This window comes from Lethenteron reissneri, unplaced genomic scaffold (genome assembly GCF_015708825.2).
Source record: "Lethenteron reissneri isolate LAM-NWPU_2019-01 unplaced genomic scaffold, ASM1570882v1 scaffold_215, whole genome shotgun sequence".
Taxonomy (NCBI): domain Eukaryota; kingdom Metazoa; phylum Chordata; class Hyperoartia; order Petromyzontiformes; family Petromyzontidae; genus Lethenteron; species Lethenteron reissneri.
This window is the reverse complement of record NW_026891737.1, coordinates 7599-151777: the sequence shown is the minus strand read 5'-3', so window position 1 is coordinate 151777 and position 144179 is coordinate 7599. Positions and strand designations below refer to the sequence as shown.

Here is a 144179-nt window from a genome sequence, read left to right as displayed (position 1 = left end):
GCCGTCCTCAGGTGAAGAACAGGTCTGTCGAGAAGACAGAGTCTGAATGACAACCCCAGGCTTGGAGCGTCTTTTTTAAGCTGGGTTGGAGGGGGGGAGAGCGCCTTGACAAAAGAATCTGCATATCAAGAGAAATTTAGAATATTTATGGGAAATGCAGATATGCGATTAGTGCTACTTGTGAAATGCGTAGGAGGTTTGGCGAGGGGTTTAAAGTCATTTTGCCCGTGCATTATGCAGGATTAGCAGCATCAAAGGGAGGGGGTAGGGGTAGCATTAATAAAGAGAAGGAATGTTAATAGTATGTATCTGCAGTAACTAAACCACCACGTAAACAACTAAAGTATACTGCAGTGGTGAGTGTAATATGCATTGTTGAGTCTTTGTTGCATTGTTGAGTCTTTGTTGCATTGTTGAGTCTATGGTGCAGTGTTGAATCTATGGTGCAGTATTGAGTCTATGGTGCAGTGTTGAGTCTATGTTGCAGTGTTCAGTATTTGATGTAATGTTAAGTCTATGGTGCAGTGCTGCTCGTTTACAGGGGAAGTTGATTTCAGTAAAGGCTCTCTGCTCCTTCCACCCAGCTTAAAATACGCTGCCAAGCTTAGCAGTGTTCATTAGGACGCTGTCTTTCCGACAACTCTGTTCTTCACCTGAAGACGGCTGCTTGCGTTGTGGCCGAAACGTCGTGATAATTGTATTGTTTTATTTGTATTATTTTATTATTGCCCTTCTACGTTACTTTACCGAAAGAACCAAGAATATGAATCCCTGCAGTCACGAAAGCTTTAAATCGAAATTGATTTTCAGTGGCGGTTATAAGGAAGGAGAAGAAACGAAATGTCATTCACTTTTCTTTTCACATTTTTTACTTTTAGAATTTCACTTGAAAAGTATTAATTATTTTGTTATCATACGAAGAACAACATTGCATTGCAATGAGGTGTGCTAGCAGCAGACAGGAGGAGGGTGAGGACACGGGGCTGGCTTCTACATCCTGAAGGTCGCGTGGAGACGACAGAACGAGTATTGGCCTGAGATTGGAAACGTCTATCTGACTGTGCCAAAAACTCCCTGGAACGCACAAATTCCAGAGCCGCTCCTCACTCGCTCACTCAGCCCCCACTGCCTTGCACTACGAGTTGCCTGTTCATTCAAGTTATAGGGTGGGACTAAACTACAAAACTCAGCAATTCTTTTTTTTTTTCATTTTAGCACGTGTAATACCCCACGAAATTGCTCCTAGAAGAGACCCATAGAGAAACATAGAGACCCATAGAGACCCATATAGAACCATAGATGAGACCCATAGTTATATAGAACCATACAGGAGACCCATACTCATATAGAACCATAGATGGGACCCATAGAGACCCATAGTTATATATAAACATAGAGGAGACCCATACTCATATAGAACCATAGAGGAGACAAATACTCATATGGAAACATAGAGGAGACCCATACTAGTGTAATGGGTTCCGGAGACACTTGTAGAGGTAACTTCTTTATTCCAATCCAACAGCACTCCAACAGTCCAGTCCAACAATCCAACACCCACAGCCTAGATACACTACACTGGCTATGCTCTGGAACTCGCCCTCACACGGACGTAGTGCCGGGAGTTCCAGAGTCCCACCACTGGCCTTCACACGTCCCAGGGTTCTCAGATGGCTGGTCTTTGGTTTTGGGTCTTGAGCTACAACTAGCCCTGATAGTCCAGGGAGCTCCCCTTTTATGCCTAGTCCCCAACGAGGGGTGGGGCCGTGTGCGCCCCCAGATATCCCACAGAGCACACACAGCCCCCCCGTTGGTGGCGCCAAGGGGCTTAAGCGCCTGGGCCGCCCGGGAACCCAACGCCTGGCGCCAAGAGGCTTAAGCGTCTGGGCCGCCTGGGAACCCAGCGCCCGGCGCCAAGGTGCCCAAGCGCCTGGGCCGCCCAGGGTCCCAGAGCCCCCAGCAGCCCCTCCCTTCTTATGTCACTACACTAGTATAGAACCATAGAGGTGATCCATACATATCCATACTCATATCGATTCATAGAGGAGACCCATAGTGACCCAAACTTAGACAGAACCATAGATGATACCTATAGCGATCTATGCTCATATATAACCATAGAGGAGACCCATACTTATGAAGTACCGGTGAGGACGCTTGACACCGAGGTTGAGGCACACGTGTATTTATTTTACAAGTCGTCACGACAGGACAGCACTGGAGGGGGTATCGGCCCCCTCACCCGTATAACTGGGGATACACCCCTAGCTATCCCTGACCTACCCCCGAGTCCTCCACTAACGGGCTAGGGGAGGCTGTCTGGCCCGACACTGGTGAGTCGGGCTACGGTACCTGGAGTCCCAGAGTGCTGACTCTGGTTCACGGGACCACGCCGCTGGCTCGGTCCTGCGCGGCCCTAACAAGGGCGGCGTCTCAGGGGAGTCCAGGGCTCTAGCTACCCGGGTCTTCAGTCTTCCCTTCTTCGTTCTAATACTGAGCCCCGAGCTCTCTCTGTCATCCCCTTTTATACCCCCTCCCGGATCACAACCGCCGGGCAGCCCGATGCGGACGTTGTTGCGGGCACCCCCCCCGTTTACTCCCGGAGCTCCGCCCACTGTGTTTGTTCGCCGTTTGCTCCTATGTACAAACAGCCCCTTTATAACAGCCCTACATCACCCCCCCCCCTGCACAGCTCGCAGCCGTCCCGGCTGCAACAATTCCAATAAAGGTACCTTTACCCCTTGACCCTCGTGTGTGCCTCATTTTTTTCAACAGAACGCGAATTGAACAACAACAATAACCATACCCCCGAAGGGAGAATAAACCGACGCGCCCCCCCCCCCCCCCGAATAAATACGAAATCCGTAAAAGCAAAGTATATACATTCGCCAGGAACCCCCAGCGCACACACAACACACACACAACACACACACAACACACACACAACACACACACAACACACACACAACACACACACAACACACACACAACACCCACACACAACAACGTGCCAGGAGCACCCCACCAACGCAGCGCACAGTAACCATAACACGTGAAAAAAAAAAAAATTCTTCCTCTTTCTGTGCATTACAAGAGTCTGCGCATTTTTGCGCGCGTCCTTGCCGCAGGCCCGTCACATGGGCCAACCCCAGATGGCGGACCATCCGGCGGCAGCTGTCCCTTTCGAGGTGAGTCCGCGATTGGAGTGGCGAGACCCTCGGCATCCCCCGTGTGGGTTGTTGGGCGCGAGCCCGTCATTCCTGAAGTACCTGGGGGCGGAACAGCCGGCAAGACGTCAGGCGAGAGCAACAGAGACGGACCCTCCGAGTCGGTCGACCCCCCACATGTTTGGCCTTGCGTGTGTGGAGTAGGGCCTCGCACCGCAACGAAGGGTTTTAGCCTAGAGGGGTGAACGAACCACCGGCGCTTCCCCCACTTGATACGAACGCACTGAGGTCGCAAAACCTCGACCACCTCGATGGGGCCCCGCCATGGCCGCACCAGTTTCGAGGAGGTCGCGAGTGGTACCTGGGGACAGTGCAGCCATGCCCTGTCCCCTGGCTTCCACTGCAGCACGTGCGCGCGTGCCAGTCTGAGGCGCTCATTCGCCTTTTGACGCCTGTCAGAATTTAGCATGGCAGCATCCCGTGCCTCAGTCAGTTTTTCAAGGTTAAATTTAACGTGTTCGTCCAATTTTGTCTTACCCAGCGGCGCGGGGATCTGCAGCTGTGCCCGAACAGCTGCAGATACATGAGAAAGAAGGGTGAAAATCCCGTCGCAGCATGGGGGGCCAATCTATATGCTGCCAGGACCCCTTGAATTTGCAAGTCCCAATTGGTCTGTGACTCCGAAACCTGGTGCGACAACATAGACGTGATGGTGCGATGCAGACGCTCGACCATCCCGTCAGTTTGCGGGTGATAGGGAGAGGTACGAATTTTCTTCGTACCCAGGAGATCACAGAGTTGTTTGAGGAGTTTCCCGGAAAATTTTTTACCCTGGTCGGTCAGCAGCCGCTCCGGAGCACCTTTGTCCATGACGTAGCCTTGGACAAAGGCGTCCACGATGGCTGCTGCCGACTGATTGGCCAGGGGCCAGGCCATAGGCAAGCGCGTAAAGTACTCAACCCCTGTTAACAAATATCTATTGCCCCTAGGGGTGGCGGGGAATGGGCCCAGGATATCCAGCGCTACAAGTTCGTTCACCCTGGAGACTGTGATGGACTGCAACGGCGGGTTCGACTCCCGTGCTGGTGGTTTGCGCTGCGCACACCGAGGGCATGCTGCCAACAGCTCCGTGACATCCCGTGTCATGCCCGGCCAAAAAAAGTCAAGCTGGAGCGAGGCGAGGGTCTTTTGGGTACCCAGGTGGAGGAGGCGCTCATGAGCAGCTCACACCACCTTACCCCGTAACCCAGAAGGGACCACCAGCCGGTGACAGTGGGATTTCCCGTCGCAATGCATAAGCAACCCCCCGTGCATTTCCCATGCGTCGGCATCACCCGTCCCACGCCCCCTCTCCCCGGCGCGACGACGCAGCGCGAGGAGGGAGGTATCCTCCATCTGGAGGCGCCCCCATCCATTAACGGGCAACCCAAGCAGGGAATCTCTTCCCTGTTCCGCGATATCATCGGGGAGCAATGTTTCATCATCGGCGGCGGCCGCCAGGACTGGAACCGGCATGTCCCCTGCTGGCCTGCAACGCCCCGACCCCAGGAGGCATGCACATTCGGAGGCGGTTGGCATGCGCGACAGAGCGTCCGCGTTGGTGTGGCGAACGCCCTTACGGTAGGTGGTTTCGAAATCGAAATCCTGGGGGACCTCCAACCATCGGGACAATTGTCCCGATGGCTGTTGAACCTTCAGGGCGTACTGCAGTGCCGCATGATCTGTACGGACGGTGAAATGCTGACCGTACAGATATGGGCGATACTGTTGGATGAAATAGACAATTGCCAACAGTTCCCTACGGGTGACACAATATCTTTGCTCCGCTGGAGACAACACCCGACTGCCGTACGCAACCACCCGTTCCACGCCGTCAACCACCTGGGAAAGCACGCCTCCAATACCCGTGTTGCTCGCGTCGGTGTCGAGCAAAAACGGCCTCGAAAAATCTGGGTAAATCAAGGGAGGAGCTTTCACCAAGGCGTCCCGAAGGGAGCAGAAAGCAGCTTCCTCATCCCGACCCCAGTGGAACCGAACCCCTTTAGATGTTAAAGCGTGTAGGGGTTTGGCAATCGTCGCAAAATTAGCGACGAAGCGTCGGTAATACGACGCGAAGCCAATAAAACTCCTCACCTCCCCCACCGAGGTTGGAGTCGGCCAGGAGCTGACACACTGCGTTTTGGCGGGATCGGTAGCAATACCTGAGCGCCCCACGATGTGCCCCAAATAACGCACCGACTCGCGTAACAAATGGCATTTTTGGGGCTTAAATTTCAAATTAGCAGCCCGCATCTTTTGGAAAACCGCCCGCAACCTCTGGAGATGTTCGTCAAAAGTTTTTCCAAAGACAATAACGTCATCCAAATAAATCAGGCACGACTCCCATTGCAATCCAGCCAAAACCAATTCCATCAATCGCTGGAAAGTTGCCAGCGCTGAGTGTAAGCCCATCGGCAACCGGTTGAATTGGAACAGGCCGTGCGGTGTACGGAAAGCAGTTTTAGGCTTTGAATCATCGTCCAGAGGAAGCTGCCAGAATCCCGAAAGTAAATCTAGTGTGGAGAAGAATCGCGCTCCCGCCAAGGCGTCCAGCGATTCGTCCATCCGTGGGAGCGGGTATGCGTCGGCAACCGAAATTTTATTAACGCGCCGAAAATCCACGCAAAACCGCAACGAGCCATCCTGCTTTTTAACCAGGACAATCGGCGCTCCCCAAGGGCTGGTGGAGGGAGAAATGATGTCGGCGGCTAACATGTCATCGACAGCCGATTTGACATGGTCCTTTTCGGCGGGACTCAACCAAAACGGATTTTGGCGAATTGGCGCGCTGTCACCCGTGTCAATATGGTGACGCAGCAGGTGAGTACAACCCAAATCGTATTTATTCCGACTGAAAACGTCGGAAAATTCCTTCAGCAGCGATCTAAGCTGTTGGCGCTCTGAATTGGACAGGTCCGTCGATCCCGCACAAAGCGCGTCGTCCTTCATCGCCGTCCGAATGCGGGTGTGTCCGGGAAGCAGTGTCAACGTGGTTCGCGACAGGTTCCTCGCAGGGCACCAGCGTCGCGTGAGCGAGCACCGTCCCTTGAGGAACCACTACTGTCTGCGACCCCACATTGAGGACCGCGATGAAAGGGTCCCCGTCCCCTCTTACGACGGTCTGGGCCGGAATTAAATGAGGCCCATTAACCCCGGCCCTAGACGGTCCCAGCACAACACCCTGATCCCCAATGCCCTTAGCGAAAGGCCTACGAGGGGCTGCGGCCCCTCTTCATGCTGATGCCCCGGTAAGAAGGCGTCAGGCCCCGGCTGCACCATGTCTTGTTGAGCCGTCTCGGGCTCGACGATCTCAGCAGTGTCCTCCTCCTGTGGTACTCTGGCTCGAGCAGTATGGCGTGTTTCCATGTTCGTAGTACTTCTGACACCAGATGAAGTACCGGTGAGGACGCTTGACACCGAGGTTGAGGCACACGTGTATTTATTTTACAAGTCGTCACGACAGGACAGCACTGGAGGGGGTATCGGCCCCCTCACCCGTATAACTGGGGATACACCCCTAGCTATCCCTGACCTACCCCCGAGTCCTCCACTAACGGGCTAGGGGAGGCTGTCTGGCCCGACACTGGTGAGTCGGGCTACAGTACCCGGAGTCCCAGAGTGCTGACTCTGGTTCACGGGACCACGCCGCTGGCTCGGTCCTGCGCGGCCCTGACAAGGGCGGCGTCTCAGGGGAGTCCAGGGCTCTAGCTACCCGGGTCTTCAGTCTTCCCTTCTTCATTCTAATACTGAGCCCCGAGCTCTCTCTGTCATCCCCTTTTATACCCCCTCCCGGATCACAACCGCCGGGCAGCCCGATGCGGACGTTGTTGCGGGCACCCCCCCCGTTTACTCCCGGAGCTCCGCCCACTGTGTTTGTTCGCCGTTTGCTCCTATGTACAAACAGCCCCTTTATAACAGCCCTACACTTATATAGAAGCATAGAAGAATCCCACACCTTGAGGTTGGTCACCAAGAGGGGAAACAGAAACTCCGCCATGGAGACCACCCATCACCATCCATCGCTGCGGCTGACCCAGGCACATCGCGCCGGGGTGCCAGAACGACCCTCGACCGTCAGCACCAACAGCATCCAACTCTTCATCGGCAGCTGCTGCAATATAACACCGGGTGAGTCAAGACACCCCACCAGCTAGACACTTTACCTCATGCATCTATTAAATCATCACCTCTCACCACCTGATCATTGAGTCTGGGATTGCAGCTTCAGGCACGCAAAAGTTCATAATGTTACGACTCCGGAATAAATGATTGTAAGGCCGAGAAAGAAAAACATTAAACGAGACACAGAGATGTTGCCTTGCACTTCTGTCTGTTTTACCCGCTATCTGTTGTTGGGATGCCCCCATTCATTCACTCAACTTTGTTGAGCTGATTGTCTACTTGACACAATAGCCACGCATTAATTTCTCTTCTTTTTGAGCTGACGGCCTGGACAAAATAAAAAACAGGATTGGATCTTGCACGTGCATGTGACGTCATCACAAAAACATGCAATTGTCTGTGACGTCACCGCGTGCACCGTCCTCCGTGATAAAACGTCCCGACAACAATCGACGTCTCCGTGAATATGGTGCGTACATGCCATCTCTTGTAGGGGTTGACCTGAAACACATTGGCGTCTCTTCTTCCGAGCGCAACGTACCGCTACTCTATGCCATGTCTACACCTATCACTATCACTGCACCTATCACGACCTCCATCACTACGCCAATCACTACCACTATCACTATCCCAATCACTTAACCTTCCTGTATCACTACCCCCAATACGGGTAGGTGTAGTGATAGGGGTAGTGACAGGGGTAGTGATAGGGTTAGTGATATTGGTAGGTGTAGTGATATTGGTAGTTATAGGGGTACGTGTTGTGATAGGGGTAGTGACAGGGGTAGTGATAGAGGTAGTGATAGTGGTAGGTGTAGTGATAATGGTAGTGATATGGGTTGTCTTTCCATCGTACCTCCGATTAACACGTTTCTGCTATGTATGCTGCGATAAAAGCACAAGATACAGTACACTACACACTACTATACACTACACTATACACTATACTATACACTACACTATACACTACATTGCAGCCAGTGTTTGTCCCAAATGGGTCCTGAGAGAACCCATGGGGCTTACGGTTTGCCACAGTCAGGTAGATGCTCTTCCTTTCAAACCTCTCCTTGCCTCTCCGTCTCCACGCGACGACTAAGAAGAAGAAACCACCAACAGGAGGTAGACACCACCATCAGAAAGTAAAAATCACGGTCAAACATCTAATGACAATATGTGAACTACTGGACGTCTGTGAAAATTAACTTTGCAGTCATCGACTTACGAACGCCCGACTTCGAAATGCTCGTACTTATGAACCAGCTTTCATAAAAGAAAAACAAATTAGCATTGATTTAAAACGCGAACTCGCAATTGCAAAATGAACCGCGGAACTCTTTTACTCAGAGGAGTCATCCTCCACGAGGAGTGATGAGTCGGTCTCACGTTGGGAGTGAGTGTTCGCGTGTGTGCACGTGTGTGTGTGTGCAAGTCAATGTGTGTGGGGAGCAGAAGTGTCGCGGTAGCCGCACTGCGCTACAAAAGCGGCGACCCAAGTGCGTTTCTTGCTCACAGTCAACGCCAGTGCCTGGTGTGTTGTGTAACCATCACAACTGGGAAAACAAAGACGGCCGTGCTTGGTGTTGTCCACCCAACTACCATCGTGTGCCCTACGGTCCATAATAAGTGCTACTCGCTAACAGCACTTGCTCCTACAGTCTGTTAAAGGGCCGTCCATAAATGACGTCACACGAATTTTGACCCCCCCCCCTTTCGTCACACGGCGTCACAAAAATTCAGACCTCCCCTCAAATATGACGTCACAAAGCTCTGCCCCCCTCCAAAAACAATAAAACATGCTTCAAATCGCTTTAAACTATTGTCATTGTAGTGCGTATTTAATGTGGCGCTGCACTCTGATGTTGTATGAGAAAACATTTATTACAAAGTCGATTTAATTAGGTAGAACGCGTTGTCTATATTGTGGTGGCTAATTGACACCCCCCCTTCCGACTCCAATCTGGCAACAGGACTCAAGATTAGTGAAAATAAGCAATTAAAAAAAGTGTTTTTTTCCTGAATGAAATGTACCGTACTCGTAATGGCAGAACTACACGACTCCAGGAAGTGGCCCCGAAGCTTGCCATAACGTCAGGGACTGTGGTGATTTACAGCCAACGTGAGTTGAGCGTGGACAATTAGACCCAAGCCAAAACATAACGTATAAAAAAAATGTTTGATAAAATATAGTATTGTCATCAGTATGACATAAGTATACCAAGTTTGCAGTCGATACTACATTGGGAAGTGGGTTAAAATTGAGTTACATGATTTGAGGATACGACAACAACAACAGACGGTGAGTTAAATAAAAGCGTGTAATAATACAACTATTTCTTCTCATTTGTTTCTGTGCATTATGTTTTATTTACTGTACAGTATTTTTGTTACAGTGTTACACGCAAATGTACAATATTTCTACTTAATCATGAGTTTAACATTTTTTTTTTACCATAATACATTTCAAAACACATTTAAATCCAGTGCATTATTGTTTCCCGACTTACGAACCGTTCGTTTTGAGTTTATGGTGCAGCGTTGAGTCTATAGTGCATTGCTGAGTCCATGGTGCAGTATTGAGTCTAGAGTGCTGTGTTGAGTTTATGGGCAGTTTTGAGTCTATGCTGCAATGTTGAGATTATAATGCAGTGTTGAGTCCATGGTGGATTGTTGAGTCTGTGCATTATTGAGTGTATGGTGCAGTGTTGAGGAGTCTATGGTAGTGATGACGATTCTATGGTGCAGTGTTGAGTCTATAAACAATGTTCAGTCTATGGTGCAGTGCTGAGTCTATTGTAGTGTTGACGAGTCTATGGTGCTGTGGTGAGTGCAATATGCATTGTTGAGTCTTTATTGCATTATTGAGTCTATGGTGCAGTGTTGAGTCTATGTTGCAGTGATGTAATGTTGAGTCTATGGTGCAGTGCTGCTCGTTTACAGGGGAAGTTGATTTTCAGTGGAAGGTTGCAAGTAGGGATAAAGACCGATATGTCATTCACTTTTCTTTCACATTTATTTTTTACTTTGAGAATTTCACTTGAAAAGTGTAAACTATTTTATCTCACCAAAAACAAGATCGCATTGTAATGAGGTGTGCTAGCAGCAAGGCAGGAGGAGTGTGAGGATACGGGGCTGGCTTCTACATCCTGAAGGTCGCGTGGAGACGACAGAACGAGTTTTCGACGGAGATCAAAAACGTCTATCTGACTGTGCCAAAAGCTCCATGGAACGCACAAACTCCAGAGCCTCTCCTCAGTCACTTACTCAGCCCCCACCGCCTTTGCACGACGAGTTGCCTGTTCATTCAAGTTATAGGGTGAGACTAAACTTAACAACTCAGCTCCTAGAGGAGACCCATAGAGACCCATACTCATATGGAACCATAGATGATATCCATACTCGAATAGCAGCATAGAGGAGACCCATACTCATTTTTAACCATATAGGAAACCCATACTTATACAGAAACATAGAGAAGACCATATTATATTCTTAGGTTTTTTTCGGTAAAGTCACGTAGGTAAAAAAAAACTAAAAATTAAAATTAATAAAAGTAAAATAAAAATCACGACGTTTCGGAGGCAACACAAGCTTCCGTCTTCAGGTGGAACCGTCACAGCCCGACAGCTGTATCAAGTAAATGAGAGATTACAAGATATACCACTCCGTATATATAATGGTTGAGAGGGGGGGGGGGGGGAAGGGCCAGGAACTGAATCAGTACAGTGCATAAAATCCGTGATCTGATTCCATCTGTGAAGGATGTCGTTCCTGACTTACAGTATCCTGGAGTCTACAAACTGAGTTGCAGTTGTGGTGATTGCTACATTGGAGAAACGAAACGTCATGTTTCTGATCGTGTCCGCGAGCACAAGTCAGATCTGAAACACGGCAGAACTGATTCTTCGGCCGTTGCCGATCATTGCTACAACTCTGTGGGCTCTCATGAAATTGTCTTTTCCGAGACCAAGGTGCTCTGCAAACCTCCTGGCTACCATCAAAGGTTTGTACACGAAGCCATACAAATATACAAACACAGACATAATTTCAACCGTGTTGATGGTTACAAACTGAATAATCATTGGAAAGATGTGATTAACCATGCAAAAAAGATTTAACTACACTTATTTGGACCATCTTATTTGACAGACAACTATTACAGGTTACTGATAGACAGCCAGTTTTCTTTTACCAGGTTTAGCTTTTTTCACACACTGATTTCCTGGTATAAGTTTTACCCACCAAACAACACAGCAGGAGGCTGTTTTTTTCTGACCTGCTTTTGTGCTTTTACCATCTACATGGCAGAGGCTCGGTCTCATTTGCAGCATTTTGTTATGTAGGCTAGGCGTAGTCACAAACCGAACCTCTCCATAATAAAGGCTCAGTCATTTGTTATGTAGTCTATTACCATCTACATGGCAAAGGCTCGGTCTCATTTGCAGCATTTTGTTATGTAGGCTAGGCGTAGTCACAAACCTCACCTCTCCATAATAAAGGCTCAGTCATTTGTTATGTAGTCTATTCGTAGTCTCAAGCCGCACCTTACCATAATAATAAAAAGTGGGCCGGTCCTGGCCCTTCCCCCCCCCTCAACCATTATATATACGGAGTGGTATCTCTTGTAATCTCTCATTTTCTTGATACAGCTGTCGGGCTGTGACGGTTCCACCTGAAGACGGAAGCTTGTGTTGCCTCCGAAACGTCGTGATTTTTATTTTTTATTTTACTTTCATTTATTTTAATTTTAAGTTTTTTTTACCTACGTGACTTTACCGAAAAAAACCTAAGAATATGAATCATTGCAGTCACGAAAGCTTCAAATCTAGAATAGAGAAGACCCATGGAGACCCATACTCATATTGATCCATAGAGGAGACCAATAGAGACCCAAACTCATATGGAATCATAGAGGTGACCAATGGAGACCATTCTCACATAGATCCTGAGAGGAGACCCATTGAGACCGAAATTCATATTAGAACCATAGAGGAGACCCATAGCGATCCATACTCATCTAGAACCATAGATGAGACCCATGGAGACCCATACTTCGAGTTTGGGCACCGAGAGGGGAGACAGCAACTCCGCGGCATAGCCTACCAATCTCATACCATCACTGCGGCTGACCCAGGCACATCGCGCCGGAATGCCGGAGTGACCCTCTACCGTCATCATCAACAGCATCCACCTCTTCAACAGCAGCCGCTGCAATATAACACCAGGTGAGTCACGACACCCCATACACCCAGCTAGATAGTGTACTTTACGCATTTATTAAATCATCACCTTTCACCACCTGGTCAGTGAGTCTGTGATTTTACCTCCAGGCACGTAAATGTTCATATGATTATGATACTGCAAACCACTAGTGGTGACGCGGGTTAACTCACTGATTGCGGTCTCCCCATCGACGGCAATGACCCACAGGTTAACGTTGGTAGGCTCAGAGACAGTCTTCAATGCGGATCAAAGACCGTTCCTGCAAGTGCTCAATGTAAGGGAGGGTGCGTTCACTGTTTAGGCGTGGACGGTACTAGCTCATGTGATACCTTCATTTTTAGAGTCGAATAACCCGCTGTAGATGTTGTTTGCGGGAGTCGATAAAGAACCGCCATGATCCGATGAAAATTGGTTAGAAAAGCTTTGTGGAGAAAATGCACAGCTGTTGGAAACGTAAGTGCCAATTTAAATCAAGACTTCTGCAGTTTTCCGATTTATTCAGCAGGGGGCAGTATGACATAGGCTGCACGTCCTTAATGTCACATCAAATCGGTTTGGGAGATTCGCCCCCTATTGGGCTAAATTCATATTATATGATTGCAGTCGAAAAACTGAACCGACAAAAGGCTGTGGACGACATGCTAGCGGCGGAGATCATTTCACCATCCAACAGCCCTTGGGGGGTTCCTGTTGAGCTAAAAAAAAAAATAGCACTCTGCGTTGATTTTCACCACCTTAATAAAGTGACATTGGCTGACGCAAACCCCCTCCTGCGCATTGACGATTCCTTAGACGCCTTATCTGGAGATACATTTCTTTCCACATTAGACTTGCTGTCGGAATTTTGGCAACTGCCCTCAAAAGAGTCCTCAAAGTCTGAAATAGCGTTCCGTACACCTCACGGACTGTACCGTTTAAAAGGCTGATGGATTTGGTTCTAGTAGGATTGCTGTGGGACTCATGCCTTATATATCTGTAAAAATTTCAGGAGTACTCGTGTAGTGCTGTACTTTACACGGACAACTTCTTGCTTTTCTGTCATCACTTTATTTCTACTAATGCAGCACATTCCAGCCACATTCCTCCGGAACGTTCTCCGCTCACTCGCCGTGCTCCGCCGGTCTCGCTCACCCCGCTCCGCCGGTCTCGCTCACCTCACTCCGCCATCTCTCCCGACTCTCCTCTCCGCTCCTCCGTCACAGGCCGGCCGCCCTCTCTCGGCTTCTCCGTCTCACTCTCGCCGCTTTCTCGCGGTCTCTCCGCCTCACTCCAGCCGCTCTCTCGCGGCTTCTCCGTCTCACTCCACTCTAGCCGCTACACGATACTTCCTCCTTCACTCCACTGCTACCCTATACTTCCCGTTACTCCACTGCTACTCTATACTTCTTCTGTTACTCCACTGCTACCCTATACTTCTTTTGTTATTCCACTGCTACTCTAAACTTCTCTTCAGCTCCGACCATCTCCATCCGCTCCCAGGCACGACTCCGCTCCAACTCCCCGCAAATCTCAAATCCCCTTCTATTTATCCCCACCCTTATTAATTCTTAATTAATTGGTTGGCGTCCCCCCCGACGCCCCTTGCCCCAAGCCCCCCGCTGACACCTGTCTCTTTTCCCAGACTTGGAGGCGCCATCCCACGCACAACAACAACAACCAGCCAATCACAGCCTAGCGTCCTTAAATGTCCAGCGGCCCATCTCCGACTCCCTTTCGGCCCTTGACAGCAGCTGCGTGCCCCGATATGCCCCCACTGTACCCCACACGCACGTGTGAGCAATTTTCCCCCTTGGCGCGTATTAAACCACTACACTCGTATTAAATTATACATTGGAAGGGCCTAGCACACGGAAATGCTGATGCATTGTCAAAGTTACCTCACGAGGACCCGTGTGTGTGTACCCGTTTGTATGTACACACACACCCGTGTGTGTATACACACACACGGGTCCTTGGGCGCTGGCTGATACATGGCTACCGTCTTGGAGGCACCGGCACGGGCAGAAGAATCGTATAGCGACTACGCGATGGGTCTGCCAAGCCATAGAGACAGCGCAAACTGACTGGGAACTCCATGTTCCGGGGGTCTTGGCAGCATATTAGGTTGGCCCCACATGCCTCTACGGGATATTCCTCCTTCTACCTCATCTACAGCAGGTAATCTGAACCTCCCATAGAAAAATCAACTGGGTACGGCACCTGCACGCATGTCCGATCAACCGGCGTTCTTACAGGTCATGCTCGCCCGACTGCACGAAGTCCGGACAGCGGCAATAGCGAACACCTGGAAATCTCAGGCCGATTACAAGTGAAATACAATGTGACAGATTCATACACTTCCCTGGGCAGGAGGGCGACAAAGCATGGTCGCATTGCCGCAGATCCCATTAGATACCTCTCTCAAATTGGATTGGCCATGGTAGGGCCCGGTCAAAATTGTCGAGGTGAATCAGCTGCAATGCATGCGTATACAGTCGCGACATCGCCATTGGTGTGTTCATCCATTTGCGCCGAAAGCCTTACCTTCATCATCACCCATGGACCTCATCTCCATGCCCTGTTCTGCTGGAGTCTGGGGTGTCCGACAAGCCATTGCAGCCGTCTGAAGCACTGATGTCATCCGTGCATGATTCTGTGCACCCACAGGACCGAAAGTAATCCAGGACGGCTCACCGTGGGACCCTGCAGAGTACGCCGGTCAGGCAACGAGGACCTGCGCAAGATGTGCACTATTGCACTAACACTGTCCCTGGATGGAGCAGGGATTTGTTGCACCTTGTTGTTCCAAAATATTGTTGTTGTTGTTAACTAATTGTGGGATGTGTACAATCCACAAAAATACTCACCACGCAATTAATTTTTCATGTTAATGGTCATTGCCATGTCGGATACAGGGGCACATTGTTACAGGATCCTCAAGTTCGATTGGGTGGAGTTCCCCTTGGCTTCCCGTGGTCTGTTGGACTGCTAATGTCCCTCCCTGGTGTGAGCCGGGATGGCTCGTTTTAAAAAAATGGGGGGTGGTGGAGATACAATTATAATGCGAGCATAAATGGGGTTGTTGCTGGCCTCTGGTCCAATCACGCGGCCCGGGGCATTGGGGGGCGGAGCCTGGTCTGTGGGGCATGTGGGAGGGGCCACCGTTCACCTCGGCTCCAATGGGAGGCGAGGTGAATGGGGGCGGAGCCAGTGGGGTAGTATGGGAACGCCGGATCTGACTTTCCGGGAGGCGGGAGTCAGGGTCACGTGGGGGGAATGGATATAAGGGGGAGCCTGGAAGAGATCGAGGCAGTCGGGGAAGTTAAGAGGCTGAGCCACGTTGGGTGGTGAGGAAAAGATCCGTGCCATCGGCCACGTGGCCGAAGGACCTCAGCACGCCGTCGGCCAGCGGTGTGCGGAGTGCGGGAATAGAGGCGCTAACGGAGGAGCGTTCGTGGCACGCGAGAGAGAGAGAGAGCGTGCGTGGCACGCGAGAAAGAGAGAGAACGTGCGTGCCATGCGAGAGGGAGCGTGCGCGGGGTGCGCGCGAGACGACACTGGCCCGGGAGGAGGCCAGTGGGGTGCGCAGAAGAACCTGAATAAAAGACAAACGGAGACCAGCAGTGCCTGACGGAGTCTTTTATTACACAATGACCAAGGCAACATACCACTTAGCTGACATAACCGTACTTGTGAATGGACAGCCAGGAAGTCAATCAAGGCCTCTGATTGGTGCAAGGAGGCCTCAAAGTCGACAATAGATTCACACGGTTTTATGAGAGATTCAAATGTAAAAGCGGTGAAACGAGCGTTGATTGTAGGGGCGACGGTTGACAACTGTTGGAGCAGGACAAGGGTTTGGTTGAATGAAATGGGGTGAGCGAAGCTTCCAGAAAAAGGGGGGCTCGGAGGATATAAAAAGGTTGGAGAGAAGACGAAGAATTAGTGTTGCGTCCAAGATAAAAGCTCGTAGTAAGAAGGTGCGTCGGCGTCACAACACGTAGACAGAGATCCATTGACTCACATGGAGACTGAGACTCCCAGAGACCCCAAGACTCACACCACAGACACAGAGGGTCCCTGAGACTAATAAACACACAGAAAAAACTATATTGATTTAAAGCTTTCGTGACTGCAGGAATCCATACTCTTTGATTCTTTCGGTAAAGTCATGTAGGTATAAAATCAAAGCCTCAGCAGCAGACTACGCTTTCCCACCTGATGATGGACGCTTGTGTTGCGCCCGAAACGTCGTGATTTATTTTATATGTACGTGACTTTACCGAAAGAACCAAAGAGTGCAGAAAAACTACTTTTACATATAAACCCCCCGTGCTCGTACTCACACAGAGACCTATAGACTTATATAGGACCGAAACTACTCACGTAGGTGGCCCCAGAGCTTTGCCTTATCTTTCTTTGTGATTCAAACTCGGCTATAACGTCTCTGTGTAGTATAATTAGGAGCTGTAGGGAGTGGTGGGTGTTGTGGTGAGGTTGTAGGAAGTGGTGGGTGCGTGGTGAGGCTCTACGGAGTGGTGAGTGCTGTGGTCAAGCTGTAGGGAGTGGTGGGTGCTGTGGTGAGGCTCTCGCGAGTGGTGGGTGTTGTGGTGAGGCTGTAGGGAGTGGTGGGTGTTGTGGAGAGGCTGTAGAGAGTGGTGGATGTTGTGGTGAGGCTCGAGGGAGTGGTGGGTGCTGAGGCTCTCGGGAGTGGTGGGTGCTGTGGTGAGGCTGTAGGGAGCGGTGGGTGCTGTGGTGAGGCTGCCGTTCTGGGCCCAGGAGGAGCCGTTGAATGTCGCGATCCAAGTTTGCTCGCTGTAGAACGCGGCTCTCGTGACCTCGCAGCTGGGCATGTGCGGTTTATATAGACTGTAGTATATACTCTAGAATATATATAGACTGTATATACACTGTAATATATACTGCAGTATGTATTATATATTGTCGCATCATTCTATTTTTCGACCTTTCACGAGCAACCTCTTTGTATACCAACTTAGCTATTGCTGGGTTAGTTGTGGCCTTTCGCGAGTAGACTGTACTAGCTTTACTGCCCAGCTTCGCCCGGGACTTGGATTCACCACGCCCGGTCGCCTTTGTCTCCCCAGTGGCGATGTTAGCACAACACACCAGTTACTCGTTTGAGGCTGAGTCGACGTAGGGGAGGCCCATGAGCGGTTCAAATAATCGTCACCGGTGGTGGCCGTGAGCGGGAATCGAACTCGAGTCGCCGGGTTCGTAGCGCAGCGCGCGAACCACTACACTACAACGCGTTATGCTTCCACGTGCGCGGGTCACATGACAGATGTGACGTCACAGCTTACTTGCCGTGCAAAAAATAATACATTATTGAGCTCCCCCCCCCAAAAAAACACAAAAGTCTATTTTTATAATGTTTGCAGGGTGTACAGTCTGGAACGTACCCACGTGGCAAATTTCAAGCATGTCTGGAAGTACGCTAAACATTTTGAACAGACACACATAATCACAACTTTGCCTTTTATATACAGTATATGGAGATAATGGTGTTATATGGTTGGTATGTATGTTGAACTTCTTTCGCACGGTACGTAGCCAATCGTGCGAATCCGAGGTGCGGGGGAAGCGGAGCAAACTTAACACAACAAGAAGAAGCAGTTCTTAAAAAGAAATGAATGTGTCGATCTAGATGATTTAAAAGTTGCATAGCTCCAGTGGCTTCGTAATATGGGGACAAAGAGCCTTCTAAACAGCCGTGGAAACGCATCTGCAGTGTATAGTGTAGTGTAGACTGTATTGTATAGTATAGTGTGTAGTATATAGTGTAGTGTGTAGTGTAGTGTAGACTGTAGTGTTTAGTGTAGTGTATAGTGTAGTGTATAGTGTAGTGTATAGTGTAGTGTATAGTGTAGTGTATACTGCAGTGTATAGTGTAGTGTAGACTGTGTAGTGTAGACCACCACCACCACCAACCCCAACCCCCACCACCACCACCCCCACCACCACCACCATAACCCCCACCACCACCACCCTGCAAGATTTTCTAGCTGGGTGGTTGCAAATCGCTGGTAAATAATAAATAATAAATTATCACGATTAGATTTGTATTTACCGCGACACTACAGATGTATCGCGCAAACCGTTCAAGTAACATTGGGACAATATTGGCAGATGGGCTGAATCACAGTTTTTTTTATATTCAACGCTGGAGATGCTGATCGGAGTTCTGCTTTTGTATGCAACGAGTCACGATCCCCCTGATTTCTCAATTAAAAGTGTCTCCTGGAGCTGAGTTGAGAGTCAGGGTTGAGAGTCTAATCTTAGCGCCCAATCCTGGAGCTTAGCGTCAGAGTTGAGAGTCTGATCTTAGTGCCCAATCCTGGAGCCCAATCCAAACTCTGATCGCGAGACCCAGGCGCCCCGAATTTCAATCCAGACTCTGATACTGAGGCCGTGTTTGTCTCGGTCTCAATTCACATGGTTGGCTACGTACGGTGTGAAATAAGTTATACGTACAACACGCGAAGATTTGCTGGTTTATCCAGGATGTTTCTGTTGCGCTTCGTCACTTTAAGATGCTCTCCGTTCATATTTTGTTTGTTGCGGTTGCACCCGACTCAAGTGCCGCATGGCTCACAGGGCTACACCTGATTAATGAAACGTGAAACATATCTGAGTCGCAACCCAAACACAAATCCTGATACCCAATATACCTTTCCCGCACCTTTGATGAGCACAGTTGGGTATGTAAAGTGGCGAAACATGTTCAAGACCAATACCAAGATCCCCCTGTATAGTTTGAACAGGACTGTTGGGGCAATTGCTGTTAGCGAGCACCTATGAACAACTGTACGGGCACACGAAGGGGTGGGTGGCCAGCACCATGCCTAGCCACCTTTGTCTCCCCAGTGGCAATGTTTACACACCGCACCAGGTACTCGTTTGAGGCTGAGTCGATATAGGGGAGGGCCAGAATCGGTTCAGATAATTGTCACTGGTGATGGCCGTGAGCGAGAATCGAACTCTGGTCACCGGGTTTCTAGTGCAGTGCGCTAACCACTACGCTACCATTCCCCATGTTTGGCTACGTAGGGTAAGAAAGACGTTCAACATACGTCCCTAAGTCTCAAATCAGTTTCTGAATCCGCGATACCTCTGCAGTTACATTCGCTGCCTCTACACCATTTTCCGTAATGGGGCCTCAGAGTGCATTGGAGATACCGCTCACTCACCGTGCTGGACTTGGAGCCGCACAGACGACGTTTTCCCGACCATCCCCACGCTCTTCCAAACGACCTCGATAGCGTAAAGCCCAGAGTTGAGCTCTGTCCTCGTCATTATCATTACCAGCATCGAGATACGAGAGTACACAGACGGTCGCCGATCGGTGGGATAGGCTCCGCCGCTTCAGCCATTAGCCATTCAGGTGGACGGGATCATCTGGGCCAAAGTTCAAGGTCGGAGTTCAAGGGTGCTCGTGGGGAACCATCTGGAAGGTTCGTAAGGGGGCGTGGCTAGAGGCGGGGCTTGGTGACGTGTGAGAGGGGTTATAAGGGGAAGCAGGAAGAGGCTCGGGGTCAGTGTAGGAAGTCTGGACGCAGGACCACGTCTCGCGCCTCCGGAACGCCAGCGGCCACGTGGCGGTCCGGAGGCTGTCTCCTTGCGCGTCGTCTGCCAGCGGTGCGTGGGAGTGGGGAGCATGAGCGAGCCGTGCGCGGGATGACAACAACTCACACCGCGCAACGCGGAGCGAGCGGTGCTTACGTGGGAAGAACGCAGAGCTGTCAGGCCGTCGAGAAATAAATAATAAAGAAGACACAAGTCAAAGACCGTCATGGAAGTGTTTTATTACACATAGTTCACAATACCTTTAGTATATATTGGGTTAACTTTGTGGGGTGAGAGTGAGTCCAAATCAGTTAATCATCCCAAGGCTCCACGCGATACAAACTGGGACACCACTCGTGCGAACGAAACCAATGGTTTTAATAATAGAGTCAGTTTAAAGGAGGACAGAGATGTCAGAATTGAGATACCAAGAGACGGAACTTATGAGCTGGTTCCAAAAACTTTGGAGCAGCAGCTGCGTTAAATACTTTTGATCAAAATTGTGGTGTACGACATCTGGGAACTGTAAACATTCACACAGAGACTCATACAGATGTAATAAATCCGCTCCAGACGAGACCGTGTCTTTTGTCTTTTCTTTATTCGTTCCTCATTCACAGCTCCCTCACACGCTGGGTTCCTCTTTCCCCCGTTATTCCGTTCCCCGAGCGTGGCGTCCGCTCGCTGCCTCGCTCCCTCACACCGTTGGTTGACGGTGTGTGTAGGAGACAGCGTCCGGCCCGCCACGTGGTCGCTGGCGTGCCGATGACACATACGTGGTTCCTTCTCAGCCCCTCTCCACATTGACCTGGAGCTGTCTCTCTCCACCCCTTATAACACCTGGCCCACGTGATACCACGCAGCCAATCATCAGCCTCGCCCCCTGAAACCTTCCAGATGTTGCTATGCAGCCACAGGCTACGCCCCTGGCTTGACGGCCCATTGGCTGCGGGCTGAGGCCGGCAGAGCCTATCACTATGGCCCAGTTACCCCCCAGGTGCATCTTCATATTACACAGAGACTCATAGACTCACACAGAGGCTCACACAGAGACTCACACAAACCCTCAGACTCACACAGAGACTCAAAAACTGACACAGACCCAGATACTCACACAGATACCCGTAGACTCACACAGAGACTCATAGACGCACACAGAGACTCATAGACTCACACAAAGACTCACACAAACCCCCATAGACTCACACAGAGACTCAAAAACTGACACACAGACCCAGATACTCACACAGATACCCGTAGACTCACACAGAGACTCATAGACGCACACAGAGACTCACACAGAGACTCATAGATTCACACGGAGACTCACACAAACCTCCATAGACTCACACAGAGACTCACAAACTGACACACAGACCCAGATACTCACACAGATACCCGTAGACTCACACAGAGACTCATAGACTCACATAGAGGGACATACACTCACAATGAGGCCCATAGACACACACACACAGACTCCCGCAAAGACCCATAGACTCACACAGAGACCCATAGTCTCACACAGATTCCCATAGTCTGACACAGAGACCCATAGACTCACACAGAGACCCATAGACTCACACAGATACCCATAGACTCACACAGAGCCCCATAGACTCACACAGAGACTCATACAAAGACCCATATACTCACACCGATACCCATATACTCACACAGAGAGTCATAGACTCACACAGAGAGTCATAGACTCACACGGATACGCATATACTCACTCACAAAGAGGCCCATAGACACACACAAACTCACGCAAAAACCCATAGACTCACACAGATACCCATAGACTCACACAGAGAGTCATAGACTCACACAGAGAGTTATAGACTCACACAGAGATGCATACACTCACAAAGTGGCTCAAAGACACACACACAGACTCAAGCAAAGACCCATAGACTCACACAGAGACCCATAGACTCACACAGATACCGATAAACTTACACAGAGACCCATAGACTCACACATATACCGATACACTCACACAGAGACGCATACACTCACAAAGAGGCTCATAGACACACGCAGAGACTCGCGCAAAAACATAGAGATTCACACAGATACCCAGATACTCACACAGATACCCATAGACTCACACAGAGAGTCATAGACTCACACAGAGAGTCATAGACTCACACAGAGACGCATAGACTAACAAATAGACTCATACATAGACTTACACAAAGCGTGTTGGATATATGCCTTTTCCAAAAAAGTTAGATTTAGTGTGATATTGTCTAGTTTGAATTTCATAGCTCCTTAAATACATATATATGTTCCTTGTGTACTGAAGGTCGGGAAAAACAGATGGCAAAGCCAAACAGCATCACAATTGTAAGCAGGGAAAGAGAAAACTAGAGGCTTTGATCAGATGGGGATGATAAGCATCACCATAGCTGCGAATAGTCTTTTTGAAGGCATAGTATATTTTGCTTCCCAGGTACTAACCCAACTCAGGTAGCAGAGGGGGAATACGTTAATGGCGGTCCATAGAGAAAATAACCCTTGCAAGGGCAAGGAGTGACCCAGGGAAATTTCTGAGAGGTAAATTTACGGACGCGGTCTGGCATCAACGTCTCCAAAGAACAGAGTCGAACAGGATGCGAAAGGGAGGACCTATGGAAAAACGCCATAGAGCCACTGCCGACCTGAAGGCGAATACAGGGAAAAGATACTAAAATTTACCTTTCAGTTTCAACAACTGTCTGAATTAAAAACCATGGTGCCTGGAAAGTTGAAATGTTGAAAATGACAACCACCGCATATGAATAATCTTAAACATCGTGGTACTTCTACATGGTTATCTAATTGATAGGATGTATTGTTACGTGACAATACAGCAGAGTCAGGAGGTTTTGAAAATGACAACTTTGCATGTCCTTATTAACAATCACTGGGTTAGGCGCGTGAAACCTGATAATAATGGAATTTTGCATAATCATGTTGAAGTATCATTCAGGACGAACACATTTAAGAAAAAATATTCCAATTGTCAATTCTGCACAACCAAAAATAGTTTGTTTTCAATGGTGCATAGCGAGAGCCACGCCCGACCATTTTTGTCTTCCCAGTGTATAGCTATACATGCCGCTCTAGCTATTGGCGTTAAGGCTGAGTCGACCTAGGGGGGTAACCAGGACCAGCTCAAATAGCCACCACTGTGTTTATTGTGAGTGAGACTCGAACTCGGCAAACCGAACTCAATAGGAGGCGGGACAAACCGAGACACGAATACCCAAGGGGAGGGAAGGCCGTTTTACAATACTGTATAACACGCGGCTACAGACACACATATGCCACGTCTAGGGGCCAAATTGTATGAGTCGATAGACCTTCCAAGGGGCAAGAATGTGGCTCTGTGGTCACACAAGGCTAGGGATGACCTGAGGGTGACTCGATTCATGCCGTGACAGTAGGAGGAGCTTTGGGCTTTGGCATGGTCAAGTGAATGAATGAAATAAGGTAGAAATTCCTTTATGCCAATAGACAAACATAATAATTTTTTGTCTTGCAATGGCAGAGGCAAAGGTTCTGAGTCGTTAAGAGTTTGAGTTCTTGCAAAGGCAGACTACAAGTGTTCCTGAAAGTAGCCAAGTGTAGTTTGATGTTTTTCTCTACACATTTAGAGTTTCTTGCAGAGTCAAGGACTTCGAGAAGTTGTGTTGTGATCAGATAAGAGGTGTGAGAAGTTACGTGGCAGACGAAAATTGTTAATAACAGCACTTGGTAGCAGGGTGGTCTCATACAGCTCTCCCTCATGCGATTGTTGTGAGAAGCAATTTATATAATACTGTGCTAAGATATGTCAGGGAATTGTTTTCAAAACATCAATTGTGGCAATACAACAACTTTCCTAAGTGGAGATTTGAGTTCCACACCAATATCGGGTGTGAACAGAGATAATGTCCAAGCTATAGGCTGGATGAGTTCTATGTAGATTTGAAGTTTCCGTGACTGCAGGGATCCATACTCCTTGGTTCTTTCGATAAAGTCACGTAGGTATAAAATAAATTAAATCAATTGTGTTGCACCCGAAACTCCGTGATTTAATTTATTTTATTTCATACCTACGTGACTATACTGAAAGAACCAAACAGTATGGAAGAGTTCTGTTTGTTGTGAAGTCAACCTGACATTGCACGAGATGTGACGAGGCTGGGGGCGTGTCGGCATTGACGTGCAGGCTGCAGCACAGCGCGAGACCTCCGAGATTGCGCCACAACAGGCTGCTTGCACCCGAAGCACTCTCCAAAGGGCCGAGAAGCTTCGAGCGCTGGCCCAGCTTTGCCGCAGTATCCTCCAGCTGCAGATCGAGCGTGCTGCGTTCCAGTCAACGGCTGACTGGCAGAGCTCTGATTCGAGAACCGCAAGTGCACTCCAGCTGTGGATGGAGCCTGCCAGTCTACACATCCTTGCGGCACTGGAGGTGTTTTTCGGGAAGAGAGAAGACAGGAGGAGGGACATTAACTTCAACAATCTCAGCTTGCATGCATCACGCAGCGTAACAAAGGAATTGTGAATTGTCGCATTACCATAAGACATTAGCCGGGTTCTTTTCTTTTAATCGCGTGATCGTGAGATCCTGATCGTTGATGATTTCGAATCTGTATGAGTGATGGGAGTTGTGGTGAGGCTAGGAAGTGGTGAGTTCTGTGGTGAGGCTGTAGAGGCGGTGGGAGTTGTAGTGACCCTGTAGGAGTGGTGGGTGCTGTGGTGAGGCTGTGTGAACGGTGGGTGCTGTGGTGAGGCTGTAGGGAGTGGTGGGTGCTGTGGTGAGGCTGTGTGAACGTTTGGTGCTGTGGTAAGGCTGCCGTTTAGGGCCCAGGAGGAGCCGTTGAATGTCGCGAGCCAAGTCTGCTCGTTGTAGAACGCGGCACTCGTGACCTCGCAGCCGGGCACGTGCGGTGTATATAGACTGTAGTATATACTGTAGCATCTATATAGACTGCTGTATATGAAAAAGGATACGTTAAAGCGAGACACAGAGAAATGCATACACGGAGTTACATACAGATACATAGTGGCTCGGAGATGTTAACTACCTCGCCTTATATACAGGAGGTCAGGGATTCAATTCCCACCCTGGCCCCTGCTGTATATTTGCAGGCTGCGTGTCTCTCTCCGTTGTGATCCTGTGGATTTTTATCCGGGCCCTCCGGTTTCTCCCTCGACATTCAGAATCAACACCACGATGCATTCAGAGTGTTTGTCTGCTATCAAGTTCCACGTGTGATGATGTTAATCCACTTCGTTGAGTTGTCATTTGTGTCCAGGTCGCTTCTGAAAAGGAGCTGTATATCTCAGTGGGCCTTAACTGGTAATAAAATAAAAAATACATACACGGAGATGCATGCATACATACATATAGATACACAGATATGCATACAGCAATACAAACGGATAGCTGCATACACAAGTAAAGATCCATAATAGTGTAGTGACACAGAATCGGTCACGTAGGAGCATATCGCTGGCTGCTGGCACGGAAGGGGATCTGCAGCTTACAGCAGCCTTGACTGACAGCAGGTCACGTGATATACCATAGAGGGATGTAGGGGAAAGGTTACGGAAGGGGCACATCGAGAACCCGATTGGAGGTTCCAGAAGGGGGGCGTGGCAGGTGGTGGAGCCAGGCCACACAGTATAAGAGGGACCCCGGGAGGGGACCTCGGGGCTGTCGTTTGGAGTGAGATCCCCGTCGTGCTGCTGGAGTCTTCGCCGCCGTCTTCATCATCACCATCTCGAGGTCTCCAGTCAGGCAGTCTACCAGATGTCCTGACTGGGAACCGTAGTTACTAAGTGTGAACTGTTAAGGCCTTTTAATAAACAGAGTGCCTCCTGATCTTAGTGTCTTTGAGTCAGTCACTACAATAGTAAAGATATGTACAGAGAGATACGCGTACATATACATACTCAGATATACTTACCTGAAGATAAACAAAGAATCATACAGATACATCCACAGGAAGTATCTTTCCCAAATCAATCAGCAACGTACATGCGAAACAACACAGCAATGCGTATAGCGGGGAGGAGGTCCCTGTACAAAATAATCAGTCTCAATATGTTTGACTGCGTAATGTTGACATTGTTCCATTGATCAAAGGGAGGGGTGGGAGCCGCATTGTTTAGTTGGATCGATCTTTGCAAATAACGACTGGAAGCGCCAATACCAATACCAAAATAGCCACCATTTGTCACAAAGTGACAGTGAAGTCACCAAGGCGCCTGTGCAAGGTCAGGCGCACTTCGAGGCCACGCAATGTGTCGAAGGCTCGGTGGAAGGAGGTCTCGGGACAGACCCAGCAGTTGCCATGGGTTGGCTGACTGAGAAGACTGGTAGATGGAAGCACACTGAAGCAGACACACACACACACAAATCGTGTTTAAAAACGAGAATCCTGACTCTTCTGATGAGACCCAAAAAGTGGTGAAACCTGTCCAGAGTTTTTTGCTTCACGGATGGACGCATTGGGCGCTACCATACCGGTGGTGCAGCGTAACAACACCGACGGTCCCCATACATATTTATAAAATTTGAATCGGCAAAAATTCAATTTATCGTTTTATTACTTGACACCTGTTGCCAAGTTTGACGCGATTCGAAGGTTTAATTCAGTCTACCGAGACTTGCTATAAAAAGTGTGGATATTGACCGTTGATTTGGCATCCGTTGAATTGAGGAACAACCGAGTTCCAACCCAAGTCTCTAGGGGAAACGAGGAGTACAAATCGTTGCCTTTGGTAACACGGAGCCAGCCAATCGTCATCATCAGGGTCTGGGGGTTGCTGCAATAACGGCAACAGACTGTGTGGCGATGCCTCACGTTGTTGCAGCTCTGTTCATATAGTACCGTTCCATCAGGCCGTCACAATTCGATATCACCACGAGAATTCTGAAGCCACCACCACCCTACCACAAGATTTTCTGAACAGGGGGGTTACAAATTGAAGGAAAATAAATATATTGCTTTTTTTTTACTGTGGCACCACTGTCACCATCACCACCACCACCCCGCTGGGAAATTAAACATTATTGTGGGTATTTATATGTTTACCGCGGCATCAGAATCAGAATCAGAAACGGTTTTAATCGCCATGTGAGTTTGCACAAACAAGGAATTCACTATGGCGGGACGGTGCATACATTGAACAAGTAGGAATCTTATCTTATATAAAAGGTATGCACTCTAACTATACTAACGTTACAACGTATAAGTAATACTAAAGGGCTAAAATCTTTAAAATTATGAATAAGTAGACCTTATAAAATGCGAAATGTAAAATGTTAATTAGCCATGTACAGCCCAATCCGTTCAAATGCCGTTGAGATATATTGGCAGATGGGCTGAATCACATTTTTTTCATAGAGACAACATGGGAGACGCTGACATGTATGAAACGAGTCACGATCCCATGGAACCGATTTCTCAATTTAAAGTGTCTCCTGGAGCTGAGCGTCAGAGTGGGGAGTCTGATCTTAACACCCACTCCTGGAGCCGAGTCTCAAGACTGATCCTTGGACCTTCCGGTCTCTGATCCTAAGACTCCAATCTACCCTGGGTCTCAATCTAGCCTTTAATCCTGAGACACCAATCTACCCTTTTCCACATCTTCGACGAGCACGGCTGGCTTTCTACGGTTCGATAGAAGTTCAACTTAAACGCACAACGCTGCGCCTCAATCCAGTCCTAATCCTAAGACTCTAATCTAAACCTGCGTCTCAAATTCCTGTCTTTGAATCTGCGATACCTCTCTGCAGTTGCACTCGCTGCCTCCACACCGCTCTCCGTAATAGGGCCTCAGAGTGCATTGAAGATACCGCTCACTCACCGTGCTGCACTCGGAGCCGCACCATCGACGTCGTTTGCACGAACCTCCCCTTCCAATAGACCTCGATAGCGTAAAGCCCAGAGAGTCTTCTGGTATTCTGGTGCTTCATGTTCAGTAGCAGAGCTATGTTATCGTCGTCATCATCATCATAGTCATCATTATCATCACGACCATCTATAGTTGACATGCCCGATAGTACACGTTGGGTTAGCTTTGTGGAGAGAGAGATCAAATCCGAAAATTATCTCAAGCCTCCACGTGGTACAAATGCGACACCACATTTTGTGCGGATGAAGCTGATTGGTCCACCTGATGTGGGTCGAGTCCATGACATATCGCTGATTGCGCAGCCCCAAGACTTCAGATCGCCTCTGGCTTTTGTCTGTGTTATCATTTGTGAAAGTCAGGTCCACTTTTGAAAAATAAGTTACATATAGCTCACTGTGCCATACCTGGTAAAATTAAAACTAGTTTAGTCTTAGCATGGGTCTCTATGAGTATGGATTTTCGTGGGTCTGTATGGGTCTCTATGAGTATGGGTTTCTAGCGGTCTCTATGGTTTCATAGATAGTATTGGACACTATGGGTCTCCTCTATGGTTATGTATGTGTGTGACGACGGCGACGGCAGTTGCCCCACAACAGCAGCCTCGAGCCCCAGTTCACGCCGGCTTTTATCCCCCTCACGACCTGGCCACGCCCCGACTCCCGAACCCTCTCTCCCCGCACCTGGCCCTGTTTGTCTCTGCCCTTATTACAATTTACGACCATTAGGTCACGTGCTTCCCCTCACGTGACCCTGTCAAAGCTTGTCGCATCAATCATTATTAGCAACCGCTTAGGTCCCACGTTACCCTAATGTAACCCTGTCTGTTCCCGTTACATTAATTAGTAACCATGGCCACGGGAGCCGTACTGTCCCTACATCACCTTGTATTGTCCTTACATGTGTAGAGGAGTAAAATAGGGACATGAAGTCAGGTGTGCCGTTCAATGCGATGACGTCACGTCTCCTATGGTACTTAAGGGATACCCCGTGACGTAAGCGGGGTCACTGTGGGAACGGGTAGAGTAAGCAGGGTGAAGAGGGAACCAGGGGTAGAGAGAGGGATCGAATAGGGAGTCTGGGGAGAAGCCAGTGGTAGCCGTAGAGGTGCTTCTCTCTCCGGTCGGTGGAGTCGGCAGAGTCCACGATCCAACACGAGAGAGAGAGACCGGAGCTAGCCGGTAGGGACCCGGACTCCGAGTAGGACCCCTAGCCCCTGGGAGTTGTGTACCCTGTGTAATATTGTAACAGCTTTAATAAACCCTGGTGAAAGCCCTTAACTTACCTCCGTCTCCAAGTACGTCCGTCCGAACTTCTCTACACATGTGTATGGGTTTCTACGGGTTTCCTTTATGGTTCTATAAAAGTATGAGTCTCCTTTATGCTTCCATATGAGTATGGGTTACTATGGGTCTCCTTTCTGGATCTATATGAGAATGGATCTCCTCTATAGTTCCATGTGAGTATGGGTTTCTATGGGTATCCTCTAAGGTCCTACATGAGTGTGGGTCTCTGAATTGTTCTTAATGAGTGTGGGTCTCTGTGTGGTTTTATCTGAGTATGGGTCTCTGTGGAGATCTATTTGATTATGGGTCTTTGTGTGGTTCTATCTGAGTGTGGGTGTCGGTGTGGTTCTATCTGACTATGGGTATCTGTATAGTTATATTTAAGTATGGGTCTCTGTGTGGTTCTATTTGAGTGTGGGTCTTTGTGTGGTTCTATCTGAGTGTGGGTGTCTGTGTGGTTCTATCTGAGTATGGGTATCTGTGTGGTTCTATCTGAGTGTGGGTCTCTGTGTGGTTCTATCTGAGTGTGGGTCTCTGTGTGGTTCTATAAGAGTGTGGGTCTCTGTTTGGTTCTATCTGAGTGCGGGTCTCTGTTTGGTTCTATCTGAGTGTGGGTCTCTGTGTGGTTCGATTTGAGTGTGGGTGTCTGTGTGGTTCTATAGGAGTGTGGGTCTCCTGTAGGTCACTATAACTCACCATAGTAAGCATATAGAAGGCCCATTATCGGGGGTCTTACACCTGGTAAAATAAAATAACAAATAGAGTATCGTTTCCATACTCAGGTTCTTTTTGTAAAGTCACGTCGCTATAAAATAAAATAAATCACGACGTTTCGGCGCAAACAAACGTTCGTCATCATGTGGGAAAGCAAATCAAGATTATAGTTGTTTCCTTTTTAGTTTAGTCCCACCCTATAACTTGACTTAACAAGCGACTCGTAGTGAAAAGGTGGTATCCTCTATGGTTCTGTATAATTTTGGGTCTCTATGGGTCTCCTCTATGGATCAATATGTGTATGAGTCGCTGTGGGTCTCTTCTATGGTTCAATAAAAGTATGGGTCTTCTCTATGTGTCCATGTGATTATTGGTCTCCTCTGTGCTTCTACGTAATTATAGGTCTCTATGGGTCTCATCAATGGGTCTATATGGGTCTCTATGGGTCTCTGTGGTTCTCTATGGGTCTCCTCTAGTAGCAATTTCGTGGGGTCTTACACCTGGTAAAATGAAATAAAATAGTTGCTGTGTTTTTAGTTTAGTCCCACCCTTTAACTTGAATGAACAGGCAACTCGTAGTGCAAGGAGGTGGTGGCTGAGTGAGCGAGTGAGGAGCGGCTCTGGAGTTTGTGCGTTCCAGGGAGTTGTTTGGGCACAGTCAGATAGACGCTTCTCTGATCCGTCCACACGTCGTTTTGTCGCCTCCACGCGACCTCCAGGATGTAGAAACCAGCCCCGTGTCCTGCCCCTCCCACCTCCTGCCATGCTTATAGCACACTTTATTACAATGCAATGTTGTTCTTCGTATGATGACAAAATAAATTTAACTTTTCAAGTTAAATTCTCAAAGTGAAAAATGCAAGAAGAAAAGTTAATGACATTTCGGTCCTTCTCCCTTTTTGCACCGATCCACTGAAAATCAACTTCCCTTGTAAACGAGCAGCACTGCACCATAGACTCAACACTGCACCATAGACTCAACACTGCAACATAGACTCTACACTGCCTCATAGACTCAACACTGCACCATAGACTCAACATTACATCATAGACTTAACACTGCACCATAGACTCAACACTGCTCCATAGACTCAACACTGCCCCATAGACTCAACACTGCCTCATAGACTCAACATTATATCATAGACTCAACACTGCACCATAGACTCAACATTACATCATAAACTCAACACTGCCCCATAGACTCAACACTGCACCATATACTCAGCACTGCACCGTAGACTCAATGCTGCACCATAGACTCAGCACTGCACCATAGACTCAACATTGCATCATACACTCAACACTGCGGTACATAGACTCAACACTCTACCATAGACTCAACACTCTACCATAGACTCAGCACTGCAACATAGACTCAGCTCTGCACCATAGAATGAGCACGGCAAAAAAAGAATGAGCACCGCAACTATAGACTCAGCACTGTACCATAGACTCAGCACTGTACCATAGACTCAGCACTGTACCATAGACTCAACACTGCACCATAGACTCAACACTGCACCATAGAGTCAACACTGCACAATTCACTCAACACTTCACCATAGACTCAACACTGCACCATTGACTCAACACTGCCCCATAAACTCAACACTGCACCATAGACTCAACACTGCACAATTGACTCAACACTGCACGACAGACTCAACACTGCCCCATAGACTCAACACTGCACCATTGATTCAACACTGCACCATAGACTCAACACTGCCCCATAGACTCAACACTGCACAATAGACCCGGCACTGTAACATATACTCAGCACTGCACAATAGACCTGGCACTGTACCATAGACTTGTCACTGCACCATAGACTCCTGTAATAATGTTAAGCAAGAATGTGCAAAAATGAAGCTACTTTAAATTATGATTCGAAGTCATTATTCCGGCTTAAAAATGCATGGAGGTGATCTGATGAGTTATAACGTGATTTTCCACTAAATGTGAGAAAGTGGTGCCTACTTCCCGTGGTGGGGTTTGTCTACTTCCTGTTGGTGGTGTCTACTTCCTGGAGGTCGCGTGGAGACGGAGTGGCAAGGAGTGGGTCGAGGTGAAGGGCATCTACCTGACTGTGGGAAACCGTAAGCTCCATGGGTTCTCTCAGGAGCCATTGGGACAAACACTGGCTGCTATGTAGTGTATAGTGTAGTGTATAGTGTAGTGTATAGTGTAGTGTATAGTGTAGTGTATAGTGTAGTGTATAGTGTAGTGTTCATGTGAATGTTGAACTTCTTTCACACCGGAGACAGCCAACCATATCAATTCGAGGTTCGTCGGAAGGACAACCACTATCCCTACACCTATCACTACCCATATCACAACCCTTATCACTACCCGCATCACTGCCCCTACATATATCACTACCCCGTTCACGATCACAATCTCTATCACTTCACCGACCACTATCACTCCCCATTTCCCTGTCACTACCCCAATCCATATTACTACCCTGATCACAACGCTTTATCACTACCCCCTATCACTACCCCTATTACTAACACTATCACTACACCTACCCCTATCACTACCCCCTATGGGCACTAGTGATAGGGGTTGGGGTTATGATAGGGGTATTGTTAGTGGTGTGGGTATTGATAGTGATAGGGGTAGTGATAGTGATAAGGGCAGTGATAGGGTTGTGCTAGACTTAGTGATAGGAGTAGTGATATGAGCAGTGATAGGCGTAGTGATAGGGTTAGTGAGGGGGATTTTTATAGAAATTTGATATGAGCAGTGATAGGGTTTGAAGTAGAGATAATAATTGGGGTAGTGATAGGATTCCTCATAGGGGTAGTAATGGGAGTTGTAATAGGGGAAGTGATGGGGGATAGTGATACGGGTATTTATAGTGATATGGGTAGTGATGGTGATAGGGGGTAGTTATATGTGTAGTGAACGGGTTTAGTGATTGGGTTAGTGATACGGGGTAGTAATAATAATAGGGGTAGTGATAGGTATAGCGGCTCTGGAGTTTGTGCGTTCCAGGGAGTTTTAGGCACAATTAGATAGACGCCTCTCTGCTCTGTCCACAAGTGGTATTGTCGTCTCCACGCGACCTCCAGGATGTGGAAACCAGCCCCATGTCTTCCCCCCACCTCCTGCCAGCTTCTAGCACACTTCATTACAATGCAATGTTGTTCTTCGTATGATAACAAAATAAATTTCACATTTCAAGTGAAATTCTCAAAATTAAAAATGCACAAAGAAAAGTTAATGGTATTTCGGTCCTTCCCCTTCCTTGCACCAATCCACTAGAAATCAACTTTCCCTGTAAACGACATGCACTGCATCATAGACTCATCATTACATCATAGACTCAACACTGCCCCATATACTCAACACTGCTCCATCGACTCAACACTGCACCATAGAGTCAACACTGCACCATAGACTCCGCACTGCACTATTGACTCAACACTGCACCATAGAGTCAACACTGCACTATTGACTCAACACTGCACCATAGAGTCAACACTGCACCATTGACTCAACACTGCACCAGTCAACACTGCACCATAGACTCGACACTGCACCATAGACTGAACACTGCACCATTAACTCAATACTGCAACATTGACTCAAAACTGCCCCATAGACTCAACATTTCACCATAGACTCAACACTGCACAATAGACCCGGAACTGTAACGTACACTCAGCACTGCACCATAGACCTGCCACTGTACCATAGACCCCTGCAATAATGTTAAGCAAGAATGTGCAAAAAAAGCTACTTTAAATTATGATTAGTAGTGATTATCTGGCTTTAAAAAATGCATGGATGTAATCCGATGAGGTATAGAGTAATTTTTCCAGTAAATGTGAGAAAGTGGTGGCTACATCCGGTGGTGGAGTTTGTCTACTTCCTGTTGGTGGTGTCTACTTCCTGTTGGTGGTGTCTACTTGCTGGGGGTCGCGTGGAGACGGAGTGGCAAGGAGTGGGTCGAGGAGAAGGGCATCTACCTGACTGTGGGAAACCGTAAGCCCCATGGGTTCTCTCAGGAGCCATTTGGACAAACACTGGCTGCTATGTAGTATATAGTGTAGTGTATAGTGTAGTGTGTAGTGTTGTGTATAGTGTAGTGTATGTGTGTAGTGAATGTGTGTAGTGTATGTGTGTAGTGTATAGTGTAGTGTACGTGTGCATGTTGAACTTGTTTCACACCGGAGACAGCCAACCATATCAATTCGAGGTTCGTCGAAAGGACAACCACTATCCCTACACCTATCACTACCCATATCATGACCCTTATATCACTACCCTCATCACTACCCCTAAATCTATCACTACCCCGTTCACGATCACATTCTCTATCACTTCACCTACCACTATCACTCTCCATTTCCCTGCCACTACCCCAATCTCTATCCCTACCCCCATCACAGCGCTTTATCACTACCCTCTATCACTACCCCTTTTAGTAACACTATCACTACACCTACCTCTATCACTACCCCCTATGGGCACTAGTGATAGGGGTTGTGGTTATGATAGGGGTATTGTTAGTGGTGTGGGTATTGATAGCGATAGGGGTAGTGATATTGATAAGGGCAGTGATAGGGTTGTGCTAGACTTAGTGATAAGAGTAGTGATATGAGCAGTGATAGGCGTAGTGATAGGGTTAGTGAGGGGGATTTTTATAGAAATAGTGATATGGGCAGTGATAGGGTTTGAAGTAGAGATAATAATAGGGGTAGTGATAGGGTTTCTGATAGGGGGAGTAATGGGAGTAGTAATAGGGGTAGTAATGGGGGATAGTCATACGGGTATTAATAGTGATATGGGTAGTGATAGTGATAGTGGGTAGTGATAGTGATAGTGGGTAGTGATAGGTGTAGTGTCAGGTTTAGTGATTGGGTTAGTGATACAGAGTAGTAATAATAATAGGGGTAGTGATAGTGATAGGAGGTAGTGATAGTGAGTAGTGATAGGTGTTGTGTCAGGTTTAGTGATTGGGTTAGTGATACAGGGTAGTATTACTAATAATAGGGGTAGTGATAGTGATAGGGGTAGTGGCAGCGGTAGTGATAGGAGGTAGTGATAGTGATAGGTATAGTGCCAGGTTTAGTGATAGGTGTAGTGATAGGAGATAGTGATAGGTGTAGACATGGCAGGGTGTAGCCGTACGTTGGGTTAGGAAGACCAGACCCAATGTGGTTCAGGTCAACCCATATTGGGGATGGCGCGTGTGCGCCTCAGACTCACTGAGACGCGGGTTGTTGTCGCGAAATTGTATCACGACGACGGTGCGTGTGGTGACGTCACAGACACGTGCACGCTTTTGGAAGATCCGATGCTAATTTTTTTCCGAAGTCCGCCGGAGAAGAAGTGAATGCATGGCGATTGCATTCTGCAGACAACCGCCTCAAATCAAGAAGTTGAGTGAATGTGGGACATCCCAACAACAGGCAGCCGGTGAAATGGACAGAAGTTGCAAGGCAACATCTCTGCGTCTCGTTGAATGTTTTTAAGTTTGCCGGCCTCGCTATAACTTATTTCGTTTGTGATGAGTTATCTCGGTAATTCACAGATTTTTTTTTTACTTTGATAAGTGTTCTTGGTTTATAACCAATTTATGTTTTGGGGTTTTTTGGCCCTGTGCTCGACAACTGTTGAAACATATATATTAACGATTATCTTACGTATATATACATTGTCTATATACATATATAGCGCATACATCCATTCAGAATACATATATACAGCAGCATATAATTGCATGCACACGCATCTGTAAACGTGACCGGCTGCGAGGTCGCGAGAGCCGTGTTCTACAGAGACGACATTCGGCTCGCTACATTCAACGGCTCCTCCTGGGCTCTGAAAGACAGCCTCACCACAGCACCCACCACTCCCTACAGCTCTAACACAGCTCCCACCACTCCATAGCCTCACCAAAACTGCCACAACTCCTACGGCCAAAACGCATCTCCCACCACTCCCTAGCCTCACAACAGCACCCACCACTCCCTAGCCTCACCACAGCACCCACTCCTCCCTAGCCTCACCACAGCTCCCACCACTCCATAGCCTCACCACAGCACCCACCGCTCCCTAGCCTCACCACAACTCTTCGACCACTCCTACAGCTTCCCGCAACTCCTCAAGCATCATACCATCACGTGAAGTGGTCGCTCGAGCCCGTCAACACCCAGTGGTAATCACAAAGAAGCCTATGTAAAGTTGTGGGGTCTTTATGTGAGTTTAACGGTCCTATGTGAGTCTATAGGTGTCTATGCCAGTGGGCATGGGGATGTATGTGTAAATGTAGCACCCTGTCCCTTTCCCTCCGGTCGTCAATCCTTGTGAGAGGGGACAGGTCAGCTTAACAAGCAACTACAACGACATCAATAGAAATAATGAAGTTCGGAGAGGCCGATGACTTGGAAACTCTTCGTTGCATTCTGCCCTTCCCGACTCCAAAACAGCTGAGCCACAATGGGGGCAGTGGTTTGTGAAACGGCGAAATTTTCTTTCAAAGTCTTCTTCAAAGGGCCGTTGTGTATCTGCGATAGCGGCCCGGCACACATCACCCTCCATGACACAACATCGCAGCTCAATTCCTCAGCACCGAGACAGGCCAAATCTCAATTCTGATAACAACCGCTTAACATCATCTAACAACATTCAACACCCACTTGTTATTTAGCAAGACAGATTTTAACATCTAACATCAAACGTCTGCACAAAGCATCTGCAGTGCCTCCTACATTTTCTACAGTGTCTGATAAAATTCCATAAGCGAAACAATACTCACTTATACAATTAATAATAAAAACTTTAACATCAAATTACATGAATATGTAGATTAATGAATTCATATTTTACTGAAGTAATAGGGGTTGGAGTAGAGATAGGGGTAGTGATAGGAGTAGTGATAGGGGTAGTGATAGGGATAGTGATGGGGTAGTGGTAGGGGTTGGAGCAGTGATAGTGGTCGTGATAGTGGTAGTGATGAGGTAGTGATCGTCGTTGGAGTAGATATAGGGGTAGTGATAGCGGTAGTGATAGGGGCAGTGATAGGGGTTGGACTATTGATAGGGGTAGTGATAGGAGTAGTGATAGGGGTACTGATAGGGTAGTGATAAGGGTTGGAGTAGTGATATGGATAGTGATAGGGGCAGTGGCAGTGATATTGGTAGTGATAGAGGTTGGAGTAGTGGTAGGAGTAGTGATAGGGATACTGTGTCGGATAGTGATCGGGGTGGAAGTTGTGATAGGGGTTGGAATAATAATAGGGGTAGTGTTAGTGATAGGTGTAGTGACAGCGGTAGTGATAGTGATAGGTGTAGACATGGCACGGTGTAGCTTCACGTTTGGCTAGTAAGACCAAACCCAATGTGGTTCAGGTCAACCCATATAGGCGATGTTGCCTGTGCCTCAGACTCACTGAGATGCGGGTTGTAGTCATGACGTTTTATCATGACGACGGTGCGTGCGGTGACGTCACAAACACGTGTGTGCTTTTGCAAAATCCGATGGCAATTTTTTTCTTCCGAAGTCCCGCCGATGAAGAACTGAATGCGTGGCCATTGCGTCCTGAAGACAACTGCCTCAAATCAAGAAGTTGAGTGAATGCGGGACATCCTAACAACAGGCAGCCGGTGAAATGGACAGAAGTTGCAAGGCAACATCAATGCATCTCATTCAATGTTTTTTTAGTTGCCGGCCTCGCTATTATTTACTTCGTTTGTGATGAGTTACCTCGGCAATTTACAGATACATTTTTTTTACTTTGATAAGTGCTCTTAGATTGTAACCAATTGATGTTTTGGGGTGTTTTGGCCCTGTGCTCGACAACTGTTGAAACATATATATTAACGATTATCTTACGTATATGAATACATTGTCTATATATATGTAGTGGTGATACGCGCTGGGATTAGGGATCGTATGCCAGCGCGTAATGATTGGCTGTGTATGTGGTGACACGCGCTGACGGTGGAGGATCAGGGGTCAGCGCGGGGTCGTGGGTTACGGGGTACTGATTGGCTGTGGGCCGGTGACGCGCTGAGAGGGAGTGACCGGGTGGCAGCGCGGTGTGATTGGTGGAGTAGTGTTAACACGCGCTGGGGAAAACGGATCGTAGAGAGAGTGCGTCGTGATTGGTTCACTAAGGAGCGATGCTCACGTCGACGTCCGCATCAGCTCCGTTTCTCGTGAGCAGGGGCTATAAAAGGGGATGCACACAGGCGTAAGGGCAGTATGTAACCAGCGAAGAATGAAGACGGGGATGAAGACATAGGGCCCTGCGGTACCTAGTCCCGCTGTCCTAACGGGACCGGGACTCTGTGTAACCCAGAGGCGAGTGTATTGTGTGTAGCCATAGGCATAGAGTCTACACGAGCCGAATGCATTGTGTGTAGCCAGAGGCATAGGGTCTACACGAGTCAAGTGTGTTGTGTGTAGCCAGAGGCATAGAGTCTACACGAGTCAAGTGTATTGTGTGTAGCCAGAAGCATAGAGTCTACACGAGTTAAGTGGAGTGTATAGTCCAAAGGATAGAGACCACCCGTTGTATTGTGACACGTCAAGATTTAATAAAAGTGTGTTACCCGTCAAGAAGTTCCTGCCGTCAATTCAAATACTTCAACTGGCGTCAGAAGTGAAACGGTCTTCCAAGCATGGATACAAGGAAGACCCGTCGGACCCACGGGATTGACCGCGGGGACAACCTCGACGACTCGGGCCAGCTGGCATCGGGGGGTGAGGACGAGGAATTGCCCACGCTGCAGGATCCGCCGGCGGCGCCGGACGAGCGACGGGGGACCGACGCCGTGCTCCGCGAGGCGCACTCCCGTCTGGCGGAGCTGCTGCTCGCCGCCGCGTCCATCCTGGCGGAGATCAGCTCGTCGGGAGGAGCGGGGACGGCGGCGGACGTTCTACAGGGTCGCCCCGCAGATTCCCGCCAAAATGACTTGGCGATTCCCGCCATTTCATCTGCGCCGACTTTTGGCGGGAACGGCCATCACCACGTGGCAGCGGTTCTCCAAGCGCGCCCGCTTACGTCACCAACGCGCGCTGCGGACCGCCATCAAACACCCGCCACTGGGGCCGCCATCTTACACACCAACGGGGCGGCGGAGAGGAAGCACGAGGAGGAGGACGACTTCATCTTTCAACAGCGCCTTCCCACGTTGTCAGCCTTCAAGGCGGAAGGCGGGGACTGGGGCCAATTTCAGCGCAGGTTTTTGGCGCATCAGGAGATGTCCGCCTGGTCCGACGCTACGGCACTGCGGGCACTGCCTGCCATGCTGGACGACAACGCGCTCGCGGCCTTCACGTCCGCACGCAGGTCAGACCGCTCCACGCTCAAGGATGCGCTGGCTCTCATGGCCAAGGTCTATGGTCCTCCCTCGGCGTGTCGCCATCATTTTTATGCAAGACGGAAGGCGGACACGGAGACCGTGCTCGCCTATCGCACGGCGTTGCTGGCTCTCGCCGATGCCGCATTCCCTCATATGGACGAGGAGGGCCAAGATGCGATGGTTTTGGAGCAACTGCTCAAGTTGGCGCAGGACCTGGGGGTCCCCATCAACACGGCCGACGAGACCGATATTTCTTCCTTACGGGTCGCTACGAGCATACAAGCGCACGAGGTCCTTCAACGTAAACAGGGGGTCGTCTGCAACGCTGCCGTGGCCTCAGCTCCGGGCCCGGTAGTCACCGTGCCCCAAGTCGTCAGCCCACGAGAGGAGGCGTTCATCGCGGGACGACCGGGGGACTGGAGGTCGGGGGGTCGTTCGCCTCTGCGATCGGCCCGCAAGCTGGAGCAACCGAGATCTCCGACGACTGTCATCACGTGTTATAACTGCGGCCTCCGGGGCCACGTGGCCTCCGGTTGCCGCGCCCCACGTCAGCGCACCATGGGACCTCGGCTGGACGACGAACAAGGCCCCAAGTCATCCCTGCAAACCCCGGCAAGTCGCGGCACCTCACATGCTCGGCCCGCATACTCGACACGCATGGGCCGTCGCGTGGCGGCGGAGGAGAGCCGAGTAGGGTTCGGGGATTCGGTTCGGCGAGGGGGGTTCGGCCGGGACCGGGGAGACATTAAATGGTCGGAGTTGGGGCACAGAATAGTGGCTGCCTCAGCGGGTTCATCCGTCGTTACGGGATCTATTGATGGGGTCGAGGTCAGGGTGTTAGTGGACACGGGGGCATCGGCGACTATTATATCGGACCTCATTTATAACATTCTCCCTGTACAATGTCGTCCGCTTCTTCCGGTGGATGTGCCATTTTACGCCGCTAACGGGGGATCGTTGGGCATTATCGGTCAGATTAGGGCGTCCATTTGCATTGGTGATATCAAATTGTCGGGACCCGTTTTCGTTTCGTCCTCCCTGGCGGTTCCTTGTCTATTGGGCACTGATTTTTTGGCAAAAATGCCCATCAAAATTCTCATTGAGCAGCGTTGCATTGAATTACCATCGGGTCGCCGTATTTCATTTTTGACGAGCCCTACTGAAATTCGGACGGCGTGCGCTACGATACAAGCGTTAGCGACACAGACCGTGCACGTGCCCCCGGGTTCACAAATGTTAATTCCCCTCCGGTTGCGGAAACCATGGGTGAGGGAGGCCTCGGAACAAGGCATGCTTTTGGGTCCTTCTAATAGGGCTGTTGGAGGTCTCGATTTGTCGGTGGCTCACACTTTGGTTGGGGCTGACAGGGATCCGTTTGTGATGGTTTTAAACGCTGGGTCGCGGCCGGCCGTCATTCAGCAGGGCACCGTGCTAGCTCACGCGGCGCGGGTCCCTGCGGAAGAGCGGCTGGTTGCGCAGGCTGATCCGAGCCCCACGCAAAACGTAAAACCGAAGGAGGACCTCGAATGGGTCGATTCGCTATGCGCGGACTCTGACGATTTGTCAGCGGTACAGTTGGGTGCGCTGCGCGGGTTGCTGATTGAATTTTCGGATGTCTTCAGTAAACATAAGTATGACATTGGGTGCACGGACCTGCTACGCCACCACATTGAAACGGGCGATGTGGCACCGGTCAGGCTAAATCCCTTCCGACTGAGTCCTGCTGAGAAGGAACATGTTCAGTCGGCCGTTAACGATATGCTAGAGGCCGACATTATTTCGCCTTCTTCCAGTCCTTGGGTAGCACCTATTGTGCTCGTTAAAAAGCAGGACGGGTCCTTGCGATTTTGCGTCGATTTCCGTCACCTGAATAAGATCTCTGTGGCCGACGCGTATCCGCTCCCCAGGATGGACGAGTCCCTCGACGCATTGTCTGGTGCGCGATACTTTTCGACTCTTGATTTATTATTTGGATTCTGGCAGTTGCCACTCGACGAAGAGTCTAAGCCTAAGACTGCATTTCGGACTCCAGGGGGCCTGTTTCAGTTTAACCGGTTACCCATGGGACTTCACTCCTCTCCTGCGACGTTTCAGCGCCTTATGGAGTTGGTTTTGTCGGGCTTGCAATGGGATGCGTGCCTGATTTAACTTGACGATGTCATTGTTTTCAGTAAAACGTTTGAAGAACACCTCCAGCGATTGAGAGGGGTGTTCTTGCGAATGCGATCGGCTAAATTAAAGTTTAAACCGGCCAAATGCCACCTTTTTCGTAAATCCGTTAGATACTTGGGTCACATTGTCGACTCTTCGGGGATTTCTACCGATCCTGCGAAGACGGACTGTGTCAGTTCGTGGCCGACGCCCACGTCAGTTTCGGACGTGCGCAGCTTCATCGGTTTTGCTTCGTATTATCGCCGATTCGTTGAGCACTTCGCCACCATTGCAAAACCCTTGCACGCTCTAACGGCGAAAGGAGTGAAGTTCCGATGGGGACCGGAGGAGGAGGCTGCATTCTGCTCCCTCCGGGACGCCTTGGTAGGGGCCCCACCCTTGCGCTATCCGGACTTTGCGAGTCCCTTCTTGCTAGACACGGATGCTAGCAACACGGGCATTGGGGGGGTGCTGTCCCAAGTCGTTGAAGGGGTCGAACGGGTGGTCGCCTATGGTAGCAGGGTGTTGTCGCCGGCAGAGCAGCGCAACTGCGTCACCCGTCGCGAGCTGCTTGCCATTGTTTTTTTCGTACAACAATTCAGACCATATCTCTATGGTCGTCACTTTACGGTCCGGACGGACCACGCGGCGCTCCAGTATTCATTGCGGGTCGCCCAGCCCTCGGGCCAATTGTCGCGGTGGTTGGAAGTCCTCCAGGACTATCAGTTCACGACTACATACCGTAAGGGGTTGCGACACACAAATGCCGATGCCCTGTCGCGGTTGTTGCCTTGTCACAAATGTGCGTGCTTATCGGGATCGGCGCGCTGTAAACCGCCAGTTACGGAAGGTATGGAGGCGTTGGTTGCGACCGCGGGCACACCAATTGGGGATGTTCCCGCTACCCCAGAGGGTCAGGACTCGCTGCTCTCACTGTCGCTGATTGAGTGGGGCCGTCTCCAAATGGCGGACAGCTCCCTGCTAGCATTGCGCCGCAGGACGGGGGGTTCCGAAGGTGACCATGAACGAACTGGCTCCTACGTGCTTAAGCAAGGCCTGTTAATGAGATGGGACAGTTTGTCCCGGCGGCACGCGATTGTGGTGCCTTCTGCTGTGAGGGGGAAGGTTGTCTTGGCCGCACACGAACGCCTCTTGCATTTGGGAGTTAACAAAACGCTTGCCCTGCTTCAGTGTGACTATTATTGGCCGGGAATGGGGAGTGACGTGGTGAATATTCTGAAGGGTTGTGTTGAGTGCGCCAGACGGAAACCACCGCCCGTGGCAGCTAATCCACCGCTGAAATCTATTCAGGTCTCGCGCACTAACGAGCTCGTTGCACTCGATATTCTGGGGCCTTTTCCAGTCATGCCTAGGGGTAATAAGTACCTGTTGGTGGGGGTCGAATATTTTACCCGGTGGCCTATGGCGTGGCCACTCGCCAACCAGTCGGCGGCGGCTGTGACGGACGCCTTTGTCCAGGGCTACGTCCTGGACAAGGGGGCTCCCGAACGCTTGCTGACCGACCAAGGGAAAAATTTTTCGAGTAAATTACTGCAAGAGGTGTGCGACCTGTTGGGTACTAAGAAGGTGCGTACCTCCCCGTACCACCCGCAGACGGACGGGATGGTGGAGAGACTCCACAGGACATTGACTTCTATGCTGTGCCAGCAGGTGTGTGAGGCACATGTTGATTGGGACCTGCAGGTCCCTGGGGTCCTCGCCGCGTATAGAATGGCCCCCCATGCAGCTACGGGATTTTCCCCGTTTTATCTGATGTACGGTCGGGAAGCCGACCCGCCCATGGAAACGCAGCTGGGCCTGCCCGCACCACGAACTAATTCGAAATTGGCAGAGCATATTAAATTTAATATTCATAAGCTGACAGAGGCAAGGGAGGCCGCACGGCTTAATTCGCGGGCTCGCCAAATTGCAAACGAGCGGTTGCGTGCACGGAAGGTGTCCGTGCACAACTGGGAACCAGGTGACAGGGCTTGGCTGCATTGCCCTCAGGCACCTTTGGCTACGTCGCCTAAATTGTTGAAGCCATGGCGGGGACCCGTGGAGGTCGTGCGGGTTGCACGCCCCCAGTGCGTTCAGATAAAATGGGGAAAACGCCGTTGGTACGTCCACCCCTCCCGACTGAAACCGTTCTCGCCTCCATATGGCCTCCCCTTGTGTCGTGAGGGCCGAGCATGTGACGTGACCGACGACCCTAAGGGGGAAATGTCTTTGCCTGCTCCTCACATGTCTCCGCCTGATCCGCTCCCAGGTGTCTCGGAACTGACAGCTGCCGACCACCGGCGGCCGGATCTTCGCAGCGGGGCCGGTCCTTCCAGGCCCGATCCGCGCCGTCTAGAGCTGCCGGAGCCACCGGACGGTCGCCAGCGTCCCGTCCCATACGACGGACCGGCCAGACGGACTCGCGCTAGGTCGCGCTACTTTTTATGACCTACCACGTGAGGAGTCGAGGCAGCCGGAGCGCCTCGTCACTGCGTTTAGTCACAGAGACACTTGGCGCGTTCGTTTTCTGGTGTTCGCTTTTATTGTGTTGTTCGTCGGGCTGTATATTGCTTCTTATTTAAGTGTTGTGTTGTGTTGTTGTTGTTGCGTTACGGGGCACACTGGGGGGTGGAGTTTCTTTATTACTGCGTTGACGTTAGGTTGTGTTGTTGGTTAACAGCCGGGCCGGCTGCAAGCTATGTGGGAGGGGGTGATGTAGTGGTGATACGCGCTGGGATTAGGGATCGTATGCCAGCGCGTAATGATTGGCTGTGTATGTGGTGACACGCGCTGACGGTGGAGGATCAGGGGTCAGCGCGGGGTCGTGGGTTACGGGGTACTGATTGGCTGTGGGCCGGTGACGCGCTGAGAGGGAGTGACCGGGTGGCAGCGCGGTGTGATTGGTGGAGTAGTGTTAACACGCGCTGGGGAAAACGGATCGTAGAGAGAGTGCGTCGTGATTGGTTCACTAAGGAGCGATGCTCACGTCGACGTCCGCATCAGCTCCGTCTCTCGTGAGCAGGGGCTATAAAAGGGGATGCACACAGGCGTAAGGGCAGTATGTAACCAGTGAAGAATGAAGACGGGGATGAAGACATAGGGCCCTGCGGTACCTAGTCCCGCTGTCCTAACGGGACCGGGACTCTGTGTAACCCAGAGGCGAGTGTATTGTGTGTAGCCATAGGCATAGAGTCTACACGAGCCGAATGCATTGTGTGTAGCCAGAGGCATAGGGTCTACACGAGTCAAGTGTGTTGTGTGTAGCCAGAGGCATAGAGTCTACACGAGTCAAGTGTATTGTGTGTAGCCAGAAGCATAGAGTCTACACGAGTTAAGTGGAGTGTATAGTCCAAAGGATAGAGACCACCCGTTGTATTGTGACACGTCAAGATTTAATAAAAGTGTGTTACCCGTCAAGAAGTTCCTGCCATCAATTCAAATACTTCATATACATATAGAACGCATACATTAAATCAGTACACATATATACTGCAACATATAATTGCATTCCCATGCGTCTGCAAACGTGCCCGGCTGCGAGGTCGCGAGAGCCGTGTTCTACAAAGCCAAGATTCGGCTCGCGACATTCAACGGCTCCTCCTGGGCCATGAAAGACAGCCTCACCACAGCACCCACCACTCCCTACAGCTCTAACACAGCTCCCACCATTCCATAGGCTCACCAAAACTCCCACCACTCCCTAGCCTCACCACAACACCCACCACTCCATAGCCTCACCAAAACTGCCACAACTCCTACGGCCAAAACGCATCTCCCACCACTCCCTAGCCTCACCACAGCACCCACTACTCCCTAGCCTTACCACAGCTCCCACCACTCCCTAGCCTCACCAAAACACCCACTGCTCCCTAACCTCACCACAACTCTCCGACCGCTCCTACAGCTTCCCGCAACTCTTCAAGCATCATACCATCGCGTGAAGCGGTCGCTCGAGCCCCTCAACACCCAGTGATAATCACAAAGAATCCTATACAAAACTGTGGGGTCTCTATGTGAGCTTAACGGTCCTATGTGAGTCTACAGGTCTCTATGCCAGTACGGCATAGGGCATAGGTTTGTGTAAATGTAGCCGGTGCACCCTGGCCCTCTCCCCCTAGTCGTCAATCCTTGTTAGATGGGACAGGTCAGCTAAACACGCAACTACAACGACACCAATAGAAATAATAACGTTCGGAGAGGCCGATGACTTGGTAACTCTGCGTTGCATTCTGCCCTTGGCGACTCCAAAACAGCTGAGCCACCATGGGGGGCAGTGATTTGTGAAACGGCGAAACTTTCTTTCAAAGTCTTCTTCAGAAGGGCCGTTGCGTATCTGTGATAGCGACCCGGCACACAATACCCCTCCATGCCAAAACATCGCAGCACAATTCCTCAGCACCGAGGCAGCCCAAATGTCAATTCTGATAACAACCGCTTATCATTATCTAACAACATTCAACACCCACTTGTTATTTAGCAAGAAACATTTTAAAATCTAACATCAAACGTCTGCACAAAGCATCTGCAGTGCCTCCTACATTTTCTACAGTGCCTGATACAATTCCATAAGCGAAACAATACTCACGTATACAATTAATAATAAAGACATTTTTACATCCAATTATATGAATATATAGATTAGGGAATTCATATTTTACTGAAGTGATAGGGGTTGGAGTAGAGATAGGGGTAGTGATGGGGTAGTGATAGGGGTTGGAGTAGTGATAGGGGTAGTCATGGAGTAGTGATAGGGGTTGGAGTAGTGATAGGGGTAGTGATGGGGTAGTGATAGGGGTTGGAGTAGAGATAGGGGTAGTGATGGGGTAGTGATAGGGGTTGGAGTAGAGATAGGGGTAGTGATGGGGTAGTGATAGGGGTTGGAGTAGTGATAGGGGTAGTGATAGCGGTAGTGATGGGGTAGTGATAGGGGTTGGAGTAGTGATAGGGGTAGTGATAGCGGTGGTGATAGGGGTAGTGATTGGGGTAGTGATGGGGTAGTGATAGAGGTAGGAGTAGTGATAGGGTAGTGATAGGAGTAGTGATAGGGGTTGGAGTAGTGATAGGGGTAGTGATAGGGGCCGTGGTAGTGATAGGTGTTGGAGTAGTGGTAGGAGCAGCAATACGGATACTGATTCAGGTAGTGATAGGGGGTTGAAGTGGTGATAGGGGTTGGAATAAAGATTGGGGAAGTGATAGGGGTAGTGATAGGGGTTGGAGTAGTGATAGGGGTAGTGATAGAGGCAGGGGTAGTGATAGGGGTTGCGATAGAGGTCGGAGTAGTGGTAGGAGTAGTGATAGGGATACTGATTCGGGTAATGGTAGGGGTTGAAGTTGTGATAGGGGTTGGAATAGTGATTGGGGTAGGGATAGGGGTTTGAGTACCGATAGTTTTTTTTTTTATTAATTCCCAGTAGGCAAATCTGATGTTGTGCACGTTGAGTATAATGGTCCCTCTCTCTGACTCCCTCTCTCTAGCTCTCACTCTCTCTTTCTGGGCTCGCCAGGGCTGCAGGCGCCACTCTCCAGGATGTAGAAGCCATCGTCCCCCTCCCTGACCTCTCGCAGGACGAGCGCCAACTGCCTCTGCCCATGCAAAGGCTGCGTCTGGCTCAACTCCACGCGGCCTCGGTAGCGCCGATCCTCCTGGTCGACGTTCACTGTCCAGGAGGAGCCCGCGTGGGCGACGAGGGACGCTAGCGATCGTGATGTCGTCGTGATGTCACAATGGAATGGTTTGTACCACTTGTTGTTTGGCAACGCAATAATTTGTTTTTGTTTTTCCCTGTCGTCGGTCCCCTCTCATCCCTTTAAATATTCCAAGAAGATTATTAGGTCCGGCGTCTCTCAGCTTCAGTAGTTAGCGGTTGTGCGCTGCTATCATCATCATGTTCATGATCATCATCAAAAGAAGCATCACGGTGCTGAAGGGCCAACTGTGTGGTGACTTGTAATTTGTATCTCAACAATAAAAGAACATCCATCATAGTAATTCCAAGGTAGGAGGAAAAAGTGCACGTTGTTATGGTTAAGGTTGCAATGGTCAAGTTTAAGTCAAGTTTATTCATTCGGTATAGCCCTGTGAGCCATGTGGCTCTTGACTCGGTTGCAACCGCAACAATAAAAAAACATGTATACATGTAGTGACATACGACGTCACTACTGTGTTGGGACTGTACGAGCGTAGGGACATATAATAATAATGCAATTTGTAACGCGCGCAAATTTGCGAACGTAACGGCCGCAACTCAGAGGCGCGGAGCCAAGCTCATAGTCGCTCAAAAGCATGATTGTAGAGGTGAGTTTTTAAGTCTCTCTTGAAGGAGGCGATTGAGGTGATGCTGCAAATGTGCAGAGGGATAGCGTTCCAGACTGTTGGGGGTGCCACCGAGAAGCGGTGCATAGACATGACCATCTTGGATCTTGGTATCAAGAGAAGGTTGTGAGTCGCGCTGCGCAGGCATGATGTCACTGCTGTGTTGGCTCAGTATGGGTGCCCTAGGCAGGTGCCACGGAGGTCGTGTCAGGCCGTGACACTCTGCGTGAACCCAACAGGACACGTAACCGGACAAAGGGGGGCTCGGGGCCCCAGGGGGGAGCTTGGGGGTCACTTGGGTGGGGGCCGGTACCTTCCAGAAGAATCGAGAAGGGGAGCGTGGCCTGGGGCGGAGCCGGCCATGTCACAGCAGTGATAAGCGGGGTGTGAACAGAGAGCTGGGCTGTTCAACACTGGGATGAAGACGCCATCAGCGTTCCTCGAGTCTCTGATAGTCATGTAGTACTCCCCGAGTGTTAGTGAGATTAGGAACGGTGATCGCCGCCCTGTATATAATTTACACGTTGGTTGTTATGCGTTAATAAATAGTGTAGCCTCCAAGTTGAGTGTACGCCTCAATTGAACCCACTACACACAGAACATCTTAAAATTACGACAAGATACAGAAACATCCAGGAAAACCCAGCAAAATCTTACTGAAAAAAACACACACCGTATAACAAGGCTGTGTGCAAAAATCCCAATGGGATTAAAGTAAAAAATAACAACCAAAAGACAAATTAGATTAAAGTTATCAGGCTAACTCAGTACTTTAACAAACAAACATGGCTTAACCATACGTTTTTGAAATCACCAAAATAAAGCTATAGTGATCATAGGAACTGTGATTCAAATGTAACAATAAACGATATACTTAACATATAGAAAAAAACTTTGTAGCCATAGCCACCAGCATGAGTTACTCCATAACAGCAGGAATATCAGCAGTAGTATCGTACAAAATCAATGCACCTTTAAAGATCAGAACAACGGTGAAGGTTGCTATGGTGAAGGTGTATCATGGGACCTTTGTGACAGTATCAAAGTATGAAAAATACGAATAAGTGTTGTACCCGTTCTGGCAATAAAACTGGAGTTGTGTTTAGATGGTCAAACCACAGATATAAACCTTTCGCAAGGAATCAAGTCCTGCATTAACTACAACACAGTACTTGTGGTGAACATGCAAACAAGGCTGCTCTGGTGTAGGCCAATCAGTTTAAAACACAATGCCATGTATTATCAGAGCTCGGTTAAAGGCAGCATGGACAAGATCCACTCTGCTTCTGAACGGAGAATTGAGTGGATAACAACATCTAACGTTACATGTTTTTACAGCTGCTATTAATCCATACCAAAGAAGGGTGACTTCCAACGAAGGATGAGATAGACAAGAAATATCGACATAATGCGTTGTGGTCAAAGTCATGAGGAGATCGACAAGACAAAGAGATCGGCATGGTTGGCTATGCACGGCGCGAAACAAGTTCAACGGAAACACATGAATATAGAAAGACAGGAGAAGATAGAATAGAGATAGAGATGTATTGAGATCAGACGAATATAAATGACAGAGAGAATTGTATGGAGATGCGAGACAGTGGGGCAAGATGTACAGGTGGAGCGAAAAGAGAACAGTGACATATTAGACGAAATTTCGAAACGCTTTGAGATACGTACAAGCTGGAGATGAGAGAAGTGTTCACGGTACAGGCGGTAGTGAGATGAGAGAAGTGTTAACGGTAGAGATGGTAGTGAGACTTGTATGGAGATGCGAGATAGTGGGTCAAGATGTACAGGTGGAGCGAAAGGACAACAGTGACATATTAGACGAATTTTCGAGACGCTTTGAGATACGTACAAGCTGGAAATGAGAGAAGTGTTCACGGTAGAGACGGTAGTGAGATGAGAGAAGTGGACACGGTAGAGACGATAGTGAGATGCATGGAGATCCCTCTCGAACGAGAACGATTTCCGCTCGCAAAGTTCCACGGCTCCTCCTGGACGCTGAACACCGAGAGTCCTCGCTACAGCGGAGGGCGCCTCAAGCTGGAGGCAGCCTCGCGGAGCGGTCGCGTGTCGCTGACTCTCTCTAGTCTCAGCCTGGACGACTCTGGGCTTTACTTTATCGAGGTCGCGTGGAGAGACGGAGATTGCAACGAGCAAACTTGTTACGGGGCTCACAGACCTTAAAGCCAGACTGGCTGGCTGGCTCATGCAGTGCTTGCTCAACCGACACACCGCAGGTCACAGTCAATACACTCACTAACTCACCCACTCACTGTCTCATTCACTAACATACACCCTCTTTCATCTACTCATCCACTCACTGTCTCATTCACTAACTCCCTCTCTTGTTAATTCACTGTCTCATTCACTCACTCACTCTCTTAATCACTCATTCTCTAATCCACTCACCGACTCACTCTCTCATAAACTCACCCACTCAATCTTTCATTCCCTCATCCACTTACTCTCTCATTCACTTTCTCATTCACTTACTCTCTAATCCACTCACCTACTCACTTTCTCATTCACTCACCCACTTAATCTCTCATTCCCTCATCTGCTCACTTTCTAATCCACTCACCCACTCACTCTCTCATTCACTCACTCTCTCACTCAATCATCCACTCACTCTCTCATTCACTCACCCACTCATTCTCTCATTCCCTCATCCACTCACTCTCTCATTCACTCACTCACTCACTGACTTTCTCATTCACTCATTCTCTAATCCACTCACCTACTAACTCTCTCTTTCACTCACCCACTCATTCTCTCATTTTCTCATCCACTCACTCTCTAATTCACTCACCGACTCACTCTCTCATTCACTAACACATTAAGTGTTTCATTCCCTCATCCATTCACTTTCTTATTCACTCAATCACTCTCTCATTCTCCCACTCTCTAATCCATTCACCTACTCGTGCTCTTATTCACTCACCCACTCACTATCTCATTCACTCACCTACTCATACTCTCATTCACTCACATTTCCACTCTTTCATTCACTCACTCCCTCAATGACTCAACCTAAGCAATGCACGTTACACCAACGCATTACGCATTTACTTGCCGCAATCACTGACTGCCTCATTCACTCAGTCACTCAGTCCAGACCAGCGCACTCGTCCACTCGCCCACTCTTTAGTCACTCACCCATAATACTGCTGGTCAAAGCAACCCAATCACTCAACCAAAAGACAAATATCTTCCGTGTGACCTTACAAGACTGTTGGGGCAAGCACTGTCAGCGAGTAGCAACCATTGAAAACCGGGAGGCGCAACACGGGATAGTTGGTGGCCAGAGGCACGACCGACCGCGTATGTTTCATCCAGTGGCGATTTTTACTAGATAGTTGAGGCTGAGTCGACCTTGGGATGCCCAAGACCATTTTCAGATCATCGTTACTGGTGTTGGTCGTGAGAGGGAATCGAACTCGGGTCACCGGGTTTGAAGGACAGCGTGCAAACTGCTCTCTCATTCACCCACCCACCCACTCATTCTTTCATTCCATCATCAAACTGCTACAATACCGCTCACTCTCTCTCACTCACACACCTACTCACTCTCTCATTCACTCACATACTCACTCTCTAACTCACACATTCACTCAGTCACTCAATAACAACAACAAACGCTATTCGCCACAAAGTGGTGGTGACGTCACCACGGCTTTTGTGCCACGCTTTGTGCACTTTGAGGCCACGTGAAGTGTCGACGGCTGACTGGCAGGAGGTCACGGGGCAGATCAAGAAGCCATGGGTCGAGTGATTGAGATGACTTGTTGCTGTGAGCGTTGTTCCTCTACCCTCTGTTGTTGTTGCAGTCCCGACGGCCACGGCCGTTAAGCCCCCTCTATCCGGCCAAACAATATCTGTTTTGGCATGTGGTGGCTGAACATGCGGGCTACATGACTCATCCAACGCAGCCTTGCCTGCCAGAGGAGTTCACCGATGGGACTGTGTCCAGATCTTTCAAGGATTTGTCAGCTCCTCACGCAATCCAGACTGGTTAAACCCAGGATGGATCGTAGTGAGTCCAGTCTAAATGTTCATAACCGGCATAGTTATTCCATTAGAGGGGGTGCACGTTTCACAAGCATAAAGAAGGGAGGGCGTGACTGCGTCCGATAATACCTGAAGCTTCGTGTGGAGTGACAGAACAAGTAGCTCCCACATAGCCTTACGCAGTCAATGAAAATATAATGCCACTCAACTCATTCGGATTGAGACTTCTGCTGTCAAACCGGAGCTGGTCATAAGCATATTGCCCAAGAATGGAATCCTCCCCACTCCCTTCAAAACTTTCCTATCACCAATGGCGAGTTGAGGGGGTGCAGTTTCTGATGTCACAAAACACCCAGACATGTGCTCGGATTTGGCAGGCCTTATGGTAAGTCCTAACCTCTTGGCAGCACACTCCGGGTTCACCATCAACGCCTGCAACTCATCCGTTGAGTGATAAGCAATCACCAAATCATCAGCAAGCATAACATGGTTGACTCATAGGGAGCCATCCCTTGACTACACCCGAGCGTCAATCAGTCTCACATTGTATATGTAGCAGATCAAAATTTCTCCAGGACGGCCATGGGAAACTTCTCCCAAGCATTTCGCTTGGGAGATCATCTCTGCACGGTACTGGTCCTGGTCTCAGACTTTTGTTCGCTTTTCATACTTGGTAAAAAAAATGGCACAGCTCGCCTGGTAGACCTATTGTTTAGCTGGCAAGGTAGTTAACATCTCAAACGCACCATGATTTCAGCATCTAGATCGAATACACGACCTCCTGTATACCAAGAGAGGTAGTTAACATCTCCTAGTGCACGTTTACCTCAGGGTTGGGATTGAATCCACGAACCTCCTTCATCGCAGGCGAGGTAGTTAACATTGCCTAGCCACCGTGGCGGTCTAAGCACACAGCGTCTGTGTTTGCGTGTGGAGTATAAAACCAAACCCCAACATCCCACCAACTTTCCACACTAACGGTTTTTTCCCTCTCTCAAGAGCACGGGGTGGCTTAGCCGTCTCCACGCGACCTCCAGCCCGTAGACACCGTCGTCCTCTTGCCTCACGTGGTCCATAAGGAGCCACACGGTCTTGAAGCTCGAGTCATTTGATGGCTGCAAGCGGCCTTGGTAGCGAGCCGAGGTGTCCGCATTTAGGGCCCAGGAGGAGACTGTCGATGGGGCTCATTGCGCCAGCCGCCAACCACAACGCTTCCACACAGTCCACCTCTACCACCACTACCACCACTACCACCAACACAGCTACTACTACTACGATCAATGCTACCGATACAACCACAGGCACTCACTCACCCAAAAGCCATAGTCCACCACTACCACTAACCATTACCCACACTCCACCACTACCACCAACCACTTCCCCATAGTCCACCACTTCCACCAACCACCACCCCACAGTCCACCACTACCAGCAACCATTACCCCACAGTCCACCACTACCAGCAACCATTACCCCACAGTCCACCACTACCAGCAACCATTACCCCAGAGTTCACCACTACCAGCAACCACTACTCCACAGTCCACCACTACCAGCAACCACTACCCCACATTCCACCACTACCACGAACCACTACTCCACAGTCCACCACTACCACGAACCACTACTCCACAGTCCACCACTACCACCAACCATTACCCCACAGTCTACCACCACCACGACCCATAGTCCACCCAGCCACGACCCACAGTCCAAAGTATACCACTACCACAACCGATAAAAGCAACAGGCAGTCACTGACAGCCACCTGCACAACTAGCACGACCAGCGACATTATCACTACCACCAAAGAAACAAAGACAAATATCCCACATATAGCTGTTGGGGAAAGTGCTGTAAGCGAGCACCTATTAACGTTGGCAATTTGCCACATGACCGGATGGGGGCGAGCACCCCACCCGGTTGCCTCTGTCTTCCAAGTGGCGATGTTTACTACACACATCATTAGGTACTCATTTGAAGCTGAGTCGGCCTCGGAGGAGGCCTAGGACCAGTTCAGATAATTCACTATCACTGGTGTTGGCCGTGAGTGGGAATCAAGCTCTGGTCTCTCCTGGGTTCGTAGCGCAGCGGAGCGCTAACTGCTGACCCTACCGATCCCCATACACAAAGACGAAGATCCCTCAAAAAGCCTTAACAGACTGTGGGGGCAGGTGTTGTTAGCGAGCTTCTATGAAGGCTGGCACTGGGGCATTACAGATGGGGAGAGTGGCCAGCACCACGCCTGGCCGCCTCTGTCTACCTAGTGGCGATGTTTACTGAAAGAAGGCTTCCAAAGTATGGGAAATGCTCAACCATTTTCCAGAGCCTCACCATAGATGTAGATTGTCGGAGCTGGGGATTTCTCATTCAGAACTGTTTGATGGAGGGTCTTATTCTTTAAAATTATTAAGCGTCAGTCCTATTTATTTTTACATGCCTCAGTAAAAGCATTGACGACTGCCTGAAGATCCGCTTCTGAATGGGCACACACCACAGCATCCTCAGCATTTGCTGTCGGGATGGTCTTGGTTTTATATTGAAGCCCGTGACTATGGGTGTATTTGAGTGTTTATTGATTGTCTATCAGTGAGTGTGTTTATAAGTGAGTGTATATTAGTGAGCACACCAGTGCCTACTTTATTAAAGGCACACATTATTGGCTGTATGCCGTACGGTCCTGAAAACTCAATTTCACTGTCCAAGAATATGGGTAAAACGTATGGTTTGACAGGTATGAAGTCGGTTGATGTTGAACAGCTCAACCATCCATTCAGTAGTTTAGCTACACTCCTGCTCGAGGAATATTGAGAAGGGTTTTAGGGCGATGATGACACAGCCTTTTTTGACTCAAGTCGTAACTTCAAAGTCGTCTGAAATGGATTCGTTACTAATAATCACTGCTCGCATACCATCATGTAGCAGGCGAAGAATTGTGACAAATTTCCGTGGACATCCGTACTTTTTAAGGATCCTCTACGGTGCTTCTCGGTTGAAAGAATCAAATTATTTCACGAGTTCAAAGAAGACCACTTAGATAGGTTTGTGTTGTGATGATCATGCCCAGTTGGTGCCTCTCGATGACCTGAACCCACATTGGGATTCTGGGAGGAGTTCATCAGCAAGTGGCAGAAGACGGTTCAGGATAGTTCTTGCGATGATCTTTTCAGTGGTGGACAGCAAGGCGACCCCCCTCTGCAATTTCCATTTTCGGATGTATCTAATTTCTTTTGGATGGTCACAAACACGGCATCCCTGAGGTCGTTTGGGATTTTCTCGCTTTTACAAATCTTCAAGATGACCACTTGGAGCATGTGATGTGAGCTCCTCTCTCCCCCTTGTTCGAATTTTTTCAGCGGGGATTCCATCAGCTCTAGATGTCTCGTGGCTCTTCATGGGCTTGAAAACTCTTTGCACGAACCGCCCTCGCGCTCATGTACTCCAGCACCGAGTACTTCGTGCCGGTCTGGGCATCAAGTGCCCACGTAAATAAATTGGACGTCCAATTCCACAGCATCCTTCAAACAATAACGGGCACACCGAAATGCACTCCCACTGAGTGGCTACCGGCTCTGGCCAACCAGCGCCGGAATGCGGCGACAGCAAACCTGTTGGAAAAAATCCGAGGCAGTGTACATTTACCATTACATCAAGACCTGCTTGACCCATCCACCAACTCGTTTGAAAGCCAGAAACCAATCTGGCATCGTGCGAGACAATTGGCTGAAGCGGAGTCAATTGAAGACCGATGGCGAACCCTGTGGAGTTCTGTGGACATTCCAAATAAAAGCCTCATCGACGACCCCCCGATTGCTATGCAAGGCGTTTATCTGCCAAGAAAACTGCTCTGCTCAATCAACCATTTCAGAAGAGCAACAGGTCGCTGCGCACCCCTCTCTCCACAGGTGGAGATTGAAAGACAACCCACAATGTGACAGCGGCCACCCGAACCAGACAATGGACCATATTGCGAACAACGGCATCCTCCACCCGCTCTCCGGCGCTACTCCTGAAGCTAACGCATGGCTCACAGACTTGTACTTGGGCGAGTGATTTGCACGTACTTGCCATACGCTAGAGGGAGAGGGATCTGCTTGATGTCTATCCTCACTTCATCAAGGGTTGTGGGGGGATTCCACGGTGCGAAAGAAGTTTAACGGAAACACATGCATGTAGGAAGATAGGAACAGATATAATAGAGATAGAGATGTATTGAGATCAGACGAACAAAAATGACAAGAGAGAGAGATTCTAGATTTGAAGTTTTCGTGACTGCAAGGATTCATACTCTTAGGTTTTTTCGAATTTTGCCTCACTTGATACAGTAAATTTAGCTGTGGCGGTCCCACCTGATGACGGAGACTTGTGTTGCCTCCGAAACGTCGTAATTTATTATTTTATTTCTATTATTATTGCTGTTATTTTATTATTTATTTCTACCTACGTGACTTTACCGAAAAAAACCTAAGAGTAAGAGAGAGGGACGTACGGAGATGCGAGATGGTGAGACAAAATGTACAGATGGAGTGAGATAACAACAGTGACATTTTAGTCGAGATTTCGAGACGTTTTGAGATACAAGCTGGAGATGAGAGAAGTGAACACGGTAGAGATGGTGGTGAGATGAGAGAAGTCTACACGGTAGAGACGGTAGTGAGATGAGAGAAGTGAACACGACAGACACGATGGTGAGATGAGAGAAGTGAACACGATAGAGACGGTAGTGAGACGAGAAAAGTGAACACGGCAGAGACGGTAGTGAGATGAGAGAAGAGTTCACGGTAGAGACGGTAGTGAGATGAGAGAAGTTCCCACGGTAGAGACGTTAGTGAGATGAGAGAAGTGAACACGGAAGAGACGTTAGTGAATTCAGTGAAGTGAACACGGCAGAGACGGTGGTGAGATGAGAGAAGTGAACACGGCAGAGACGGTAGTGAGACGAGAGAAGTGAACACGGCAGAGATGGTGGTGAGATGAGAGAAGTCTACACGGTAGAGACGGTAGTGAGATGAGAGAAGTGAACACGACAGACACGGTGGTGAGATGAGAGAAGTGAACACGATAGAGACGGTAGTGAGACGAGAAAAGTGAACACGGCAGAGACGGTAGTGAGATGAGAGAAGTTCCCACGGTAGAGACGTTAGTGAGATGAGAGAAGTGAACACGGAAGAGACGTTAGTGAATTCAGTGAAGTGAACACGGCAGAGACGGTGGTGAGATGAGAGAAGTGAACACGGCAGAGACGGTAGTGAGACGAGAGAAGTGAACACGGCAGAGACGGTGGTGAGATGAGAGAAGTGAACACGGCAGAGACGATAGTGAGATGGAAGAAGTGGACACGGTAGAGACGGTAGTGAAACGCTTGGAGATCCCTCTCGAACAAGAACAATTTCCGCTCGCAAGGTTCCACGGCTCCTCCTGGACGCTGAACACCGAGAGCCCTCGCTATGGCGGAGGGCGCCTCAAGCTGGAGGAGGCCTCGGGGAGCGGTCGCGTGTCGCTGACTCTCTATCGTCTCAGCCTGGACGACTCTGGGCTTTACTTGATCGAGGTCGCGTGGAGCGATGGAGATTGCAACGAGCAAAATGGTTATGGGGCTCACAGACCTTGCAGCCAGACTGGCTGGCTGGCTAATGCAGTGCTTGCTCAACCGACACACCGCAGGTCACAGTCAACACACTCACTCACTCACCCACTCACTGTCTCATTCACTAACTCCCTCTCTCGTTCATTCAGTATCTCCTTCACTCACTAACTCTCTCATTCACTGATTTTCTCACTCACTCACTCTCTAATCCACTCACCTAGTCACTCAATCTCATTCACTCACCCATCATTCTCTCATTCACTCACCCACTGACTCTCTCATTCACTCATTCACTCACTTACTCACTCTATAATCCACTCACATACTAACGCTCTTATTCACTCACCCAATCATTATCTCATTCACTCACTCTCTAATATACTCACCTACTCACTTTCTCATTCACTCACCCACTCACGCTCTCATTCACTCACCCACACATTCTCTCATTTCCTCACCCACTCACTCTCTAATTCACTCACCTGCTCACTCTCTCATTCACTCACATATTAAGTATTTCATTCACTCATTCATTCACTTTCTTATTCACTCATTCTCTCCCTCTCTTATACACTCACCAACTCACTCTCTCATTCACTCACCTACTCACTCTCTCACTCACACATTCACTCAGTCACTCAATAACAACAACAAACGCCATTCGCCACAAAGTGGTGGTGACGTTACCACGGCTCTTGTGCCACGCTTTGTGCACTTTGAGCCCACGTGAAGTGTCGACAACTGGCTGGCAGGAGGTCTCGGTACAGACCAAGATGCCATGGGTCAAGTTATTGAGATGACTTGTTGCTGTGAGCGTTGCTCCTATGCCCTATGTTGTTGTTGCAGACCCGACGGCCACGGCCGTTAAGCCCCCTTTATCCGGCCAAACAAAATCTGTTTTTGCATGCGGTGGCTGGACATGCGGGCTACATACATGACTCATCCATACATACATAGGAGCCAGAGAACATCCCTGTCACACCCCAAGGCTTTACGCGGGCCTGCCCACAATATATGAAAGTCCTTAATGAGTGTGAGTGGAGAGTCAGGGACTCCAAAAGCACGAAGAACAGCCCAGAGCCCTAGCCTATTGATGGTAATATAGGCCTTGACCAGGTTAACAAAGAAGATATGTTGGTCATTTTGGAATTGCCTACACCTCTGCTGTAGCAGATGAACAGAGAATATGGCGTCTGTGTAGGACAGCCCTGGTCTGACACCACATTCAGGCTCCGCAAGCCTCTTGACAGTGTGCCTAGCAAAAGTGATGTTGAGTAATTATTGCCAGGAGTTTTCTTCGACCACTGAGGAGGGAGATGCCCCTGTGGTTGTTACAGTCTGTGCGGTTTGTCCAGAACCCGTCCAGTGGTCCAGACTGTTGTTAAGGGGTCATGTAGGACAGTCTGTGCACAAACGCCACCCTACCTCAGCATTTCGCTTGGGAGATCATCTCTGCCCGGTACTTTTCCTGGTCTCAGACATTTGTTCGCTTTTTATACTTGCTCAAAAATGACACAGTTCGCCTGGTAGACCTTTTGTTTACATGGCAAGGTAGTTAACATCTCTAGCGCACCATGATTTCAGCGTTGAGATCGAATGCACGACCTCCTGTATACCAAAAGAGGTAGTTAACATTGCCTCGCCACCGTGGTGCTACAAGCACACAGCGTCTGTATTTGCGTGTGGGGTATAGAACTCAACCCCAACATCCCACCAACTTTCCACGCTAACGTTTTTTCCCTCTCTCAAGAGCACGGGGTGGCTTAGCCGTCTCCACGCGACCTCCAGCCTGTAGACGCCTTCGTCCTCTTGCCTCACGTGGTCCATACGGAGCCACACGGTCTTGAAGCTCGAGTCATTTGATGGCTTCACGCGGCCTCGGTAGCGAGCCAAGGTGTCCGCATTTAGGGCCCAGGAGGAGGCTGTCGATGGGGCTCATTGCGCCAGCCGCCAACCACAACGCTTCCACACAGTCGACCATTACGAGCAACCACTACTGCATAGTCCACCACTACCAGCAACCATTACCGCACAGTCCACCACTACCACCAACCACTACTCCACAGTCCACCACTACCCCCAACCACTACCCCACAGTCCACCACCACCCCCAACCACTACCCCACAGTCCACCACTACCCCCAAACCACTACCCCACAGGCCACCCAGCCACGACCCGCAGTCCAAAGTCTACCACTACCACAACCGATAAAAGCCACAGACAGTCACCGACAGCCACCTGCTCCACTACCACGACCAGCAACATTATCACTACCACCAAAAATACAAAGACAAATATCCCCCATATAGCTGTTGGAGAAAGTGCTGTAAGCGAGCACCTATTAAGGTTAGCACTTTAACACACTAGGGGATGGGTGGCGAGCACCCTACCCGGCCACTTTTGTCTCCCTAATGGCGATGTTTACTACACACATCACCAGGTACTCATTTGAAGCTGAGTCGGCCTCGGAGGAGGCCTAGGACCAGTTTAGATAATTCACTATCACTGGTGTTGGCCGTGAGTGGGAATCAAACTCTGGTCTCTCCCAGGTTTGTAGCGCAGCGTAGCGCTAACTGCTGACCCTACCGATTCCCATACACAAAGACGAAGATCCTCTATATAGCCTTAACAGACTGTTGGAGCAGGTGTTGTTAGCGAGCACTTATGAAGGCTGGCATTGTGGCATTACAGATGGGGAGGGTGGCCAGCACCACGCCCGGCCGCCTCTGTCTTGCGATGTTTACTGAAAGAAGGATTCCAAAGTTTGGGAAATGATCAACCATTTTCCAGAACCTCACCATAGATGTAGATTGTCGGAGCTGGGGATTGCTCATTGAGAACTGTTGGATGGAGGGTCTTAGTCTTTAAAATGATTAAGTCCAATTTATTTTCACATGCCTCAGTAAAAGCATTGCCGACTGCCTGAAGATCCGCTTCTGAATGGGCACACACGACAGCATCCTCAGCATTTGCTATCGGGATGGTCTTGGTTTTAGATTGAAGCCCGTGACTGTCTATGGGTGTATTTGAGTGTGTATTGATTGTCTATCATTGAGTGTGTCTATAAGTGAGTGTCTATTAGTGAGTACACCAGTGCCTACTTTATTAAAGACAAATTCAGACATTTTTGGCCACCCCGTCTCCTTGTAAATCTCAACGTTCATCCTACAAAGTCCTATCAAAAGGGAGAAACACAAACAAACATAATGGTTTTGCCTGTATTTAAATGGCTGTATGCCGTACGGACCTGAAAACTCAATTTCACTGTACAATAATATGGGTAAAACGTATAGGTTGACAGGTATGAAGTCTTAATTTGAAGCTTTCGTGACTGCAGGAATCTATACTCTTTGGTTCTTTCGGTAAAGTCACGTAAGTATAAAATAAAATTAATCACGACGTTTCGGGCACAGCACAAGCGTCTATCATCAGGTGCGAAAGCATGGTCTGCTGCTGAGGCAGACTGTTTTGATAGGTTTGAAATGGGTGTAGCCCAAGGGTCATAAATAAGTGGCCGGGGCTAGTGATGTTATTGTGAGAAATTAGCATGTCACTGTAAGATAGGAGGAGAGCGGCCTCCTCAACGAGGGCACGGAAGTGGCTACGTTAATGTAAGAGATTAGAATGATGTTAATGTGAGAAATTAGCATGTAACTGTAAGTGGAAAAGGATGGCAATCTACCATTCCTGGATGTTTAGATCGACAAGAGACCTAATGGCTCGTTGGGACATTCAGTCTACAGGAAAGCCACCCACACGGATGCCTATCTAAAGCCTGACTCCCACCACCATCCAGCCCAGAAGAATTTCCTCATCAAAACACAACGCCATAAGGCCCGTTGCATCTCCGACCAGCACCACCTAGCTAGTGAGTTGGAGCACGTACACCAAGCCCTCAGGATGAACAGATACTCGGACCGTACAATCCGAAAATCTGTCTCCCCAGCCATGTGGAGACAACCTTCTGAGGATCCAACCAAAACCATCGCTTTACCGTTCATAGCAGGGGTTACCAAAAAGATTTCCAAAATCTTAAACACAGTACACATAATCCGTGATTTAATCCCATCTGTAAAGGATGTGATTCCTGACATGCAATACCCTGGTGTCTACAAACTGAGTTGTGGTTGCGGCAGCAGTTACATTGGGGAAATGAAACGACATGTCTCGGACCGCGTTCGTGAACACAAGGCAGATCTGAAACACGGTAGGACCAATACCTCTGCCATTGCCGATCATTGTTTGAACGCTGTGGGCTCACACGAAATGTATTTTTCCAAGACGGAGGTACTTTGCAAACCTACTGGCTATCTTCAGAAATTTGTTCATGAAGCCATCCAGATATATAAACACAGACACAACTTCAACTGAGAGGATGGGTACTAACTGAGCAATCATTGGAATGACGTCATTAACCAGGTAAAGTCTTAACTGACTGTGATGTTTCCTACCTGCCTATGTCAGCTGTTATTTCCGACACACTGTGTCTCTTTCTCCCTATGCCTCTCTCTTAGATCTCTAACATGTCCTTTGCATTGCACTCTCATGCCTTTGGATTGCACTCTCATGCTCACATGTCCTTTGGATTGCACCTGTTGGGTTGCACTCCCTCGTCGAGGAGGCCTCTCTCCTCCTATCTTACAGTTACATGCTAATTTCTCACATTAACATCATGCTAATCTCTCACATTAACATAACCACGTCCATGCCCTCGTCGAGGAGGCCGCTCTCCTTTCTTACAGTTACATGCTAATTTCTCACATTAACATCACTAGCCCCGGCCAGTTCGTTATGACCCTTGGGCTACACCCATTTCAAACCTTTTAAAACAGTCTGCCTCAGCAGCAGACCATGCTTTCCCACCTGATGACGGATGCTTGTGTTGCGCTCGAAAAGTCTAGATTTATTTTATCATATACCTACGTGACTATACCGAAAGAAACAAAGAGTAAAGGTATGAAGTTGGTTGATGTTGAACAGCTTAACCATCCATTCAATAGTTTAGCTACACTCCTGCACGAGGAATATTGAGAAGGGTTTTGGGGCGATGACACAGTCTTTTTTGACTCCAGTCTTAACTTCAAAGTCGTCTGAAATTGATCCGTTACTAATAATCACTGCTTGCATACCATCATGTAACAGGTGAAGAATTGTGACAAATTTCCGTGGACATGCTTAATTTTTAAGGGTCCTCCGCGGTGCTTCTTGGTTAAAAGAATCAAATGATTTCACGAGGTCAAAGAAGGTCACTTACAGTGAGGGAAAAAAATATTTGATCCCCTGCTGATTTTGTACGTTTGCCCACTGACAAAAAAATGATCAGTCTATAATTTTTATGGTAGGTTTATTTGAACAGTTAGAGACAGAATAACAACAAAAAAATCCAGAAAAACGCATGTCAAAAATGTTATACATTGATTTGCATTTTAATGAGGGAAATAAGTATTTGACCCCTCTGCAAAACATGACTTAGTACTTGGTGGCAAAACCCTTGTTGGCAATCACAGAGGTGTTGCTGTGAGCGTTGCTCCTCTGCCCTCTGTTGCTGTTGCAGGCTCGGCGGCCACGCCCATTAAGTCCCCTTTATCCAGCTAAACAAAATCTGTTTGGCATGAGGTGGCTGGTCATGCGGGCTACATGATCCAGCCAACGCAACCTTGCCTGCCGGAGGAGCTAACCGATGGGACTTTGCCCAGATCTTTCAAGGATTTGTCAGCTCCTCACGCAATCCAGACTGGTTAAACCCAGGATGGATCGTAGTGAGTCCAGCCTAAATGTGTCTAACCGGCATAGTTATTCCATTAGAGAGGGTGCACGTTTCACAAGCATAGAGAAGGGAGGGCGTGACTGCGTCCGATAAGACCTGAAGTTTCGTGTGGAGTGACAGAACAAGTTGCTCCCACATAGCCTTACGCAGTCGATGAAAGGATAATGCCACTCAACTCAATCGGATTGAGACCTCTGCTGTCAAACCGGAGCTGGTCATAAGCACATTGCCCAAGTATGGAATCCTCCCCACTCTCTTCACAACTTTCCTATCACCAATGGGGAGTTGAGGGGGTGCAGTTTCTGCTGTCACAAAATACCCAGACAGGTGCTCGGATTTGGCAGGCCTTATGGTAAGTTCCCACCTATTGGCAGCACGCTTCGGGTTCACCATCAACGCCTGCAACTCATCCTTTGAGTGATAAGCAATCACCAAATCATCAGCATGCATAACATGGTTGACTAATAAGGAGCCATCCCTGATTACACCCGAGCGTGGATCAGCCTCACATTGTATATGTAGCAGATCTAAATTTATCCAGGACGGCCATGGGAAACTGCTCGATTACGTGGTTCAAAAAGATGTTAAGTGATTTCACGGTAGGCTACGTACCATGCAAAATAAGTTCAACATACATAGATAGGAGCCAAAAGACATCCCTGTCACACCCTAAGGGGTGACAGGGCCTGCCCTTAATGATTGTGAGTGGAGAGTCAGGGACTCCAAAAGCACAAAGAACAGCCCAGAGCCCTGACCTATTGATGGTATTATAGGCCTTGACCAGGTTAACCAAGAAGATATGTTGGTCATGTTGGAATTGCCTACACCTCTGCTGTAGCAGATGAACAGAGAATATGGCGTCTGTGTAGGACAGCCCTGGTCTGACACCACATTGGGGCTCCGCAAGCCTCTCTACAGTGTGCCTAGCAAGGTGATGTTTAATAATTCTAGCCAGGACCTTTATTCAAACACTGAGGAGGGAGATGCCCCTGTTGTTGTTACAGTCTGTGCGGTCCGTCCAGAACCTGTCCAGTGGTCCAGACTGTTGTTATGGTGTCATGTAGGGCAGTCTGTGCACAAACGCCACCTTACCTCAGCATTTCGCTTGGGAGATCATCTCTGCCCGGTACTATTCCTGGTCTCAGACTTTTGTTCGCTTTTCATACTTGCTAAAAAAAATGGTACAGCTCTCCTGGAATACCTTTGGTTTACCTGGCAAGGTAGTTAACATCTCTAGCGCACCATGATTTCAGCGTCGAGATCGAATACACGACCTCCTGTATACCATGAGAGGCAGTTAACATCTCTTAGTGCACGAGTACGACATGGTTGAGATCTAACCCACGAACCTCCTGCATCCCAGGCGAGGTAGTTAACATTGCCTAGCCACCGTGGTGCTGTAAGCACACAGCGTCTGTGTTTGTGTGTGGGGTATAGAACCAAACCCCAACATCCCACCAACTTTACACACTAACGGTTTTTTCTCTCTCTCAAGAGCACGGGGTGGCTTAGCCGTCTCCACGCGACCTCCAGCCCGTAGACGCCGTCGTCCTCTGGCCTCACGTTGTTAATACGGAGCCACACGATCTTGAAGCTCGAGTCATTTGATGGCCGGTAGCGAGCCGAGGTGTCCACATTTAGGGCCCAGGAGGAGGCTGTCGATGGGGCTTATTGCTCCAGACGCCAACCACAACGCTTCCACATAGTCCACCACTACCACCACTACCACCACTACCACCAACACAGCTACTTCTACTACGATCAATGCTACCGATACAACCACAGGCACTCACCCACCCAAAAGCCACAGTCCACCACTATCACCAAACCATTACCCCACAGTCCACCACAATCAGCAACCACTACCCCACAGTCCACCACTACCAGCAACCACTACCCCACAGTCCACCACTACCACCAACCATTACCCCACAGTCCACCACTACCCCCAACCATTACCCCACAGTGCACCACTATCAGCAACCACTACCCCACAGTCCATCACTACCACCAACCACTTCCCCACAGTCTACCACTTCCACCACCGATAAAAGTCACAGGCAGTCACCCACAGCCACCTGCACCACTACCATGACCAGCAACATTATCACTACCACCACCAAAAATACAAAGTCAAATATCCCCCATATAGCTGTTGGGGAAAGTGCTGTAAGCGATCACCTATTAAGGTTGGCACTTTAACACACGAGGGGATGGGTGGCGAGCACCCCAGCCGGCCGCCTTTGTCTCCCTAGTGGCGATGTTTACTACACACATCACCAGGTACTCATTTAAAGCTGAGTCAGCCTTGGAGGAGGTCTAGGACCAGTTGAGATAATTCAATATCATTGGTGTTGGCCGTGAGCGGGAATCAAACTCTGGTCTCTCCCGGCCTCATAGCGCAGCGTAGCGCTAACTACTGACCCTACCGATCCTCATACACAAAGTCGAAGAACCCCCAAATAGCCTTAACAGACTTGGGGCAGGTGCTGTTAGCGAGCACCTATGAAGTCTGGCACTGTGGCATTACAGATGGGGAGGGTGGCCAGCACCACGCCTGGCCGCCTCTGTCTACCTAGTGGCGATGTTTACTGAAAGAAGGCTTCCAAAGTATGGGAAATGATCAACCATTTTTCATAACCTCACCATAGATGTAGATTGTCGGAGCGGGGGATTGCTCATTGAGAACTGTTTGATGGAGGGTCTTAGTCTTTAAAATGATTTAGCGTCAGTCCTATTTATTTTCACATGCCTCAGTAAAAGTATTGACGACTGCCTGAAGATCCGCTTCTGAATGGGCACACACTACAGCATCCTCAGCATTTGCTGTCGGGATGGTCTTAGTTTTAGATTGAAGCCCGTGACTGTCTATGGGTGTATTTGAGTGTTTATTGATTGTCTATCAGTGATTGTTTCTATAAGTGAGTGTCTATTAGTGAGCACACCAGTGCCTACTTTATTAAAGACAAATACACACATTATTGGCCACCCCGTGTCCTTGTAAATCTCAACGTCCATCCTACAAAGTCCCATCAAAAGGGAGAAACACAAACAAACACTGTTTTTTGCCCGTATTTAAATGGCTGTATGCCATATGGTCCTGAAAACTCAATTTCACTGTCCAAGAATATGGGTAAAACATATGGTTTGACAGGTATGAAGTCGGTTGATGTTGAATAGCTCAACCATCCATTCAGTAGTTTAGCTACACTCCTGCTCGAGGAATATTGAGAAGGTGTTGGGGCGATGACAAAGTCTTTTTTGACTCCAGTCTTAACTTCAAATTCGTCTGAAATGGATCCGTTACTAATAATCACTGCTCGCATACCATGATGTAGCAGACGAAGAATTGTGACAAATTTCCGTGGACATCTGTACTTTTTGAGGATCCTCCACGGTGCTTCTCGGTTGAAAGAATGAAATGATTTTACGAGTTCAAAGAAGGCCAACTAAATAAGTTTGTGGACATTCCAAATAAAAGCCTCATCGACGACCCCACGATTGCTATGCAAAGCGTTGATCTTCCAAGAAAGCTACTCTGCTCCATCAACCGTTTTAGAAGAGCAACAGGTCGCTGCGCTCACCTTTCTCCACAGGTGGAGAATGAAAGACAACCCACAGTGTGACTGCGGCCACCCAAACCAGACAATGGACCATATTGTGAGCAACTGCATCCTACGCCCCACTTTCCGGCACTACTCCTGAAACTAACGCATGGCTCACAGACTTTAACTTGGGCGAGTGATTTGCACGTATTTGCCATATGCTAGAGGGAGAAAGATCTGCTTAATGTCTATCCTCACTTCATCAAGGGTTGCGGGGGGATTCCATGGTGCGAAAGAAGTTCAACGGAAACATATGCATGTATGAAGACAGGAATAGATAGAATAGAGATATATATGTATTGAGATCAGACGAATAAAAATGACAGAGAGAGATGTATGGAGATGGTGAGACAAGATGTACAGGTGGAGTGAAATGACAAAAGTGACATTTTAGACAAGATTTCTAGACGTTTTGAGATACAAGCTGGAGATGAGAGAAGTCTACACGGTAGAGACGGTGTTGAGATGAGAGACGTTCCCACGGCAGAGATGGTAGTGAGATGAGAGAAGTGTTCACGGTAGAGACGGAAGTGAGATGTGAGAAGTGGACACGGTAGAGACGGTAGTGAGATTCGTGGAGATCCCTCTCGAACGAGAACGATTTCCGCTCGCAAAGTTCAACGGCTCCTCCTGGACGCTGAACACCGAGAGTCCTCGCTATGGCGGAGGGCGCCTCAAGCTGGAGGAGGCCTTGGGGAGCGGCCGCGTTTCGCTGATTCTCTCTCGTCTCAGCCTGGGCGACTCTGGGCTTTACTTTATCGAGGTCGCGTGGAGAGATGGAGATTGCAACGAGCAAAATGGTTACGAGGCTCACAGACCTTGCAGCTAGACTGGCTGGCTCATGCAGTGCTTGCTCAACCGACACACCGCAGGTCACAGTCAATACACTCACTAACTCACCCACTCACTCTCTCATTCACTAACATACACACTCTTTCATCTACTCATCCACTCACTGTCTCATTCACTAACTCCCTCTCTTGTTAATTCACTGTCTCATTCACTCACTCACTCTCTTAATCACTCATTCTCTAATCCACTCACCGACTCACTCTCTCATAAACTCACCCACTCAATCTTTCATTCCCTCATCCACTTACTCTCTCATTCACTTTCTCATTCACTCACTCTCTAATCCACTCACCTACTCACTTTCTCATTCACTCACCCACTTAATCTCTCATTCTCTCATCTGCTCACTCTTTAATCCACTCACCCACTCACTCTCTCATTCACCCACTCTCTCATTCACTCTCCTACTCACACTCTCATTCACTCACATTCTCACTCTGTCATTCATTCACTCACTTGGTGACTCAACCTAATCATTGCACGTCACAGCAACGCATTTACTCACCACACTCACTGTATCATTCACCCAGTCACGCAGTCCGGACCAGCACACTTAAGCGTCAGTCCTATTTATTAAGCGTCAGTCCTATTTATTTTCACATGCCTCAGTAAAAGCATTGACGACTGCCTGAAGATCCGCTTCTGAATGGGCACACACTACAGCATCCTCAGCATTTGCTGTCGGGATGGTTTTGGTTTTAGATTGAAGCCCGTGACTGTCTATGGGTGTATATGAGTGTTTATTGATTGTCTATCAGTGAGTGTGTCTATAAGTGAGTGTCTATTAGTGAGCACACCAGTGCCTACTTTATTAAAGACAAATGCACACATTATTGGTCACCCTGTGCCCTTCTAAATCTCAACGTCCAATCCTACAAAGTCCCATCAAAAGGGAGAAACACAAACAAACAAAATGTTTTTTGCCCGTATTTAAATGGCTGTATGCCGTATGGTCCTGAAAACTCAATTTCACTGTACAAGTATATGGGTAAATGTATGGGTTGACAGGTATGAAGTCGGTTGATGTTGAACAGCTCAACCATCCATTCAGTAGATTAGCTACACTCCTGCTCGAGGAATATTGACAAGGGTTTTGGGGCGATGACACAGTCTTTTTTGACTCCAGTCTTAACTTCAAAGTCGTCTGAAATGGATCTGTTACTAATAATCACTGCTCGCATACCATGATGTAGCAGGCAAAAAATTGTGACAAATTTTCGTGGACATCCGTACTTTTTAAAGATCCTCCACGGTGCTTCTCGGTTGAAAGAATCAAATTAATTCACGAATTCAAAGAAGGTCACTTAGATAGGTTTGTGTTGTGAAGATCATGTCCAGTTGGTGCCTCTCGATGACCTGAACCCACATTGGGATTCTGGGAGGAGTTCATCAGCAAGTGGCAGAAGAATGTTCAGTGGAGTTCTTGCGATGATCTTTCCAGTGGTGGACAGCAAGTCGACCCCCTTCTGTAATTTACATATTCGTATTCAGCTAAAAAAATTGGATGGTCACAATCACGGCATACCTGAGGTCGTTTGGGATTTTCTGGAGTTTACAAAACTTCAAAATGACCGATTGGAGCATGTGATGTGAGCTCCTCTCTCCCCTTTGTTTGATTTATTTCAGCGGGGATTCCATCAGCACCAGATGCCTCGTGGCTCTTTATGGGCTTGAAAACTCTTTGCATGACCGCCCTCGCGCTCGAGTACTCTGGCGCCGAGTACTTCGCACTGGTCTGGGCATCAAGTGCCCACGTAAAGGAATTGGATGTCCAATTCCACAGCATTGTTCAAACAATAAGGCACACTGAAATGCACTCCCACTGAGAGGATACTGGCTCTAGCCATGCTCCACCTGGATGCAGCGACAGCAAACCCATTGAAAAAAATCCGAGGCAGTGTACATTTACCGTTACATTAAGACCTGCTTGACCCATCCACGAACTTGTTTGGGATCGTGCGAAACAATTTGATGAAGCGGAGTCAATTGAAGACCGCCTGCGAACCCTGTGGAGTTCTGTGGACATTCCAAATATAAGCCACATCGACGACCCCACGATTGCTATGCAAGGCGTTGATCTGCCAAGAAAACTACTCTGCTCCATCAACTGTTTCAGAAGAGCAACAGGTCGCTGCGCACACCTCTCTCCACAGGTGGAGATTGAAAGACAACCCACAATGTGACTGCGGCCACCCGAACCAGACAATGGACCATATTGCGAACAACGGCATCCTCCACCCGCTCTCCGGCGCTACTCCTGAAGCTAACGCATGGCTCACAGACTTGTACTTGGGCGAGTGATTTGCACGTACTAGCCATACGCTAGAGGGAAAGGGAATCTGCTTGATGTCTATCCTCACTTAATCAAGGGTTGCGGGGGGATTCCACGGTGCGAAAGAAGTTCAACGGAAACATTTGCATGTATGAAGACAGGAATAGAAAGAAGAGATAGATATGTATTGAGATCAAACGAATAAAAATGACAGAGAGAGATGTACGGAGATGGTAAGACAAGATGTACAGGTGGAGTGAGATGACAACAGTGACATTTTAAACGAGATTTCGAATCGTTTTGAGATACAAGCTGGAGATGAGAGAAGTCTACACGGTAGAGACTGTAGTGAGATGAGAGAAGTGTTCACGGTAGAGACGGTAGTGAGATGAGAGAAGTGAACACGGCAGAGACGGTAGTGAGATGCGTGGAGATCCCTCTCGAACGAGAACGATTTCCGCTCGCAAAGTTCCACGGCTCCTCCTGGACGCTGAACACCGAGAGTCCTCGCTACGGCGGAGGGCGCCTCAGGCTGGAGGCAGCCGCGCGGAGCGGTCGCGTGTCGCTGACTCTCTCTAGTCTCAGCCTGGACGACTCTGGGCTTTACTTTATCGAGGTCGCGTGGAGAGACGGAGATTGCAACAAGCAAAATTGTTACGGGGTTCACAGACCTTGCAGCCAGACTGGCTGGCTGGCTCATACCCACATGCAGTGCTTGCTCAACAGACACACCGCAGGTCACAGTCAACACACTCACTCACTCACCCACTCACTGTCTTATTTACTAACACTCACTAACTTTCATTCACTGATTTTCTCACTCACTTACTCTCTAATCCACTCACCTAGTCACTCTCAATCTCATCCACTGACCCACTCATTCTCTCATTCACTCACCTACTCACTCTCGCATTCCCTCACTCCCTCTCTCATTCACTCTATAATGCACTCACATACTAACGCTCTCTTTCACTCACTCAATCATTCTTTCATTCACTCTCTCACTCACTCACTCTATAAGTCACTCACCTACTCACTCTCTCATTCACTCACGTGTTTCATTCACTCGTCCATTCACTTTCTTATTCACTCAATCACTTTCTCATTCACTCACTCTCTAATCCACTCACCTATTCACTTTCTAATTCACTCACTCACCCTCATTTACTCACACACTCATTCTCTCATTCCCTCATCCACTCACTCTCTCATTCACTCACTCACTTTCTCATTCACTCACTCTCTAATCCACTCACCTACTCACTTTCTCATTCCCTCATTCACTCACTCTCTTATTCACTCACTCTCTAATCCACTCACCTACTAACTATCTCAATCACTTACCCACTCACTCTCTCATTTACGCACCTGCTCATTCTCTCATTTCCTTATCCACTCACTCTCTCATTCACTCACTCACTTTCTCATTCACTCACTCTCTAATCCACTCACCTATTCACTCTCTCATTCCCTCATCCACTCACTCTCTCATTCACTCACGCTCTCATTCACCCACTCTCAAATCCACTCACCTACTCATGCTCTTATTCACTCACCAAATCACTATCTCATTTACTCACTCTCTCATTCACTCACCTAGTCATACTCTCATTCACTCACATTCTCACTCTTTCATTCATTAACTCACTCAATGACTCACCCTAATCACTGCACGTTATAGCAACACATTTACTCGCCACGCTCACTCGCTGCCTCATTCACTCAGTCACTCAGTCCAGACCAGCGCACTCGTCCACTCACTCACTCAGTCACTCACCCATAATACTGCAGGTCAAAGCAACCCAATCACTCAACCAAAAGACACAGATCTCCCGTATGGCCTTACCAGACTGTTATGGCAAGCACTGTCAACGAGTAGCAACCGGGACGCTACGCTACGTCAGACCACACGTGTTTCACCCAGTGGCGATGTTTACTACACATTTGAGGCTGAATCGACCTCGGGGATGCCAAAGGCCCGTTTCATATAATCGTTAATGGTTTTGGCCATGAGAGGGAATCGAACTCGGGTCACCGGGTTTGTAGGGCAGCGAACAAACCGCTACGATACCGCTCACTCTCACTCACTCACTCACCTACTCACTCTCTCATTCACTCAACTAATCACTCTCTCACTCACACATTCACTCAGTCACTCAATAACAACAACAAACGCCATTCGCCACAAAGTGGTGGTGACGTCATCACGGCTCTTGTGCCACAAATTGTGCACTTTGAGGCCACGTGAATTGTCGACGGCTGGCTGGCAGGAGGTCACGGTACAGACTTTAAGATGTTCTCTGTTCATTTTTTTGTTGCGGTTGCACCCGACTCAAGAGCCACATGGCTCACAGGGCTATAGCTTATAAATAAAACCTGAACTTGAAAAAAGAAACCAAGATGCAATGGGTCGAGTCATTGAGATGTCTGGCCGATGCACCACCTGTGCCCCCTACTGTGCCAACTATTTTTGCCACCCGGTACTTTGCGTGTTGCTGTGAGCGTTGCTCCTCTGCCCTCTGTTGCTGTTGCAGGTCCGGCGGCCACGCCCATTAAGTCCCCTTTATCCAGCTAAACAAAATCTGTTTTGGCCTGCGGTGGCTGGTCATGCGGGCGACATTATCCAGCCAACGCAGCCTTTCCTGCCGGAGGAGCTCACCGATGAGACTTTGCCCAGATCTTTCAAGGATTTGTCAGCTCCTCACGCAATCCAGACTGGTTAAACGCAGGATGGATCGTAGTGAGTCCAGCCTAAATGTTTCTAACCGGCATAGTTATTCCATTAGATGGGGTGCACGTTTCACAAGCATAGAGAAGGGAGGGCGTGACTGCGTCCGATAATACCTGAAGCTTCGTGTGGAGTGACAGAACAAGTAGCTCCCACATAGCCTTACGCAGTCGATGAAAATATAATTCCACTCGACTCATTCGGATTGAGACTTCTGCTATTAAACCGGAGCAGGGCATAAGCACATTGCCCAAGTATGGAATCCTCCCCACTCTCTTCACAACTTTCCTATCACCAATGGGGTGTTGAGGGGGTGCAGTTTCTGATGTCACATAATACCCAGACATGTGCTCGGATTTGGAAGGCCTTATGGTAAGCCCCCACCTCTTGGCAGCACGCTCCGGGTTCACCATCAACGCCTGCAACTCATCCTCTGAGTGATAAGCAATCACCAATTCATTAGCATGCATAACATGGTTGACTAATAGGGAGATCGAATACACGACCTCCTGTATACCAAGAGAGGTAGTTAACTTCTCCTCGTACACGATTACGTCAGTGTTGGGATCGAACCCACGAACCTCCTGCATCCTAGGCGAGGTAGTTAACATTGCCGAGCCACCGTGGCGCTGTAAGCACACGCGTCTGTATTTGCGTGTGGGGTATAGAACCCAACCCCAACATCCCACCAACTTTCCACACTAACGGTTGTTTCCCTCTGTCAAGACCACGGGGTGGCTTAGCCGTCTCCACGCGACCTCCAGCCCGTAGACGCCATCGTCCTCTGGCCTCACGTTGTTAATACGGAGCCACACGGTCTTGAAGCTCGAGTCATTTGATGGCTGCACGCGGCCTTGGTAGCGAGCCGAGGTGTCCACATTTAGGGCCCAGGAGGGGGCTGTCGATGGGCCTCATTGCGCCAGCCTCCAAACACAACGCTTCCACACAGTCCACCACTACCACCACTAACACCAACACAGCTACTACTACTATGATCAATGCTACCAATACAACCACCCATAAGCCATAGTCCAACACTACCACCAACCATTACCAAACAGTCCACCACTACCAGCAACCACTACCCCACAGTGCACCACTACCAGCAACCACTACCCCACAGTCCACCACTACCACCAACCACTTCCACACAGTCCACCACTACCACCAACCACTACCCAACAGTCCACCACTAACAACAACCACTTCCCCACAGTCCACCACTACCAACAACCACTACCCCACAGTCCACCACTACCACCAACCACTTCCCCACAGTCCACCACTACCACCAACCACTACCCCACAGTCCACCACTACCACCAACCACTACCCCACAGTCCACCACTACCACCAACCACTTCCCCACAGTCCATCACTACCACCAACCACTTCCCCACAGTCCACCACTACCACCACCGATAAACGCCACAGGCAGTCACCGACAGACACCTGCTCCACTACCACGACCAGCAACATTATCACCACCACCAAAAATAAAAAGACAAATATCCCCCATATAGCTGTTGAGGAAAGTGCTGTAAGCGAGCACCTTTTAAGGTTGGCACTTTGACACAACAAAACAGGTGTTAAGATGTTAAAATACCAAACTGAAATCTGTTACAGGAAATCATGTCTGCATTAACCACAATACTTGTGGTGAAAATACAAACAAAAAACATACTCTGACAGTATATGCATTGTTTTTGAAACTGATTGGTCCACACCAAAGACAATTTTTTTTAGAGCCTAGTCTCAAACAGTGTTAGACCATATACTATCAGAGCATGTTTGTATTGTCACCACAAGTGTCTGTGGTTAATGCAGACATGATTCCTTGCAAAAGGTTTCAGTTTGGTGTTTTAACATCTTAACACCTGTTTTGTTGCCAGAAAAAAGGAGAAAACCTATTCTCATATTTTGACACTAACAAAGGAGGTCCCATGATGAAGTTCGACAGTTTTTCATTTGAAGAATTAGTGGAAGAGGCCTCGCTCAATCGAGCCCTTAGGCCTTCGACGTCGATCATCTGTCGGCATCTTTCTTCCTCTACGGCTGTCGCTTGGGAGCCAGTTTCATGGACACCATTGACGATCCCGGACACGCACAATTATTTATTCAATCACGTGCCAATTCTAAGACCATGGACATTGCCATGACGTTTTGTTCATAATAATGGTTTATGGGTTAGATCGCGAAAGTATAAATGCATCACAATGCTCCACCACCCGACACGGCCAATCAGTAAAAAATGCGTGACGTTACCAAAACGCCAATTAGTTATTTCTTTAGCCCACCGGTGTGTTTGAAGGGTGAATCCACAACATTCTGAATGTTGTGGATTCTAAATGGTATAGTGTAGTGTAGTTATTGTGGTAGTGTAGTATGTAATGTATAGTGTGTAGTGTATAGGATGTAGTGTGTATTGAAGTGTGTATTCAAGTGTTGAGTGGTGTATATCGTGTTGTGTATAGTGTATAATGTAGTGTGGTGTCATGTTTCGTGTAGTGTATGGTAGTGTAGAATATGTAGTGTTTTAAATTAATATTCTTGGTTCTTTCGGTAAAGAAAGAACCAATTGTGTATTATATTCTATAGTGTAGTATGTATTGTAGTGTATAGTAGTGTAGTGTATAGTGTAGTGTATAGTAGTGTAGTGTGTATTGTAGTGTATAGTGTAGTGTATAGTGTGTATTGTAGTGTATAGTGTAGTGTATAGTAGTGTAGTGTGTATTATAGTGTATAGAGTAGTGTATAGTGTGTATTGTAGTGTATAGTAGTGTAGTGTGTATTGTAGTGTATAGTGTAGTGTGTTTTGTAGTGTATAGTGTAGTGTATAGTAGTATAGTGTGTATTGTAGTGTATAGTGTAGTGTATGTATGTTGAACTTCTTTCGCACATTACGTAGCAAATCGTGGTAAATCGGATGTGTGGGGGGAAGGGCAACAAACAACAACAGCAGTTCCAAAGAAATTCGTTTTAAATTTTGGAAAGGGTGTAGTGTAGTCTATAGCGTAGTGTATTGTAGTGTCATGTACAGTGTCGTGTATCGTCGTGTTTATAGTAGTGTATTGTGATGTGTAGTTTAGTTTATTGTTGTATAAAGTACAATGTAGTACATAACTGTTTGCTGTCGGCATCTTTCTTCCTCTGTGTGTTGTGTAGTATATAATAGTGTCGTATGTATTGTGTAGTGTAGTCTATAGTAAAATAATAAAAATAAAACATAATAAAATAATTCTCACGACGTTTCGGCCACAACGCAAGCAGCCGTCCTCAGGTGGAGAACAGGTCTGTCGAGAAGACAAAGTCTGAATGACACGCCCCAGGCTTGGAGCGACTATTTAAGCTGGGATTGAGGGGCGAAGAGCGCCTTGACAAAATAATTTGCATATCAAGAGGAATTTAGCATATTTATGGGAAATGCAGATATGCGATTAAGACTACTTGTGAAATGCGTAGGATCCCTGCAGTCACGAAAGCTTTAAATCGAAATTTAGTCTAGAGTAGTCTAGTGTATTGTGGCGTATAGTGTAGTGTATAGTAGTGTGGTGTGTAGTGTATAGTAACGTGGTGTGTATTGTAGTGTATAGTGTAGTGTATGTATGCTGAACTACTTTTGCACCATACGTAGCCAACCGCGCTAATCGGAGGTTCCAGGTGGAAGGACAACTAACTAAACACTAGAAGCTGCAATTCCAAAGACATTAGTTTGTTAATCCAGATGATTTAAAAGTGCATATCTCCAGTGACTTCCTAATTTCCCGGACTGTGCTTTATACCCCCGATAATTTTATATTGTTTTTTATGATAACGCGTTTTTTTCTCACATAACGTGGTGTTATTCAGGAACGCTACACCTACTGCCGTTATAGGATAACAGGACTGTACGCTGATGTGTAGGCATGTGTGTGTGTATCTGTGTGTAGTGGTTAGCACACTGCGCTATGAACCCGGCGACCCAACTTCAAACACAAGTGACGATTATCTGAACCGGTCATGAGCTTCCCCTAGGTCAGGGGTCGGCAACCTACGGCTCCGGAGCCGCATGCGGCTCTTTACGGGCTGCTTCTTGACGATATGTACGTATGTACAGTATGTACTCAGATGCATTGCGGCTCTTGAAATACTGAATTTTGTACCGAATTGGAAAGAAATGGCTCTTCTTGTTATTTTGGTTGCCGACCCCTGCCCTAGGTAGACTCAGACTCAAATTAGTACCTGGTGTGGTGTCTAAACATTGCCACTAGGGAGACAAAGGCAGCCGTGCGTGGTGCTGGCCACGGACCCTCTCGTGTGCCGTGCAGACCTTCATAGGTGCTCGCTAACAGTACTTGCCCCAACACTCTGTTCAGCCTATACGGGGGATCTTTATTTTGTTTTGGATCTCAGACATCTCAGTCAGGCAAGCCATGGCAACCCATGTAGTGTATATTAGTGTACTATATAGTTGTGTATAGTAGTGTATAGTAGTGTGGTATATAGTAGTGTATAGTAATATAGTGTAAATTAGTGTAGTATATAATAGTGTAGTATATAGTAGTGTATGGTATACTAGTGTAGTATATAGTAGTGCGGTGTATAGTGTCGTGTATAGTAGTGTACAGTGTGGTGTATAGTAGCGTATAATGGCGTAGTGTATAGTAATGTAGTGTATAGTAGTGTAGTGTATAGTAATGTATTGTAAACTAGTGTAGTATATAGTGGTGTAGGGTATACTAGTGTAGTATATAGTAGTGTAGTACATAGTGTGGTGTATAGTGTCGTGTAGTGTATAGTGTGGTGTATAGTCGTGTATAATGGCTTAGTGTAAATAATGAAGTGTATAGTAGTGTAGTGTTTAGTCGTGTCTAGTAGAACCCCTCTTAATGACTATCCCTATTAACGACTAAGCACTTATCGAGGGGCCTCCATAAATCCCAATGTGTAGCTTATAGCAGTGTATAGCGTAGTGTAGTGCATCCTAAGAGCCCAATGCGTTCACTTACCGACCATTACCCTGTTAATGGCAGGCTGTTGCAGGTTACCGCAAATATGAATAAATGCATTGATTAACCATGTTCTTTAATAGTATGTGTTTACAATGTTGTTACTAATTTTAGGGTATTCATATCCAATGTTTAAATACTATAAAGTACGTTTTTTGGTGAAAAAGTGTTAACTTTCGATGCTAGCGGAATGAATCAAGCTGTTGACGGGCATTTGCATATCCTCGCTTAACGACCAAATCACTAAATGACCGGTTTCATGGAACCAATTACAGTCGTTAAGAGGGGGGATTCTGCTGTATCGTATAGGGGTTGTAAAGCACAGGTCCGCGATAATGCGCGAGATTATGCGTAACACAGGGCTAATACAAACTAAACTCTTCTTATTGTTACCAGGTAAGGTCCACTACTGAGCAGTGCAGCTCTTTATCAGAAGCGAAGTGGCCATCGCAAAGGATAGCTCAACCAAGTGGGCTTATCATCATCTTCATCATCAACATCACGAGGAAATGTATCACGGACAAAATAGTCTGAACATGTGATGATGTTGATTCTAAATGTGGAGCGGAAAAACCGGAAGACCAGGAGTAAAAATCTTCGCGACCACGGGGAGAGAGGGAGAGATGCACACTACAAAAAAATTGCAGGCATCAGGGTCCGGATCGAACCCACAACCTTCTGTATGCCAGGTGAGGTAACTAACATTTCATAGAATTAAGGGTTTCCTGGTGGGTAGCATCAGCTAGAAGCATCCAGCAGCATCCCAATGCCTTGTGAGATGATGATAATGATGAGGATGCTAAACCGAGGCAACAGCCGTTACAACCACCACTTATTCCTACTCGCTGGCAACATCGTTCCATTTCCACTCAATCGCGTTATATATATTAAATTTGCACCCGTGTTAAAATAAATAATATATAATTATAGGGGGTAAAGCACAGTTCGCGTTAACGCACGAGATGATGCATAAAAGCAGGCCCTGAACAAAGACCGAGAGTGAGTGTGTGTGGGTGGCATCTACTAGAGGTAATCAAGCTGCATCCCGATACCTTGGGTGATGACACTACGCCGAGGCAACAGCCGTTACAAACCCACCGCTTATTCCTACTGGCACGCAACGTAGTTAAGTTCTGCTCGATCACGTTACGATGACTAATAAATAACATGTAATAAAGCACAGTCAGCGATAACATGTGAGATGATGCGTAACAAAGGCTAAACAATGACTGAGGGGCCCGTGTGTGTGGGTAGCATGAACTAGAGTTATCCAGCTGCATCCTGATGCCTCATTATGATGATGCTACGCCGAGGCAACAGCCGTTACAAACCCACCGCTTATATCCTACTGGCGCGCGACGCAGTTCCGTTCAGCTCAATCGCGTTACACATATATATCCAATTCGCGTTGCGAACACACAAGCGTTATAGGAGAATGCACCATATGTGTCTGTGTAGCGAATGAGTAAGTGAGTGCATGTGCGCCAGTGTGTGTGTGTGTGCGGCGTATGCACCAGTGTGTGTTGGGTGTGTGTGTGTGCCATGAGTGTGTAGCTCGAATCTTCAGTAGGCTGTACAGTGGCCTAGAAAAATAATACAAACACACGAGAAAACATTAAAACGCGGAATTTCATTCACATTTCATCAACATACATAGTGTATGTAAATTATGTTGAGTCTATGGGTAGTGTTGAGTCTATGGGGGGTGTTGAGTCTATGGGTAGTGTTGAGTCTATGGGCAGTGTTGAGTCTATGGGCAGTGTTGAGTCTATGGGCAGTGTTGAGTCTATGGTGCAGTGTTGAGTCTATGGTGTAGTGCTGAGTCTATGGGACAGTGTTGAGTCAATGGGCAGTTTTGAGTCTATGGTGCAGTGTTGAGTCTATGGTGCAGTGTTGAGTCTATGGTGTAGTGCTGAGTCTATGGGACAGTGTTGAGTCTATGGGCAGTGTTGAGTCTATGGTGCAGTGTTGAGTCTATGGTGCAGTGTTGAGTCTATGGTGCAGTGTTGAGTCTATGGGCAGTGTTGAGTCTATGGGGCAGTGTTGAGTCTATGGTGCAGTGTTGAGTCTATGGTGCAGTGTTGAGTCTATGGTGCAGTGTTGAGTCTATGGTGCAGTGTTGAGTCTATGGTGTAGTGCTGAGTCTATGGGACAGTGTTGAGTCAATGGGCAGTTTTGAGTCTATGGTGCAGTGTTGAGTCTATGGTGCAGTGTTGAGTCTATGGTGTAGTGCTGAGTCTATGGGACAGTGTTGAGTCAATGGGCAGTTTTGAGTCTATGGTGCAGTGTTGAGTCTATGGGCAGTGTTGAGTCTATGGGCTTTAAGAGAGGAGTGGAAGAAGGTAAATGTACAGGAGGAAATTAAACATCTCAATAAAGATGCAGAACGACCGGATTTCAGAGGTCAGTCTAAATTTTTTAAATCTAATTCAAAACGAAGGTCGCAGCAACCCCGGGAAACCACAATAAGTATTTATACTGCTGCAGGAATCCGATGAGCTATAAAGCGCTTTGTTTCCCGGATGTGTGGTATGGCAGCATGGGGTCAGAACGTTACAACAGCAACCACGATAGGAGTGTAAAGTACAAGAAACGTTAAACAAATCACCCAGACACAAATTGAACTAAACCATCACCGCCATCCTTACGAAGCCAGATCCCCACTGAGGTATATCTATTTTCAGAAGCGTACATGGCTCATCTAAGCAATGGTAGCCACCCAACAAGAAACGACACTACTATACGCACAACGTTTCCCATCATCATCTTTCGAGCTGCGACGTTCATTCTAAATGTGGAACGGGATAAACAATCCACGCGACCATCTTCACGGGGAGAGAGAGACACAGGGGTGCAAACTCCAAATGTACAGCAGCAGGCATCGTCAGAGTCCGGGATCGAACCCCTCGACCTCCTGCATACTCGGCGAGGGAGTATATACACACTACACTAAACATACTATTACACTACCCACTACACTATACACACACTACACTACACTCAATAGTACACTATACACCACACTATATACTATACACAGACTACACACTACACACATTATACCATAGACACACTATACACTACACTATACACTACACTACTATACACTACACTATACACACCCGCTACGTTACACTATTGCACTTTACTATACACACACTACACTAAACACAACGCTACTATACACTCCTAGTGCACCATGGCACCCAAGCAGATACTCCTCATGTGATCTAGACGGTTTCTCCGTCAATGATCTAAAATATATTATTTGGTTCTTTCGGTAAAGTCACGTAGAAAAAAATAATAATAAAGTGATTAAAAAAATATATATAAAAACCACGAAGTTTCGATCGCAACACAAGCGACTGCTTGAAACATCTTAGTTTTTATTTTATTAATTGTATATTTTTTTTACTTTATTATAATTTTTCTTCGATCTCCGTGACTTTACCGAAAGAACCAAAGAATACTGCCCATAGACTTAACACTGCACCATAGACTCACTCAACACTGCAGTCACGAAAGTTTTAAGTCAAGATCTAAAAACAATTACCATTGACCTCGGCTTTCAGAAAACTCCAAATGCATCTACCTTGATTGAGGCCATTCTCCCGTTTCGCTCTCCCCGTCTGCCCTCATCCGTTATGCCCAGAAGTTCCTGCTTTGCCTCCGCTGCTGCTGCTGCTTTGCTGCTGATGCCTGTGAAAGACGACGGGCTCGGTTATTGAACGGTTAACAAAGGACAATAATGTAAGTAGGAACATTTGATATTGCGCACTCTGGTGAGTCTAGTCCATCACGAATGCGCATTAATCACACGTTGAAGTAGGCTCTCTGAAACAACAACAACAGCAACACTGGTTTGAGTCTTATTCTTTGGGTGTTTCGGTAAATTAATAAAAATAAACAAAAAACCACGACGTTTCGATTATTACTTTTGACCGTATCTATGTGACTTTACCAAAACACCCAAAGAATATTAATTTCTGCAGTCACGAAAGCTTTAAGTCAGGATTTGTTTTGAGTCTATTGCGGAACTGGCTCAGACTCAGAAATGGATCCCGAATATTAGCTGGTGGCATGACTCCAGGTCTTTGGACTGCTGACCCAGAAACTGAGGTGGCCGTATCGTGCACGAGGTTTACACGCGGGGTGTATAGCAGCAGGCCGCCGTGAGCCCCGGATCGTAGTTGGACTCGACTTGGGTCTGTTGATGCTGGATAGACACTGATCAATGAGATAGGACGGAGCAGATTGATGGCGACTCTTGAAGACGAGTGGGCATAATTTTTACACAATCCTGGAATTAATAGATAGCCAGTGCAGCTCATCACGTATCAAACTCGTGATCGGATTACATTTCTGTTTCGTAACTATCAGACGAGCTACAAGCATTTAACACCGACTGGAGTGGGCGCAGGTTAACAGTGCTTGTACAGCTGAAGATGCTGTCCACGCGGCTGATGATGAACGCGTGGATGAGCTTCCTCGTAGTCTCCACAGTTAGAGCATGATGGACTGTGCAGCAGTCGTCGAATAATAATAATTAAAATCTACAATGCCCATTCCCCCTGGTAAACCATTTTTTTCCCCCACGATCCGAACGGCAAAGTTTTTTAAAGTGAGGAAGCGGGGAGGTTATCTTTTTTTTCTGGCGGAATGTTACTTGTAGATTTTGGCAGACGTACAAAAGAGTGCAGGGTGCAATTCCACCACGTCCTGCTCTCTCGCAACGCGCGGCTACTTAGTGGTAGTTGCGTTATGGGAAATAATAGTAATAATTTATATATATCTAGGATTTAAGCTTTCGTGACTGCAGGAACTACTATACTCATTGGTTTGTTCGGTAAAGTCACGTATGTAGAAATAAAATATGAAAATTAAAATAGATCACGACGTTTCGAATGAAACACAAGCGCTCGTCCTCAGGTGAAAATGGCGTAAATCACACAGCGAGGGAACACACAGAGGGACATCACACACAGAGCACACAAAGAACGAAAAAACCATGCAGTTTGCCGTTCTCTGTGTGCTCTGTGTGTGATGTCCCTCTGTGTGTTCCCTCGCTGTGTGGTGCATGCCATTTTCACCTGAGGATGAGCACTTGTGTTGCATTCGTAAAGTCGTGATCTATTTAATTTTCCAATGAGTATCATTTATATATATCGTGTCACTCATGCAACTGCATCCCGCGACGCCGTAACATCAAATTAGCCAGTCCCTTTTGTGACCCGTGCCCACTCTGCCTCGATAATTCCTGCCGTGATCGTTATTGAGGACACTGGGTGATCATCAAATGAAATAAAAGCTTTGGTAGCACTCTGCGTTGTTTTCCTCGGTTCCCCTACATGATCCTCCTCTGTCAACTGTGACACGACTCTCGCTCCAAACAAGGCCACGTGTACCCAAAGAGGACTTTCTGAGCGGTTGACGAGGATCCAAAATAGAATCGGTTTATTCGTCCGGCTCACAGCACTCAGGTACACCAATCGACCTGTAATGCCAACGTGCTGGCACGATGATATCTTCTCTTCAAAATCCTTGTCCGGTGGTCAAGTGACTATGGGAATTGAGTCACGTGCCTGCCTATTCTGAGAGGTTGATGAAGGGTCATGGACTAACGTAACACCCAAATCCCAAATGATCCTAAGCCAACCTTGATCCGGTAACGCTCGCGACATTTAACGACGACTGATTATATTGTAGTGCGAATATATATGCACCATTTATTAGGAACACAACCACACTGGCTACACTTTCAAACAGATAACAAGACAGCAAACGCAATACCTCCCACTTACTTAGCAAAAAAAAAAGATGAATAAATGAATTATGCGCGAGAGAAAAAAAAATGCACTGTAACGAGAAGACATTTTTCAGCAAAAGAGAAAATAAATAAAAATAAAATAAATCTGTTCGGTCGCCATACCCCCAGATACTCATCCCAATATTCTGGCGGATTTATGAGAGGGAGTGGTGAAGTGGCCAAAAAGTTACCAGCCAGTTGGACTATAACATATCAATGCAGATTATCCCGCGTATGCCTGGACAGATTTGAATAATCAAATACATATTTTTAATCTTTTATTTTATTTTCTTTACCTACGTGACTTTACCGAAAGAACCAAGAGCATGGATCCTTGCAGTCACGAAAACTTCAAATCGAGAAAAGATTTTAATAAGTGCATTAATTTGTCAGGATGTGTAGCCGGAGGGAGTGATCGAGACTTTGGAGGCCTGCACGTGTGAACGAGATGGTACGTAATAAAATATAATCAACAGGGGGCGATAGGCACAGTCCCGTGACATTAGGAAGCCACTGGAGCTATGCACTTAAAAATAAAAACTGGACAGGAAACTAATTTATTTAGAATAGCTGCTCGTTGTGGTGTTTAGTTTGTTGTTCTTCTCGCCGCACCTCCAAATTAGCACGGTTGGCTATGTACGGTGTGAAAGAAGTTCAACATAAACACATTACACTATCCACTACAATACACACTACACTATACACACTACACAGCACACTACACAACACACTACACTCTACACTATACACACTACACTGCACACTACACTACACACTGCACAATACATACAATACACTATACATTACAATATAAATACACTACACACTACACTATACACACATGCTATACACTACACGAAACACTTCACTACACACGACACTACAATACACTACACTACTATACACCGCAATACTATACACTACAATAGTACATACTATACTACACTGAACTATACACTATACTACTATACACTACACGACCATACACTACACTACTACACACTACACTACTAAACAATACACTACAATACTATACACTACTATACTATACAATAATACAAACTATACTCCTATAGACTACACTATACACTCCTATACACTACACTAATATACACTACTATACACAACACTATAGATTACACTAATTTACACTACACTGCTATACATTACACTATACACTACACTTGTATACACTATACACACACCATTACCATTTGATCTGTTTCTTGAGCTGAGCCGTTCGGTGTTTGTCCAGGGCGTACAGATCCACGATCCGCATCCTCTCCTCAATCTCCTGGCACGGCACGGCATGTAGCAGAGCGAGAGCTTGATATGACCTCATCAGAAGGCACGTCACTTCAGGCAGTGTGTGGCTTATTCCCCTTTAAAGATAACTATTGTAGAACTCTCTGTTATCCACGCTAATGATGGTGAGGGACGGCCGCAGATAATTCAACATCGTGAATAATCCAACAAATAAAACAATTTCCCGCGGATCTCTGTGCCAAAAAAGATAGATGCCAATCACTCACCTACTCACTCACTCACCCACTCACTCACCCACTCAATGACACACTCACTCACACACCCACCCACTCACCCACCCAACTCACCGACCCACTCACTCACTCTCCCGCTCACTGACTCACTCACTCACTCACCCACTCATCCAACCAACTATCCACCCACTTACACACCCACTAACTCACCCACCCACCCACTCACCCACCCACTCACTAACACTCACCTCCCGTGTGAGCTCGGCGTGCTGGTAAATGTGCGAGGGGTCACTGCTGGAGCTGCCCATGTCGCTGACGCTCGCCAGTAGGGAGGGGGCAGAAGGCGGCGAGCGCCGTTGCTGGTAGCGTGATGTGGTGGGCGCGTCGCTCTCGTACGCCGGGTTGTACTTCACTGCATCCTCCGGCGACGTCGAAAGGCTGCCGCTGCATTCACCCGAGCTGCTGACAATCACGCCAAAGAAAGAGAGAGATACTGCAACCTTAGCCTCAACACTGCACCATAGACTCACTCATAACTGCACCATAGACTGAACGCTGACCCATAGACTCGACACTGCCAATATACTTAGCACCGCACCATTGATTCAACACTGCACCAGAGAATGAACACTGCCCATAGAAACTCAACACTGCCCTATAGACTCAATGTTGCACCATATTCTCAACACTGTCCCATAGACTCAACACTGCACCAGAGACTCAAAACTGCAACATAGAATCACTCAACACTGCACCATAGACTCAACACTGCACCATAGACTCAACATTGCACAATAGAAACACACATATAAACAACGCCTCTGTGTCGAGGCCTTAAATATATAGGGGGGGGGGGGGGGGGTTGGGGCAGAGAGAGAGGGGGGGATAGAGAAATTAGCATGTCAATGAGAGAGTTGTGTGGAAATCTTCCCCATCGCGGCCGGAGGAGAGAAAATATTTATAGGTCAAATTTCTCTCCTTCAGCCGCTATGGGGAGAATTTGCACACAACTCTCTCATTGACATGCTAATTTCTCTATCCCCCCCCCTCTCTCTCTGCCCCCCCTTTCTCTATTTAAGGCCTTGACACAGAGGCGTTGTTTCTCTGTGTGTCTATGTGTGTGTCTCTCTCTGTGTGTCGCTGTGTGTCTCTCTCTCTGCTTATGTGTCTGTCTATGTGTCTCCGTGTCTGTGTTTTGTCTCGCTCTCAAATTTAGTAATCTTTGGAAGAACGTAATCAACCAGGTATGGTGTGGACTGTTATGTTAGCCGACTCTCTGTGTTGTATTGCATTATATTTCAAAGTTTACTATATTTCTTTTCTCTTTCATTTCTATCTGATGATGATTGCTTGTTGCAATCGAAACGTCGTGTGCTCTTATTGAATTTATTTTCTTTCTACGTGACTTTACCGAAGGAACCAAAGAGTAATTCCTGCAGTCACGAAAGCTCCAAATGAAGTTTCATAGGTACTACTCGCGATCAGAACTTGCACTCTCATAGAGGCTACGTGGGTGGTGGGATCTTTGTCTTTGTGAGCTGCTCTTACGATGACGAGCGGCCACCTCCTCCACCTCTCTCCTCCCCCTTGTCTCTCCGTGAGCCCCTGAGTGCACGCGCCACCACGAACACGATGGCCGAGCAGACGAGAAGGAAGCCGGCGACGGACGCGAGGGAGATGCCCACCACCAGCGGCTCGGACACGAACTCCTGGCAGCGTTCGCCACGGTACCACCAATTCTCTCCTACACGGCACCTGCGCAACTCCGGAGGGCGGGTGGAGGAGAAGGTAGGTCATGGTGGTGGGGTGGGGTGGACAGGGGGGTCAGAGACAAGCGTGTAGAAGTGTGTAGTAGTGTATAGTGTAGTGCACAGTATTGCGTTGTATAAAGTAGTGTATAGTTGCGTAGTATATAGTGGAGTGTATAGCAGTGTAGTGTATAGTGTAGTGTGTGATGTGTATAGTGTTGAGTATAGCAGTGAAGTGTAGTGTGTATTGTGTATTGTGCTGTGTATAGCAGTGCAGAGTATAGTGTAGTGTGTGTTGTGTATTGTGCTGTGTCTAGCAGTAGAGTACATAGTGTAGTGTGTGCTGTGTATAGCATTGTGTATATCAGTGTAGTGTATAGTGTAGTGTGTGCTGTGTATAGTGTTGTGTATAACAGTTTAGTGTATAGTGTAGCCTGTGTTGTTGTATAGCGTTGTGCATGGCAGTGTAGTGTATAGTGTAGCGCGTGTGTTGTTGTATAGCGTTTTCTTGTACAGCGGCGTAGCATACAACTCGCTCGGGTAGTTCAAACTACCGTCACGGTTTTCCCGGCCTCACCTGCAGATGGCGCCCTGCCCGTCGACGACGTCACACTTGCCGTCGTGCAGGCAGTAGGAGGGGTCGAGGTCGCAGAGGCTCTGGCAGGGCAGGCCGCCCACGCTGGCGTAGCCCGGGCGGCAGACGCACTCGGCCTCGCCCGACCAGCGGTTGGGCAGGCAGTCTGAGAAGTCGTTGCATGCCTGGAACTTGCACGGGTCCGCATTGTCGCCTGTTTGTTGTTGTTTGTTTGTTTTTGTTTGTGTTGCGGCAGGGTGTGGGAGTGTGGGTAGGGGGTGTGTGGGTGGGTGGGAAAGTTGGGGGTGGGAGTGGGGTTGATAGGTGGAGGTGGGGGTGGGGTGGATAGGTGGGGTTGGGAGTGGGGTGGGAAGGTGGGGTGGATAGGTGGGGTTGGGAGTGGGGTGGGTGGGGGTGGGGTGGGGTGGGTGGGGGTGGGGTGGGTGGTGGGGTGGGGTGGGGTGGGTGGGGGTGGGGTGGGTGGTGGGGTGTGGGTGGGTAGGTGGGGGTCGGAGTAGGGTGTGTGGGAGTCGTTGTCAGTGTGTTGGGGTGAGGTGGGTAGTAGTAGAAGTGGGTGAGGAAGGGTAGTTGAGGTGTTAGTGAGTGAAGTTGGGTTCATTATCGCTCTGTAACACGATTTTTGTTGCTGGGTACTGAGTGTTATTTTCTAATTGCTTATGCCTCAAAAGTATAGAAAATGGCCATTATTCCCCACAAACTTTGCTTTTGTGACCAAGACTTTACATATAGGATTGACACAAATGCACACGTTTTCTCAATAAAAATAGATACATTTCAAAATATCACTATCCTGGTCACAAAAGCAAAGTTTTTGGAGAATAATAGCCATTTTCTGTACTTTTGAGGCATAAGCAAATTGAAATAACACTTACTACCCAGGAGCAAAATATTTATTTATTTATTTTTACACAGTGATTTGTTGTAAAAATTGGCACAGCAAATACATTTTGTGTGGGTTATCCGCAACACTAGCTAAATCATGTTCATCTTTATTGTATTTCATAACAATAGCTAAATCATTATCGTCATCATCATGATTGTAATCCACAGAAATAGCTAAATTATTATCATCATCGGGCAGTGCTGAGTCTATGGGTAGTGCTGAGTCTATGGTGCAATGTTGGGTCTATGGGTAGTGCTGATTCTATGGGCAGTGTTGAGTCTATGGTGCAGTATTGTGTCTATGGGCAGTGCCTGAGTTCATGGTGCAGTGCTGAGTTTGGGTAGTGTTGAGTCTATGGAGCAGTGTTCAGTCTACGGGCATTGCTGAGTTTGGGTATTGTTGATTCTATGGTGTAGTGTTGAGTCTATGGTGCAGTGTTGAGTCTATGGAGCAGTGTTGAGTCAATGGTGCAGTGGCGTCGGCGGTTCAATGTCCGGGCCCACTCACCGGATTCGACGTCCAGTGACTGCCGGTCGATCTCCATGTTCATGTGCTGGTAGGCGGCATTGCAGAAGCGCTCCAGGATGACATGGACGGCGCGTGTCACGTTGTTGGGCACGTGGTGGGCGAACTTCATGCGGCTGTTGACTACCACGCTGCCATTGCGGAAGTTCATGATCTCCATGTTCTGGAAGCCCGTGAGGTTCGACTGCAGGTACGGGACAAGCTGGTGGGCGGACGAGGGGAGGTTTGGGGTGAACGTTGGTAGGAAAAGAGTTCCCACGAGGAAAGTGGGAGGAGGAGGAGGACGGTGGGATGGCGGGGCAGAGGGAGGGAGGAGGAGGTAGGAGGAGGAGGGAGGTAGGAGGTAGGTGGAGGTAGTAGGAAGACGGAGGAGGAGATAGGAGAAGTGAGATGGGGTGTGTGTGAGAGTTGTAAAGAGGGGAAGAAGGTCGTAGGAGACACATGAGAAAAAAAAATCTCCGTATCTTTATTGATTCCAATCTAGATTTGAAGTTTTTGTGACTGCAGGGATCCATACTCTTGATTCTTTCGGTAAATTCACGTAGATATAAAATAGAATAAATTAAATCACGACGCTTCGGGCGCAACACAAGCGTCCGTCATCAGGTGGGACAACCACAGCAATAAACAATTGCTGAAGTGGGCAAAAGGGCTGCTGTAACAAGAGGCTATATATGTGTTGCACCCAAAACGTCTTTTATATTTTATATCTACGTGACTTTATTGATTCCAGCCACCACCTTTAGGTTAATGTTACTTCTCACGGAGTCTATATAATCCAGAGAATATTGTGTGGGTCTCGATGTGAGCCTGCGGGTCTCGAGCCTGCGGATCTCGAATTCGATTCCTCTTCATGGAGATAGTATGGGTGTCTGTCTTAGTCAATATCTGGCATATCACGGCGGCTAGGAGATGTTATCTACATTTAGAAACGCGCCTTTGGAGTCTTTGCCTGCTGCTGTAAATTCCCCAAGTGCTAATGAGCAGACACTTTGTTGAACTATATATATTTAAAAATCATAGCTTTCATTTGTGGTCAGGTCGTTTCTGAAAACGAGCTAAAGAGCAGCTCAGTGGGCCTTACCTGATAACATTAAAATAGTTCAGTTTAGTTTAAAGTCTTTTTTTTTATTCATCATCACCATCATTAGCCTTCCGTAAAAAAAATATTCTTCTTTATTCGGAGACGCATCCTCCACTACCTCCGTTACCTCGGCTACCCCCACCCCCCACAAGCCACCAACTTCTCACCAGTTCGAGGAAGTTCTGCTCGAGGGCTCGGTACTCGGAGGAGCTCTTGTTGAAGAGGTCCTCCGAGAAGGCCATGTTGGTGACGCGGAGGCTGAAGAAGACGATGAGGTCCCGCGATCCCGACACGGCCACCACCGGCGAGGTCATCGGAGGCCCGGCCCAGCGGTCGTCCCACTGCACTGCCTGGGCCTCATCCGAGCTCTCGACGCCCTCGTCGCCCGCGTCCTCCTCCGCTTCCTCCGCTGTGCCAACCTCGCCACCTTGGCCGCCCTTGCCAACGTCTTCACCATCTCCACCCTCTTCATTGTCACCACCCTTGCCACCCTGGGTACCCTCCTCGACCTCGCCGCCCTGGCCACCTTTGCCGCCACCGCTACCCTCGCCACCCTCATCACCACCACCCTCGCCACCCCCGCCACCCTCATCACCACCCTCGTCGTGACCATCTCCACCATCGCCTCCGCTCTCTTCTCCCTCCAACTCCATGGCACCACCACCCTCGCCGAGTCCACCCGGGGTTCCGACCACGCCCTCGTCCGTTGCGACCACCACTACGACGTCCGCCTCAACTTCCGCCGACGTTCCCAGGTGGTATCCGGCATCGTCTCCACCACCTCCTCCTCCACCACCTCCTCCTTCCACTGACGCCACCACCTCCTCTCCGCTCGACTCTCCACCCAGATTCTCCTCCGCCTCCTCCTCTGCCACTGCCTCGTCGACCACCACCTCCGCCACGGCTGCCACTACCGTGGTGTCCACTGCCGCCATCACAGTCTCGGGGTCGTGACCTCCCTCCATTGCTCCGGCGAGGGCGTCTCCATCAAGCGGAACTTCGTGGAGGAAGTGGAGGTGGTCGTCGTGCTGGTGGTCTTCGTGCTCATCTTGGTGGTGGTAAGAAGCTCCGGGTCTCCCGTTCGCCGTCTCTTCCTCGAGCGACGAGGGCATCAGGTGCGCCTCCAACACCACAACATCGTCGTCAGTGGCGGATTCCTCTCCCGTTTCAATCTCGGCGCTGGCCTCCTCCACCTCCTCCGCGTCCGTCTGTGTCTCCGCGGCTGTCCCGGTCGTCTGGACAGAGTCTTCCATCGCTGACTGTTCTTGCTCAACATCCTCCTGTCTATGCTCCTGCTGATCGTGCTGCGGAGTCGTCTGGACAGTAGATGCTTCAGTCGCGGTCGTCGCCCCACCACCGCCGCCACCATCATCTTCTTCCACACCATCCGAGAATCCCGCCACCGAATATTCGCCGGGCTCAAGGCCGCTGCCCTCTGCGTTCGCTGGAACGATAAGAAGAAGAATAAGAAGAAGACTCAACACTGCACCATAGACTCAAAACTGCACCATACACTCAACACTGCACAATAGACTCAACACTGCACAAGAAATCTAACACTGTACCATAGACTCAACACTGCACCATCGACTTAACCATTGCACCATAGACTCCACCAGTGCACCATAGACTCGATTCTGCAACATAGACTCAACACTGCACAATAGATCTAACACTGCACCATATGTTTAACACTGCTCCATCGACTTAACCATTGCACCATAGTCTCAGCACTGCACCGTAGACTCAACACTGTACCATAGACACAACAATCCACAATAGTCTCAACACTGCACTATAAATTCAACACCCCACCATAGACTGAACACTGCACCATAGACGTTGTACTGTACCGACGTTCTCACCTTCGCTCAGCTGCAGCAGCGCAGCTGCCTGGAGGTCTTGGCTGGCATCCACTCCGCGGTCACTCAGTGCCGCGGCCACTACCTTCCTCCAGTCCCGGTTCGACTCCCGTCTGGGGTTCGTCTCTCCGGCACCTGCCACCCACACAAAAAAAAAACGAAGACAAAGATCCCCCATGGAGCCTTAACAGACTGTTTGGGGCAAGTACTGTTAGTGAGTATCTATTAAGGCCGGCAATGTGGTATACGAGGGGGCGAGTGGCTAACACCACACCCGGCCGCCTTTGTCTTCCTAGTGGCGATATTGACACATCGCACCAGGTACACAATTGACGCTGGGTCAACCTAAAGGAGGCCCAGGACTGGTTCAGATAATCATCCCTGGTGTTGGTGGCCATGAACGGGAACCAACTCGGGGTGCCTGGGATTGTAGTGCAGCATAGCGCTAATCGCTAAAAATGTACCCAATGGATGTGCGCGTGTGTTTTGTCCTTCAATTCCTCAGTTGATGAAAAAAAGTTTATTCGAGGGGAGCGGTTGCTAGACAGCGAGTGTTGACTCGAGTGGATGGGGTTGCTAGGCAGGAAGATGGACCGCAAATGGCGTTAGGCATAGGGTAGAACGAGAGACAGAGAGACAGAAACAAAGAGACAAATAGAGAGACAGAGACAGAGAGACAGAGAGAGACACAGAGACAGAGATAAATAAATAGAGATACATATACAGAGAGACAGACAGAAAGACAGACAAAGAGAGACATATGCATAGAAATAGAGGAGACATAGAGACAGAGATACAGAAACAGAGAGACATAGACATGGAGGCAGACACAGAGAGACATAAACAAACATACAGAGACAGAAACAGAAAGGCAGAAACAGAGAGATAGAAAGACATAGAGACAGAGAGACTTAAAAAGAGAGACAGAAAGCGAGACAGAGAGACATAAATAAAGAGACAGAGAAACAGAGAGCTCATTCCAGTTGATGGGGTTGCTAGGCGGCGGGAGCTGAATCCAGTGAAGGGGTTGTTAAGGCAGTGAGAATTGTTTCGAGTGGAGTAGTTGCTAGGCAGCGAGAGTTGATTTGAGTGGGGGAGTTACTAGGCAACGAGAGTTGACTGACTGATCGTGAGGTTGAGTGACTAGCTGAGTGACTGGCTGGCTTAGTTGTTGATTCTTATACTGGCTGACTGGTTGAGTGACTGGCTGAATGATTGAGTGGCTGGCTGAGTCGCTAACTCATTGAGTGACTGGCTGAGCGATTGGCTGACCGCTTGAGTGACTGGCTGACTTTCTGACTGACTGACCGACTGACTGTCAGACCGGTCGAGTGACTAAGTCAACAAGGCACCTATAGCTGAGGAAACCAGGTTTCCCTGCACCAGAATTCCTCCTCTTCCTGGCCCGTAACTTGTTGCCACTCCAACCTCCAACTCTGTCTCATAGAGACTGGCTGCCTGATTGATTGTTTGGTTTAATGGCTGACCGTTTATGTGACTGGCTGACTGATTGAGTGACTGGCTGACTGATTAATTGGTTGACTGTTTGAGTGACTGGTTGTCTGGTTGAGTGACAAGCTGAGGGACAGGCTGGCTGACTTATTCATTACACTGTGTAACAATTTTGTTCTTGTTGTTCCTGGATAGTAAGTGTTATTTCATAATTGCATATGCCTCAAAAGTAGAGAAAATGGCTATTATTCCCCACAAACTTTGCTTTTTTGACCAGGACAGTGATAGTTTTCAATTTACCTCTTTTCCAGAACATTCCAGATAGATTTAGTGCTGAATAAACTAGAACATTCTGTAACTTTCCAGTAACATAAATAGTAGTGTAAATACAGGGGCCTTAAGCCCACCAGTTCAGTTTAGTTCCAGTTGCCTAAGTGGATACATATCTGCATTTTTTTGAGATGGCATCAAGAGGCTGCAAGCATCTGGCAGACGCATTTTGCTATGTCTGTGGCCAATTTATCAAGACAAGAGCGAAAAAGTAGTCTTTGGAAGCATCTGCTAAGATGTGCGAGGCCTACAAGGCATATTCGGCATGACTGTCGGGGGATCAAGGCGAACAATGGGAACCTCATTTCATCTGCGAGCAATGCAAACAAAACTCTGGAAGGTAATATGGACAATTGTTGCTTGGAATTTTATGTTATAAAATTTCAGTTTAACACGTAGGCTTTCACGACCAATGTTATTCATAATCAACGTTTTTGGGTTTAGATCGCGTTTATTTATAAATGTGTCGTAACCCTCCATCGGGTGGTGGAGGGTTACGACACATTTATAAATAACCGCGATCTAAACCCAAAAACGTTGATTATGAAGTTATAAAATTTGTTTAAAAAATAAATATTGTAAAAGTTTTTCATCTTAAAATGTTTAGCAATTTTCAATGTTATTGAAAAAAGATGCCATACATGAAAAATGTTGCGAAAATCTCTTACACATTAGTTATGGGTGAAATAAATTTATTTTTGTAGGATGGTACAGAGAAGAAAAGAGAGCCATTAAGTTCGATATCCCATGAATTTGGCGGGAACTCACTGACCACTCAAGCAACTGCTACTTCTGCATAGTGGACCCTTCCAAACGTCGGACTGGAAAAATTGCACCTGCTATCACGTATCCAGACCTTCCTTCATCCATTGCCCCAGTGCCACAATGCCATGAGCTCTCCGTACCCACTCCTCCGGAGAGAGCAGCACGTCAGAGAGCAAGAAAGACGTTGCAGATCCAGATCACAATTTCAGAGGTGGAGCTGAGGAGAGAAACCCATACTACCCCAACCAAAAATAACTCAACGACTTCATCAGAGATCTTGGTCTCACCAAGTCCAATGCCGGATGACGCCAAAAGGCGCGACTCAGTCACTCATCTGGTCCAACCCATGTGAGACTAGGCTCTAAGAAAAGCTGTCTCGGGTGTGGACCAATCAATTTCAAGGACAGTGCACATTATCAGAGTTATGTCTTTTGTTTGTATTATGACTGCAGGTTTTGCGGTCTATGCAAACATGACTCCTTGTAAAAAGGTGTCAGTTTTGTTGCCAGATAGAAGGGTAAACAACCAATTATCATATTTTTACTGGCAAATGAGGTTCCCATGGTGTACGTGGAGCTGGTTGAGACTGGTGAAGAACTATGGCACAATGGGCTATAGGATGTCCCTCAAAATCCATATCCCTGATGCTTATCTTGTTAAATTCAAGGAGAACATGGGAGCGTACTCGGAGGAGCAAGGCGAGCGCTTCCACCAGGATATACTGGACTTTGAACGCCGCTACGAAGGACAATATAACGAGAACATGATGGGAGACTACATTTGGGGGCTGATTCGTGAAAGTGATTTACAGTATAATCGTAAATCTCGAAAAACTGCTCACTTCTAAATATTTGTAGTCATTTTTGCATTACTTTAGCATTAATACACTTTAACTTTTATTCATGTTGTTTTTTTCTGACTTTATGTGAATGAAAAGACACAAATTCGCCCGTTTTCTCATTGAAAATAGGTAAATAAAAACCTATCACTGTCCTGGTCACAAAAACAAAGTTTGTGGGGAATAATAGCCATTTTCTCTACTTTTTAGGCATAAGCAATTACGAAATAACACTTACTACTGAGGAACAAAAATTGTGTTAGAAAGTGTTATTATACCGGCTGACTGGATGAGTGACAATCTGATTCACTAACTCGTCGAGTAATTGGCTGAGCGAATGTATGACTGGTTGAGTGACCGATATATGAAATTATTATGTATTCTGATTATAGTGCACTGCTACTGCTATTGTTATTCTGGCTGTTATGGATTGACTTATGCAGCTAGCGAAGGATGATAGTGATGTGTGCTGTGTGTCTCGCTATTGTAAACTTGTAATCACATTAGTTGGGAAAACTGTTACGTTGTTTATATAGCATTGTTTTAGTAAGTTTTAGAGGGGCTTGGTTTGGCCCGATTTTTTTTTATTTAGTATAGATTTATACTTATAATTTTGATCTGTATTGTATTGTGATTGTTATTGGGATCAAACATCGAAATGGAATTTTTTGCACTTTTTGTACGCAGCATGGACGGGTTGTGCTTTTAATGTAGGATGTTATTGTTTACGTATGTAATGTTCACATTTGTGTACGATTAATTTTAGGTGTATCTTGTAATTCTATTGTTTGTTGTGGTTGAACCCAAATCTGGAGCTGAATGGCTCACAGGGTAAATCCTAATAAATTAAACTGAAACTGAGTGACTGAGTCAACAAGGCACCTGTGGCTGAGGTGACCAGGTTTCCCTGCAGCAGCCCTCCTCCTCCTTCTGTCCAATCACTCCCCGCCACTCCATCCTCAAACTCCGCCTCATAGCGGACCACCACCGAGCTGCCCCGAGACCTGGGGGGTGGTGGTGAGGGTGTGGGGGTGGTGAGGATGGGGTGGGCAGAGCGGAGGGTTGGTTTCATTTTTATATGTGTAGTGTATAGTAGTGTATAGTGTAGTGTATAGTAGTGTAGTGTATAGTAGTGTAGTGTATAGTGTCGTGTATAGTAGCGTAGTGTATAGTGTAGTGTGTACTAGTGTAGGGTGCAGCATAGTATATAATGGTGTAGTGTGTAATAGTGTAGTGTAGTGTATTCTGTAGCAGTGTAGTGTATAAAGTAGTATGTATAGTTTATTGAAGTGTATAGTCGTGTAGTATATATTGTAGTATATAGCAGTGTAGTGTACAATGTTGTATGCAGCATATATTGTAGTGCATAGTTTAGTGTATAGAAGTGCAGTGTACAATGTAGTATGCACTGTGTATCGTAGTGTATAGTGTAGTGTGGAATAGTGTAGTGCATAGTGTAGTGTATTTTAGAGTAGTGTGTTTTGTTTATTGTAGTCTATAGTGTAGTGTATATTAGTGTAGTGTCAAATGTAGAATGCAGCGTGTATTGTAATGTTTTGTGTAGTGTGTAGTAGTGATGTGTATGTAGTATGTAGTGTGTATTGTAGTGTGTATTGTAGTGTATATTGTAGTGCATAGTAGTGTGGTGTATGTAGTATGCTGCGGATATTGTAGTGTATAGTGTAGTGTACTTTTGTTTAAATTACGTCGAACCACCGTAGGTTGGAAGGACAACAACTAAACACAACAACATTTATCTTCTTGGTTCTTTCGGTAAAGTCACGTAGAAGGGAAATAATAAAATAATAAAAATAAAACATAATTATTTTATTATTTTTATTATTATATTATTTCCCTTCTACGTGACTTTACCGGAAGAACCAAGAAGATGAATCCCTGCAGTCACGAAAGCTTTAAATCGAAATTTAATACAACATTTCTCTTGATGTATCTAGTTGTGTAGCTAGTGGTGTACGTAGTTGTGTAACTACAGTGAGGGAAAAAAGTATTTGATCCCCTGCTGATTTTGTACGTTTGCCCACTGACAAAGAAATGATCAGTCTATAATTTTAATGGTAGGTCTATTTGAACAGTGAGAGACAGAATAACAACAAAATCCAGAAAAACGCATGTCAAAATTTTTATAAATTGATTTGCATTTTAATGAGGGAAATAAGTATTTGACCCCTTCTCAATCAGAAAGATTTCTGGCTCCCCATGTGTCTTTTATACAGGTACGAGCTGTGATTAGGAGCACACTCTTAAAGGGAGTGCTCCTAATCTCAGCTTGTTACCTGTATAAAAGACACCTGTTCACAGAAGCAATTAATCAATCAGATTCCAAACTCTCCACCATAGCCAAGACAAAAGAGCTCTTCAAGAATGTCAGGGACAAGATTGTAGATCTACACAAGGCTGGAATGGGCTACAAGACCATCGCCAAGCAGCTTGGTGAGAAGGTGACAACAGTTGGTGCGATTATTCGCAAATGGAAGAAACACAAAAGAACTGTCAATTTCCCTCAGCCTGGGGCTCCATGCAAGATCTCACCTAGTGGAGTTGCAATGATCATGAGAACGGTGAAGAATCAGCCCAGAACTACACGGGAGGATCTTGTCAATGATCTCAAGGCAGCTGGGACCATAGTCACCAAGAAAACATTTGGTAACACACTACGCCGTGATGGACTGAAATCCTGCAGTGCCCGCAAGGTCCCCCTGCTCAAGAAAGCACATATACATGCCCGTCTGAAGTTTGCCAATGAACATCTGAATGATTCAGAGGACAACTGGGTGAAAGTGTTGTGGTCAGATGAGACCAAAATGGAGCTCTTTGGCATCAACTCAACTCGCCGTATTTGGAGGAGGAGGAATTCTGCCTATGACCCCAAGAACACCATCCCCACCGTCAAACATGGAGGTGTAAACATTATGGTTTGGGGTGTTTTTCTGCTAAGGGGACAGGACAATGTCACCACATCAAAGGGACGATGGACGGGGTCATGTACCGTCAAATCTTGGGTGAGAACCTCCTTCCCTCAGCCAGGGCATTGAAAATGGGTCGTGGATAGGTATTCCAGCATGACAATGACCCAAAACACACGGCCAAGGCAACAAAGGAGTGGCTCAAGAAGAAGAATATTATGGTCCTGGAGTGGCCTGGCCAGTCTCCAGACCTTAATCCCATAGAACATCTGTGGAGGGAGCTGAAGGTTCGAGTTGCCAAACGTCAGCCTCGAAACATTAATTACTTGGAGAAGATCTGCAAAGAGGAGTGGGTCAAAATCCCACCTGAGATATGTGCAAACCTGGTGGCCAACTACAAGAAACGTCTGACCTCTGTGATTGCCAACAAGGGTTTTGCCACCAAGTACTAAGTCATGTTTTGCAGAGGGGTCAAATACTTATTTCCCTCATTAAAATGCAAATCAATTTATAACACTTTTTACATGCGTTTTTCTGGATTTTGTTGTTGTTATTCTGTCTCTCACTGTTCAAATAAACCTACCATTACAATTATAGACTGGTCATTTCTTTGTCAGTGGGCAAACGTACAAAATCAGCAGGGGATAAAATACTTTTTCCCTCACTGTTGCTAGTGGCTTAGCTTGTATTCCTGTTCGTCGTGGTGCCGGTGTTGTGACTGAGCCTAGCGTCTCACTCACCCCGTGGGTCGCTTCCTCTTCCTGTGGAACAGAGATCGGTATCACCGTTACTACCACGGCGTTATCAGCATTACTACCCAGCTGCTGTCTGTGTGTGTGTGAGTGGGGAGCGGTAGTTGTAGCCGTTAGCGCGCTGTGCTATGAGCATGGCGACCCAAGTTCGATTCCCGCTCACGGCCAACACCCAGTGACGATTATCTGAACCAGTCCCCGGGGCTCCCCTAGGTCGACTCTGCCTGAAATGAGTACCTGGTGCGATGTGTAAACCGCCGCTGGGGAGACAAAGGTGGTCGGGCGTGGTGCTGGCCACCCACCTCCCCCGTGTAAGGTTCCGGGCCTCATAGATGCTCGCTAACAGCACTTGTCCCTACAGTCTGTTAAGGCTATACGGGGGATCTTTGTGTGTGAGTATGCGTATGCTGTGTTTTGTGTAGGGGAGCGGTAGTTTAGTGGTTTGCGCGCCGGGCCGTGAATCTTGAGACCCGCGTTCGATTCCCGCTCACGGCCAAACCAGTGAAGGTTATCTAAAGCGGTCCCTGGGGCTCCCCTAGGTCGACTCAGCCTCAAACATCGCCAGCGGGGGTACAAAGGTGGCTGTGTGTGGTGCTCACATTCTGACTGCGCGGTTAAAAAAAAACCTTCCAAATCTCGTCTTAGAAGTCTCGTTGAAGTCTCGTCTTTGACCAAGTTTCGTCTTAGAAGTCGAGATGAAATCTAGTCTTAGAATGCGTCTCGTCTTAGACCAAGTCTCGTCTTAGAAGTCGAGACGAAGTCTCGTCTTAGAAGTCGATACGAAGTCTTGTCTTAGAACGCTTCTTGTCTTAGACCAAGTCTCGTCTTAGACCAAGCCTCATCTTAGACCAAATCTCGTCTTAGATGTCGAGATGAAGTCTCGTCTTATGGTGGTGATGATGCCGATGGTGGTGTTGCTGACGGTGCTGATGATACTGATGGTGATGATGGTGATGATGGTGATGATGATGGTGGTGATGTTGGTGGTGGTGATGATGGCGATGATGGTGGTGAAGTTGATGATGGTGGTGATGGTGGTGATTGTCATGATGTTGATGGTAGTGATGTTGATGATGCGGATTGTGGTGATGCTGATGATGGTGATGACGATACTGATGATGTTAGTAATGCTGATGATGCTGATGGTGGTGATGCGGTTGATGATGGTGATGCTTATAATGATTTGATGATGACGTTGTTGATAATGCTGATGGTGGTGATGACGATACCGATGATGAAGGTGCCGATGGTCGTGCTGATGGTGATGCTGATGGTGGTGATGTTGTACCTGAAGCCCGTCACCCTCAGCTCCTTGAATCCTGGAACTTTCTGGAACCCCTTTTGCATCTGGTGACAGAACGACGCGGCCATCGTGAAAATATAAAAATAAAAATGCTTCAGCTCCAGAGACTCACACAGATCACCCCAGCTACGCTGACTGAGCATCTATCTTCGATGTGACCACTGTGAACGCCCACGGTGGGCTAGGAGATGTTAACAACCTCGCCTGGTATGCAGGAGGTCGTGGGTTCGATCATGGACCCTGACGTCTATGGTGGGCTAGGAGATGATAACCACCTCGCCTGGTATGCAGGAGGTCGTGGGTTCGATCATGGACCCTGACGTCTATGGTGGGCTAGGAGATGATAACCACCTCGCCTGGTATGCAGGAGATCGTGGGTTCGATCCCGACCCTAACGTCCATGGTGGGCTAAGAAATGTTAACCACCTCGCCTGGTATGCAGGAGGTCGTGGGTCGGATCATAGACCCTGACGCTCACGGTGGGCTAGGAGATGTTAACCACCTCGGCTGGTATGCAGGAGGTCGTGATTTCGATCATGGACCCTGTCGCCCATGGTGGGCTAAGAAATGTTAACGACCTCGCCTGGTGCACAGGAGGTCTTGGGTTCGATCACGACCCTGACACCTGCTGTATGCTTGGAGTTTGCGTCTCTCTCTCTCTCTCTCCCCATGGTAGTGGCGATATTTTGCGAGTATAGGTCTGTGTATGGCAACCCATACACAGACAAATACCCAAGGATCTCGAAGATTATAGAAACTTAGATCCCCACGTATAGCCTCTGGCCGGCTGTAGGGGCAAGCGCTGTTAGTAATTAGCGACTTGCAGCACCACCAGGAGGGTCTGTTGAGGCCACAACTTTGGCACAAGAGGGGGTGGGTGATCAGCACCATGCCCGGCTACCATTGTCTTCCCACACACTCACTCACTCACCCACACATCCACTCACTCACTCACCCACACCCCCACTCACTCACTCACTCATCCACCCACTCAACCACCCACTCACTCACTCGCTCACCCACACACCCACTCACTCACCCACACAGCCACTCACTCACTGACCCACACCTCCACTCACTCAATCACCCACACACCCACCCACCCACGCACTCGCCCACACCCCCACTCACTCAATCACCCACACACCCACCCACTCACTCACTGCCCTACACACTCACCCACTCACTCACCCAATTAGTCATCCACTCACTCACTCACCCACCCACTCACCCACTCACTTACTGCCCTTCACACTTACTCACCCACCCACCCACTCACACTCACCCAACCACCCACTCACCCACCCACCCACTCACCCACTCACTCACTGACTCCCCTACACACTCACCCACTCACTCACTGACCCACTCACTCACTCGCTCACCCACACACTCAAACAAATATAAAGATCCCCCGGGCAGCCTATAACAGACTGCAGGGGCAAGTGCTCTTAGTAGTAGCGAGTAGCAGCACTTATTGAAGGCCGGCACTGTGACACGCAGGGGAGTGGGTGGCATGCACCACGCCCGGCCGCCTTTGTCTCTCCTGTGGCGATGTCCAATGCACACCTTCCTGTTACTAATTTTAGGCTGAGTCGACCTAGAGTTGAGGCACAAGGACCGGATCAGGTAATCGCCTATCACTGGGAGTTTTGTGGTGTTGGCCGCGAGCGGGAATCGAACCCGGGTCACACCCTAGTCCGCAATGCTGCACAGGTGCCCTGAATTGACTGCTGTGCCAGGCTAGGTTCATGAGGTCACGGGACAGACCCAGCAGGTGAACTGAGTTGACTGCTGTGCCAGGCTAGGTGCAGGAGGTCACGGGACAGACCCAGCAGGTGTCATGGGTTGACTGCTGTGCCCGGCTAGGTGCAGGAGGTCACGGGACAGACCCAGCAGGTGCCCTGAGTTGACTACTGTGCCAGGCTAGGTGAAGGAGGTCACGGGACAGACCCAGCAGGTGTCATGGATTGACTGCTGTGCCAGGCTAGGTGCAGGCCCCCCCACACCCCTCACACGCCCACACTCCTCACACCCCCACACCCCTCACACCCTCACACCCCTCACACGCCTACACCCCTCACACCCCTCACACCCCCCCACACCCCTCACACGCCCACACCCCTCACACCCTCACACCCCCCACACCCTCACACCCCCCACACCCCTCACACCCTCCACACCCTCACACCTCCCACACCCCCCACACCCTCACACCCCCACACCCCCCACACCCTCACACCCCCCACACCCCTCACACCCTCACACCCTCACACCCCCCACACCCTCACACCCCCCACCCCCTCACACCCTCACACCCCCCACACCCTCACACCCCCCACACCCCCCACACCCTCACACCCCCCACACCCCTCACACCCCTCACACCCCTCACACCCCTCACACCCCTCACACGCCCACACCCCTCACACCCCCCAACCCTCAAACCCTCACACCTCCCACACCCTCACACCCCTTACACCCTCACACCCCCCACACCCCTCACACCCCCCACACCCTCACACCCCCCACACTCCTCACACCCCCACACCCTCACACCCCCCACACCCTCACACCCCTTACACCCTCACACCCCCCACACCCCTCACACCCCCCACACCCTCACACCCCCCACACCCTCACACCCCTTACACCCCCTCCCACACCCCTCACACCCCCCACACCCTCACACCCCCCACACCCCTCACACCCCCCCAACCCTCAAACCCTCACACCCCCCACACCCTCACACCCCTTACACCCCCTCCCACACCCCTCACAACCCTCACACCCCCCACACCCCCCACACCCCTCACACCTCCCACACCCCCACACCCCCCCAACCCTCACACCCCCCACACCCCTCACACCCCCCTACACCCCCACAACCCCCCCCACCTTCACACCCCTCACACCCTCACACACCCCACACCCCCACACCCCTCACACCCTCACACCCCTCACACCCTCACACCCCCCACCCCCCCCAACCCTCACACCCCCCACCCCCCCCAACCCTCACACCCCCCTCACCCCTCACACCCCCCACACACCCCCACACCCCTCAACCCCCCTCACCCCTCACACCCCCCACACACCCCCACACCCCTCACACACACCCCCACGCCCCTTACACCCCCCCAACACCCCCACAACTCCTCACACCCCCCACACCCCTCACACCCTCACACCCCTCACACCCTCACACCCACACACCCCTCACACTCCCCACACCCCTCACACGCCCCCCACACACCCCCACACCCCTCACACCCCCACACCCCTCACACCCCCACACCCCTCACACCCACACACCCCTCACACTCCCCACACCCCTCACACGCCCCCCACACACCCCCACACCCCTCACACCCCCACAACCCCTCACACCCACACACCCCTCACACCCCCCACACCCCTCACACGCCCCCCACACACCCCCACAACCCCTCACACCCTCACACCCCTCACACCCCCCACACCCCTCACACGCCCCCCACACACCCCCACACCCCTCACACCCACACACCCCTCACACCCCCCACACCCCTCACACCCCCCACACCCTCACACCCCCCACACCCCCCAAACCCCTCACACCCTCACACCCTCACACCCCCTACACACCCCCACACCCTCACACCCCCCACACCCTCACACCCCCCACACACCCCCACCCCCCACACACCCCCACACCCCTCACACCCCCCACACCCCCCACACCCCACACACCCCCACACCCCTCACACCCCCCACACCCCTTACACCCCTCACACCCCTCACACCCCTTACACCCCTCACACCCCCCACACCCTCACACCCCCCACACCCCTCACACCCCACACCCTCACACCCCCCCCCACACACCCCCACACCCCTCACACCCCCCACACCCCTCACACCCCTCACACACCCCTACACCCCTCACACCCCCCCACACCCTCACACCCCTTACACCCCCCCCACACCCCTCACACCTTACACCCCCCCCACACACCCCCCACACCCCTCACACCCCCCACATCCTCACACCCCCCACACACCCCTACACCCCTCACACCCCCCACACCTCACACCCCCCACACCCCTCACACCCCTCACACCCCTCACACCCCTCACACCCCTTACACCCCTTACACCCCCTACACCCTCACACCCCCCACACCCCTCACACCCCCACACCCCTCACACCCCTCACACCCCTCACACCCCTTACACCCCTCACACCCCCCACACCCTCACACCCCCCACACCCCTCACACCCTCACACCCTTACAACCCCCCACACCCCTCACACCCTTACACCCCCCCCACACACCCCCACACCCCTCACACCCCCACACCCCTCACACCCCCCACACACCCCTACACCCCTCACACCCCCCACACCCTCACACCCCCCACACCCCTCACACCCTCACACCCTTAGACCCCCCCACACCCCTCACACCCTGCCGAACCTGTAGACGCAAGGTGTGCGACAGCGCCTGGTGGCGCGCCGACTGCTCGTCGCGTAGCTCCTCCTCCGAGAAGTCGAGGTTGTTGAACCTCACGCTGAACGGCACCACGTGGCGCCCCCTCCCCCGCTCCTCCTCCTCCTCTGTCTTCACCTCCTCCTCTGTCTTCACTTCCTCCTCTGTCTTCACTTCCTCCTCTGTCTTCACTTCCTCCTCTGTCTTCACTTCTTCCTCTGTCTTCACTTCCTCCTGTGTCTTCACTTCTTCCTCTGTCTTCACTTCCTCCTCTGTCTTCACCTCCTCCTCTGTCTTCACTTCCTCCTCTGTCTTCACCTCCTCCTCTGTCTTCACTTCCTCCTCTGTCGTCACTTCCTCCTCCGTCGTCTTCACCTCCTCCTCTCCCGCTTGCTCCTCGGTGGGCAGGAGGTTGGCGAGCGACTCCCCGGACGGGATGAGCGAGGGCGTCTCCGTGTCTTCGTGTCCCAGCATCTCTGTGTCTCCATGTCCCAGCATCTCCGTGTCTCCGTGTCCCAGCATCTCCGTGTCTCCGTGTCCCAGCGTCTCCGTGTCTCCGTGTCCCCCTGTGGTCTCTGCCTCTGTCCCCATTGCGCCGGGGGCTGTGTGTCTGTCTGTGAGGACAAGAGGAAGAGACTGCGGTGGCAGCGGTGGAAACGGAGGTACAGGTGGTGATGGTGGTGATGGTGGTGGTGATGGCGGTGATGGTGGTGGTGATGGTGGTGATGGTGGTGGTGATGATGGTGGTGATGGTGGTAGTGGTCATGATGATGGTGGTGGTGATGGTAGTGGTGATGGTGGTGATGGTGGTAATGGTCGTGGTAGTGATGGTGGTGGTCATGATAGGGTGATGGTAGTGACTGGTTTGAGGGGCTGGTAACCCCTCCACCTTTAATTTAACTACCTTGAAAACACGTGTTGAAAAACATCAAACTAACCTTGTGCCGGAGGCCCCGGGGGGACAGTCGTTTATGACGTCTCCTGGACAAACCTCATTTTGTCGGAGCCAGGAGACTGCCAAGCCACAGGGAATTGGCTCTTCTTCTGAACAAAATAATTAAGGGGGTGTGGGAGCATGGTGGTGAGGTGTGGGAAGCTGTAAGCCCCAGGGTACTGTGGGCTCACCTTCCCATCAATAAGAGGCAAGAAGTGGTGGTCGTGGTTTCTTATGCCCCCACTGAAGATGAACATCAGTGGAGGGATACAGACAAGGTCGATGAGTCAGATGCCTTTTATGACCTCCTGTCACAGGTGTGGACTAAAATGGCCCTTTGAGATGGAGTCATTCTGTGGGGTGACTTTATGTCCGAGTGGGTCCTAATACAAACACCTGGATTGGAGTGATCGGAAGGCATTGGCCAGATCAGCTCAATAACAATGGTGGGAGGCTTCTAGACTTCTGTGCAGCCCGTGGGCTTGTAGTTACCAACGTGCTGTTCCAGCATCGGCGCATCTACACAACATCATGGATACACGCCGGGTCAAAGCAAGAACATCTGCTGGACTATGTAGTGATGGAACAGCGGATATGGGCCCATGACCTTGACACTAGGACCTACCGTTGAACTGATCTGCCCACTGACCATTGGCTTCTCATCTGTAAGATGCACCTGCCATTCTTCAACTCCGGTGGTGCCTGTACACCTAGGACCCCATTCAAATCATCCCTGGTCTCAGCTAGCTGATGAAAGTTGCAAGCGAGAATTTAATCCTCGCTTGCGGCTGGGGTTGGCATCGTCCCCCACTCCTCCTGATGTCGACGGGAAATGGGTGAGGTTCAGGACTGTGGCTCATGCCGCTGCAACAGCTGTATTGGGCATGCGGTTCAGACCTCCCCAGAGACCGTGGCTGAAGGAGGTGTTCCATCTGGCTGAGAGAAAATGCTAGGCCCACTCTCACCTTCCACAACATCCAACATCGGATAATGAGTAGGCTTACTACATCTTCGCTCGGAGATTCGGAGAGCCGGGCAAGGATGGGTGGTGATCGCGGGTTGCTGAGGAGATGGAATCTGCCTCGGTAGCCCGCAATCACAAATCACTCTTTAACACCATCAAAAAGGTAACTTGCTACGCCTCACCTATCACCATCCTTAAAGGTGAGAACGGTGATTCAATCTCCAACCCCTGGAAGAGGTCTGCAGGTTTGCAGATACATTCTGTGAGGTCTTGGACAAAGGGAATTCCCACAGCCTAGACAACATCATGGGAAAAGGTGGGGACGGCCCTGCTAGGGCTGCGGTGCCTCAAATATTGGCAGGAGTAGCCACCCCTTCTGAGTGGTTGGCTGAGGTGCCATCTGTGGAGGAAGTGGGAGGGGTGCTCCGGAGACTGAGAACAGGAAAATCGCCAGGCAGATATGATATCCCAAGCGAAATCCTGAGGGAGGGTGGCATCTGTGTGCAAACTGCCCTAGATGCCATCATCACAAATGTTGGGCCACAGGGCAGGTTCTTATAGTCCAAACAGGATTGCCCTTCCTTCTCTATGCTTGAGAAATGTGGACCCCTCCATAATGGAACATCTTCGCTGGTTAGAAACATTTAGGCTGGCCTACCTATGATCCATCCTGGGTTTAACTAGACTGCATTGTGTGAGGAGCTCACAAATCCTTGAAAGATCTGGGCAAAGTCCCATTGGTGAACTCCTCCGGCAGGCAAGGCTGCGTTGGCTAGATCATGTAGCCTGCATGCCCAGCCACGGCATGCCCAAGCAGCTTTTGTCTGGTCGTATAGAGGGAGCTAAATGGGCATGGCATGGTCTGCAAAAGAGATGGACTGATGCGGTAAGCTGAGTGGACTTGCAAAAGACTGGTACTAGCGGTGTCAAGATCGGCCTCAATGGAGGAGGCTCGTGAAGGACGCTACTGATCAGTTGGAGGCAGTCACCCTTCAACAACAACAGAGGGCAGAGGAGCGTCGCTCACAACAATGAGTGAACCACTTGGTGGTTAAAATGCAGCTAGTTGACACAGCAGGGGGCACATCTGGTGCATCTGCCAGTCATCTCAGTCAACCCATGGCACCTGGGTCTGCCCCGTGACCTCCTGCTTGCTAGGGGGAGTTCAACACTCACTTCACGTCGCCTTAAAGTGCACATAGCCTGGCACATGCGCCGTGGTGATGTTACCGCCACTTAGTGGTGAATGGCAGGTATTGATATTGATGCTGGTGGTCATGGTGGTCGTCATTTTAAGACTTTGGAGGCTTTCGCAACCAAATATTTACAAAAAAAAGCGAGAATTTTCGTGAGTTAGATCGCACAAATACAAATGTGTCATTAAACCGAACACCACCCGACATGGCAAATTGGCGAGGTTTGTTCTGTAAACGAAATGGGCCAATTCGTTACACGTTCAGCACTAACCAGTTGTATGTTGGGGAGTAAACCCTTTGCTATGTTTTTTTTGACAAACTTTACAAATTGTCCATGTCAGCTGGTGGTGGCAGGTTTATCAACACATTTACATTCACGCGATCGGACCCAAACAAAACCTCTATGATGGTGGTGACCACGGAGATGTAGGTGGTGATGGTGGCGATGCTCGTGATGGTGTTGAAGATGGTCATACTCGTGATGATGGTGGCAATGGTGATGAAGGTGATTGTGAAGCTGGTGATGGTGGTGATGGTGATGATGGTGGTAATGAAGAAGGTGGTGATGAAGGTGGTGAAGAAGGTGGTGATGAAGGTGGTGACAACGGAGGTGCAGGTGGTGACAGTGGTGATGGTGGTGATGAAGGTGGTGAGGTTGGGGATAGTTGCTAATAATGGCGATGGCGGCGATGGTGGCTGTGATGGCTCCCACTCCTCCCATTCCTCCTCCACCCGCTGACCTTCTTTATCTGGAGAATCGACGTAGCCCAGAATGTCAGCAGACACCGAGGAAGAGCCATCACCACCTCCTTCGTCCGCGTCAGGAATGGCGTTGATAAACTGCACAGCGCACGCAGCAAAGACAGATATACCTCGCCAGGTGTAAGGCCACCACTGAGCTGCCCTGTAGCCCTTTTTCAGAGGCCAACCTGGGCCATCACAAATGAGTCACAGCTCAACGAAGTTTCATCATCCTAAATATCGTCGTCATCGTCACGTGGAAATGTTACGCAGCAACCAAATACTTGTATAGATGCATTGTGACGTTGATTCTCAATGACGAAGGGGAGAAAAATCCACACAGTGACAACCAGGGAGAGAGAGAGACGTTGGGGTCAGGGTCAGGATCGAACCCACCACCTCCTGTATACCGGGTAAGGTAATTAACATCCGCGAGTGCACCGTGGCATCAGGTAAGGCTCCACTGAGCAGCTATTTTTGCAGAAGACACCTGGCACATCACAACGTAATAGCAGCACCATCACCTGGCTGATGTCAGCATCACGTGGACACTCGTAGCAACATCCAGACACTCTAAACGCCTGTTGTGGATTCGAAATTTGGAGGGAATACCGGAGGACCCGGAAGATAAATTCACGTGACCACGGAGAGAAAAAGAAAGACACGCAAACTCCAAATGTACAGCATTTGCCAGTGTCGGGTTCGAAACCACGACCTCCTGTATACCAGGCAAGGTAGTTAACATCTCCTATCACACTTTGGTGTCAGGGTCGGATTCGAACCCACGACCTCCTACATACCAGTAAAGGTAGATAGCATTGTACAAACATTGAAGAGAAACCGATCACCAAGTGTGCATTAACCACACATGGCTGCTCGTGGTAGAAAATACAAACAAACATGCTCCAATAATAATAATCTATTGCCCTTGGAACTGATTTTCCTACACCAGAGCAACAGGAGCTGCCTTAATGGCGTGGTCTCACCATCGGTGTTAGACCTCAGAATAACGCCAAAAGGCGATCAGAACAAATGCAATGCAAACATCAAAGCATCATCAGCATGGCATTGAACAGATATATATATTTCGATTTAAAGCTTTCGTGACTGCAGGGATTCATCTTCTTGGTTCTTTCGGTAAAGTCACGTAGAAGGGAAGTAATAAAATAATAAAAATAAAACATAATAAAACAATTCTCACGACGTTTCGGCCACAACGCAAGCAGCCGTCCTCAGGTGAAAACCAGGTCCGTCGAGGCGACAGAGTCTGAATGAAACAGCACACGAGCTTGGAGCAGATATATATAGACGGGAGAACCTCCTCCTCTGCGGTTGCACCTCGATTCAAGAGCCGAATGGCTCACAGGGCTATACCTAATAAATTACCTGAACTGAACTCTTAACCACGGTTATTGGCTCCACTAAGCCGGTCCTGAAGTGATTTGGTCGTTAAGGCAGAGTAGGAAATAGACGTTAAAAGCTTAATTCGTTCCGATTGTATCGAAAGTTACCCCCGTTTTACCCAAAGAACATACTTTATAATATTTAAACAATAAATATCAATACATACAGATACCAACAACATAAACACATAATATTAAAAAGAAAACACGGTTAATAAATGCATACATAACGGGGAAATGTCCGTTAAGCAAACACATTGGGCTCTATGGAAGCACTACGCGAATATACACTATACACTACACTACTATACACTGCATTATACACTACACCACTATACACTACACTATACAAGGTGTTTTAAAAGATAGACCCAATTTCAAAACATTATATTTCACGATGGCAACATGTTACAATTACACAAAAAATTACAAACGGTTTATTGATTTATTAAGTTTAACTAACCATTTTATAAATGCTCTATGTGCCCTCCACCTGCTGTACGGACAACATCGAGACGATAGTTGAATTCGTCCCAAACGCCTCTGCTCACGTTTTCGTCTTAGGTGCGTGGTCGCCCTGTGCTCTTGCCCTTACATAAACAACCTGTTTCCTCAAATTGTCGGTACCAACGACGAATGCTCTTTGGCATTGGCGGATCAATGACAAATGCACGCTGCACCGCAATTACGGATTCAGTCTTGCTGAAATGCAGAACGCAAAACGCCTTGTGTTGCGGGGTCACCATCTTGCGAATTACTGAGGCGAGGGGCTGTTTGTGCGCTGGGAGAGGCGTCTAGCGGTAATCATTTGAAACTATATGCCCCGCCCGTTCAAGTGGTGAGAGTTTCATTCAAGGGCGGTTTGTGGTTGCAGAGATATAGCGATTTCAAATCGGGTCCATCTTTTTCAAACACCCTGTACTATACAATACACTATGCACTACACACTACACATAGGGCTCTATGGAGGCCCATCGTTAAGCAATAAGTCGTTAACAGGGTTGGTCGTTAAGAGAGGTTCTAGTCTTTCCAACTATACACTACACTACTTTACACTACTATATATGTAGTGGTGGTATTGACGAGCGCCGGCAGTGATGGATCACGGGGCGCGGGGTTGGGCACGCGATGTGGGCGTGGCATGGACGCGCGCGCCGGTGGTAAGGCGCGCTCACACAAGCTGGGAAAAGAGGATCGTAGCGAGTGCGCAGTGATTGGTCAGATAAGTGGGTGCTCTCAGCGACGTCCGCAGGAGGGGTATAAAGGGGGACGCGCGAGAGCACTCGTGGTCAGTGTTAACCAGTTGAAGACCGAAGACGGGGTGGAGGAGGTAGTGGCCCGAGACCCCTAGTCCCGCCGTCCTTGTGGGGACCGGGGCCCTGTGTGGCTCAGAGCCGAGACTGGGGGACCGTAGTCCGACGCCCGTGTGGGTCGGGACGGTGGTACCCAGAGCCGAGACGGGCACCCCGGCTGGGTGTGTCCCGGAAGGCTACGGGGCGTAAGAGCCCGTGTCAGTACAGCTGAGTGGGTGTTAGTCACCCGAGTAGCTAAGGAGGGTGTTGGTCACCCGTGTAGCTGAGTGGGTGTTGGTCACCCGTGTAGCTGAGTGGGTGTTGGTCACCCGTGTAGCTGAGTGGGTGTTAGTCACCCGTGTAGCTGAGTGGGTGTCCGTCACCCGTGTAGCTAAGTGGGTGTTGGTCACCCGTGTAACGAAGTAGGGTGTTAGTCATCCGTGTAACTACAAGTTGGTGAAAATAAAGAGTGTGCTACCCGTGAAGTCGTCTCCTGCCGAGTTACTACTTTACAACTGGCGTCAGAAGTAAACCTGTCTTCAAGGAGAATGGACACAAGGAAGACTTCTCGTTCCCACGTGCAAGACCGGGGAGACGACGACGTACCGGTGACACCACCCTCGGGAGGAGAGGACGAGGAGTTGCCGCCGATGCAGCACTTCGCGGAAATGGCCGATGCTCCGCCCGCCTCCGACACCAGCCTGCAGGACGCACACTCCCGCCTGGCGGAGTTGCTGCTCGCCGCCGCTGCGATCTTGGCGGAGATCTCCGTTCCAGCGGCCGGTGGAACGCCTGCGGGGTTGGAAGAGGCGGCGCGGCTGGAGGGTTCCCGCCATAAGGCGTTTCGCGCCAAAAGTTTTGGAGTTGGCGCCATTTTTGAGGGTCCGCCTCCGGTTGGCGGGAAACGCGGACACCACGTGGCCAGAGGTCTCCACACAGCGCAGCCCGCGTCATCGGCGAGCGCCGGAGCTCTCCATTTTGCGCCTGCAGAGGGAGCCGACATTTTCTACAACCACAGCGGCGCGCGGGAAAATCGTTCCAACGACGACGACGACGATCGAGTTCTCCAGCAACGATTGCCCGCGCTGTCGGTGTTCAAGGCGGACGGGGGCGACTGGGGAGCCTTCCAGCGACGGTTCATCGCGCATCAAGAAATGTCGGGGTGGTCCGACACCACTGCCCTGCGCGCGCTGCCAGCGATGCTCGACGACGACGCGCTTGCGGCCTTCACGTCTGCCCCGAGGTCGTCCCGCTCAACGCTCCAGGCCGCGCTGCACCTGTTGGCCAAGGTGTTCGGGCCGCCCTCGACCTGTCGCCACCAGTTCTACGATCGGCGGAAGGTGGTTGGAGAAACAACGCTCGCCTATCGCACGGCGCTGCTCGCCCTGGCGGATTCAGCTTTTCCCCGCATGGACAAGGAGGGGAAGGACGCCATGGTGACGGAGCAGCTGCTGGCGCTGGCTCACGGATTGGGAGTTCCCATTAATACGGCGGACGAAATGGACATCTGCTCCCTGGGGATTGCCACGAGTATCCACGCTTACGAGGTCCTACAGCGGAAGCCGACGGTCGTCTGCGCATCGGTGGAGAACGGGGCACCGGCCGCCACGATCATCGGACCTCAGCCTGCTGTGCCTCGGGAGGAGGCCTTCGCTGGTTCGAGGCCGGGGGAGTGGAGAACGGGAGGTCGTTCGCCCACACGCTCCTCCCGCAAGCTGGAGCAACCGAAACCTACGACGTCCCTCGTCGTCTGCTACAACTGCGGCCTTCGAGGCCACGTCGCGTCTGGGTGCCGGGCCCCGCGTCAACGCACCGCGGGACCACGTCCGGACGACGACCAGGGACTCAAGACATCCCAACTGAACCCGGCAAGTCGCGGCACCTCACACGTTCGGTCCACACGCACGGCACGTTCGGGTCGCCGCTTAGCGGTGGGGGGACCGTGTATGGGCGCCGGGGGTTCGGTTCGGCGAGAGGGGTCCGCGTACGGCCCGAAGGCAGTCGAGTGGTCCGAATTGGCCCACAGGATTGTGGCTGCGTCGGCCGGGTCGTCCGTGGTAACGGGGTACATTGACGGGGTTGAGGTCCGGGTGCTCGTGGACACGAGTGCGTCGGCCACTATTATTTCGGACCTTATTTATAATATTCTTCCCGTACAATGTCGACCACTTCTGCCGGTGGACGTACCATTTTACGCGGCAAACGGGGGATCTTTGGGAATCATCGGCCAGATTCGGGCGAATATTTGTATTGGCGACATTAAATTGGCGGGTCCTATTTTTGTATCATCATCGTTGGCCGTTCCTTGTTTACTAGGCACGGACTTTCTGTCTAAAATGCCCATAAAAATTCTCATAGACCAGGCCTGCATTGAGCTTCCGTCGGGTCGGCGGGTTGAGTTTTTGAAGAGTCCAAATAAGATACGCACGGCTTGTGCGACGGTGCAGGCGCTGGCAACCCGGACTGTACGGGTGCCCCCGGGATCGCAAATGTTGGTACCCCTTCGGTTGAGAAAACCCCTTGGGGCGGATGCGGGGGCGCAGGGAGTTCTATTGGGGCCGTCTAACAGGGCTAAAGGGGACCTCGACTTAGCGGTGGCCCAGACCATGGTGAGGGGGGACAGTGAGCCGTTCGTTGTGGTCCTGAATACGGGGTCGCGGCCGGCCGTGATTACGCAGGGAACGGTGCTCGCTCACGCCGCGCCGCTACCCGTCGAGGAACAGCTCGTTGCTCACGCCGATTCAAATGTCGATACGCATCCCCAAAGTGAGGAGGGGACGGAGTGGTTGGACTCGTTGTGTGCCGGGTCCAGTACCTTGTCCAGTGTGCAGTTGGGTGCATTGAGGGGCTTGCTGCTCGAGTTCGCTGACGTGTTTAGCAGGCACAAGTACGACATTGGCTGCACAGACCTGTTGCGCCACCACATAGAGACTGGGGACGCGGCCCCTATTCGACAGAATCCCTTCCGGCTCAGTCCAGCCGAGAAGGAGCATGTGCAGTCGGCAGTAAATGACATGTTGGCGGCCGACATCATTGCGCCCTCTTCCAGTCCGTGGGGTGCTCCTATCGTCTTGGTTAAAAAACAGGATGGATCCCTGCGGTTCTGTGTTGATTTCCGCCGCCTAAACAAAATATCAATGGCCGATGCGTATCCGCTCCCCAGGATGGATGAGTCGCTGGATGCCTTGGCAGGAGCACAGTTTTTTTCGACGCTCGATTTGCTTTCGGGATTTTGGCAATTGCCCCTCGATGACGAATCAAAACCTAAAACCGCTTTCCGGACACCGGGAGGCCTATTTGAGTTCAACCGATTGCCCATGGGTTTACATTCCGCTCCTGCCACGTTCCAGAGGCTCATGGAATTGGTTTTGTCAGGCCTTCAATGGGACACCTGTTTGATTTACCTCGATGATATCATCGTTTTCAGCCGAACTTTTGAGGAGCACCTCCAGCGACTGAGAGCAGTGTTTCTCAGGATGCGTTCCGCGAAGCTTAAATTTAAACCGGCTAAATGTTTTCTGCTTCGGGAATCGGTCAGGTATTTGGGCCATATCGTTAGCTGTTCGGGGATCTCGACGGACCCTGCTAAGACGCAATGCGTCGGCTCATGGCCAACACCGACCTCTGTTACTGAAGTCCGCAGCTTCATAGGATTTGCCTCCTATTACCGTCGTTTTGTCAAGCAGTTTGCCACCATAGCCAGGCCCCTGCACGCCTTGACGGCTAAAGGGGTGCGGTTTCACTGGGGGCCGGAGGAGGAGGCCGCGTTCTGCTCCCTTCGTGACGCCTTGGTGCAGGCTCCCCCCTTGTGTTACCCCGATTTCACGCAACCGTTTGTGCTCAACACGGATGCCAGTAACACGGGTATCGGGGGAGTGCTCTCACAGGTGGTCGGGGGGGTCGAACGGGTGGTCGCCTACGGTAGCAGGGTTCTGTCCCCCGCCACGGATACTACGGGGGTCGACGCCCCCACGGGGAGGGACTCGCTGTTAGCATTGCCTCTCATCGAGTGGGGCCGTCTGCAAATGGCCGACAGCTCCCTACTCGCGCTACGTCGGAAGGTTAACGTTCCCGAGGGCGGGGAAACGCGGGTCGGTTCCTGGGTGTCCAGACAGGGCCTCTTGATGAAGTGGGACTCCATGTCCCGGCGTCACATGCTTGTGGTGCCGGTTGCTGTACGGGGTAAGGTCGTCCTGGCTGCCCATGAACGACTCATGCATCTGGGGTTTCACAAAACGCTCGCCCTCATTCAGCGAGACTACTATTGGCCTGGGATGGGCAATGACGTGGCGAACATTCTTAAGGGGTGTGTAGGGTGCGCTAAAAGAAAACCGCCACCAATAGCGGCTAATCCACCGCTTCAATCCATTCAAGTTTCGCGCACGAACGAATTGGTCGCGCTAGACATCTTGGGGCCCTTTCCCACTACACCTCGGGGAAATAAGTTCCTGCTGGTTGGCGTAGAGTACTTCACCCGCTGGCCCATGGCGTGGCCACTCGCCAACCAGTCGGCTGCGGCAGTGGCGGACGCCTTTGTCCAAGGTTACGTTTTGGACAAAGGCGCCCCCGAACGCTTGCTGACGGATCAAGGGAAAAATTTTTCGAGTGTTTTGTTGCGCGAGGTGTGCGACCTGTTGGGTACAAAGAAAGTACGTACCTCCCCGTACCACCCGCAGACTGACGGTATGGTTGAACGTCTGAACAGAACGATTACGTCTATGCTGTGCCAACAGGTATGCGACGACCAGGTGGATTGGGACTTACAGGTACCGGGGGTACTAGCGGCCTATCGGATGGCACCCCATGCGGCGACGGGGTTTTCTCCATTTTTTCTGATGTATGGGCGGGAGGCTGATCCGGCCATGGACGTCCAACTGGGGATTTCACAGCCACGTGCAAAATCAAAATTGGCAGACCACATTAAGTTTAACATTGCCAAATTGGCTGAGGCGCGAGAGGCTGCGAGATTGAATTCACGCTCTCGGCAGATCGCGAACGAGCGATTGCATGAACGGAAGGTGCATACGCACAATTGGGAACCGGGCGATAAGGCCTGGCTGCATTGTCCACACGCACCGTTGGCTACGTCCCCCAAACTGTTGAGACCATGGAGGGGACCGGTGGAAATTGTGCGGGTTGCACGACCCCAGAGTATACAGATTAAATGGGGAAAACGCCGTTGGTACGTGCACCCCTCCCGACTGAAACCCTACGCGGCGCCGCGTGACCCCGGGTTGTGCCGTGACGACCGAGCGTGTGATGTGACCGTCGACTCGGGGAGGGATGTGTCGCAGGCTGATCCTCACGTGTCTCCACCTGACCCACCCCCAGGTGTCTCGGACCTGACGGCTGTTGACCGTCGGGAACCGGAACCCCGCGGCTCGCGCGGAGCCCCGATGCCTGGCCCATGCCTTCCTGAACTGCCGGCGCCGCCGGATGGCCAACTGCGTCCTGTGCCGTACGACGGTCCGGCAAGGCGGACTCGGGCAAGGACGCAACACTTTTCATGAAAAAAAAAATAAAAATTCTTTTTTTTGTTAAAGCCCGACTTCGTTGCCGGCTTCCCCCTCTGCCGGGGTAATGTCCCGTTCAAGGGACGCTCGGACACATTGGGACGCTGCATGAGTCGGAGAGAAAAGAAGAGAAAATGATTAAAGAAATTTTTTTTTATTGTTACTCTTTCCGCATACACAGTATCGTTGCCACTCGCCGGATTGTGCATGTTGTTCTTGTTGTGGGTGTGGGGGTTGCTGGGTTTTGCGGATTGCGGTGTTCATGTTGTGTTGTTAGGGTTTGTGTTATGTTACGGGGCACACATGGGGGTGAAGGGGTGTTGTATGTTTTATTAGCAGCCGGGTCGGCTGCGAGCTATGTGGTAGGGGGTGATGTAGTGGTGGTATTGACGTGCGCCGGCAGTGATGGATCACGGGGCGAGGGGTTGGGCACGCGATGTGGGCGTGGCATGGACGCGCGCGCCGGTGGTAAGGCGCGCTCACACAAGCTGGGAAAAGAGGATCGTAGCGAGTGCGCAGTGATTGGTCAGATAAGTGGGTGCTCTCAGCGACGTCCGCAGGAGGGGTATAAAGGGGGACGCGTGAGAGCACTCGTGGTCAGTGTTAACCAGTTGAAGACCGAAGACGGGGTGGAGGAGGTAGTGGCCCGAGACCCCTAGTCCCGCCGTCCTTGTGGGGACCGGGGCCCTGTGTGGCTCGGAGCCGAGACTGGGGGACCGTAGTCCGACGCCCGTGTGGGTCGGGACGGTGGTACCCAGAGCCGAGACGGGCACCCCGGCTGGGTGTGTCCCGGAAGGCTACGGGGCGTAAGAGCCCGTGTCAGTACAGCTGAGTGGGTGTTAGTCACCCGAGTAGCTAAGGAGGGTGTTGGTCACCCGTGTAGCTGAGTGGGTGTTGGTCACCCGTGTAGCTGAGTGGGTGTTGGTCACCCGTGTAGCTGAGTGGGTGTTAGTCACCCGTGTAGCTGAGTGGGTGTCCGTCACCCGTGTAGCTAAGTGGGTGTTGGTCACCCGTGTAACGAAGTAGGGTGTTAGTCATCCGTGTAACTACAAGTTGGTGAAAATAAAGAGTGTGCTACCCGTGAAGTCGTCTCCTGCCGAGTTACTACTTTACATATACAGTACATTATACACTACTAATCAGGACACTATACACGGCTATACACTACACCACTTTGCAATACACTATACACTATACTTACACTACACTATACACTACACTATACACCACAATATACAGTACACTTCTATACACCCAAAACTACAATACACTCAATACCATATAAACTACACTATACACCACTATATACACTAGACTATACACAACACTGCTATGCATACTACACTGATATACACTCCACTACTATACGCTAAACTATACATTAATATATACACTACTATATACACTACTATACACTACTATATAAACTTCTATATACTACTATATACACTACATTATACACTACACTGCTATACACATTTCACTGCTATACACTACACTATGCGAATATGCAATATACTACTATACACTACATTGTACACTACACTACGCACTACTATACACTACACTACTATATATTACACGACTATACACGATACTACTATACACTACTACACTACTATACAAACAACACTACTGTACACTATACTATGCTACTATAAAGTACACCATTAAACGCTCCTATAAATTGCACTATGTACTACATTACAATACACTAAACTAGTATACACTACACTACTATACACTACACTACCATATACTACACTATACACTGCACTACTATACACTACACTATTTACATTACAATATACACTACACTACTATACACTACACCACTATACACAACACTATACACCACACTATGCACAACACTTATATATACTGCACTATCATACAATACACTATACATCACACTACTAGACTATACACTATAATACAATGTACACTACACTACTATACACTACACTATACATTACACTATACCCTACCATACACAACACTACCATGCACTACACTATACACTACACTAAGGTATGCTGCACTATACACTACAGTATTATACACTGCACTACTATACACTACACTATAAATTACACTACTATACACTGCACTATACACTACTATATACTACACTACTATACATTACACTCTACACTACACACCTGTACACTACACTATACATTACACTACTATACTCTAAACTATAGACTACACTACTATACACTGCACTATACACTACACTCTACAGTAATATACACTACACTACTATAAAATTCGCGACTATACACTACACTATTATACACTACACTATAATACACAACACGATACACTACACTATGCAATACACACATGCATACCTCAGCTGTGTCATCGCTGAGCTCCAGGTTCTCGCCAGGACCCATGACCTCTGCCTCGGAAAGATGTGCAGGGAATCCTGGAGGGTAAAAAACTGAAAAAGAAAAAAACTTCATTATCATCAATCTTGATTTGAAGCTTTCGTTTCTGCAGGAATCCATACTCTTTGATTACTTCGGTCCAGTCACGTAGGTAGAAAACAATAGATCACGACGTTTTGATCGCAACACAAGCAACCGTCATCAGTTGGGACAACCACAGCAAGAAGAAAACTGCTGAAGTAGGCGAGAGATCTGCCGTGGCACGAGGTTATATAGGCCTCGGCAGTCGGGGGGGAGAGAGAAGTGGGGGGAGGAGGCGGGGCAGAAAGTGGACCCCCCGGCAGCACCCGGGTCACTGGAGGAGAGATCGGAGAGAGATGCACACAGAGAGACACAGAGAGAAAGACACACAGAGTCGGAAATAACAGCTGACATAGGCAGCTACGATGGAAACATCACAGTCAGTAAACACTTTATCTGGTTAATAACGTCCTTCCAATGATTGCTCAGTTTGTACCCATCTTCTCGGTTGAAGTTGTGTCCATGTTTATATATCTCGATGGCTTCATGATCAAATCTCTGATAATAGCCGGTGGGTTTGCGGAGTACCTTTATCTTGGAAAAGTCAATTTGGTGTGAACCCACAGTGTTAAAACAATGATCAGCAACGTCAGAGGTATTGGTCCTACCGTGTTTCAGATCTGCCTTGTGTTCACGAATGCAGTCTGAGACATGTCGTTTCGTTTCCCCCATGTAACTGCTGACGCAGCCACAACTCAGTTTGTAGACACCCAGGTATTGCATATCAGGAATCACATCCTTTACAGATGGGATCAAATCACGGATTGTGTGTACTGTGTTGAAACGAACATGGATCTTGTGTTTGTTTAAGATTTTGGAAATCTTTTTGGTAACCCCTGCTATGTATGGTAAAGTGATGGTATTGGTTGGATCCTAAGATGGCTGTCTCCATATGGCTGGGGAGACAGCTTTGCGGATTGTACGTTCAGAATATCCGTTCATCCTGAGGGCTTGGTGTACGTGCTCCAGCTCACTGGCTATGTGATGCTGGTCGGAGATGCAACGGGCCCTATGGTGTCGTGTTTTGATTATGAAATTCTTCTGGGCTGGATGGTGGTGGGAGTCAGGCTTTAGATAGACATCATCATCATCATGCTTTTTAATGTTATTTTTAATAATATATAACTCACATCTCCGCATAGACTCAACAATGCCCATAGACTGAGAACTGCACCACAGACTCAGCACTGCCCATAGATTCAACACTTCACTTAAGATTAAACACTGCACTGTAGAATCAACACTGCACCATAGACTCAACACTGCCCATAGACTAAACACTGCTCATAGACTCAACATTGCCCATAGACTCAACACTGCACCATAGACTCAACACTGCCCCATAGACTCAACACTGTACCATAAACTAAACACTGCACCATAGACTCAACACTGCCCATAGACTGAACACTGTACCATAGACTCAACACTGCCCCGTAGACTCAAAACTGCACCATAGACTTAGCACTGCCCCATAGACTCAACACTGTACCATAGACTCAACAATTGTTCCGATCGCCTTAGCTGCGGTTGGAACACATCTGCACAAGCGATGGCGGGATTTAAGCATCCGGAAGGTCACGCAGACCATGCTGTCCTGGACCCTTTAACAGCTGGTGGTGGTGGTGTGGCCATGGTGGGCTTTTAATCGGCGATGTAATTATAGATCTCCTCCCGTGGTTAGCCTAATCCATTGGGCGTCTTAATGCGCACCAAGGCTGTCTCACCTACCTACCCATCCACCCTCCCCGGTTAAGAGTAAAATCCCCAGCGCGTGCCTCCAATTGCATCCAATTGCATCTCCACATCACGCTCGTCCTACAAAGCCAGGGACATCTTCCATGTGTAGTTGTAGTACAAGTCGGAGACGAGGTTGTTTCAGAAGGCACCTTCTTTATCAACACTCTTGAGGTTCAACAGGTTTGTCCTCGTTCCTTCTCGATGTCGTACAGCCCGGCCTAGACTCAACCCTAACCGCGTTACGACGATGTCGACTGAGACAGCCAACAACTCTCCGGGCCGTGCAATTATCGAGTGAAGGCGCGAGCGACGAAGGTGGCGAAGACAGCGATGGCAATATGAGTCCACTCCCAGAACCGGCAGCTCGGATCTCCTGCTCTCTGCTGCTTTTATTCTACTTCTGCACGGCCTGGCTCCGCCCTGGAAGCGCCTACCCTTCTCGAACCCACTAGCGGGTTCCAGGGGGCTTCCCGATGACTTCTTCCGTGACTCTTGCCCCAGTTTCTCCGCCCTGCCGGCACACAGCTATGTATGTGCTCGACGGCGGCGTGTAAGCTAACTGTCCACCGCAGTTGCCGCTGCTGCACAGCAGTCAGCACTGTGTCACTACACATGCAAACTGGGTCCCGCACCAAACGCTGTTGAATTTTAAACTCGTACGGAGATCCATGGGCTCACACAGAGACCCACAGACTCACATGGAGACCAACAGACTCACATCTCCCTCACCCCCCCTGCACCATCAATTAGCTACCGTTGGCTATGTATGGTGCCAAAAGAAGTCCGACATACATACGTACACACACATGTTACATACATGAACGAGTGTCGTTGATCATAATGAATAAAGATTTTTTAAAAAATCACAAGTGAGCTGTGCAGCTGCAGTTCAAATGGATACTCTCCATATTAAGTTGCAATGTTCAGTGCGCACGCTGTGCAAAATGAACACACGTGCACTCGGTAGGGTTGAACGATTTTGGGAAAATATCAAATTGCGATTTTTCTGCCAGATATTGCGATTGCGATTTGATTTGCGATTACATTTTTTTAAGTCAAGCTTCAGTTCAATATTCACTGTGTAATAGATTTAAAACATGCGATGGAGCATTACCACATTATACCATCAAAATATGAACTGCTGTATATATTCTAATGCAAGGATGAGAACTTAAAATATATGAATTGCTTCCAACATGTATTTATTAAAATGTTTTAATTGAAACAGAACAACCAAACATAGAACCATTGTTAAGTTAAATAAAAAGAAAGTTATAATGATAAAAAATGAAACAATTATAATAAGAAAGTAATGGGACTTTTCAAATCGCAAAAAAATCGCAGCCTTTGCGATTTGCTAATTGTTTCAAATTGCGATTTCGATTAAAAAACGATTAGTCGTTCAGCCCTCGAACTCTGATCGAGGTTTCCCTACACCTGTGTACGTACACAGACCAGAACTAATAGACTGTTTTTCTTTTTTCATTTCAGCAGGTAGGGCCTCCCAACTGAGCTATGTAGCTGCTTTTTGTTTGTTCCAGACGTGGGGGCCAGGCTATTACAAATGATAGCAGCTCAACAGAGCGGCTGATATCATCATAATGTGGACATTTAATGCAGCAGAGACATTCAATAAACGCATATTTCTACAGACTCGCCGAGACCCATAGAGACCCACAGAGACCCAGGGACCCAAATAGATCCACGGACACCCTTAGATATCCACAGAGACACATATTCGCAGATATCTACATAGACCCATAGAGGCCCATACTGATCGAGACTCCTACAATTTATTTTTTAAATTACTAGGTAAGGCTTTTTTTCAGAAGCGACCTCTGGCCATCACGAATGATAACAGCTTCAACAAGTGGCTGATATCATCATCATCATGTGGATATTTAAATATTCTCTAAACGTGAGACGTTGCATCTAAATGTAGAGGTAGGGAAAAAACAGGACCTGGAGAAAAATCCAAGCGACCACCACGGGGAGATAAAGAGACACACAGACTTCAAATATACAGCAGAGCCCATGACCTCCTGTATACCAGGCGAGGTAGTTAACATATCCTAGTCACCTTGGGTATTAGGGTCGATATTGAACCCAATACCTCTTGTATACCAGGCGATGTAGTTAAAATCTCCTAGCCACTGTGGCATCAGGGTCTGAATCGAACCAATGACGCCCTGCATTCCAGGAGTGTAGTGTATTGTAGTGTATAGTGTAGTGTATAGTAGTGTATAGTGTTGTGTATAGTGTAGTGTATAGTGCTGCGTATAGTGCAGTGCATAGTAGTGTAGTGCATAGTGTAGTGGATAGTCGTGTAGTGTATAGTGTAGGGAATAGTGTAGCTTATAGTTTAGCGTATAGTGTGGTGTATAATGCAGTGTATAGTGCAGCGTATCGTGTAGTGTACAATAGTTTAGTGTATAGTAGTGTATTGTATAGTGTTGCATATGGTAGTATTTAGTGTAGTATGTGTATGTTGGACTTCTTTCGCACCACCGTACGTAGCCAACAGCGTTAATCGGAGGTGTGGGGGGAAGGGCAACAAACATTAAACTGACAGATGCCAGGATTGCTTTGTCGAGGTGAGATGTTGGAATAAGCGCCTTTGGCCACGATGACATCTTGGCAACACCGCACAATGTCGCGGCTTGTCCCTGTGACTACAATCAAACTGTGCGTACATGTATGGGCTCCACGATGGCTCGGAGATGTTAACTACCTCGCCCGGTACGCAGGAGGTTGTGATTTTAATCCAGAACCTGACACCATGGTGCGCTCGGAGATGTTAACTAAATTGCGAGGTATACAGGAAGTCGTGGGTTCGATCCAGACTCTGACACCACGGTGGATAGGAGATGTTAACTACCTTGCCAGGTGTCCAGGAGGTCGTGATTTTGATCCCGATCCTGACACCCACGGTCGCTTGGAGATGTTAACTACCATGTCTGGTGTATGGGAGGTCGTGGGTTCGATCCATTTTCTGATGCCCATGGTGGCTAGGAGATGTTAACTACCACGTCTGGTGTACAGGAGGTAATGGGTTCGATCCAGACTCTGACACCATGGTGGATAGTTGTTAACTACCTCGCCTGGTATACAGGAGGTCGTGGTTTCGAACCCGACACTGGCAAATGCTGTACATTTGGAGTTTGCTTGTCTTTCTTTCTCTCCCCGTGGTCGCGTGAATTTATCTTCCGGGTCCTCCGGTTTTCCCTCCAAATTTCGAATCCACAACAGGCGTTTAGAGTGTCTGGCTGTTGCTACAAGTGTCCACGTGATGCTGACATCAGCCACGTGATGGTGCTGCTATTAAGTTGTGATGTGCCGGGTGTCTTCTGCAAAAATAGCTGCTCAGTGGAGCCTTACCTGGTGACATAAACACAGCTTAGTTGTAGTATGGATCTCTGTGGGTCTCTGTGAGTGTCTGAGTGTGGGTCTCTAGTGTTCCCTTTGGGTTTCTGTGGGTCTATATGGGTCTCTATGAGTATGCTTCTCTACAAGTATGGATCTCTATGTATCTCTATGGGTCTCTGTGTATCTCTATGCATTTGGAGTATTTGGCTTCTGCTCTACATTCCCTTGTGATGATGATATAAGCCACTTGGTCGAGCTGCTATCAAGTTGTGATAGCCAGGAGGTTGCGTCTGAACAAAGAGCTACGCAGTAGCTCAGTGCGGCTTAACAGCTGGTAAAATAAACATGGTTTAGTTGTTATGGTGATGACGATGATGATGACGATGACGAAGATGATGACGATGTTGATGATGATGATGACGATGATGATGATGAAAATTATGACGATGATAATGACGATGAAGACGATGATGATGACAATGATGACGATACACCTGCCAAAATAAACGTAGTTCGGTTGTAGTTAAAGTACCAAATAGTTATGCCTTTTGCGAGGAGTCTTGGAACGCAACTCCCGTGTTGCATCGACAACAACAAATTTGCATTGTCGTTTTATACTTTGACACTGCTCAAAGGAACTGAGGATGACTGCCAAATTAACCTTATGGCGGGACCCTGGGGTCCCGAATAAACGAAAGTCAAAATCGTAATAAATGAATTGTTTTTTGGTGACTCCGTCACCACTGTGCACATAAACGCCGCGACCCACCAAAAATAAATCCTCTCGTTCTTCACCAAGCACCCGTCGTTGCCAAAATTGCAGTAGTCAGAAACAAAACAAAGAAAATTTGATCGGGGCAATCGTGTAGAGCTCGTCGAGAAGAACAGATCACCGCATCGTTCACCTTCAACGGACATTAAAAATTAACCCGTAAAAACAAAGTTTTTCACTATAAATCCTTTATATGCGTGGCGGCTAGAGTCCTCTCGTCCTCTGGCTTGAGATGGCTGCCACCTATGGGTCAGATGATTGTCTGCCAGTATTAAGCAATTGGTAATTAAATATTTAATTTGTTTTCCCTAAACAGTGTAAAATTTTGGAAAAAGAAATTTCACGAACATTAATTGTCTCGCACAACGAGTCTGTGTGCAAAATGTCAGCTCGATTGGATCACTGGAAGTGGGTTAAAAAACGAACGAAAGATTTGCACGGTCGTAAGCAAGCAAGCACGCAAGCAAGCGAACTTAATATAAAGGATTTAAAAAGACGTCGCAACGCCATGAGGTTCAAATATCTAAAACTCCTCACCTGGAATCGCCGAGATGGCCGGATCTGCCTCCGCCATTGGGTCGCTGTGGGGGCGAGAAGACAGAGATTGGGTGACTCTTTGTTCGTTCGTTTGTCAAGTCGTAACCTTTTAATTATTACACGTTTTTATTTAACTCACTCTGTTGCTGTCATTGTCGTATTCTCAAATATTGTAACTCAATTTTAACCCACTTCCCAATGTGGTATCGACTGCAAACTTGGTATACTTATGTCAATACTGATGACAATACTATATTTTATTTAAAAAAATAGTATTTTTAAACATTCATTTTGATATGTTATGTTTCGGCTTGGGTCTAATTGTCCACGCTCAGCTGACGTTGGCTGTAAATCACCACGGTCCCTTACGTTATGGCAAGCCGCAGGGAATCGTGGAGTTCTGCCATTACCATTAGGGTACATTTCATTAAGGCGTGTTTAACAAAAAGTATTTTTTACACGCTTTTATTTGTATTCGGTCGGCGTTGTCGTTCCTTCGTGAAAACCTCCCGAGACAAAGATCCCCCAGGGTAGCCTCTGGCGGACTGTAGGAGCAACAAGTGCAGTTAGCGAGACGCAGAAGCAGCAGCGGCGCCTATGAAGGCTACAGGCACTGTTGGCAAACAGAGAGGGGAGTGGGTGGCCAGCACCACGTTCGGCCGCCTTTGTCTCCCCAGACACTCACTCACGCACTCACGAAGTCAACCACTCACCTCACTCACTCACACGCTCACCCACACACTCACCCACTCACTCACCCACGTAGTCGCCCACGAACTCACTCAAACACTCACTCAGTCACCCAAACACTCACTCACCCACTCACTCACTCATCCACCCACTCTCTCACCCGCTCACACATCTACACACTCAAACAAAGACAAAAATCCCCCGGGTAGCCTCTGACATACTATGGGGGTAAGGTTCTGTTAATAGCAAATAGTAGCAGCTCCTATGAAGGCACACACAGAATGGGGAGGTGGCCAGCACCACACCCACCTGATCGCCTTTGTCTCTCCCCAGTGACGATGTTCACTATATTCTTGGTTCTTTCGGTAAAGTCACGTAGGTAGAAAAATAATAAAAGTAAATAAATTAAAACAAAAACGTTTCGATCACAACGATCGCTTGTGTTGTGATCGAAACGTCAGTTTTCATTAATTTACTTTGATTATTTTTTTACCTACGTGACTTTCCCGAAAGAACCAAGAATATGAATTCCTGCAGTCACGAAAGTTTTAAGTCACGATGTTCACTGCTTACACACCGCTGTTGATACAGTGGACATTACGTTTGGAATCTCTCACGATCTTGTTCGCACGCAGATGTTTCGTTTTCGTCCAAAGGCCAAATAACTCATTCACCACCGAGCAACTGTGTAGATCTTGTTGGGCGGACCTGGCTATCGTAAATGATAACAGGTCAACCAAGTGGCTGATATCATCATCATCACATGGTCATTATAGCATCAGCCAAATACTCCTGAACGCGTGTTTGTACAGACTCGTGGAGACCCATAGAGACCCACAGAGACTCACAGAGACCCACAGATACCCACAGCGACTCACAGAGACCCACATAGACTCATAGAGACCCACAGAAACCCACAGAAATTCACAGAGACTCACAGAGACCTACATAGACTTACAGCTTACAGAGACCCACAGAAACCTAAAGAGACTCACAGAGACCCACAGACTCCCACAGAGACCCACAGAGACCCACGTCGATTTTACAGACACCCATAGAGACCCACAGAGACTCACAGAGACCCACAGAGACCCACAGATACCCACAGCGACTCACATAGACCCACAGAGACTCATAGAGACCCACAGAGACCCACAAAGACTCATAAAGACCCACAGAGACCCACAAAGACTCACAGAGACTCACATAGATCCACAGAGACTCACAGAGACCCACAGACACCCACGGAGACCCACAGAGACCCACATAGATTTACAGACACCCATAGAGATCCACAGAGATCCATACTCATAGAGAACCATTATGAAACTAAACTAGTTTTTATTATTATTTTACCAGGTATGGCACCATTGAGCTGAGCAGCTATTTGTTCAGAAGGGACCTGGCCATGACAGATCACAGAAGCTTAACCAAGTGACTCTATCATCATCATCATCATCACTGTGTGGGCATTTATGGCAGCAGTCATCTTTCTACAGACTCACAGAGACCCATAGAGAACGACAGAGACTCACCGAGACCCAGAGAAAAAAATAGATCCACAGGACACCCAGTGCTGGATTATCCTAGTAGCAAAAGTAGCTACATTCGTAGCTACGGGCCCCGCACTTGCAAGGGCTCCACGCAAAATGCTTTCAAGCTATCAATTCCGGTTCAGCTGATTCTGCATTTGCTATATTACTATCGTACTATACTGGACTTCAACTTATATGAACGAATTTGTGTATAAGGTTAGCGATTTGTCGTATTATCTGGCTGTATAGAAAATGAAAAAATACAATTACTTTACTATGCAAGTAAAAAAATCGTGTGTTTTACTATTTATGTTTTTTTATTATTATTTAGGGCCCCTTGAAACATATGCTACAGGCCCCGCACTAGCTTAATCCGGCACTGCAGACACCCATAGAGACGCACAGAGACCCATACTCATAGAGGCCTACATAGACCCAGAGAGACCCAAACTCATAGAGACCCCTACTAAAACTAAACTAGGTTCATTTGACCAGGTGTAAGGCCTCACTGAGCTGTGTAACTATTTTTGAGTAAGCGGACCTGGAGGTCACAACATGATAGCAGACCAACCAAGTGGCTGATATATTCATCGTCATCATCATGTGGAAATTCGTAGTCGCAGCCAAATACACTTAACGCATCTGTCTACAGACTCGCAGAGACGCGTGGAGACCCACAACAACCCAACTAGATCCACTGACACCCATAGAGAACCCACAAAGACCCAAATAGCTCCACTGACACCCAGAGAGACCCACAGAGCCCCATAGACCTACAGACACCGATTGCGACCCACAAAGACCCAAAATAGATCCACTGACACCCAGAGAGACCCACAGAGGCCCACAAAGATTCCAAGACACCCATAGAAACCCAGACATACCCCAATAGATCCACATACACCCATCGAAAACCCACAGAGACCCAGAGACCCTCAGACACCGATTGCGACCCACAACGACACAAATAAATCCACCGACACCCATAGACACCAACAGAGTGACATACCCATAGTGAACTACATAGACCTACTGACACGCGTAGAGACCCATAGAGACCCATACTCATAGAGATCCATACTAAAATTAAACGATATTATTGTACCAGATTAGGCTCCCCTGAGCTATGTACTTCTCTGTCAGAAGCGACCTGGCCATCACAAATGATATCAGCTCAAACGAGTGTCTGATATCATAATCGTCATCATCGCGTAGGATATGTATAGCATCAGCCAATTAACTCTAAACGCACGAGGTTGATTATAAATGTGGAGGGGGAAATCCGAGGACCTGGAGAAAATTCCATGTGAACCGAGGAGACAGACAGTCACGCAGACTCCAATTTTACTGCAGACGTAAGGGTCGGGATTTAATCCACGTACTCCAGTATATCAGGCAAGGTAGCTACCATCTCCTTTCCAGCGTAGGAGTCAGGGTCCAGGATCGAACCCACGACCTCCTGTACACTAAACGAGGTAACTAACATCTAGAAACCGTGGTGCCATGGTCCGGATCGAACTCACGACCTCCTGTATACCAGGCAAGGTAGCTAACATGTAGCCACAGTGGACATCAGGTTCCGGGATCAAATCCACGACCTCCTGTATACCAGGCGAGGTGACTAACATCTCATAGCCTTCGTGGCATTCAATGTTTGCGCAGAATGGGTTCACATATTTACGTGAAGTCCTATTTCCAATAATAACAATAATGATACCCTTTGGGTCTTTCGGTGAAGTCACGTAGATAAAAAAATAATAGATCACGACGTTTCGATCGAAACACAGGTGAGAGCTCACCTGAAGACGTTTGAATTCCTGCAGTCACGAAAGCTTTAAATCAAGATTTAACAATAATAATCAATCCACCATCGCGTTTTTAGTTTAAAGCACGTAGGCTTTTTCCGTCAAATAATTCTACACTTAAACCACAATATATAATGTTTGGGCCTTACATCGAGTAAATACGAAAAGGAGTACAAAGTGATTACAAAACAATTCGGTAATATAATTTTTTTTCGGTTAGATTGCATAAGTAAAAAATTGTGTTGGTAAACCCGCGACCACCCGACACAGCCAATTAGTAAGGTTTAGTGTCACGTAAACAGAACATGCCAATTCCTTACTCGCACAGCACACACCGGCGTGTTGGAAATCAAATCCACAATATTTACGATCTGAGTACGACGTTTCACCAGTAATTACGACCGGCAGGTCGCGAAAGCCTACGTGTGAACAAAACAATTGGAGTTATATTGCGAATACCCACACACTCACCCACTCACTCACCCACTCACTCACCCACTCTCTCACCCACCCACCCAACCACTCACTCACCCACTCACTCGCTCACTCGCTCACTCACCCACGCACCCATCCAATCACTCAGCCACTCACTCACCCACGCACCCACCCAACACTCACCAACTCACTCACTTAACCACCCATCCAATCACTCACACACTCACTCGTTCACTCACCCGCCCATTCACTCTTTCACCCACTCACTCACTCGCTCACTCACTGGCTCACTCACCGCTCATTCCCTCACTCACCTACCCACCCATTCACCCACTCCCATACCTGTTAACCCCATTATCAGAGCCCTACCTTATTACAGACCAACTCAGACCCCATTGGTCACCCCGTGTCCCTTATACATCTCAACGTTTATCCTACAAAGTCCCATCACAAGGGAGAAATACGCATAAAAAGGCAATACTAGTTTTTGTGCCCGTACTGAAACGGCTGTCCGCCCTATGGACCTGGAAACTCCGTACAAGGGGTAAACCGTATTGGTTGACCCGGTATGGAGAGAGATAGAGAGAGACAGGGAGAGAGATAAAGAGTGCTGGAAAGATAGAGAGAAAGAGAAAGATTAGGGAGATAGAGAGAGACAGATCTAGAGAGATAGAGAGATACCTTATCGGTGGCTATCTAATACGGGGTAAACCGTATGGGTTACAGGTATGGAGAGAGAAAGAGAGAGACACAGGGAAAGAGAGATAGTGATAGAGAGAGTTGGAGAAAGATGGAGGGATATAGATAGAGAGAGACACACTCACAGAGACCCTTATCAGTGCCTACCCAATACGGGTAAACCTGTAGGGTTTAACAGCGACGGCATTGATGCTGCCCAACATACCTCACCCCCCTCCGCCCCTCGAATGTGTCGTCAGAAATCCGGTGGGACGCGTGGATCTCCCAAAGACGTTGCCGTTCGGCGGCCGGTGTCGTGGAGGCAAAAAAAAAACTTGACTCGTGAACGCTCGCTCGTCGATCAATCTCTCTGTATCTCTCTTTCTCTGGCTCAGCCGAATCGCGCCAGGGGTGACAGACTTGTACATTTCCTGCGGTGCCAGGGAGGATCTGCCCCACCAGTACTTACGCTGCCAGCGGCTCAAACTAATGTTCCGCCTTTTGGGGGACATCTTCAGGAAACTGGGGGTACCCTTCTACAACAGAAGCTTCGTATATGGGGGGCGCCTTACCTGGCTAACAAGCGCCATGACCTCGCCATCTTTGCCTGTACTCAGGCGAAGATGGCGGTGTACAGAACGAGAAAAAAGATGCTGGAAGGTGACACTGACGGCTGCTCCGTGCTTCCAGTGTTCAGAGGCCTGCTTAAGGCGCGGCTCCGGCTGGAGCACGCATACCACACACACGTTCGGTGATGTGCACGTCTTCTTCAAACGCTGGGGAGCCGGAAAAGCCCTCTGTACCAGCGTTGACGGCACCCTCATATTCACCTTCTGAAGTGCTCGCTCGTCACCGTGGCCTGCGCGATGACCACCACCACATGGCTTTTCTTTCGTGTTGTGCGCCGTGCATTTAGCGCCACAACACGTGGATTTATAGCGTTTATTCGTTTGTTTGCTGGTGACTTTGTGTATTTCATATCGGAATCGCCTCCAGTGTTGTTGCTGCTGGCGGAAATAAAAGTGGTTTAAAAGTCAAAAGTGTGTCTCTCTCTGTCTCTCTCTCTGCCTCTCTCTCTGCCTCTCTCTGACTCTTTCTTTATCTCTCTCTATGTCTCTCTCTCTATGTCTCCCTGTGTCTGCGTCTCTCTCTCCGTGTCCCTCTCTGTCTCTCTCTGTCTCACTCACTCTGTATCTCACCTAGTCACTCACTCCCTCTGTCTCTCGCTCACTCACTCTGTCCGTCTCTCGCTCACCCCATTCACTCGAGCCACGCATGTGCGTTGATCGGTTACCTCGAGTCCGATGTCTCTTCCCCTTCGATTCTCTGTGAGGGGGTAGGGAGGAGAAAGCAGGGAGACCGGGCGAACACGCACGGACATCAAGGGACCGCCATCAGAGATGTCACTCACTCACTCAGCGGCGCACGCATTCATTTGGTTTGAAAGGGTTGGTGGCAGTGGTGACACTAGGCGGTGAGATGTTAGCTACATTGTGTATACTGGGCGAGGTAGTTAACATCTCCCAGCCAACCTTTCCCTCCCATCCACACACCCACACACCCAACCGCTCTCTCACCCAACCGCTCACCCACCCACCCACTCACACACCCACCCACTCACACACCCACACACCCAACCACCCACACACACAACCACTCACTCACCCAACCACCCACTCACCCACCCACTTACACACCCACCCACTTACATACCCACTCAATCATTCACCCACTCAATCACTCACCCACTCACTCACAAACCCACCCACCCACTCACACACCCACCCACTTACACACTCACCTACTTACACACCCACACACCCAATCACTCACCCAACCACCCACCCACACACCCACTCTCACGCACCCACCCACTTACACACTTACTCAACCCACTCACTCACAAACCCATTCACTCACCCACCCACTCACACACCCATACACATACACACCCACACACCCAATCACTCACCCACCCAATCACCCATCCACACACCCACTCTCACCCACCCACTTACACACCCACCCAATCACTCACCCAACAACAACAACCGTCATTCGCCACTAAGTGGCGGTGACATCACCACGACGCTTGTTCCAGGCCATGTACACCTTGAGGCCACGTGAATTGTCGAACGCCCGCTGGCAGGAGGTCACGGGGCAGACCCAGGTGCCACGGGTCGACTGACCGAGATGACCGAGATGACTGGCTGATGCACCACCTGTGCCCCCTACTGTACCAACTTGCTGTGCTTTAGCCACCAGGCGCTCCGCTCGTTGTTGTGAGCGTCGCTCCTCCGCCCTCCGTTGTTGTTGGAGGGCGACTGCCTCCAACTGCCCAGTAGCGTCCTTCACGAGCCTCCTCCACAGAGGCCGATCTTGACACCGCTGGTACCAGTCATCGGCAAGTCCACTCAGCTCCACGTCTTCCTGTACCACATCACTCCATCTCTTCTCTAGCCCGTGCCGCCCCCGTTTAGCCCCCTCGATCCGGCCGAACAAAAGCTGTTTAGGTATATGGTGGCTGGGCATGCGGGCTACATGACCCAGCCAACGCAGACTTGCCTGCTGGAGGAGCTCACTGATGGGACTTTGTCCAGATCTTTCAAGGATTTGTGAGCTTCTCACACAATCCAGCCTGGTTAAACCCAGGATGGATCTTAGACAGGCCAGCCTAAATGTTTCAAACCGGCAAAGATGCTCCATTAGGGGGGTCCACGTTTCGCAAGCGTAGAGAAGGGAGAGAATGACTGTGGCCGAGAAGACCTGAAGCTTCCTACGGAGCGACAGACCAGGTAGCTTCTACACAGCGTTACGCAACCGATTAAAATATATTGCCGCTCGACTGATTCTGAGTGAGACCTCTGCTGTCAAACCGGAGCCAGTCATGAGCACACTGCCCAGGTATGGGAAACTCTACACTCTCTCCACAACTGCCCCATCACCGATTGGGAGTAGTGTGGGTGGAGTGTCCGATGGTACAAAATACCCACGCAGGTGCTTAGTTTTGGTGGGGCTGATGGTAAGGCCCCACCTCTTAGTGAAACGCTCCAGTCTCAGCAGCAGTGTCTCCAACTCCTCCTCTGAATGAGCAGCTATTACCAAATCATCGGTATACATAACGTGGTTGACCAATAGGGAGCCATCCCATGATCGCACCCGGGCATCGATCAGCCTCCCATTATATCTGTACCAAATGGAAATTCCCCTGGTACACTCACACACCCACCCATGCACACACCCACACACCCACCCATGCACACACCCACACACCCAATCACTCACTCACCCAACCACCCACCCTACTTACACACTCACTCAATCACTCACCCACTCACTCATCCACCCACCCAGACACCCATCCACTTAAACACCCACACACCCACCCACCACATCCATCAACTCACCCACACACCCACTCTCAAACCCAATACCAATTGGGGCCATTCATTTAGTACGTACGCATGGAGAGGGGAGGGGGGGTTAACCCAAATGTGTACGCTTGCATATGGGGGGTCAACTGACAATGTACCTACGTATAGGAAATGAGGGGGGGGGTGAAGCCTCCATATAATTTGTCTACATTGGCCTTCAAATTAGTTAGATAGTCCGGCGGTTGACTGTTTGCTTAAACACATTAATATTATTAATCCTTGATCAATTGTTTCTGCGTGGATTAAATATCAGCCGTTCTATATTATTCGGGGGGGGGGGGGTGCGTGAAGCGTGCGTACGCAGGTGGGGGGGGGGTGTTAAAAGTACGCGTGCGTACAGGGAGGAAGGGAGGGATCAAGTTGACAGATTTTTGCGTACGCACTAAATGGATGGCCCCATTCCCACCATTCGCCAATAAGTGCAGCTGACGTCACCACGGCGTCTGTTTAAGGCCAGGTGCACTTTCAAGCCATGCAAAAAGTCGAAGGCTCGCTGAATAGGTATCGGGGCAGAACCAGGTGCCATGGGTTGACCGACCGAGATGACCGGTAGATGCACCACCACCTTCTGTACCCCCTACGGTGTCAGCTTGCTGCATTTTAGTCGCCTGGCCCTCCGCTTGTAGAGGTCGATCTTGACACCACTGGTACTGGTCGTCGGCAAGTCCACTCAGCTCTACATCCTCTCGTGCCGAATCAGCTCCATCTCTTCTCCAGCCCACGTGGTGACCCGTTTAGACCCCCTCTATGTGGCCAAACAGAAGCTAGTTGGGCATGCGGGCTACGTGACCCAGCCAACGCAGCCTTGACTGCCGGAGGAGCTCACCGATGGGACTTTGCCCAGATCTTTCAAGGATTTGTGAGCTCCTCACACAATCCAGCCTGGTTAAACCCAGGATCGATCATAGGCAGGCCAGCCTAAATGTTTGTAGCCAGCGTAGATGTTAAATTAATGGGGTACACCTAAATAGTAAACCACACACTCACTTACCTACAACCACCCACTCACTCACCCATCCGCCCATTTACCCACTCACCCACCTACCAACTCACTTACTCACCCACCCACTCACTTATCCACCCACTCACTCACCCACACCCACCCACCCACTGACTCACTCGCACACCCACCCACTCACCCACACACTCACTCAGCCACTCACCCATTCACTCAATCACTCACCCACCTACCCACTCACTCACCCATCCACTCACTCACTCACCAACTCACTCACTCACCCACTCACTCATCCACCCACCCACCCACTCACTCATGCACCCACCCAGTCACTCACCCACCCACCCAACCACCCACCCACACAACCACCCACCCACCCACGCGGCCCACCCACCCTGACGACGAGTCCGCGGTGTTCATCCGAGCGGCTCAACTCCTCTCCGATGGCGAAGGGCGACGCCTCTCCAGACTGGCAGCGAGCCATCAGCTGCTGGAAGTCGGAGCGCGTAGGAGGGCGCTCCAAGAAGACTCGGTGAGCCTCCCACACAACCTCCTGGCATACTGCGGGGTGAGAGAGAGAGACATTGGGAGCCAGATAGCCATGGGTGAGAACGAGTCTGAGGGGAGAAAGAGCCATCGGGAGCCAGAGAATCAATGGAGAGAGAGAGTCAGAGGGGAGAGAGAGAGACAGGGGAGAGTGTGACAGTGGAGAGAGAGAGAGAGACAGGGGAGAGTGTGACAGATAAAGAGAGATGACAAGCGAGAGAGGGGGGAGCAAGACAGGGGAGAGAGACAGGGATAGAGATTCAGGGAAGAGAGAAACAGGAAGACAGAGAGACACGGCGAGAGAGACAGGATAGAGAGACTCACACCCGGCGCTGCCGCTCGTTGTTGTGAGCGTCGCTCTTCTGGCCTCCGTTGTTGATGGAGGGCGAACTGCCTCCAACTGCCCAGTAGCGTCTTTCACGAGCCTCCTCCACAGAGGCCGATCTTGACACCGCTGGTACCAGTGATTGGCAAGTCCACTCAGCTCCAATCCTCCTGTACCGCATCACACTATCTCTTCTCTAACCTGAGCCGTGCCCGTTTTGCCCTCTCGATCCGGCCAAACAAAAGCTGTTTAGGCATGCGGTGGCTGGGCATGCGGGACACATGACCCAGCCAACGCAGCCTTGCCTGCCTGGAGGAGCTCAACGATGGGACTTTGTCCAGATCTTTCAAGGATTTGTGAGCTCCTCACACAATCCAGCTTGGTTAAACCCAGGATCGATCTTAGACATGCCAGCCTTAATGTTTCTAACTGGTGAAGATGTTCAATTAGGAGGGTCCATGTTTCGCAAGCGTAGAGAAGGGAGGGAATGACTGTGGCCGAGAAGACTTGAAGCGTCGTGCGGAGTTACAGACCAGGTATCTTCCACACAGCGTTACACAACTGATGAAAAGATAATGCCGCTCGACTGATGCGGAGTCACACCTCTGCTGTCAAACCGGAGCCGGTCATGAGCACACTGCCCACGTATGGGAAACTCTCCATTCTCTAAACAACTGCCCCATAAAAAAATAGGAGTTGATGGTTTCAAAATACCCTGCAGGTGCTTAGTTTTGGTGGGGCTGATGGTAAGGCCCCACCGCTTAGTGGCAAGTTCCAGGTTCAGCAGCAGCACCTTCTGACTCCTCCTCTGAGTGAGTAGCAATTACCAGATCATCGGCATACATAATGTGGTTAACCAATAGGGAGCCATCCCTTGACCGTACCCGGGAATCGATCAGCCTCCCGTTGTATCTGTACCAGATTGAAATTCCTCTGGCACAGCCATCGAAGGCTTCATGTACTATGTGGTCGAAAAATATGTTAAAATATGTGGGAGCCAGAGGATATCCCTGTCGCACACACACAAACACATAGATAGATACACACACAAACACACATACACACACATGATACATACATACACACATACATACACATACATATACACATAAACATATGCACATAAACATACACACATAATACACACATACATACACACATACACACACATATACACACATTTACATTTACACACACACACATACACACACATATACACACACGTACAGACACAGATACACGCACACAAAAACATGCACAAATGCACACACACAAAAATACCCATACATGCACATATGCACACACACACACGCCCTCCCCACCCTCACCTCTGAGCCTGTAGAAGCTCAGGTAGCTGGCAACCACCTTGTCCACGGACTCCTGTGAGCAGATCTTCACTCCGTCGGGAAAGAGCGCCGAGCGCCTCGAGCGTGAGGCGAGCACGCGGGGAGTGATGGTGGGCCAATGTGGTCGAGGTCGTCGTCGAAGTGTCGGTGTCGGTGGTCGTAGTGGTTGTGGCGGTGGAGGGAATGGCTCTGGGATCGACTCACCAGACCCCCCGTCGCCCCCCGGCCAGTCCAGCGAAGACACCAGGAGGTCTGGGTCGGAGGCCCGGACCGTCCCTGGAGGAGGAAGAAGACGAAGCTCGGGGTTCGGGGGTCGATGTCTATGAACAGCACAGTTGTGGATACGGCCATGTGCTCACCACATGCCAATTTTCTCCCTGGGTGAGACTAGGCCGTAAAGCAGGCTATTGTCTCTGAGTGTAAAGAAGGCCATTGTATCTGGATATAAAGAAGGCCATTTTCTCTGTATGTAAAGAAGGCCATTGTCTCTGTATATAAAGAAGGCCATTGTCTCTGAGTGTAAAGAAGGCAATTGTCTCTGCGTGTAAAGAAGGCTATTGTCTCCGTATGTGAAGAAGGCCATTGTCTCTGCGTGTAAAGAAGGCCATTGTCTCTGAGTGTAAAGATTGCCATTGTATCTGAGTGGAAAGAAGGCCATTGTCTCTCAATGTAAAGAAGGCCATTGTCTCTGAGTGGAAAGAAGGCCATTGTCTCTCAATGTAAAGAAGGCCATTGTCTCTCAGTGTAAAGATGGCCATTGTATCTGGATATAAAGAAGGCCATTGTCTCTGGGTGTAAAGAAGGCCATTGTCTCTGAGTGTAAAGAAGGCCATTGTCTCTGTGTGTAAAGAAGGCTATTGTCTCTGAGTGTAAAGAAGGCCATTGTCTCTGTGTGTAAAGAAGGCCATTGTCTCTCAGTGTAAAGAAGGCCATTTTCTCTGGATATAAAGAAGGCCATTGTCTCTGAGTGTAAAGAAGGCCATTGTCTCTGTGTGTAAAGAAGGCTATTGTCTCTGAGTGTAAAGAAGGCCATTGTCTCTGTGTGTAAAGAAGGCCATTGTCTCTCAGTGTAAAGAAGGCCATTGTCTCTGGATATAAAGAAGGCCATTGTCTCTGAGTGTAAAGAAGGCCATTGTCTCTGTGTGTAAAGAAGGCTATTGTCTCTGAGTGTAAAGAAGGCCATTGTCTCTGTGTGTAAAGAAGGCCATTGTCTCTCAGTGTAAAGAAGGCCATTGTCTCTGGATATAAAGAAGGCCATTGTCTCTGAGTGTAAAGAAGGCCATTGTCTCTGCGTGTAAAGAAGGCCATTGTCTCTGTATGTGAAGAAGGCCACACTCACCCACACTGACTCACACACTCACACACTCACTCTCTATCTCTCCCACACTCACTCACACACTCAAACTCACCCACACTCACTCACTATCTATCTCTCTCACACTCACCCACACTCACTCACACGCCCACACTCACTCACACACTCACTCACACACTCACACTCACTCACACACTCACTCACACACTAACACACTCACTCACACACTCACATTATATCTCTTTCTCACACACTCACTCACACACTCACTCACAAACTTTATCTCTCATTCTCACACACACAGCCGTGGGATGGCTGGCTGCTTTAGAAGTTATTAATCAGGTTGGATGCCAACTTTCTTCCCCCACCATCGCCCCACCCCATTTGGGGATAGTTGGGGAGCCCTCCTAATGAAACCCTCCTAATGACGACTTCCCTCGGCACAATGGGGGCTTATTGTGAGCGTTTACTGGGGCAGCCAAATCATCATCATCATCAACATAATTATCAGCATCATCATCAGCCTCAGCGTCAACAATATATCAGCAGCAGTATTCTCATATTATTATTCCATTTCATTTGGTAAAATGAACACAATAACAATACGGCTTTTGGGTGACCCTGTATAATAATACCCCGATGTGTCCAGAGTTTTGGGCCACCCTATATCATTACTTTTTGGTTCTTTCGGTAAAGTCACGTAGAAAGAAAATAAATTAAATAATAGAATACGACGTTTCGATTGCAACACAAGCACATTTGAGAGAGAGAGACACACTGTGTGTCTCTGTGTGTGTCTCTCTCTGCTTGTGTGTCTGTCTGTGTGTCTCCGTGTCTGTGTTTTGTCTCTCTCTGAAATTTAGTTCTACCTGATGACGACTGCTCGTGTTGCAATCGAAACGTCGTATTCTATAATTAAAAAAAAAAATTCTACGTGACATTACCGAAAGAACCAAAGAGTAATTCCTGCAGTCACGAAGGCTTCAAATCATCCTTGTATAACAATAATAGCCCTCTGTGTCTTGAATTGTTATACAGGGTGGTCCACAAGTCAGTACACGTAGGGGCATTATTGTTATAGAAGGCGATGATGATGATTACATTGAGAGACAGAGGTAAAGATATCATCATCATCATCGCCACATCGATCTCCATCCAGCAGTAGATAAATTATGGTGAGGATTAGATAGACACAGAGAGAGACGTGGTTTAGAGAGGACACGCAAGTTAGAGACATCATCATCATCATCATCGCCATCATCACCGCCTCGATCTCCATCCAGTAATAAAGAGACCTTGGTGATTGTGATCGCACTGAGAGGCAGAGAGCTCGAGACATCATCATCACATTCGTCTCCATCAAGCCGTGATAGACGTTGGTGATAACAGAGAGACAGAGATAGATGCATTATCATCACGATCATTGTGATTTCCTTCCATCAGTGCATATGCAATGCCGGTGGTGGCTGTCTCCAGCAACTCACCCACAGGTCCAACGTGGCTCGAACCCATCACCACCATCACCACCACCATCACCACCATCATCATCACTCTCGCGAGGATGGGAGTCATTGCCATCACCGTCATCATCACCGCCGTCCCAGTGGCAGGGGAACTCGACAGCTGAGTCGGGAGACGTGAACAGTGGGATGTGGGGAGAAGCGGTGAGATGAATGGTGGGAGGAGTGGGGGGTGTGGGGGAATGGATTGTCAAGCACGCGCGCACACACACGCACACACACGCACACAGAGACACATACACACAGATACAGACGCACACACACACACAGAGACACGTACACACAGACAGACACACGTACAAAATACAAAGATGCCCCTGTAAAGCTTGAACAGACTGTTGGGGCAAGTGCTGTTAGCGTGTATCACCTATGAAGGCCGGCACAGCACACGAGGGGGTGGGTGGTCAGCACCACGCCCAGCCGCCTTTGTCTCCCCAGTGGCGATGTTTTTACGCACAACACCAGGTACTCATTTGGGGCTGAGTCTACCTAGGGGAGGCCCAGGACTCGTTCAGATAATCGTCACTTATTTTGGCCGTGAGCGGGAATCGAACTCGGGTGGCCGGGTCCGTATCGCAGCGCGCTAGCCACTACACTACTACTCACCCATACACATACTCACCCACACACACACTCACCCACACTCACCCACACACTCACCCACACACAGTCACCCACACACAGTCACACACTCACCCACATACACACACACCAACACACCCACACACACTCACCCACCACACACACTCACCCACACACACATACACACTCACTCACCAACACACAGTCACTCACACCCCCAGCTGTGTGCTCAGGCAGGAGTGGATTATAGACTTCTCCGGCTAATTCCCCCGGCACTCAATCAATGGGGATGCACAGCGGGCGGACGAGGAGGGTGGGTGGGTGAGTGGGTGAGTGGGTGAGTGGGTGAGTGGATGAGTGAGTGGTTGGGTGAGTTGGTGAGTGGGTGGTTGGGCGGGTGAGTGGTTAGGTGAGTTGGTGGTTTGGGTGAGTGGATGAGTGGGTGGTTGGTGAGTGAGTGGTTGGGTGAGTGGGCGCATGGATGGTTGGGTGAGTGGGTGGTTGGGTGAGTACGTGAGAGGTTGGATGGGTGAGTGTGTGAGTGAGTGGTTAGGTTAGTTGGTGAGTGGTCGGGTAGTCAGGTGAGTGGATGAGTGTTTGAATGCCTGAAACAGTGAGATGGTGAGTGAGTGAGTGGGTGAATGTTTGAGTAAGTGCGTGGGTGAGCGAGTGGGTGAATTAGTGAGGTGAGTGAATGGGTGGTTGAGTGGTTAGGTGAGTGGTTAGGTGGGATGGTGGTTAGGTGAGTGGGTGGTTGGGCGAGTGGTTGATTGGGTGAGTGGTTGATTGGGTGCTTGGTTGAGTGGGTGGGTGAACGGGTGAGTTGGTCATTACGTGGGTGAGTGGTTAGGTAAGTGGGTTAGGGGGTGGTTCGGTGAGTGGTTTGGTGGTTAGGTGAGTGGGTGTGTGGTTGCGTGAGTGGGGGTTGGGTGAGTGGGTTATTTTAGTGAGTTAGTGGTTGGGTGAGTGGGGGTTGGGTGAGTGAGTGAGTGAGCGGTTGGATGAGTTGGTGGTGGGGTGAGTGGGTGAGTGGTTAGCTGAGTGTGTGAGCGAGTGGTTGGGTTAGTTGGTGTCGGTGAGTGAGTGGGTGATTAAGTGAGTGGATAATTAGCTGAGTGTTTGAGTGAATGGGTGATGAGTGGGTGAGCGAGTGGTTGGGGGAGTTGGTAGTTTGGTGAGTGAGTGGTTGGGTGATTGGGTGAGTGATTGGTTAGGTAGGTGGGTGCTTGGTCGTGTAGTTAGGTGACTGGATCAGTGTGTGAGTGAGTTCGTGGGTGAGTTGTGTGGTGAGTAATTAGTGAGTAGGTGAGTGAGTGAGTGGGTGAGTGAGTGTGTGGGTGATTGATTAAGTGGGTGAGTGAGTGAGTGTATGATTGAGTGTATGTATGTATGAGTGAGTAGGGTGAGTGAGTGGCTGGGTGGGTGAGTATAGTATTGAGTCTATGTATGTATGAGTGAGTGTATAAGCGAGTGAGTGGATGAGAGAGTCTGTGAGTGAGTGAGTGTATGGGTGAGTAAGTGGGTGAGTGGCTGGGTGGGTGACTGAGTGGATGAGTGCGTGAGTGGGTGTGTGGGTGAGTGCGTTGGTGAGTGATTCGCTGGGTGGGTGAGTGAGTGGGTGGCTGGGTGATTGAGCAAGTGGCTGAGTCAGTGAGTATATGAGTGAGTATATGAGCGAGTGAGTGGGGTAGAGAGTGTGTTGGTGTGTGGGTGAGTGAGTGGGTGAGTGGCTGGGTGGGTGAGTGAGTTGGTGAGATATTGGGTGAGTGATTGGATGAGTGCGTGAGTGGGTGTGTGGGAGATGAGTGAGTTGGTGATTGAGTGGCTGGGTGGGTGAGTGAGGGGGTGGCTGAGTCAGTGAGTGTATGAGTGAGTGTATGAGCGAATGAGTGGCTGAGAGAGTGTGTGAGTGAGTGTATGAGTGAGTGAGTAGGTGAGTGAGTGGCTGGGTAAGTGAGTGAGTGTATTATTGAGTGTATGTTTGAGTGAGTGTATGAGCGAGTGAGCGGGTGAGAGAGAGTATGTTGTTGTGTGGGTGAGTGGTTGAGTGGGAAGACAAAGGCGACCGGGCAAAATGTGGTGCTGGCCGCCCACTCCCTCTGTGTGTGCCACAGAGCCATGCTTCATAGGCGCTACCACTTCTCGCTTCGTACAACACTTGCACCTACGGTCTGTTAGATCATTACGATACACACGGTTCTAAACCTTGTGTAGTGTATCGTGTAGTATTTAGTTTATTGTATAGTGAAGTGTGCAGTAGTGTATAGTAGTGTAGTGTATAATGTACTGTATAGTGTATAATGTTGTAGTGTATAGTGTAGTTTGTACTTTCTTGTGAAGTGTAGTGTATTGTGTAGTGTAGTGTTTAGTCGTGTAATGTATTGTATTTTAATGTATATAATGGTGCATAGTGTAAAATATAGTATAGGGTATATTAGTGTATTCTATACTTGGCAGTGTATAGTATTGCAGTGTATAGTGTAATGTGTAGCAGTGTAGTGGATAGTAGTGTCTCGTATAGTAGTGTAGTCTATAGTGTAGTGTATAATAGTGTAGTGCATAATGTAGTGTTCAGTATAGTGTATATTAGTGCAGTGTATAGTGCAGTGTATAGTAGTTTACTGTATAGTAGTGTAGTCAATGGTAGTGTAGTGTAATGTAGTGTATAGTGTGGTATACAGTGGTGTAGTGTATAGTGTAGTGTATAGCAGTGTAGTGTATACTGTTGTGTATAGTAGTGTAGTGTATGGTGTATTATGAGTGTAGAGTTTAGTATATTATAGTCTAGTGTATAGCGTAGTGTACAGTCTATAGCAGTGTAGTGTATAGTAGTGTAGTGTATAGTGTAGTGTATATTAGTGTAGAGTTTAGTATATTGTAGTCTAGTGTATAGTGTAGTTTACAGTCTATAGTAGTGCAGTCTATTGAATAACCCCCCCCCCCCCCCGGATAAAGAGAAGCCACTGCTTTAGAGGATACACCAAAGGGAGGTTTCGAACTTGGGAATGGAATGAGGCGTCACGTGGAGGAGTGGAGGTGGGGGTGGTCACTAATCCTTTAACAGGCTCACAGACCTGTAGGGTGATGTGGGGTGAGATCGTGGGTGAGTGAGTGAGTTGATAGGTGGCTGAGTGGGTGGGTGAGTAAGTTGATGGGTAATCAGGTAGGTGGGTGGGTAAGTGAGTGGGTGAGTAAGTGAGTGGGTGAGTGTATGGGTGAGTGGGTGAGTGGGTGGGTGGATCGGTGAGTGGGTGAGTGAATGGGTTGGTAAGTGAGTGGATGGGTGAGTATTTGGTTGGGTAGTTGGGTGGATGGTTGGGTGGATGGTTGGGTGGGTGGGTGGATGGTTGGGTGGGTGGGTGGTTGGGTGGGTGAGTGGGTGGGTGGGTGGGTGAGTGAATTGGTGAGCAGGTGAGTGGGATATTGGCTGGATGGGTGGGTGTGTGGGTGAGTGAGTGGAAGGGAGGGTGAGTGAGTGGGTGGGTGGTTGGGTGAGTGAGTTAGTGGCTGGGTGTGTGGGTGAGGGAGTCCGTTATTAGGTGTGTGGGTGGGTAAATGACTGGGCGAGTGTGTGGGTGAGTGAATGGGTTGGCGAGTGAACGGGTGAGTGAGTGTTT

The 144179-nt window shown here is 49.0% G+C and overlaps 1 protein-coding gene across 1 annotated transcript; it reads right to left on the bottom strand.

Annotated features, from left to right (window-relative positions):
* Positions 1-78319: 78319 nt before the first annotated feature.
* Positions 78320-140083, bottom strand: LOC133339739 (uncharacterized; the record flags this gene model as incomplete). Its single annotated transcript, XM_061547899.1, has 21 exons — positions 78320-79203; positions 81213-81319; positions 84638-84720; positions 85174-85387; positions 86474-86680; positions 87251-87461; positions 88659-88878; positions 89928-90314; positions 90582-91204; positions 91626-91757; positions 95890-96011; positions 98672-98692; positions 99972-100030; positions 104447-105072; positions 108293-108392; positions 118859-118950; positions 125394-125437; positions 131831-131862; positions 135323-135489; positions 137128-137421; positions 139945-140083. Coding segments are annotated over 20 exons (3837 nt in total), but the record flags the coding sequence as incomplete, so codon positions are not given.
* Positions 140084-144179: the final 4096 nt, after the last annotated feature.